Source organism: Centropristis striata, chromosome 13 (genome assembly GCF_030273125.1).
Source record: "Centropristis striata isolate RG_2023a ecotype Rhode Island chromosome 13, C.striata_1.0, whole genome shotgun sequence".
NCBI classification, from domain to species: Eukaryota; Metazoa; Chordata; class Actinopteri; order Perciformes; family Serranidae; genus Centropristis; species Centropristis striata.
This window is the reverse complement of record NC_081529.1, coordinates 16,401,984-16,546,162: the sequence shown is the minus strand read 5'-3', so window position 1 is coordinate 16,546,162 and position 144,179 is coordinate 16,401,984. Positions and strand designations below refer to the sequence as shown.

Here is a 144,179-nt window from a genome sequence, read left to right as displayed (position 1 = left end):
AGTCCCCGATCATATTTAATGGCTCACTTGGACTGTTTCCTTTACTCTTAGTTGTCATGCAAATACTGGAAACAGCTGTCAACGCAAGCAACAGAATACAACACATCTTCTTTTAGTGTTATGTTGTTTCCACATTCCGACTTTAGGCACTTGAACACACCAAATTCATGAGAACCAACCATTCCAGTTTTCATAGAGGTTCTGCCAACATAATCCTTAATGATAATACTGTACTCCAGCAGTCCAAAAGGGCAAGACCCATGACTGTTCAGATATTTATCTTCTAAATTAGTTTGACTAACCTAAATGCTTTTTTAAACTTAGTATAGTAAAAAAATTAATGCTTATCTTCTTTTTGCTATGACTCCATGTTCCCAGCAAGTACTTTGGTTAGTACAGTGTTATTTTAACTGATAAAAAAAATGGTTAAAAATATACAAGTACACCAGTGTAAGAGCCAATTATACAAGTCAAATCAGATTTTTTTATACACAGCAAAAAAGAAAAGTTGGGTGAACTCAAAATTTCAAGGCAACAAACTTTGATAAAATTTTAAGTTGGACAATTAAACTAAATATTTTAAGTTTTGTTTTTGAGTTTGCTCAACTCTGAATTCAGATTTTTGTCAACTCAATTTTAAGTTGTAACTAGAAAATTTCCTCTGGGGAAATTTTGAAAGGGCCACGGGGGCTACTGCCGGTGTGTGTACACTATGATGAGATTCTTCAGAGATTTCAAACTATGCCCTTTAACCTCAAAATGTGTGTGTGTGAGTGTGTGTGTGTGTGTGTGTGTGTGTGTGTGTGTGTGTGTATAGGTGTAATTAAAATCACATGAAGTTACCTGTGTGTGTGTGTGTGTGTGTGTGTGTGTGTGTAATTAAAATCACATAAAGTTACCTGTGTGTGCGTGTATGAAGCATGTATATGCATGTGTGAGGAGTGTGCGCACTTTAGTGCATGTGTGTGTGTGTATCTGTAACTGTAATCACATCAAAGATCAAAGGCAATCAGATCAAAGCAATCAACAGAATTAACTGCAGCTGTTAATGTTCCGAAAGAGTGACAGCAGAGGTGGACAGATTCGAATTTCTGGCCTCGAACAGAAAGCATTTTTGTCAAAACCATAATACCTATCATTGATCCGACTTCACTTTGAGCGCCCCGAGTTTTTCCTGAACGTCTACATATGATTTTTTTTTAAGAAAAATTAAAAATAGCTTTGTTAGATCAGAAAAAACCTGTTGTTAGATCAGAAAAAACCTGTTCCATCTTCCTTTTTTTCGAAATCTTCCTGCGTTTTTAATATGGGACCCAATGAGGCTGTTGGTGGTTTTGGTGGCGCATCTTTGCGTCGTACGCCCAAACTATAACTCTGACAGCTTTACCAGAGGACTGTGAGTGAGAAGACAAATTTTCCTACATTTCTATGTATAAAATATTTCCGTAGAGTGAAATTTGTGGCCTGGAGCGCAGTTTTCAAATTTCTTTTTTGACAGTTTTACCTCTCCCTCTACACTCTGAGCGATGACATCACACACTCTGACACGAACATTCCGTGCAATACACACCCATTATAATCTCAGAATTTCTCCAAAAATGATCATGGTCATTGAACAGGGATTGATAGAAAGCTATATGACCTATTGAAACGTGGATTAATACACCGATACACAAGACTTGTGTCTACTGTTTAAAGTGCAAATGGAGTCTCTAGGTGAAATTATGCCGGAGAAGTAGACGTTTAAAAATCTCCAATGATTGTTCTTTTTCGCTCATTTTTTGTCGGCCGTCCCATTCATTTCAATGCAAAATTTTGAGCAGTTTCGTCTTCGCAATTCGTATTCTGTAGAGAAAAGTAATAGCACACCGATCCCGATCAAACCGCACATTTTGATATATAATTTGTCCTGCAACTCTTTAAGTTGTAGGACTAGTAGCAGGACGAAAAGCGTCCGAAAGACGAATAAGAAGAAATCCACAGTATAACAGTAGTGCTCGGGGCTTTGCACTGGTCCCTACAGCTATTGCTGTATGGGACCAGTGCTCGGTGCGATTGCCCCGAGGCCCTAATAACTCATAATTTTACATTGTAATAATGTTTAATCCTTACTTCTGCAATGTGCTGAATTGGCACGATTGTAACGCTGCTATGAAATGTCAGCTAATGTTGCGACCACAATTTTGAGTTAGCATCGATATACGCTAATGGCTACTCTTGTAGCTGTAACAAGCAGCGCTGCTAGCATCAGTTAGCCGCTAGCATCAGTTAGCCGCTAGCATCAGTTAGCCGCTAGCTTTCGCTAATGACCAAATTTCACAGCTTTCCCGCATTTCACAACAAAGAAATAAGAGTTACTATTGTCCCTTGTTTTGAACCCCAACTTAAAGATATAAGTAACAGCAACTCACAAACTTATTTTTTAGCATACAATTGGCTTTCTTTGTTGTTCTAACTTACACTGTTGCCCTAAATGTCAATAATTTATATTTCCCAGTTATAGTTCCCAACTTAAATCACTGTTTTAGGCCAAAAAATACAAGTTGGATTTCTTGCAGTGTATGGTCCCATATCACAAATCAAAAACCTCTATATGGCTTAGAAGAAAACTTGGCCCAAAAAACTTTGACAGGGAAAGAAAATGGAAAAAAAAAACTCAAAAAGGGCAACTGATCTCTTGTTTACTTATCTCAGGCTCTCCAAGAAAATGTAATATGACTACCAGATGTCATCTTCTGTCTACTTACATCCATAAAATGTTGCACTTTGAGGTTATTTCCTGAAGTCGCTTCACTCCAAATTACTCACTTGTAGCCTACTCACTTGTGTCATTTAAACAGAAGCTGAGGTGCATTTTAAGGCACCTGAGTGCAGAAATTTGAAGCAACTAAGATCGTTTTCATCTGCCCAGACAAACCAAACTGACAGAGTGAAAGTTGCAGGGTGGGTGCAGGGTGGAGAATCACATTAGAGTGTGACAGGGTAATACCCCAGACAGGGGTTGAAGGATGCCCGACTATTCCGCTTGCTGCCGTCAGCCTACAGGCCTGGATCGATTCTCAGAGTGAAGGGAAGAGAAGAGGAGAATGAGATGGGGAAGCCATCCAGGCGGCCCTTATATCCCTCAGTCTATCAATACCATTTGTCACCCGTCATGGCCTTGCCCCCACCAACCCTCCATCTTGTCCTGAACCTGTTATTCATTCTGACGTTTCCATACTGGCAGACAAACCTGGCTGCAGCATCTGCTTCTCAACCTTGAGACAAATCACCTGAGAGAATCTGACTGATGGATGTATTCCTGAAAGCTGTGGGGAGCTTGATCTCCATGAAACTCTACAACGGCTCAGCGTCAATTAATCATAATCATCATTAATATTGAGAGGCAGTGTGTTTAAGAATAAATGTGAAAAATAGGCAACCAGGAAAAGATTATTTCAGTATGTATTCACACTGAAGACAGAGAACATTTCTTCATTACTTTCTGCCCACTCACTCAACACTCCTGCAATCTAGCATTGCCTGACCTGCGTCTGATTAAAAGTGAGAGTGTGAAGAAAAGCTTTTTAGCCCGTGAGAAATAGCTTCAGGTGAATGTGGCATATAGTATAATATCACTCTGTGTTCATCTCATTTAAGCAGAATGCATAGTTAATGTGCAGGCAAACCCGTCATATTCATGTTGTAATGAGAACAGCACAGGCAGTCAGACTGAATCCCGGCATTTCAAAGATTGTATTCATACATTTCATTTGATATATCAAAGCAAGAGGACACACACAGGACCTGAAATGGTGAAATGAACAATGAGAGGTAAGTGTCATGGACGTTATAATGAGAAATTGGAAGAGCAATGAAATGGATAAGAAGGGAGATATTGTTGTAAAAGCAATAAAAGATGAAAAATATATCCAGAGATCTGCCAGGACAAATTATACGAATACTCCATGTATGGCTTCAGTTGCTCCAAGTTGGACTAGTTTTAGTGAGAGATGTTAAGACTGCAGTGCCGTTTTTAAACTAAAGTTAGAGCCTACGCAGTTATGTTCACTTTTAGTGTCGATGAGTAAATGATTCAGTGTCAGGACTCTACACCAAACATCCAGATCCTGGCTTTACTAAAGTTCACACTCGTTGCAAGCTGTTAAAAGCAGGGGCAGTATTCAGGAAGCATTACTCCTTCAATCTGAAGACAGTTCAGGTTAATAAGAAACCATCAGCTGAGAAACAAATCAAAACAATTAGATAACACAAGAGATGAAGATTTAACTCCTCACTTCTGTAACTCTGGAAAAATGCAGGTTGAGTCTCTGACAGAAGTATTGATCAAACCAAAAAAGCACTCTTCAGACCCTACTTTGTTAAACAGTAATAACCAAGTGAGTATGGCCCCAGATGTACATTTATGTAGTTATATTAAAGCAAGTCTGTTTAAGAAAAAAGCTCTGTCTCACTTCCTATGCAAACACTGAATCTTCACACTCCAACCTCAGTGTCAACTAACACAAAGCAATTTACATCTGTTATTTAAGTACAACTGTTTTTTTTTCCTCTACAGCATCTGCTCTATGAATCACTTGTGTTCTCTTCTGAGAAAAGAAAAAAAAAACATAAAATAAAAGGGAAAAAGTATATTTTATATTTTTTTCATGATGGTTCCCCCTAGTTTTGCATTATTTCGATAGAATATCAATAAGCAACCATTTATGTGTTATGACCCTTTTGTTGATACAGCCAATGAAATGTTAAAGCATTAAGCAGCAACCATCACTGATCCTGCTAAAATCTAATACTTCCACTTATAAGTAGGGGTGTGACGATACACTCAGCTCACGAGACCAGACACAATATTGGGTTCAGGAGAACGAGACGAGATATTAAGAAAATTACAATGACACAATATATGACTGGACAAACAGACTTTTATTTAACCGAGTTGCACATGCATTTTGAAATGTTTTATTATAACTCTTTACATTCGACCGTGATCACATAAGCCATGGATTAAACACGGGAGACAACTGTGGCCGCCTTCGCTAACTGTGCACAACATCAGCAGCTGATCACAACATAGCAGCATGGCTAATTATGCACATCGTCTCCGCTGATCATAAACATATTGGTCTTGAATTAACCGGCATCACTAACTGTGAGTGTCCGGTGCTTGTTGTAAACAAACAGAGATCGCTAAGTGAACACCTCCTGCAGCAGCAGCACATACACACTGTACTGCTACAGAGCTAACTGTTAGCCTATTAGCAATTTGCAGACTCCGGCTATGAAGCTGGGAGAGACTGCTGCAGGAAGACTGTGCCACTTTGATTCATTCTTACCAGTGGCGGGCCGTCAGGGCCAGCAAGGCCTTCTCTGCTGGCCTAACAACACCATAAATCATGATCATGATTATGATAAAGGTTAATTAAATTTTTCATTTACTTTCCCTAAATATCTAAAAGTATTCATATTCTCCTCATGTCATATTATGCTCCTTCCAGTGCTGTTGTTTTTAGGTTAGAGTTTTTATCCAATCAGAATTCAGCTATCTTATGTTGCCAGGCTGTATGAAATCTGCCCGGGCCTTCAGAATCAACAATGCGGGCGTCTGTGCACTGTAAGTGAACGGGCAAATACAGTTGATAGATAGTTGCAATAGCCAATCAGATCATGAGTTGTGTCATTAAGGCCCTCTAGCTGGCCTCACGTTGAACGTGACATTTACGCGTCCTGTGATTGGATATGGATACTTACTAGTTTGAGCCACGGCAGTGCTATGCAGATCAACAGAGTCACACCCGGCCGGGACTGTTAACGGTATGTAAATAATCTGGCGCATTGGCGCAGCTGTGTGGTTGTACTCAAAGCAACAGGTCACAGAAAGACGTGATACGTCACGTTTTGACATGAAAAAGTTTTTTCACAAAGAGACTTGTTTATTGTGTCGCTGTCGCCAAAGTATGGCCGTCTTGTTAGTGTCTTTCTGATATTAAACTGCAATTTTGCAATTTATTGTACAATCTTGTTAAAGCTTGCATATTCTTTGTGGACTCATTTAATAAACATTTTTGGAAAGATAATTTTAAAGACCCTTTTATTTTTAAGTTTTGACAGTAGCATATCAGATGTTTTAATTGCTAATGCGGTATTGTTGATTTTTAAAATGCGCCGGATAATAGCTCATTTTGTACACAACTGAGGTGATGCAATGCCTAGTAGTGCTTAAGTGTGTTTCTAACTACTCTCCAGTCCTGGTGTTATGAATGCTGGCATAATGAAAGGTATTTATTGACTAAGTTGGACATCACTGAAGGCCTAAGTGTGAAATGCACCGCCCGCCACTGGTTCTTACTCTTCTTAACAAGCCGCCGGCCCCTGCGACGTCATCCTGTATGCTTGCTGCTTCCCCTCCTTCTCTTTCTCTTCTTCTTTTCCTTTTCCTGTCCCCACAGGTCGGTCCCAAATAGAAGTTTGGATAGCTCACAAATCTCACAAGACAGATTTTTAAAGCAACAAGAAATATCGTCGGGTTTAATCTTGCGAGATCTTGTAGCACGAGATCTCGTCACACCCCTACTTATAAGCATGAACACATATTTTGTTGTTGATGCTGGTATGGTTCTTGAGCTTCAACAATAAAAAGAGCACCCTGTTTGTCCATGACATGTAGTCTTAAGAAGATTATTATGTATGTTTGTATATCGTCTATAGATGATTATCCTTGACATTAATTGACTATAAATATATTGTGCACTGTTATATATAAATGTATTAACCCTGGCATCAATAGAGTATATACAGGTTTTTTTTATTTTTGAGTTGCCCAAGCTGGGGAGAAACTATCTTATTATATCTTATAAAAATGAGACAAGCAGCACTGTAGTCATTAATTGCTAATATAATTTGAAGCCTACTTTCTTTTGACATTTATCTTGTGGTAGTTTACATTTTCAGTGTGCCATCTTTTTTGGAGGTGTTTTAAATGTCACTTCATGTCCTTTTCTGGAGTTTGCTTAATGGCTCAATAATTCTCTTGCAAAGTCTTCCATGAATAAATATTTGGATTATATGAATAACAGTCAGGGTTTAATTGTGTTAATCTTGTGGTAAATTAAATCATTGCTATATTAATGAGAGTCTTTACATCTCCTTTCATAATTTGGGCGTAGTAGGAATCACTGTTGCATTTATATTAGTCAGAAATAAAACTTTTTTGCAAAGAAATGTGTTCAATCGAAACTTGTAGATTATCTAAACTCGTTATTGAGTGAATAAACACTGAATCCTGGTCATTTTCAAGTATGTTGCCCTTATGATTTCAACCAGTGATATCACAGCGGGTGTGGTTTATCAGCTGTCAAATAAAAAACACCTGTTGTAACATCACTGGTCATTTCAGTTGTAAGTGTTTGTCATTATCACCAACTAATGACATTTTGAAAAAAGACTTCCTGCAGATTCTCTAGACTGAGTAGTAGCAATACTAATCGACAATTGTTCTATTTTCTTTTGTTTGAATATATTTTCTGAAATTTCAGCAGTGTTTTCATCATCTATCTTTTTGAGATTATTTTCAAGAGAAGTGACAAGGTCACACAGTAAATAAAGCATCAGTTGTGCTCTGAAATCATGGCATTTCACTGCCCTTTTCAGCTACAGTGGCATCTATGTCGACATTTTCTTGTTGTTTTTTAATCAATAAATGCTTCTATTCTTATCCATGTATATCTTGTAAATCAGCCACTATGGTGATAGGGAGAAGGGAGCTGACAAGAGCTTGTCTGTCTACATTAAAAGAAACAGATATGTAGGCGTATCACAGTTTGTCTTTTCACCACCTGCCAAGTGTAAGCAAAAACTTTTTTGTGATATTTCAATAAAACATTTTACATTTTTATGTTGTTGTTTTTCAAATTATTGGTGATGCTTTTCCCTAACTGAAAAAATATATTAAAAAGTGTAGATGTAAACTTGCTAGTAGCACATTTTCTATTGTTAGGAAAACTGTGAGCTCAGGCTGATGTGGCTTGTTATTTCCACCAATGTCTAATTTTCTTATGTGACAAAAGAAAAGAACAAAAACCTAGAAATGATTTACTCTGTAATGTCCTCTTAAAAGTCATTATTGCCAACAATAGTTTAAACACCATTAACCATGCATGTTGAGCAATTCCTAACTAACCAATCTGTGAATTGGAGTAGCTGATTGCCATTTAAATCAAAAGATTTTGGAGTCAATACAATCAAAAGAAATGCAGAGCAGATTATGTTACAGAGCGGGACTAATCAGGCATTTCATTATTCTAATTTTCAGCAGTTATCTGTGAAACACTACCTTGTTAATGTAGTGGCCCTGACCACACAGACGAACAATAACTCAAACCAAACACATTATTATAGATGCACAGCCCACACACTCTACATCCCTCTCTCAGTTTCCTGTTGTTTTCTCTCGCAGTCTCTCGCTGTTTCAGGCCTCCGGCCCACCAGAGCTGAGAGTGATTGGATCAGACATCAGCATGCCTGCTTCTCACAGCACAGACGCAGGAAAACACAAAGAGGCACAATGCACGGATAATCACGCACGCAGCCACGCGCATACACAAGCTGGGGAAAACGTGCACATACACACACAGCTGCATAATGAAGAAGGCATAAATATCCAGTGGATTTAGAGGCTTTTTTAGCCGCTTGGCATGACCTCTGGGTAAATCAGCATTTCAGCTTTAAAGGGTAGTATCACCCAATTTAAAAACTTCTCCGTTTTATTCTTATATCCAAAGATAGCCTAGTCAGTGATGGTGAGCATCAAAGCACAGAACAGGAACCGTCACAGTATGAAAGCCCCGGAGGTGCTTATTTAACACTGAATTAGAGAAGGACCTGTTTGTGTGTTCAGTAAAAATGCAAGTGATCACAGAAGTACAGTAGAGTCAGTGATTCTGTATCAGTGTATTTCCTTTTTCTGTGACACAGTGGAATCCCCTTGTTTGCTCATTTGCTACATAACAAACTTGCTGGGATCCTCTATAGTGAGTGGACGCTTGGTGAATCATCATCATCATTTGCTTCATCACTGACAAGTACATTTTTGCATAATAGCAATTGATGTATCTGGCAAAAGGAAAAAGGATTCCATTTTGGGATGTATAGCACAAAATAGTGCACATGATATGAAAACTATATTTGTTTCACTGTAAGGTTTTTTCATTTCAATCACTACCATGGATATGACCAATGAAAGAATCCTGACTTATGTTTTAAATTATTATAAGATGAGACTCTTTCAGGGTTTTGGACAAAACAAGTAATCAAAAGACATGTTTGTTTGCAGTTGAAGGTGTCATAATGGAGGTATCATAATGGTGAAAACGTTTTTTGGGCCCCACATAGTATGTAACCCCTAGCCAATAACATTGCTCTCATTACCTGGTTGTCAAACACCACCACTTTGTCACGCCCCTTGATATCTGATACCAACACAGGACACCCTTTAGCAGCTGTGGCTCAGTTGGTAGATTGATCAGCCATCGGAAGGTTGGTGGTTCGATCTCTGACCATGGTAGCCTACATATCAAAGTATCCTTGGGCAAGATACTGAACCCCAAAATTGCTCCCGATGCATTCATCGGTGTGTGGATGAATTCCTGATGGTGGCAGGTGGCACTCATGGTAGCTTCAGCCACCAGTGATTGTGTTTGTATGAATGGGTGAATGACTGCTGTCTGTAGTGTAAAGTGCTTTGAATGGTCACAAAGACTAGAAAAGCGCTATATAAGAGCAGTCCATTTACAAAACGGAGGTATTAGATATTGAAGGGCTGTTACAACACTGCATGTTTAAACTGCTCCTCTTTTGTCTCTGCTGTGTGCTATAGGTGTGTCTGTTGACTGAGGGGTGAACCACATTAAGCAGTGGCACTTCAGCTGCATCAATTAACATTTTAGAACATAACCATCCTTATACAATCAGAAAACAACATTTTATTTCTCTGATTCATGGCTTTCTTCTTACTCACACCGCTCTCTCTCTTTATTCACTTTTCCAGCTCACAAGACCACTGCCTCTCTCTCTCTCTCTCTCTCTCTCTCGCTCTCTCTCTCTCTCTCTCTCTCTCTCTCTCTCTCTCTCTCTCTCTCTCGCTCTCTCTCTGGCTGGCTCGTTTAGCCGGGAGAATGGGCCAATTTTAAACCCTGGGTGTTTATGAGCCCCACTCTGCAAAAGCTACATATTATACTAAGAAGTAATGAGTCAAAGGACCTTTAATGGTAGATGCCCCCTTTTTGTTGCTGGTGAAGTCTGGCTCTGCAGCTGACTTCCCAAGAAGTCTGCAGAAACAAGAACCTTGCTGACTTGATGAACTGTGAATTTGCACAGCGCTTCAGACGTCTGAAAGTAGGAGGTCTGCATATTTACATACAGCCGGGGAGTAATTTATGACACAGCTGATGTGTCATTATTTACTCGTGTGTAGTGAAATTTACATAAGAGATAAATAGATTACAGGAAAGACATTCTAAACATTCTACTTTGTTGCATTCTCCTTTAGGTCCTCTGTTTTAATACACATCCCATCTCCTGACAAACATGTCCAACTTGTCTTCCACCTAAACTTGAGAACAGAGATTAGACAGGAGTATAGAAGGTCATAAAAATGAATGTAATATATAGAGTTGCTAGAGATAGCGTAAAGGTAGAACTGCAGAGGGGAAAAAAGGACTTTTTTCACCAAGACGTAGACGTGAGACAAATAGAGTGGGTGAGAAACTGAGAGATAAGTCAGTCATTTCCTTTCGGATGTTTGCTTGGATGTTTTCATTATTCCTTACACCGAATCTTAACTGACATTCTCGATACGTTTTAACAGAGCTGCTTTCGGTGGCGATAACCACTCTGCCAGCAAAACACGTTAGAAATATGGAAATTTGTGTTACTACACAAGCTTTCAGACAGTATATCGCATCATCTGTCTTCTTTTTTTTGTTTTGTTTTTCCTGAGGTGTGAAAGAGAAATACCTTTCAGGAAATTAACCATCTTCCAACTGTTGAAATGTGCCACTGAAAAAGATATTTCACTTCTGTCGGTTCATGTATCATGCATTATGCAGTTTTTATATAGAAGTGGTGCTGTGTTTTAGCTGCAGCCTCTCCAAAACACACACAGCGTTTGAAAAAAATCAAGACATTAAGGAGCCATCACTTACAATCCTGTCCCGAAAAAGGAACAATTGAAACCCAATAACATGAATAACATGATCTAAATATCCCATTTGCAGCAGCTAATTACTGCTGTATTTCACTTACTGATACTTCAGAGCCAAAATCCATCCCCACAAAATACTTTAAAAGAAATGCATTGACACAAGACTGCCAGACACTCCACTAACTTGTCCTCTTGTTCATAAAGTTCCCTTTTTGCTAAACTCCATTTTACCAACTCCATCGGTGCAAACAATTCAGTCAAGGCATATAAACAGTTTCACAACACACAGCTGCCAAAACATTGTTCTGACACGTCACTTTCCACAAAAGAAGCCTCACTTTCAGACGTTTTATCCTGGAAATGCAGTTTTAATTTGATCTCAATATCAATAATTTATGCTTTGAGGTGTTTTTTTCCCCTCTCAGCCTTGCTGTCACGCTAAAATGAGATTCTGCCATTGTGCTGCATCTTGCACCAAAACAGCCTGCCTTATGCGTGGTGCAGAAGTATAATTACTAGAATGGCATTGCTGATTAAAAGCTATGGGTGGATGCTTGCACACACCTCCCAGTCACCATTTAGTAGTATGATTAATTCACTCCGAAGATAGAAGAGTAAACACAGAGGCAAAGTCAGAGACAGCGAGGTGAATAGAAAATAAAAAATAATAAGCAAAGCAAAGGCAAATGGGAAGTGCATATAGCTTATTTCCCAGTATGGCATCCAGCTGGGGCCTGAGAGAGTGGTCGGTAGTGTATCTCTTCATTCTGCTTATTATTATCATGCCTCTCTGTCTGTTTTATTCATCTGCCTGCCACAGCCCTCTGCCATCTCAGGCCCTGGGTGGGGGCTGTGCCACCGGTGCTAATTGGCAAATGGTCTGATCGTAATCCAGCCTCTGATCCGACTTTTCCGCCGGTGAGTCAGCACTGCTGCCCAAAGCTGATGAGATAACCGTTCAGGCGACTCATGCGACTAGGATCGATCCGCGCTCACATCGCTGTGTCTCTCAACAGGTCAGCTAACATTTATTCATATTTCCACTGATTTTCACGGATGAGGCAGTGTCGGGATGAAATGGCTACAGGGAGGTGAGTGTCCCGCTGTGTGTTGGATGGGTTACATGTGAGAGGCTGCGCCTGTTTAAACACCGCTGCACCAGCCTACTAGACCACAACACCATTGGAAAGATCAGACATGCTGGATCCACTGAAAGGCAGCAGGAAATTGACACTGGAAAGCATAATGCTGGGGCTTTAGGGATGTCAAGATACTGGAAATCTATTAGTTAATAAAAATACTAATAGATTAGTATTATAACAGGAATTTGAATACATCTGGATGTCTGTCTTTGAGGTGCTTCGCTAAAGCCGGGTAACGGATTTAAAAAATGTGGTTGCATCATATAAATGAGGAGAAACTTCACAGATCTCTCAAACATGCACACAATAAAATATTTCAAAATAATGGCACATTCCACACTGCAAGGAGTAGATGTAAACAAATGAAGACTGTACTAATGCATTGCAGTGTGAGAGCAAAAGGCTTAAATGAGTCTGTATGGGATGTTGGGCAGACACAGTCAGACAAGTTGTCTGTAGAATGGGGGGTGAGAGATTAACTGTCGGTTTTAATATCTAATATTAGTATTAGCCTACATTAGCCTCACAGGCTAGAATGTTAACCATTGCTTGAAAACACATTGGCTATTGTGGTACTACTCATTTGATTATCCCAAATATCAACATGCCTGATATTACTGTAAGGATAATAGTTCTAAGTGTTTAAGACTGGATCTGTACAAAGATATTCAGGCTGAATATGTTCAACGTGTTGTTGTTTTCAGCATTTTGGAACCAACTTGGCAACAAAGAAGTATTTGAATTCATGACATCCGTAGCCGGCATTACTCTATATTTTTCTTGTTATCAACAAATCCCATGAAAAGGCCACCTTCTGAATCCCCCACCCTGTCAATGGTACTCAGCCCCAAACACTTAGTTTGCTATTGACGATGTAAATCTTAAAAATAACAGGTGACAAATACATTATTCCTTTTACCTTTTTTATTAGATAATATAGAGTCACAAGGCAGACAGGAAATATGTAGAGAGAGGGGGATTATATGCACGAAAAGGCCCATGGCCACATTCAAAGTAGGAACATTGCCGTTACTTGGAACATTTTAGACCACTAGGCAACCGTGACAACCTGATATATGGTTTCATTTTTTAAAAAAGCCTTCAGGACAACACACATTAGTGGCATATGACGTGTGTCAAGACACCCACAGCCACGGTTTTCTATATAAGCCCACACCAATGTCAGTGTCTTGTCAAAAAGTCAGTCCATTATCATATTCCCTAGCGTTGAATCAACTCTCCAGAAAAGCAGCAATTTTAACAAATTTGCTCCCTGGATTGGCACATCCTGGCTACTGCACCTCCACTACTGCTACAGGCTTCGATTGATGTGGGTCTAATGATGTGACACTCCCAGACAGCCAATCTGTGTTGCAGTTAAGCAATTTCTGAAAGGAAGTATTGCAGTTTTTGAGCAAATATTACTAAAACAGTTTCTAGTGCTCTATTTATTCCTATTTTCAGCCACGGAGAAACTATTTTCTATTAACTGTTACGGCAGTGTCTCCAATATACTGAGGAGAGGCGGTTGGAGCTAACCTGAGGATTAATTAGAGCAACGATCACATTATTTTCGGACAGTACAAGGCGACTCATAAATTTACATCATATTACATCAGATTACGTAAAAGCGCTTCACAGGTGGGCACACCCAGGCTAACAAATAAAAAACACCCAGTAAGGCATAGAGACCACATGTTTTGTTGTTCTCCAGACCCATGACTGTACTGTGAATCTCCGCAGGAGTGATGAAATTATCCTCCGGGAATTCAACTCCATCTACTTGAAAAGTGTCACTTTTTATACAGTTATAAAACAGTTACTAGATACATATAGTACTTCAATTATAAAATCATATATGCCGCATAGAGCTGAACTGTGCTGCTAATTTTTACAGTTAGGATCCCGGCACAGCAGGATGTCCATTGGTAATTTGATAAACTGAAATCATTCATCTGTATGCAATGTATATTGCTGTACATTTTCTTTGGTGAGCTTTGAACAGTCCAGTTTGGCAGTGAATGAATTGGAAACATTGTCAGATTGTGCTGGAATATTCTCTAGATTTAAAACCAGTTGAAATGGAATATGGTCAGAAGTGGCCATTTCATAGCATATTCTTATGTTGCTCACAGACCCATGTGCGTCTGCAGTGCATATACAGTGGTCCAGCCATGATGTGGTATGCCATGCTTCACTGACATAAGTATAGCTGTTCACAGGTAGCAGGCATTTGGTGGATAGCACAAAATTATTGTCGTCACAAAAGGTAGTAAGACATTTGGCAAAGAGAGATCTTTCATCAGAAATATCTGCATTAAAAGCATCCACTACAAGTGCTAGTCTATTGCAGTAGTCTTCTTTATTCTGATAAGATCCATAGGGAGTATAAATATTCAGTATGATGAAGAACCTGTTGTCATACTTGATCTTTATACCAATTGCACAGTCAACATCTAGACGTACAGTACAGGCCTAAAGTTTGGACACACACCTTCTCATTCAATGCGTTTTCTTTATTTTCATGACTATTTACATTGAGATTCTTACTGAAGGCATCGAAACTATGAATGAACACATATGGAATTATGTACTTAACAAAAAAGTGTGAAATAACTGAAAACATGTCTTGTATTTTAGATTCCTCAAAGCAACCACCCTTTGCTTAATAGAATATAAGACCAAAAACATATTGCCAGAATGTTTATTTAAAGTGAACAGGAGAATGTATTGGTTGTTTTCATATTTAGCTGTTCTGCAAGTAGATGTACGACCAACAAGCATCAAAAGTTTCCAACAGCATTTGCCTTATTTCACATTCACTGCAATACTGAAAAGTAGGATATTTATTCAGTACAGTCAACTCCGCCAGTGCTTGCATAAATTGCCACCTACTGGGACTGCAGAGAGCCCATGGTGACACAAGTTAAATGTGAAGTAAGTAGGATGAAAATAAATGCGTTGAATTGAAGATGTGCTCTGATTCTTTATGCGCCATATAAGAGTAAAGACAAAGTGGTGAAAAGGTAACAAGTCCCCTTCCTGCCTCTGGAGACAATCTCTTTATAATATACCCTTTTTTTTTTACAAATACTAATAATAAAAACTCATGAAGGAACCATGACTTTGGACGGATTTTATTTCATCAGTATTAATGTCATGGATAAACTGACCTCAGACTGCAGTTAACTGACATCTTGTTGAAGAGCAGCTGAGTGGAGGCGGCTCAACTCATCTTAATTGCGTGCTGTGATCAGTGGGGATATGAGAGAGCATCAGAGGGAAGACGATGTGATCTTGAGCACTAAAACTTAATTGCCATCAACTTTGTTTTTTGGCACTTTTGACTCAGATTTCCAAAAATAGTCATATGGTCTGCACTCAAAGATCAGGACGAGAGTTATTAATCTTTAAAAGGGAAGACAAGAGGGACAGACTGCTTTTGGTAATAGGCCATCATCACTTGTCATGTAGTTTTCCCTGGAAGATTGCTTTGGGGAAGGCAAGTTATTTTCGACATTACATCAGTGACCTAGATAAACACCTAGGATCCTCCACTGTGTTGAAGCACGGACATCTCTGTATTAACTTGTAATACAATGATGTAGTCTTGTAAGGGACAAGGCTACAATCAACAGACGGACAACTGACTGTTAACTAAACCCTTCACCCAAGCAGCGGTAGTCCATTAGCAACCAGACAGTAACCAGGCATGGCAGGCCAGACAAGCTTTGGATTTATCCCCATTAAATTGGTGTACATGGGGCTGTAGTAGGAGTATCTATTGACAAAGATCTGTAAAATCTATATACATACAATGCATACGTATCTTGATACAGGGGTTATGATTAAATATATTAACAATCAAAATAACAATCATGCACACCACACACACACCATCATGCATATTATGTGAAAAATAATGTTTGTTATGTAATCAGTAGGGATCCCTGTTACATCAAACATCAAAGCACTTTTGTGCAATCTGTCTGCTGTGAATACTTGCATGCAAACTATTAATTTAAAAGAAACGATACTCAAGAGTATTTTCTTACAACCCTAGGCCATGATAAAATATATTACATATTTTTAACAGTTTAACATTTTTAACTTTCTAAAAACACAAAAGAAAAAGTGTAATGAATTGATTAAACACTGTTTTTATCTGCATAATGTATGATGCATGACTCACCAGCACCAACTTCAGTGGTAAACAGGTGTTACTTACATGACCAAGGAGCACAATATTCACTAACAACTCAGGTTTGTGAGGTAAACAGCGCCACATTCATGACAAGCACATGTATGCTTTCTGTAGTATTTCCCCTCTCCATGGGAGCTAGTTCTAGATGCTCTCAAAGTTTAGGCTATAGTTTACCTCTGCCCTGCTCTTTATTGAATTTGGGGAAGTTTAACCTCAGTCAATGTTACTTGAGAAGTTTGCCAAACCCAAAACTTAGTCCTCATAACTCCCTTTTCTCTGCTAAGGTTGAAAGTGAAATGTATTATTTATAAAAAAGAAGAAGAAGACCATGAGCTAAGCAGCTAAACAGCTAAACAGGGTTATGGTAGAACTAGAAATGTGATTTATTTTCACATCAGGAATTAATAGTACTGGAATACAACAAATCTGTTCCTTTATTCCCATGTCTTAACTATGGATGCTGACTTGTAATGTGGGGTGTGTTATCACAATATCAGACATGTAGACAACAAGTGCATATTTAAGATCCTTTTATAGGGAAAGCTTTTAAAACAAGTTGGTTAGAAAAATCAGAAACTGAAACCATTCATGAAGCTAACTTTATCTTAATTTGCTAATTTGCTAGCCAGCAACAGGTTTCACTTAAGCCAGTAAAATCCACAGTCGCTGGCTGGAAATGAGAAGCGGCTTTGGTCTAAAGCTTGGCAGAATATTGCTCAAAGCAGGGGTAAGCTAGTGATCAATAGTAAAGTGAGATCAATAGACACAGTTTGCAACAGTGTACAAATACATACATATTTGTGTGATTGATATAAAATCCAATTATTCTGGCAGATATGTGGTGTAGCCTGGTTGAATCTCATGTGACCTAATGCTTTATTTACATTCAAATATATCAGACGATTTTTCCTCTCATACAATGCTTCAGGCCTTGAGGGATCAGTGTCAGTAAGATGATTCTATTTGACTAAAAGATCGTCTGTAAGACAGCGCTAAAAGAAACAGTCAACACTGCAGCGTTTGTGGTTCTTTTCAACATTCTTATGCTAGCTAGTCTTTATACGTGTGTCCATCAAAGGTGAAAAACATTATCATATTAATATTACATCTTTGTGAAGGACAAGCTATGTCATGGGAACACAAGAATAATTCATTACATATGTTCTCTCTGCTGTCATTGAAGACTAACCAGAGATCCTACATGTGCATTGGTTTGTGAAAAAAAAGCATACAAATACACAAAAACACATATTATAACAAGATGGTAAATGTATGATGAGATTGCTACTGCTATTTTAACTATGCAGACTTTCATTTAGTATATAATGACACTCCACACAACAACTGAACCGTCACAAGAACAAACAGACCCTCAGTACAGGAGATAAAAGAAGAAAAAACAGCATATTGAGTCAGCTAATGACACAACCTGCCTGTTGTTGTTTTCTTTCTTTTCTCTGCTTAATATAGAACCTACAGACAACAAGATGTCTTAGTAGGTTTGTCACCTTGCTTCCCTGTGAAGTAGAAACAAAAACAAGAAGCATACAATTTTTTTTTTTTTTTTTAATCTTTAAGTGGTGTCAGAGAGTGTGGAACTTTTGATGTTGACAACCTGTACAACTGACTTAAAACACTAATAACCTTTTTGCAAGCAAGTGCACACGCATACTTTATGTTGCAATCAAGAGCCTGTGTAGTAGGCATACTATAATCTATAGTTAAGACAGGAGGGGAGGAAAAGGACTTGTTCATCTTTATCATATGTTGAAAATCGTAAGAGTTTCTGAAAGTTACTTGTTGTGAATAAGATCACATCCCCACTGGTTAACAAATTTTGCCATAAATAAGGGACAGAAGAGATGACCTGGCATAAAACACACAATAATGACAACACTTATTAGTTGCAGTAACGATGTACTATTTCCTCTCTGTAAAAATGTGTTGTTATACATTTGTTCAGAATGTGTCTTTCTGAGATCTCAAAGTTGGGGGAAATAACTGTTTATCCTTGCCAGTGATTCAGCAAGATGCTTTAATCCCTCCAGTTCATCACTATAGCCTCTGGACTGATCAATATCATGAAAAAGTGATCAATCTCCAGTCTGTAGATTGCTTTGCAAAATTGCTCAAATTCATAAGATTGAGCATTGCACTCCACAGGAAGGGAATATCACCTCTCTGTTGATGTCTCTGGCATCTTTCCAAATACACTGGACTTTGGACTGCATCCATAAAGGCCAAAGAGGGAAACTGCGATCACACCAACAATTTGCAGGGTTTCCCATAAGTCAATAGTTTGCAACACTTAAATTAGCACCAACAAAATAGCCTTACTAATTGAAATTACATTGAAAGGGGAAACAGTCTAGAGATCTATCCTGCGATTGCATTTTTCATTTTTAGACATCTCAGTAATTTGTTGTAAATTAAGTTCAAATGCCATTATTCTAATCTGCCCAAGAAAACTAAGCTAAAGGCACAAACTTCTCATAGCTCCCACCAATGCTTCAAAACCCAACGTATCATTCAGACCTGACTTTAAATTTGCAGAATTTGTATAGTATTATGGTAAAAGCACAGCACCTAACCTAAAATAAATATCACCTCTGCTTATGTCTAAATAAATGAGCATACTTCATTAAATATATTAAGTTGCCAGGAAAATAAGCAGCGTCAAGACCACAGCAAAGGCCACACATTTAATAAGTCAGGTGCACATACGTACGTTTTTGGCATTGAATATTGGACTACTATGACTTGCGTGAACTTTTAAAAGAACAGTTAGTCCCGAAATAAAAAACATATTTTTCTTTTAGCTGGAGTGCTATTTATCAGTCTAAATAGTTTTTGGGTGAGTTGCCGAGTGTTGGAGATACTGGCCCTAGAGATGTTTGCTTTCTCTGCAATATAATGCAACTATATGGCAATTTGCCTGTGCTGCTGAAAGAGAGCCAGAAAAAAAAAAACTCAACACTATGTTTCTTGCCAGAACATGAAACTGGTCACAATCAACTTAAAACCAAACAATCTAGAGTGGTAAATATCACTACAGGGTAGAAAATAATATATATATTTTTTTATTTTGGGGTGAATTGACCCTTTAAACACTCTTAATCAGAAAAAATATAAACCTCTGTATTTTTTATAACATCATTTGACAGACCAGCAAATTACAACCAGTGCAATGCCAGCAGGGCTAAAAACAAAATTAGCTCAATGGCACGGGACAGGGAGGGACCTTTAATATCAACAAGACACCAGACAATCAGATTCAGCAAGAATCATAAATGATACTATTCTGGAGCAGAAAATGGCGCAGTGCGAGTGGCAGGCAGTTGCAGCAGCTCCTGTAAGAATTTCCATTACGGGATAAATTAAGTATATATATATATATATATATATATATATATATATATATAGAAAAGCCTTATCTGGTCCACACCTATTAGCATCCACACAAACTGTATTTACAGTACAAATGCAAATGCAGTGGTGCAAATGTCAAAACTGCAGCAAGTTCCCATTCCTGCTGGTTGGGCGGCTTGCTGAAACCATTGAGTAATGCTGACTGGGTTTTGGTTTCAAGTGCATTAATGCCACTGTGTGTCCCTATTTAACAAACACAACAACAAATAATTGCACACCACTGTTTACAACTAAAAGGATGTCTGTAGATAGAAGGGGTTACAAGATCTTTATAAGATTAGACATTCGTACATACACAGCAGACACAAAAATTACAGAGCTCTTTCACCACAGACTTTTGAGTCTTGGCTCATCCTATAAACCACTTAATTTGATTTAATACAATTTCAGTTTTTCTCCCAGAGGGACCAGCAGTTAAAAGCATTCCCGTGTACTTGTCCTTGAGACCAACCAATGCCGCCATGGCTTTTAACTCTGGCTGCCCTCTACACATTTATGCTACTATTTTACGCACAGCAATGGCCTGAGCCTTTAGTTATGCTACAGGACAACCCACTACCACTACCACTGTTTTTTACTCCATTCCAAGACTCATTTTGTTACAGCTTGGTGGTGTTGCATTGGATCAGGAGATAAGCTCATTCGAAGCCCCAACACATGGCCTGATGATAGTGCTGAAGGAAAGTTCACTTCATGAAGCATTATCTTCCTTTTTGTTACCAGAAAGTAACTGATTCAATTTGAATGCCCTGGGTCTCTAGTTTATGGTCGTAAAGTTTCATGAGGATATGATTAATATAGAGGTCACAAAAGGTAATGTTAAACAGTGAGGTCAAGTTTTTTTTTTTAATGGCCTCACTGCAATTAAATGGCTTCTATGGGGACGAACATCATCACACATTAATACAATTAGGCACATTGAATTCAATCAGTCTCAGATTTCCAGTGATATACAATTTATGCAATTCTAATACTATGTAAGGACCCCAGTATGCAAAAATATTCAAATACAATAGGTGGAAACGTTGAATAGAATAGATATAGTGGAAACGTACAATAGGTGGAACGTTGAACATCGAACATGATGAAGGTATTCTTGTTTTTATGTGGCCGGCAGGAGCAGCTTCAGTGATGAATGTAATGTATCCAACTGATGTTTCCTGACTGATGTTTAACATATTTGTACTGCACAAGGAAAACTGTATGGTTTGTGCCCAAAACTGCTAGGTTTAATCATAAAGTGAGCATGTCTGTAAAGTGGAGACTCATGGGTACCCAGAAAACTATACATCTTCTTATCTAGATATATCTTGAGGTCAGAGGTAAAGGGACCCTTTTGAAAATGACCATGTCAGTTTCTCCCTCACTAAAATGTTTATATTTTTGGAGCATTATTTCTTGACAAGATATAAGGTGCGTACCAGCAGATTTCAGATTCATATGATTCCAGTATCTGAGCTGTAGCTTAAAGTGAGCCTACTGCAGCCTCTGAGAGTGGGCAGTCAGAATGCTACAGGGTTAAATGAATTTAAAATAATATCACCTGTAGCGGGCTGGCATCCAGTGATGTCGCTGGCATCTTTCCATATACACTGGACATGGACTGCATCCAGAGAGAGTAGCTGCAGTAGCAGCAAGCAACAATTTGCAGGGTTTCCCCCAAGACATTACTTAGCCAGACTTGAACCAGCACCCTCAAAATGTTGTTATTATTACATATTATTGGAAGACGAAAAGAGTCTACAGATATACCATTCATTTGCACTGTAATCAATTTTTTTCTAAATAAAAATCTTTCTTTCATTTGGTGCAGCCAGAATTCAAATGCCATTGATCGTATCTGCCCAAAGAAATTCATCTAAATGCAGAAGCCTCTGAGAGCTCAGACCTGTACTTCCAAATCCAATATTCAAAAGCTTCCTTCACTATTTTACCATCCAGGACTGGCAGAGTTTTACCATGTTATATTATATTAAAAGCAGCACCTCACCTAAAATAAAGAGCTCTACTTCTAATGTACAAATACATTATAACACCTAATTAAAAGTATTAAGCCTGCAGGAAAATAACCAGAGACAATTCCACCACAAAGGCCTCATTATTAATGAGTAAGGCAATTATTTAAACTCCCATGGAGTAACTAAGAAGAAGGAGAGAAGGAGATGAAATACATCAGAATATCTCTGCTTAATCAAATCTTGGGAACAGAGAAAAACAGTTTAATAAAGCATAATCACACTTTTCCTACTTTAAGTCTGTAATATTGGCCAGGCTCCTAAAACACTGGATTCTAAATCTCCCATAATGCAACCCCATCTCCCATCAAACCTTCCATGCCTGGTAAATGCACATATCTTCCTAACTCCACACGCTGGCTTTCTGTTATGAATTTCATGACAGAAAGCCAAGCCCAAGCCGAGAAAATCCTGGTAACATCACCAAAGTTATTTTCTCAGTCTTGACAAAGTACAGGCTGAGTGGTTCTCCATATAATGAGCAAACTGATTTTCATGTGTAGAGTACTCCTTAAAACATAATAAAAACATCAAATGATGGTTCGCTATGCACCAAAACTGCTCATAGGGTAAACAAACTGAAATGTATCAGCATTTTGCTCCGAGCGGATGTTAACTTTTTTCGGATGTATCTGCTCCACATTTTGCCTTAAGAAGGATTCTCTTTTTTTTTACAGCATCTAAACATCTTAAACCAAGGCTGTCCTTTACTTCATATAAAAAGAATCCTCCATCACACCCTACTAAACAAATCCTCTTACCCCCTGAGCTCATACCATCTCTGTTCTTTCAGCTCATAACCACCTATTGTGCTAATCCACACTGCCTGCTAAACTTTTAGATAAAGATAAATGATTGTGCCTGTGAGCTATGCCTGCATATATGCAAACAAAAATGCACACATGCACGCGTATGCATGGATTTACAAGGTATATCTGCATCACAATTCCCACTTATCTCACACTCAAAGACTAGTTTACAAAGAGAAAAAAAAAACTTTAAAAATAAGTTATCTCACTTAAGAAGAGTAGGAGGAGCACATTTGTGCAGACTGATGTGATAATTGTCTGTCATCATTTTGCCTTAAGTGAGGTGTATAGATGCACTAGCAGAGAGGGAGAGGTGGAAAGAGAGGATGAGAGGTTTATCACCACTGCCTGAGTCACTCAGAATAGCCCGCAGAGCCACCGCATGGAGCTCTTACAGACATTTTCATTTTCACCATAGCATCTCACTCACACTGCATTTGGTCACTTGTATATTGTAACTGCCTCTCCGGGGCTCTGCCTTCCTCTCTTCCCCTTCAACTCTCCGCACCTCTTACCATGTTCCACGCCATCTATTTGCCACAACTATTCCCTCCATGTTGATGGCCTCCCCCATTTTTACAGAGATCCCTACTGTAATGATGTCTCTTTACCTCGCTTTACATCTCTCCTTCACATGCCCTCTCTCACAGTATCAGACTCTCACTGTCATCCCTAATGACAGTCTCTCTCATCTCACTTTTTCTGCAAATTTTGTCACCCTAGAGACATAAAGAGCAGGGGTGGACCTACGTGACACTGTGGAAATGCATATTTTTATTATTCCGGGGCTCTCTAGTTGTCTGAATGTACATGCCTTGCATTTTATCTCTCTGATGCCTAAAGCTGACTGATTCTTTGACTGACTATAATCTATTTGGGGTGAGCGAGGAAGGCACTTAGGGAATAATTATTAACGCTATTTGCATGAGAATGCCACAGCCTTCAGCATTCCCTTCACATACTGCAGCCTAAGATGAGATTAATTTTGGGTTTCTGTTCTATTGATTGAGTCTGATAATGACAAACCATCCAAAGAAAGGGTATCAATCAGCCATACTCTCTGCTGTCTGGTGGGTCTGTCTAATTCAAAACAAACAAAAAGAAAACTGAAAAGATCTTTTTCTCCTATACCCTTCAATAGAGATGTTTTTCAGAGGTAAATCAAAATGTAAGTCAAAATGAATCCAAACATAAGGCTTAATATAAACCCAGATTCCAACAAAGTTGGGGTGCTGTGAAAAGCAATAATAACTAGAAAATTTCCTCTGGGGAAATTCTAAAAGGGCCACGGGGGCTACTGCTGGTGTGTGTACACTATGATGAGATTCTTCAGAGATTTAAAACAATTAATACTAGTAATGTTATGATGCTATATTATATACAAAGAGCACACCTACAAAAAGCATTCATTTTCAAGTATTTATTACAGCAACTTATGCCCTTTAACCTCAAGATGTGTGTGTGTGTGTGTGTGTGTGTGTGTGTGTGTGTGTGTGTGTGTGTGTGTGTGAAACATGTGTATCTGGAAGAGTGTGCGCGATTATGCGCATGTGTGTGTGTGCGACTTATGTCGCGAAAAATTTGTATTCCGTAGAGAAAAGTAATAGCACATCGATCCCACAAAATTGTGTCCGGAAGAGGAAGAAGAAAAAATCCACAGTATAACAGTAGTGCTCAGTGCGATTGCCCCGTGGCCCTAAAAATAAATCAAATGCAGCAGTAAGAGTGTAGGCTTATATTTACAAAGGTAAAAGTGTATTAGTTTGAACTTAAAATATACTGTCAGTTTTTTTAAATATACATTTTGTGCTGAAATGAAAATAGACCTTTTCTATGTGGATTGTGCAACGATTTTGTACCACTATGACTCTGCAAAGGTGTTTTTCAAACAATTAACTATTTTACATTATCATACATTATACATACAATGTACATTACAATGTACATTCTCAAACAATTCAAGAAGCGATAGCTCACAAAATTGCTCACAAAATAAATAAATATATAAAACTATTAAATAAAATAACTTTCAGGGCAAACAAGCAGAGAAACTAAATCCCAGATCAAGATATAGGATTACAATTGTTATAGCAGATTTTACCCTTATCGCCTCTCTTTTAAGTTAAAATCTCATTATACGTATGCTTATAAAGGAGCTAATTCAGTTTCGATTAACAATACGAGAAGCCCCAGTGGCAAGATGTGCACATTCACAAACATTTACTGCTCTGTACTAACACAGAACAAAAAATTACATTTTTTTTTCTTAGCTGGCCTGCAGCTCTGTATCTGTAGTGGTATCAAATATTCATTTATATTTATGCACACTGTGCAGCGTTTGGGGCTCTCCGTAAGTGAAGAGATTTGATTATGGTAAGAGTATTAATGGCTCAGAATGACTGTGGTGCAGCCGAGGAGCAAAGAAGAGCTCATGTCTGGTGCGGAGGGGGGGTACAATGGTGTAAATGCAAAGCAGAAGACAGCCAATACCATTCTTTTCTTATAATGCTCTCAACCCAGAGCCTGACCTCGAACCTCTGTGTAAGCAGATACTGCAGCTTTAGGGCCATGAGGGTGAAAAAGAGGAAATGAATTAAGGTACACAGTCGGCTGAGAAGTAGAAGGCCAACTGAGAAAGGTGAGTACAGCAGAGAAAAGTTCTGGTTGGAGCAGATGTGTTTTATATTTGCTGCTGTAAACAAAAAAACACCCAGTGCACACAACCACTGTTTATAAGGACCTTGTAACACCATGCTGTATTATCAGTATCAATCAATAAAACAGTCAATTCTTTGCAGTTTTTTTATATATATAAATATATCTCCTCAAGTTTGATTAATTTCCTGGCAAACATGCTAATATTCTCCTGGTACCAGCAGCTAGTCTGAAGATTTGCTGTTCTTTTATTCGGATATATATGATAGTATTGAATATCTTTGAGTTTTGGACCGTTGGTCAGACAGAGAAATGTTGCGATACTATTTTCTGACATTTGATTGACAAATACTATAATAGTTTTATCAAGTAAATGATCAACACAGTTACTATTGTTAGTTGAAGCCATCTTCCTCAGTGTTTGTGTTTAAATGTAGACGGAGTAATAAAATGACATTTTATATTTACATTCTGCAAAGAACTACAAAAGGAGCTGTGATAGTCATCATTGCTAAATCAGACACAAAACAGCCACATGAAATAAGTCAATAGATCATGCACGGAAAATCACATAACACAACTGCCCACCCGGCATGATTGACATTTAATTTTGGGGCGTTGCAAGTGCTCAACAGTGACAGCTAGGCAGAGTCACCAGATTTATGGGATAAGTGCAGCAAAAAAAAAAGAGAAATGCCATGGTTTTTTATGTCTAGAGCAAAGACCAAAAAAAAGAATCTGAAGGCAGATGATTTGATTGACAACTTGTGTCAGTTAAATTATAATAGATTGCAGCACAAAAAGGAACTGGTTATCAAGATTTTTCATCAATATTTTCACTTTTTCAATTTAAAGTTTTCAATAATGTACATTATTTTAAGTTGAGCATATGCCTGGAATCCATTGTCATTTTCTTACATTTATTCTGTGTGAAAAATGCTCCAGTCAAGAGGATTGTGTCCTGTCTCCTTTCTTCTTCTGCCAAGTTTCAGAGCATTAAAACACAGAGTTGAATCAGAATATGTTAGGATGTGCATCATTTAGACAAAACTCCTACTACACTTTTGGCATGTCATGTTATTTTTATGATCTCAGCAATAGGGCGTTTTTTACTTCAACTAAAACATATTCCAGCAAAATATTTGTAATGACAGTGAAGGATGTTGGCACGCATGTCAGTTTATCAAATCACAGACGAGATATACAGTACACATGCCAAGCACTGCAGAAATGGAATTGAAACAATCATTTTTAATGCTTTAACACCAAGAAGTTTAAAATGGTAAGAGGCAAATTCCTGCAAAATATATTGCTATTATTTAATATTATTTATTTACTTTTAAAAAAATACTGTATTTGTACTGCTATTTGGGATGTAGTTCAATTTGCTGGTAAGTTGCAGGCAATAGTGTGTGTTTATTTACTTACAAGTATGAATCTGATGCCTTAAGTCCCATAATGGGGGGGGGGGGGGGGGGGTTGGTAAGTAAAGAGTGAAATGATGTTGAGGTTGATGAAACGTCACAGTAATTCAGTGAGGAGAAAAGTCCTTCACTAGTAACCTTGTTGAAAGACAGCAAGAGAGCTGAGCCAGCATCTTAAGCATTTATCACCTTCAGTGATGAGGACCCGCTATTCATTCAGGGCACAAAAACACAGTTAACATGAAGGCCATTTGGATGTCAAGCTTTTTATACCAGGTCAATGAAAAGGACTGTAAACTGCAGGTTCTGTCATAGTTTTAATTGAGTGAAAACACTAAGAGGGAGCACAGGAAAATCAATATGTACATATGGTACTGTAGCTGAAGATGAAGCAAAGAAGGAGGAGAGCAACACACACAGCAAAAAACTACGAGAGGGGACATACGGAAGTTTCAATTTTTACATATTAAATTAAAATGAAATGTTGATTGCATTATTTCCCTGTAATTAAGTTGCAATCATCATCCATCACATTCCACACCCATTTGTCATTTTGTTCAAGAGAATGAAAAGCTAATTTTCAACTGATTAATGCACTGGTGTGGATTCGGTTGTTTTTTAATTATACGACAAAACAACAAAACAATAAAAGGAGAGACAAAATAATTACATTCAAAACATGATGTGACACAAAGCAGACAGGGGACAGGAACTAAGGTAATATGATTTGAAGAACATTTAAATGAAGGTTTGGTTTTAATTGAAGGTTTATTTTGCTTGTGTCCTATTCTTTATCACCTTTTCAAGTGCCGATTGGTCGACTATTTCTCCAACCAGTAAAAACAGATGTCGATGAGTACAACACCAAATCTATCAAGTCAGTAACCATGCTTGCCATTTTCTTCCCATCCCGCTGTAAAGTCACATTTCCATTTTATGGTACAGCATGGTTCAACCTGACTCACCCTTTTTAAGGGTGAGTCAGGTTGAACCATGCTGTCAAAAGTTGTTGATAGTAACTTGCACTTTTTCTTAGCAACATCGTGGTTGAGGTTCAGGCAAGCTTATACTAGAGCAGGGGTGGGCAATTAATTTCCCCAAGGGGCCACATGACCAATACCACGAAGGTTGCAGGGGCCGGACCAAAACTCTGAACTAAATTCTGCTCAATATTAATATAATCGCTTTATAAAATACAGTAAATTATCTGGTTTTGGGCTGCTACTGATAAGAATACATGTTATGATAAGACTGTTTATAATGTGGAGTAAATGACCTTTAGCAAGGTTCCTATTGGTGTTTTTGTGTTATATAGCTTGTTTGTATATTTTATAGGTGTTTTACAATGTTGTGATGCCTTTATTTTGAAAAGGTGCCGTCCAGTGTGAAACGGGTGCTTTCGTTTTGAAAGGTAGTGACAGGAAATAACAGGTGGAACGGTTAAATGAAAAACGAACGGTAAATAATAACGAGTGCGTCGTAATTCATATAAAGTTGATATAAAGTATCAACAAGGCTTCTATAGTGGCTGGCTGACAGGGCACAAGGTTTGGTAAAGTTCATTTTCTTCTGTCATATATATATTAGTGGCTATATTTGTTGTCTTAACTATAGTAAAAGTGCTTGTTTGCACAATTGCTAATGCTAATGTTTGTTATTGCTCTTATGGATTCACAAGGTGACCAATGAATGTCTTATTTTTATTTTCATGGAGCTACGATTTAAAATAAATAAATGAATGCTACTAAACATACATTCAAACCACAAAAACAATATAGAGCATGTATGTTATGCAGTAAACCAGTAATTTATTAACTTTATGCAAAAAGCAATACACGTTTTTGACAAGGTACCGAGGTAACTCGGGTAACTCAGATATACGTAAATCTCCTTCAAAATAAAAGCACTGCGGTTGTATTGATTTCTAATTTCTGGGTAACCTCATGCGGGCCGGACCAGGACAGCCAACGGGCCGGATGTGGCCCGCGGGCCGCCCAATGCCCAGGTCTGTACTACAGGATGGAGAAAGAACACCACAGATCACAGATTGGTCAGAGAATGTCACGTGCATGACACAGGCCATCATGCACAATCTTACAACTTTTTATTAGCCAAGCTATGTTTAATAAAGGCCACAACTTTTGTTGGTCCTCTATTTGGTTGCCAATGAAAGGATTCAGCAAGTGTTGCATTGAAGATGTTAACACGGTATTTTCACGCTATGGGAACTATCTGTAGTGGCAAAAGAAAAAAGGAAAAGGACCTGGTACCATAGTGAGTTGAATCAAGATGAGCAGAGTATGAGTGGAAACACAGCAAGAATGTCTATCTCTCTTCCACTTTCCTACATTGTCAAGGTTCATTTAATTCAAAACTCCTTTCATCACCTAATCTGGCCAAACATCTATGCAGTGTAGGGATCCAGTCCTATCTCTAATCTTAATGGGTGCTTAATAAAGATGCTTCACATCAATGGTTTTGGCTTGCCAACATCTGGTTTTCTATTGCTGTACGCTGTACACCAATTCATCTCTCCTTACTGAAAAGAGTTGAGGAGACCAGAAAAAGGGGGAAAAGCAGAGGAGAATGTTGATAAAATGGTCAAGAAGATTGGCTATTAAATCTTTTTCCTTTCAATTGGAATTGAGCTGAGTTTGTTTATGAATGACAATAAGATAAATAAGGGGCAGCGGTCAATATCAGGCTTGCAGGAAGATTTTCAATCATCAAGGATTGTTGTTGCCAGAATGTGTAAATGCTTAGCAGTCCTATTCATGGCTTGATGTGTTTTCTAAGTGACAGGGACACTGGGATAAAGGAAAGACAATCCATGTTTATTTTGTGGTGCCAGGCGGCATAGATGTAGTTGTTGCAGGTGTGCTAATTTCAAATTCTGTTAATCTGTTAATCACATTTTAAACACAGCCAGTGAAAATAAATTACCTTCAACTGTATAAGTTTTAGGGCAGTGATTAAATTAAATTTTATACCCAGATTTTAAACACATATTCTTACAGATTATTGCATGGTCCAGAAGTCAGTACTGGCATAGACAGCTATCAGAAACTGATTTGCCCTCTTTTATTACTATTCTGCATTTCAGATAGAGCTTTTATTGTTGACATTGTTGCTTTACCCATTGGCTTTTATGTCAACTATAGCACCTTCAGGAGATCAAATCTTAAAATGAAACCATTGTGTTTTAAGGTGAAAAAGAATATTTTGTGGAAGGATGTTTGGGAAACTAGAGTGAAGAACCAGTTGCCAAAACCAAAATCACTCTGTGGCATGTCAGTTATGTGCATCAACCATTGCTTATTTCTGTCTAGACGAATCAATGACTGTGCTGAAATAACATTCAATTTCATTTGGACATAAGACACTTGAGAGTTGTCAAAGAATAGAATGTCAGCATTTAGACTGTAAATGTTGCTGGTGAACAAGATCTTTGTCATGATGAAATGTCCTTCAAGATGTTTTAGGGTTTTTTTTCCACTTATAAAAGAACTTAGTGAGTGACAGCAACAATGATAAAGAACTGCTCCTAAACTAGTAGTTTTAACATTCCCAACCATGCTTGCTCAACATCACACAAAGTGAACCTACAAGGTATGCCTGAAACAAACCAGACAGCTTTCTGAAAAGGTTACACATTTTTCAGACAGCTCTGGGCCAGATGAAAATAATAGTCAAACAACTAAACAGTAGTGCACATATCTATGTCATAAGTAGAGCCATACAGTTTGACATACATTTATATTTCTGCTCATCCTGACACCCACTCAACTCATATACTCAGTGCTTAAATTACTGGAGGTTGCCAGAGTCAGTTCATTATGGAGCTTAATTATCGTTTCCTTCTTGTTTTGGATTTATGAGTACCCTATGACACTGCCTTGTGCAGTTTAATGAGGTTTAGATATATGTGCACCAGGAGTCTTGTTTAGACAAGACTTCTGAGACCTTATGTAGCAGTAGCCTTAAGGTGGAATTGATGTGCGAATGGAGCCCTCTGAAATCTGAAGTATTAACACAAGATAGTCCATGTAGCTGCTAAAAATAAAAGGGCGATAACTACATGGAAAACACATTGAGAACTTTGAGTGTATTGCACATTATGAGTGTTGAAGGATCCAGAAGAGCTGGTCGTATTATTCCCCCAGTCCCCCTTGGTCAATCCAAATGATAAACTGCAAAATGTTAAAAGCTGCACTCTCAATAAGAAGGATATGTTTTAATTAGACTTCTTTTGAAAATCATTTCACCATTCTTTTCACATCAAGGCCTCATGAATGTTTTTCATATTAGATAATTTTGTGTTTTGTACACTCAAGAGCTTACTCTTTATCTTTCACTGCAACTGGTTTAGATATCATTTGAAGTACATTTTGCTTGATAAATACTTGGGCTAGGCGCTATTATACTTTCAGACAAGATATAGGGTGAGACAATATATATTAATTTGTGCCTTTTCTGAATAGATTTATGCGGCAATGTCCTGTAATTTTTAGGTACACCTAAAGGCACAACGAAGTCCTTGTCAGCGCACCTCGATTTACTGTACAAAGCGCAGTCGACCAACAATTGTTTTTTAAGTGGATATAACATATAATTCTAACTTATAACTTATATAATGTTACACCAAACAACATGTACATTTTTATACTGCAAACCCCACTCACCAAGCTTTTCGCTTAAGCAAAATATACATTGCAGAAACACTGATGCTGTTTGTATCAATATAGTTTGACATTGCATCACAAAATTAGTTTCTTCCCTAGCGTGTTTGCATATCTCCAGATTCTCCAGACTCTCTGAACATAAGGCTGTGAATATTCAGACACAACACAGTGTGTTTAAGGACATCTGCCAAGGGTGAAAGTATGTTTAAGTACCTTCTTCTGAACTTTATTTGTTATCTTTTTCCATCCAGACACGCTGGGGGATCCGTTATCTACAATCTACAATGATTTATACTGAGACTACTGCTCTCTTTTGCAGGAATGTCCTAATTGCATTCACTCAGTGATACATTAACACCTGAAAGCTGCCCAGTACAACCACAGTCTGATCTGATGGCCACTGAGCAGCTCCCCTGGACCAGTTGGGGTTAAGGATCTTGCGCAAGGGCACCTCAGGAGATTGGAGGTCATGAGGGGCAGGTGCTGCTCTTTCACCACCTAGATTTATCCTGCTGCCGATCTTCCAGTCACAAGCTTGCTTCTCTAACCTTTAGGTTACAACTTCCCACTGCTAATATTACATGAAATCAATTGTAATGTCCTACGGTAAATCATGTGCACACCATAGAAACAGAATAAGAATAAGAATAGACATTAAATAGTTTGCAGCTGTTATTCGGCTCCACTGTAATAAATTATTCTGTAGTCATTTCATTTTACTTAATATATTTGATAAAATGTATTAAATATAAAGGCGTCCTTGATTTTGAGGCAGTTGTTTAAGTAACTTTAATATAAAAATGTTTGAGATAGAATCTACTTATTTTGATCACATTAAATATCATCTTTATGTGTATGTAATTGTAAATCAAGAGAATTTTGAATGAATCCAACACAATAGAATTAGTCCGTTTTTAATTGACACTTAACACTTCCTGTTAGGTTGTTATTAACTCAACTTGTAACGTAGTTAGATTTAATAAATAATATTGCAATCTGCAATCTGTTGCCTCAATTTTATTGAGTAGCTATTATTTATCTTTTTTTACAGTGTAGTACATATGGCAATTGTTGTTAATTGTTATGGTGACAACACACGTCAGCAGCTAATTTTCTGTAACAAGTGTAGTATGAACCATGGTTGAATTAGCAAGATACCTAACTAAACTAGCGGATGACTGGCTAGTTTGCTAATTCTTCCAGGCTGTCAACTCATCTGGGGACAACTTTGTGAAGTTAACCTTCTGCATATAAGATGACATCACTCGATAACTTCACAAGCTATAGCCAAAAGTTGGAAGGTAACGGTGACCTTGATATTTGGCCATATCTGTGCATTCTGTCCAAGTGCCAGTATGAAGAAAATTTCTCAAGGCATTCCTGAGACATTGGGTTCACAAGAATGGGGGGGAGGGATGGACAGACAGACAACCTGCAAACATCTTGCCTTAGGCCACGGCAGTTGCTGACACATAGGAATGAAACAAACCTCTGGTCTCTCTTTTCTCTTTCTCAACACACGCTAGGTTCGCTGCTGTGGGGTCCCGGATGGTTTGACAGAGAATTGATGCAAATTAGTGTCTCATTAAACGTGATGGGCTTTTGTGAGACTTAGCTTATGACCCATGAGAAAGGGGAGGAGGGCAGGACTGACACCCACTGCACTTACAAAGGAAAGCTCACACCTGACACGGGTGCATGCAAATGTTGTGATGGTGTGTTAACAGTTGCGTAATCCTTGTCAAGAAATGCTATAAATTACACCATTACATCATTGTTTCCACAGGTAAAGGGTACAGCTGGATTTATGTCCTGTTCGTGGTACCAACAAAATGTGTGTGTGTGTGTGTGTGTGTGTGTGTGTGTGTGTGTGTGTGTGTGTGTGTGTGTGTTTATAAAGTACGAAATGAAACCAATGTAAGACTTTATTTAACATCTGTAAACCTTAGCTTTCAATAAATCAGTTTTCCTTGAGAAATATGTTTGTATTTCTATAAAAATAGAAAGATTTTGTTGTGTGGGGGTCAAAGCCGTTATGATAGTTGTGTGGAATCAGTTTCTCATCATCATGAAATAATGAAGTGTTTGATTGGAGACCTTGGGCTCTGAGTAATGTGTATTTTTAACTTCCTTTTGACATTAGATGGACTAAAAAACGTTAATAATTAACTGATGAATCCTTTAGTTGCTCAGTTTCTGTCTGTTTTCAAGCTTCTCAAGTGTGACGATTTACTGCTTGTCTTTTATACTAATATCTTTAAACAGATAAAAGCTTTAAAAAGGCATTAAAACTGTCACCTGGACTCTGGTAAATTATAAAAGGTAGCTTTCAATGTTTTCTAACATTTCATGGTCTTATAGTTAAGTGCAGCCCTAAACAAAGTAGTTTAGTTTAGTTTAGTTGCAGTATAACTTAGGTAGCATACTTTGCAGTGCTTGCATTGCCAACTGAACTCAAACACTCACTCAAAACTATATTGCTCTCTATTTTTCTCCGTTTGTCACACAAACAACCACAGAAACTTGACTCTGACTGACTCTCCATCTTCTCCCCTCCTCCTGCCCTTATCATGAAGCCAGCCAGGCATGAGACGGCACCACTTTGGGTGTCAGCTGCCTTCTTTTAGCCTGGTGTAACAATAACGCACACATCCAAACTCAGCCTGCTCTACTTCCTCACCCTGCTCCACTTCTCCATCCCCGCCCCCGCCTGTCTTCCAGTCGTTCTCATGCTGAGCAAATGTCCATGTTGATACCATATCAAACACTGCCTCTGCTGCTCGCCTGCTGTCAGTACATATTCATAACAAGTCAAACTCTACAACCGCCGACCTTCCTGCATCACAGCTGATGCTGACAATGAGCTGGCTTCACAGCGATGCACTCATCTCGTCAGGAACACCAGCCGGTATCACTGCCGCTGGTACGTGGCGTGTTGTTGTAGCAAGACATGATAGAGACAGTTACTAATGGTACCAGTCGCCCAACGGTGCCGCATGTGGTATCTCAGGATGGAGTTTGGATCGAGATCCGTGGACATCCAAGCAACCACTCGTTGAATAATGAATGGAGAGGGAAAGCGTGGCGGCAACTACCAAAGCAGGACTGAGTGTGAATGCTGAGAAGGGAAAGTAAAGAAGGCAGAACTGACACAAACTTAGCAAGATATTACCAGACTGAGAAAGACTGAATGATAAGGTGAGAAAAGAATATGTGAAACAAACAATTTAACACTAACAGTTGTTTGCCCTGCTGCTCATTTATGTGGAATTTGCAGAAAAAGGGGGGCTTTTAGGCAGGTATTTTTATGTTACAGATTTGCTGACAATTTTTTTCTTTAAATATCCCAGCACTCAAGCACAAGATGTGGTTTTATGTTTATATCCATTAAAATGTCTGACCTTGACATACTGACTTATAGAAATTTGTTACTAGAGAGCTGTTTTACACTCCTCGAGTGAAAGAGGAGATGTCTGTGCATTCCCCTACAATTTGATATTTAAATATACAGGGGACAAGCACAGTTGTAGATTACAAAGATAGAGTACATCACAAATTCAAAATCCAGAAAAGAAACCTGAAATATCCATGGCAGAGTAGACTTGTCAATGCAGAGTGCAAAAACACTCTGTGTTAAACACAGAAGATGTTTTTGTGTGTTTCACAGCCACTTTCTTATGGATCCCACAACCTTTCTTGGCAAGACTTTTTATGTTGGAAAACTAAGTTCAACAAAAACAATAATCATAGCAGAGTATTCTCAAATGCTTTAGTATATTTCTAGGTGGAAATTAAAACAAAACTTTTACCTTTGGAAATATTTTTTTAGTTATGATGCAGAGTTGTAAGAAAGGATTAAACTTGATAAAATATTCATCCAAATGAGCTCTCAAAGGACACTCCAAGTGCTGGGGAATCCAATCAAAAGTGCATACTGGCTCATTATATAGAAGGTCAGAAGTTCAAATTTATGCGAGACAGCATATCAAACACCATCTGATATCAGTCTGTTATCAAAGGCTTTTGTGTATTTCACCAGGATGTTCAGGAAACACCAAAGGATTTCATCAGGCAGATGCTTAAAATTCAGTGTCATCACCACCCAAACTATTTTTCCTCTAAATGAGGAAATGGGGACATGTTGCCTGTTCATACTGCTGTGTTGTTTATCTCTGGTGTCCCCATGGTAACAAGGTTTATGTAGCTGCTCTGTCCTTTTTTTTTTTTTTTTTTTTTTTTTTTACGGATTGCTCACCTGGAGTCTAGAGAGACAATAGTAGATGGAAGAGGTCTGAGGAAACAGAGGATGGAATAATACAGGGTCCATTCATGCAGGTGTTTGTATTTACACAAACAAACATTAAGCACACTGTTATCCATACAGGCTTTGCTTTATTTCTTCCACAGTGCTGCTGCCAAACCAAAGAGGAGAAGTGAAGGAAGCTGGAAGTGAGACATCACTCGATCTCAGCAAAATAATTTTAAAAACTTGAAAACAGCTGGAAACATAAAGTTTTTGGGTCAGAGTAAGAGGCAGAGTAAAAAGTAAAACTCTCAATATAGTTCATAACATATTTCTGACGGGCCAGAATGCAACATAGCCGCCAGATGTGCTGCGTTTTTAATCTGAGGCACTCGATTTACGAGCTTGTTACATTCATACACCCATATTCACACTGTTGATGGATAGCAAAAATGTTAAAAGTAAATTACTGGTAGAGTAAAATCAGAGATTTGTATGGAAACATATTTTTATAAGGTACAAAATAAAAGCTGAAAACATGTACAAAGATTGAAAACTATATCTGACTGAACTTTGGAGCTAGGCCCTTAAGCTATTTTTCTCCATTTCTGTGTTCAGAATTTTTGGGGCATGTCTGCAATCATGGCTCGATTAAGCACTGGAGCTTCTTTATCATAAGTCTGCCCCAACAATGGCTAACATTTATACATTTACTCATAACGTTTGCTGAGGCTAGCGTTAACTTGTGTCAGCGGTTAAGTGACAAAAGATTAAAATGTCTGAAGTAATATTCTACATATGTGCTAATTCTGGAGCATTTTATGAACCTAAAAATAAAACTTTATTGTCAGCAGGTAGTCACGAGGAACTTCATGCTGAAGACAACGGGACAAGACCCGACATGAGAGTAGACATACAAGCATACAAGTTCAGATCTCTGCCAAACATTAAACAAGATTTATTCTCCGCAGTTTGTTTGGCATAAACATTTTGAGCAGAGAGCCATTGTGACAGCAGCAGGGAGTCACCCGAGAAGTTGTATATCAATATATTTATTTTAGCGCCTTCAGCAGACACGCCCCAGCATTGCAGAGCAGAGAAGACTGCTCATTTTTTCATTATTTTGAAACCAAAATTTTTTATGATTTAAATTTGGCTGGGTGTTTAAGAACACATTTTTCTGTGGTGCGGAAAACTCAGATCACAAATGTATTTTTGCTCTACCCGGACTTTAATTGCAAAATTATCGACAACATAGTGTTAAGTAGTGGATACGCTCTTTAAATGCTTAAAATAAAATGCACTTATTGGGTTTTTTTGGGCCATTTTGAGGCGGCAGAACAACAATAATACTGACATATTATTACTTTATAACTTTCAGGCGTTAAAGCAAATATTAAATGAAACAGCCTATTTACAAAAGCATCACACACAGAGCAGCATTTGCAATCATGTGGATTCATGTTTACTGCCACATATCAAGTCACCATATTTACCCTACTTCTAGCTGTTTTTATTGTCCACAAACTCTTGAGGGGAATATATTCTTCTTTAGCTGCTGAATGCTCCACTGTGTTCACCTGATAGTCACTAAATGTGTTTTTTGGTCATTTGAGCAACAACATGCTAAAATTCTACAATTCTACAATGTCATTTAGCAGACGATTTTATCCAGAGCGACGTACAAATGAGAGTAATACAACACAAGCAAGGATGAAGTCAAGAAACATAGCAAGAGTAAGTGCTGTGGGTTAAGTTTGAATCCATTAGGACACAAGTGCTTTATAGGTCGCAAGAGCGGTCAGTGCGATACTTATCGTAGTCATCAGTGTAGATTAAGAGTGAAGGTGTTCAGTAAAGAGAGTCTTCAGTCTCTTCTATAAGATTGAGAAGGACTCAGCAGAAGGGATGGAGTTTGTAAGTTCATTCCACCACCGGGGCACTACAGAGGAGAAGAGTCTAGTTTGAGATCCAGAGGCCTTCAGCGGGGGAGGAGCCAGACGTCTTTCACTCGAGGAGCGTAGTGAATGGGAGGGTTTGTGGACCTGAACAAAGGAGTTTAGATAAGAAGGGGCTGTGCCCATTGCTATTTTATAGGCAAGAGACAAGGCTTTGAATTTGATGCGGGCTGTGACCGGGAGCCAGTGCAGAGAGATGAAGAGCGGAGTGACATGTGCTCTCCTGGATGAAGACCAGACATGCAGCCGCGTTCTGGATCATCTGCAGAGTTCTGGTGGCGCATGCATGAAGACCCGCCAGTAGTGAGTTGCAGTAGTCTAAACGGGATAACACAAGGGCCTGAACCAGGAGTTGTGTCGATTGCTCGGTCAGATAGGGTCTGATTTTCCTGATGTTGTACAGGGGGAATCAACAAGATCGGGCAATTGAGGATACATGAACCTTGAAGGTCAGTTGGTCATCAATCATGACACCCAAGTTTCGTGTAGAGCTTGTGGGTACAAGTTGCATAGATCCAAGCCGAAGATTGATAGGCTGATATAAGGTCAGATGGGGTGGGATGACGAGGAGCTCCGTCTTTGAGAGGTTAAGCTGAATGTGGTGTTCTGTCATCCATGTGGAGATGTCCACAAGACAAACAGAGATGCGGGTCGAGACTGTGGGGTCGTTTGGTGGGAAGGAAAAGAACAGCTGGGTATCATCGGCAAAACAATGGTATGAGACGCCATGATTGCGGATGATTGTGCCGAGTGAGGTGGTGTAAATTGAGAAGAGAAAGGGGCCTAGCACTGATCCTTGAGGCACCCCAGTGGAAAGGTTTTGTAGTTTGGACACTTCTCCCTTCCAAGATACTCTAAAAGATCTCCCTGCTAGGTAGGACTCGAACCATCGGGGGGGAGAACCTGAAATACCAAGTTCTGCAAGTGAAGAGAGGAGGATCTGGTGGTTAACCGTGTCGAAAGATGTGGAGAGGTCTAGCAACAAAAGAGCTGATGATTGACCAGCTGCTCGAGCCAGACGCAGTGATTCTGTTACAGACTGGAGTGCAGTCTCAGTAAAGTGACCCTGCTTGAAGCCAGACTGATTTGGATCGTACAGGTTGTTCTCAAAAAAGGAACCTGGAGACTTGGTTCAAGACTGTGCGCTCCAGAATTTTTGAAAGGAATGGTAGGAGTGAGACAGGTCTGTAGTTGCCCACCTGTGTGAGGTCCAGTGATGGTTTTTTGAGCAGTGGAGTCACCTGGGCCTGTTTGAAGGTGGTGGGAAACACGCCAGCTGTAAGTGAGGAGTTGATGATGTGTGTGATTGAGGTATTTACTGCCGAGGAGATGGTTTGAAGGAGATTGGATGGTATCAGAGGGTGTAGAGAGGTGAGAGAAGCCCGGTTAGGTGGTAGCAGCAGCTGTCGCTGGTCAGGCTTAGAGAACTGGTTACTGATCGCAGCAGCGAAGGGCTTCAGCCAATGGAGTATTACACTGCATTAATTACATACTTTTTCTTAGTTGTTCTCACTACATCTAACACCATGGCTGAATTTTTAGCCTGTATGCACATTTCTTCAGCCTAACATTGTTGAAATAGACTAGCTGATGTTTGTAGGGAGCAGCAAGTTGGCGGACTACTGAGTAATTGAATGCTGTCTCTCTGCTCTGCACTGTAACACACAAATTTTATCTTACAACAGGCTCCTAGTGCATCCATATAGATTTGCTCATCTGTTGCTAACATTACTTATCAAGCTAAATGGCTTAAGATGTTTGCACATAATAAGGTTAGCTGACTGCAGGGTTCAGATAACATTAAAAAACATTTATCATGCCTGAAACCTGTTCTTCTTTTACACTGACGGATATGGCCCGGCATGTAAAGACAACAATGAAAAGAAAGACCCTGGTAAAACAGAAATAGTTGAGACAGAGAATCAATCCAACTTTGGCCTCATGGGGCCAATGTCTGTGATTTCAAGTCATGCTGTCCTGCACACAAGCATCATTTTGACAAAAAGAACGCACATTGTCCTGACAACGATGTGAGATCCTTTCCAGCAGGACGGCAGCCATACCTGGAGACAGGGAAGGGGCTGGCACTGGCAGGTGGAGCTGTTATAAGGAATAACTTGACATTTAGAGTTTTAGTCTGGTATTTCAGCAGACTCTAAAGTCACATTGCAAGGTAGAACAAAATGTGCCCATATGGGTAAATTACACCACCTCTCTATATATTCCCTGCACTTTCCAACACAAAGGCATAGTAAAAAAGCAACCACTAAACAGTTTCAACAACGTGAAGCATCCAAACAAAGCTTAAGCTGATTTAATGAATAAAACACAAAATCATGGTTTGTGAGTTTGTACATCTGCTTCCACGTGACAAGAATTTCGAGATGATCACAAAAGAAACTCCAAGTCAAAGTACCCATTTAAGCAGTGGTCAGTTTCTCTTAACCCATTAAGGCCTAAAACGCCTGGAAAAAAAATGCCTGGAAAACCTATGGCCAATTTTGAAAGAACCCCCTAAAACCTTAAGTTTTTCTGGAAATTCAACAGAAGATTTTTCAGCCTCTGTAGCAGATAGAAATTAAATTCAAAAAGTTTTTGAGAGCTTATACCCATGGCTTTCATGAGAAGTTGAGTTATTTGAGTCCAAACCTTCAATAAAGTTTTTTAAAAAATCAACAAACTCAGCAAATGTTACAGTTGACTGAACAAAAATCCTATGCATAAAACTAATACATGCCCATTAGCAAGATGCAAACATGATATGACCATTGGAAAAAATAGACATAGTTCTCATTAGCCTACTGTAATAATATAAAAATAAAATAAAATAAAATAAAATAAAATAAAATAAAATAAAATAAAATAAAACAAAATAAAATAAAATAAAATAAAATAATAATAACACATTTTATATATTGGACTTTTCAGGGTACTCAACGTCGCATAAAGTAATAGAAGACATAAACAGTCATGATTTCTTATATCATCTTCACAGTCAATTATTATTATTATTGTTATTATTACTATTGTTATTAATAATAATAATAATAATAATAATAATAATAATATTATCTCCAGATGGCCACAAATCTGTCTGTTCTTCTGTGAAAATATGTCGTCTAAAAACATATTCCTCATCCATAAATGCCGGTCGATTGGTTCCGAGGGTTCAAAGTCCAGATCAGCAATAAAGTCATTGGTGCTGTTTTCATCAAGATCGCTTCCGTCACTTACTTCTGAGCTCCTCCGCTATAGTCATCCTCCGCCATGATTTCAAAGTTCTGATAAAGTCCAATGTTGCATTGCGACACTCCTGCATGTATTCTGATCATGATTCTGATGCATTTCATTGGCCAAGAGACCGAAAATAGGTGGAAAAAAATACAAATACTACAAAACGACGTATCCGCTGTCCCGACCATAATGGTAGAATAACGCAACAGCGCTCCCGGTTTTAATGGTAGAAATGCAGTAATGCTTTCTCGGCTTAAATGGGTTAAAGCCGCCTAAATCTTTTTACCTCTGCAGACCCATGAGACCCAAAGCACACAGCTCTCAGGTGAGTCTGAACGCTTGAGATCAAAAAAGCTTCTGGGCAGCTTTAAGAGATTAAAGAGAGAAAGACAGTGGGGCAAAAAGGAATCTAAAGCCCCTTTCAGACTGAGTTTCTGGAGAAGTCCCGCTATATTGCCGTTAAGAGCTGTGCTGGCTTCTCGCCTTAGGACATCCATACTCATTCCGCGGCGGCTTAATATTGGCGTTCATTCACATTGCAGGCCAGCATCGCAGAACAAAGTGGTTGAAGACGGTGTTGTGTAACAGAGCATCAGCAATGCAGCACAGTAGCACAGTGCTAATGGGCTGCACAGTTAGCATAGTAGTGCAGTACAGTATGTGCTGCAGCAGTATGTGTACAGCAAGCAACATCCGTTTGTTTACAATAAGCGGCAGACACTTTGTGTACAGTGAGCGCTGTCTGTTTGTTTACAATTAGCAGCCGATACTTTGTGTACAGTGAACAACATCTGTTTGTTTACAATTAGGGCAGACACTTTGTGTACATTAAGCAACGGCAGCAGCAATGAATTCAAAACAGTAATGGCTGAACAACTGCCAGTTGTTCTGTTTCTGGCTGTACAGACTCAGCAAAGTTGTTATGCATTTTGCTGAACATGATTTGATTATATTCGGACTCAAGTGAGAGGCTGTTTCTGATGATACGTCACATATTTTTTGCGTATTTTCTGCCGGTTCACATTGATCCCGCCTCGAACAGTCTCATCAATTTTATGCCTATTACTACCTCTAAAGGAGTTACAGTGCCGGGATAACTTGGTCCCCCCATCACGCCTCTGGCACATTAAGATTGCAGGCGAAAAGTTACAGAGGGGTAAATATTGCGGTTTGAAACCTGCAGTCTAAACGGGGATTCAGGGTCAGTCTGTTTAAGGAGGTCGTGTGATTTTATCTTTTTCAAACACCAACCAGTCAAGTTTGAGCATCTAACACTGTTAGATGTTGAGCAAAGTCAGGCAGCTTATCAAGGAACCTGACAGAGCCAAAAACCTCTAACACTCTACAGCTGCAAGGAGAATACAAATGTAACGCCAATTCACAGGTGCCCACCCACACCAGCATTTTCTGACTGCAACCAAAAACAATTTTGTGAATTTCTCACCAAAACCAATTTGCTATTATTTGCTTTAGCCTATCATTCAGAATTATTTTCACATGTAATTCAGCAGATTCAATTTCAAAATAAGAGCTCAGTTAAAGCCATTAAAGTCTCAACAGAAGAAAAAAAAGAAGTGCAACCTTCTGGTTACATTTTGCTTAAATCGTTTAGTGCAAGTCACTGTATTTTCATTACTCCCCAGGATGCTGACATTACTGTCTGCAGAGGTAGGCAAACAAAAGAGGATCTCTCAAACTGATCAATAGAGCATAAAATTATCATTATCATGCAAGACACAATGCTTCTTAGAAGCTAAGTACTGATTACAGTAGATCATAATTTCCTCTGTAGTATCCAGACAGAACAGACGATTCAAATTAACTAGCTAGTTGATCTTTGATTTTATACCCATTAGTCAATATCTGTTGGAAGCAATTCATGACTAATGCATGTAGCAGCAGCAACAAACAAACACACACACACACACACACACACACACACTAACACACGTAGTACAAACCAAGACTGACTGCATGTGACAGAAACTTACAACACAAACCCACATACACATGAAAATATAAACATACCCTGGAGCACATTAAAACACACACTCATGAACAAACACACACACAGCCAGACACACTCCTCGCATATCCTCCTCCTCTTGTGGCCATGATGCAGTAGGTCTCCAGACAGGCTGCTGAGGTAATGGGCCGTACTCCTCTCCTCTCTTCCAGCTTCCCCTTCTCTCTTTGCAGACGTGAATGCAAGCCAAAATCAAACCATGATTTCATGTCCTGACTTCTCCTCTCCTCAGTCACTGACACAGCTCTCTATCTCTGCCATAAACCACTCATTTTCCAACTCCCTTTAGAGACCACAAGGTGATTAACTAGGCTATGAAATAAAACATATATATCAGGTATGTCCTAAGCCGAACTCGGTCAGGGCAGGAGCTGATCCAGGCATTTTTTGATAGATTCATATGGACTATATAGAGCCCTACTTATTTCCAAATCACTGTCACTGACACTGCACTCCGTTAACTGCACAATGAAGTAGGCCTGGGACGATAACAAATTTTGCTGGACGATATATTGTCCCACAAATTATTGCCGATAAACGATATTATTGTCAACATGATAATATATCATAATAATGCACACCCTACAATACATTTTCATTTCTCAGTGTTTTTTACCATTGTAATTGTAATTTTAAGAACGTTTAAATATCCTAAATAAATAAAACTATTTTTTTTTTTTTTTAAAGGGCAGCATTTATTTTGCGATGTAGCAAACTCCACTTTATGTGAGCGCACAGCGTTTATATTTACTTTGTCGACCAGTGTTGACTGTCGGGAGGAAGGCTCTGCATCTCCAGGTGCAGTTTTTTTCCCCAGCTGGGAAAACTGGGTCGGGTGGTTCTGCTTTAGATGGGCATGCAAGTTTGTTGTGGTGGCTTTTTTTGTTGCCACCACTTTTGAACAAATTCGGCATACAGGCTCGTCCGTGTGTTGATGGGCTCACCTTTTTCATTCGGTTTGAAACCGACACATTCCCACACCGGGGCTGTGGCATTTGGCTTTGCAATCATCTTTTTTCCTCGCGTTGCTCCGCACGAGGCTCACCTGCTGCACTCTGTGTGTAGCCAATGCTAGCGGCCCAGCCTTCCCCACAGAGACAAAGAGACTGGATGACTGACAGGAGGGTTCACTCCGCTCATTCTGCTATGGAACAAAGGCGCCCAGGTGCTGAGATCGAGCACAGAGTGAACCCTCTTGTCATCCAGCCTGCTTGGAGGCAACAGACGAGGAAAACAAACACGCATGCGCATGGCGATACATCGAGGCCGGCAAAATTATTGAGTTCATTTAATTTATCTTGCGATTAATTGATTTATTGATTATCGGCCCAGGCCTACAATGAAGTGCACAAAATAATTACATGCATTCCAGCAAAAGTGGCATTTTATGTCTATTCCTGCAGCACTCTGAAGGTGAACCACACCAAGAGTTTCTCTTGGTTGAACCTGCATTTGAACTTGACATTTTGTTCATGCTGAGCATAAAGAAAGGCTGTCTAAATGTCGTCTGTAGTTTCTCCTGCTGCAACAGAACCATACAAACACTACTCTCTCCATGAAAACTGTGCATACCAAATAACCTTTTTTGGGACCAAACTATACAGAACAGAGTATCGAAATCAGTCAAAAGAAACTTTGATATTCAGTTTCAGGTCAGATTTGTGCCCTACATTATTTTTCAACATGGTCTCACAGAAATCTGTGAAATAGCCACGGATTTCGCTTAACTCAAAATCCGTGGAATAGCCACAGAATCGCTCAAATTTCCGTGAAACTGACACGGATTTCGCTACAATGCAAGTTAATGACATAGTCATATCCCGTGGCTATTCCAACATACAAAGTGATTATGTACATTCACTGAGTGAATATTTAGAAAATAAAACATATATTTCTCGCTAGGAATGTGATCAAAATCCATTTTTATGCAGAAACTAAGTCAAAATATTGATTTTTCACTAAAAATGAGAGAACTGTCCGCCATGTTTTTTGTTCTGACCGCTGGGACCTTGAAAGTCACGTGACTTGGAACAAACCAATAGCCACGGGATATGACTGTCATTAACTTGCATTGTAGCGAAATCCGTGTCAGTTTCACGGAAATTTGAGCGATTCCGTGGCTATTCCACGGATTTTGAGTTAAGCAAAATCCGTGGCTATTTCACGGATTTCTGTGAGACCAGGTTGTTATTTTTACATTATCTTTGATCAGATGATTCCTCATATTATAATAATTTTGCATTTTGTTAAGATCTCATTATATTCAAGCAAAGTTATTATAGTTATTATTATGGCTGCTTATGTTTAGACAACATTCAACAGTCGAGAATTTTGTTCATATTTTTCATAGTAAGGCTTCAAAAAACAGGAAAAAATGAAACTCAGGTATGGCATTGACACTAGTATCAGAAAACGTCAAAATATGCCCAGCCCCTAATAAGGAGCAGGAACAAAATCATGATTTGAATGTGTCTAAATATCTTATCTTATATTAAATACCCAATATTAATTAATTACATGCTGTATGGTTTATATACTCCTTCATAACTACATCATATGATGCATAGCCCCTCTCACTGTGACTGTCTGGCAATGTACATTAACAGCACAGCTAACTGTCGCATTGGATTTAGCTAAATTTGTAAACTATATGACTAATCGCCTACAACTTTGAGAGCAGAAATCGGCGAGGGTGGTGCAGCGCCACGGCTAATGCTGATGCTCCCCATAGGAAAACAATGGCACAGCCAGAGAAGAGCAGTTTTACTGCTGATCAAGTGTAGCTGCCTTAAAGCAAGATTTTAAATATTTCCAACACCAAGTAACAAACTGATTTAGTCAACGCAGGACCCACTGTGACAAAGGCCACCTGTTACATTCACATCATCTCAGTTTTACAAAGAGGGAAGAGTAGAAAATATTCCTACGTTGTATACTTCGCCTGCTAGCAACTGAGTCAAGTGTGCAAGACCATGTGTTTATCCTGTTCATGATTAAAGCTCTGAAAATGGAGGAAGGACTGGATGAACGTATTTTCTATTGGACAGGAAACAAACTGCCAAATTAATCATTTCATTAATCACTAAGCCAATAATCTCCAGCACAGTCCAAAATCAGTATCGGTTGTTAGAGAGTGAGGAAAACACTTCAGGGGAAAATTACTGCTCCTTTAAGCTTCACCACAACACACACTATATATCATCAGCCTACCATAATCCACCACTGCAGACAGCTGCAGTGTCTACCACATAAGCACCATCCACACTGAGCTGTCTGTCTGTGGCTGCACTCCAGCTTTTCTTCCAAGCTGGTTAAATAGTACAGGTTGCTGCTGCCTCTCTGGGGCGTTTTAGAGAGGCGGGCTTGTGGGTGGTAGCGGTGCTTTCCATGCCCTTTAAGAGACTCAGACATCATGCCTGCCGGGAATGTAAAATGCCATGGTAATGCCACATTAGTGATTAATACAGTACATCCACTAAAACCTAATGTGATGCATTGGGTTTTCAGATGTTGAGAAATGAAAGTGATAAAATGCGGTTGTAGCGGCCAGAGGATGAGGAGGTGGTGAGGGAGGGAGGACAGATTAGAAAGCACAAAATCCTCCCTGATGGGTGACTGACAGTAGTCTTGTGTTGCTCTGCTGGCGAGAGCGAGGACAACCAAGCCATGCAATAGTCAGCTAGTGGAGCGCTAAGGCCACAGGTTGTGTGTAACAACTAATTACTGCTGCTGTAAACAGCCAGCACCATTGCATTTGCAGTGTTGTTCCAACAAGGCTCTGGTCAGAGGAATAGACGAGTGGCTAATTAGTGTCTGTGTGATACAGAGCTCAGGGTCTGGCTGCTATCAGGTTTCACATTAAGGCAGAGAGTGTGATAGGGTCCTCCCTGGCCTGCAGTGCTCCAGGGGTATTTATATATACAACTGAAGCATGCAGCGAGTGCAGGTCAGACACACTGAGCTGATTCACTCTGGCAGACACGGATGTGGCTTGTCAGTGTGATCAATCAGCATTTAATCATAGTTGTAATCACACTCGACAAAACCAACGCAGGCAAGGGGAAGTCCACTAAATCACATAATGCATGATCCACTCACCGACATCAGCACACCTTCTTACTGTTGGGTGAAATGGATGATATCAAAATTACAATAGAGTTCACCACAGGAAACATTCAGCTCAATTGATAAGGCACCCAGATCCTCATCTCAGCTTATGATCAATTGAGGAAATAGATGATCAGAGATGACACAATTTTTTTACATCATCACACCAGACAGGGTGGCTGAGGCTAAGTTGGTAGAGTGGTCGCCAACTGATCGATGGTTCGATCCCTGACCATGGCGGCCTATATCAAAGTATCCTTGGGCAAGATACTGAACCCCAAATTGCTCCCCTTGCTGTGTTCATCGATGTGTGAATGAATTCCTGATGGTGGCAGGTAGCACCGTTTAGGGTAGCCTCAGCCACCAGTATGAATGTGTGTGTGAATGGATGAATGAGCGCCTTCTGTAGTGTTAAGCTTTGAGTGGTCTCAACGACTAGAAAATTGCTATAGAAGTGCAGTCCGTTTTCAGTTTGTGATATAAATTTGAGATTTTTCCAATTTTAGGTTATGTTGTTGTGCGGCTACTGTACATTAAGACAACAGCTTTTCACCAAGTTTAATCGAGCCAGTAATTTTTACAGAATCTGCTCATAAACAGACAACAACAAACACAAAAAGTAACAAAATCCTAACCTCCTTTGCAAAGGTAATACAACACCATGAAAGAGGGGGGAAAAAAACTATTCATAGAAAATAAAACATCACACAAGCATGTCTACACAGTATGGCTTTGAGGTATAATACACTTCTGTTATGGGTGTAACAAATATATTGATGTGTATCAACATATCAATTGAGTGATCAGTAATCTTAAATTACCGATATAAAGTGAAAATATTGATACATATTTTCTCTATGATATGCTTTGATTTTATTTTTCCCACTTTTTTATTGTCATTATGAAAAATAATAGATTGTTTCTTATTTTAATGTTTGAAGAGCTCAGAAATAAATGACTAAATCATATTTTTGTTGTCTTTTGTGAGTTGATATAAATATGATTTTTAACCTATTGTGTTAAATGGGTGCATGATATCATCTCATATCGACAACATGTCGATATATTGAATTCAATCAAATTGAAATCGCATCGTGGTAGACTTTGTGATATCAGCAAATATTGTATCACTTTCCAAAGAATCAATATAATGAGATGTACTCTGACCACTCAGCATCCATGCAGAGTATGTTGTATTGAAAGAATTTCTTGTGAGAGTGTGAAAGCAGGCTTTTGTATTGTTTGGCAGAAGGATGCTGCATGTGGCTCGAGTCATTTTCTCCCTTTTGGCATCCTTGAGAAAACAAGTGTACCAAAATGCTTATTTAGGAATAATTTTGTCAGATGGGTTGTGAGGCGTGCTCACATATGAGCACAAAAATGAACAACATAAGCAGTCTGCACATTTGAGAAATGCTAAAAAATGTCCGGGCCCGCACATAATGCATGCATATAGGTGGAAATGTGCACACTGATGCTGTCATTTCCCTTTTGTGCAGCGCTCTGCTCCAGTTCCATCAGTCACATCACACTGTCTCCTGTGTCCCACAATCCTCCCTACGGTCATTCATCACAATGTCAGTCAAACGCTGACTCGGGTCCCTGGAGTATCATGGTAATGTCGTTCCTCCATGTGTGTGTGCGTGTAGTCATTCATGTATGCGTATATTTTGGTGTGTATGCGTTTGTCTGTATGCATGTGTCTGTGCGCATTCATGCATGTGTTTTTCTATTTTTGGTGGCCCTTTTTTGTTTTTTTTCTTTTTTCCCCTCTCAGAAGGCGGCTGAGATATGAAGGTGTGTCGATGCAGTGACAGAGAAGAGACAGAGCGAGTCGACAGAGAGGAGTGGGGAGAAGTCAGGAGGAGCTCAGCAGCAGCAACAGGCAGAGGGCAAAGAGGATGACAGTGCCTTCTAGTAGCCTCTCTGTCAACATGATTATCTTTGAACCCAGCTTGAGGTCAAAGGCGTGTCATACAACATGCAAGACTCAGGGGAGTCAAATAGAGACTCAGTGGGCTGCATGGAAAGGCAGTGACAAGCCAAACTAGCTTTATATTAACTCCCTAAAGATTCAACAGAATGATATTATGAAAATGTTCTCCTGTCAGACTTGCAGCTTTGCTGCAGCTCACTGAAATATGGATCAAAACTCCAGGGGAAGCATTCCTCTGAAGTCACGGGAAATCCAGTATTGTTGTTTTTCCAATTAGCGTCTCTGCATTGAGTATCTCTCAGGATGAAACATGAAGATATCAATCCAACAGTAAAGCTGTAATGTCTTAGATTAAACACAGCTGATGTGCAATAATGCTGTGGATGTGCTCTGTTAATGAAAACAGTATCCACTCTCCACGAAATGAAGACCTCATCAAAGCGGATCGGATCCCAGAGGCAGCTTCATAGTGCTGTGTGTATTGTGCATGCTTCACTGGTCAGTTTTAAGGCCAACAAACAAACAGAACGTCTCGTTAATACAGATCTGTATCAGCTGCAATCTGTGTACAAGCTTGAAATAGAAAGTCAGGCTGCTAGTTAGGCAACTGCCCATTACACGACTCTATGCAATGGTACATACAAAGTGAAGGAATTCAAGGAAAACTGTAGCTGTGTTTCTACTGTACCAGGAATTCATTGTTTTTCACTAATGTCTGTGCAGTGCAGTACATTAAACATTAAGACTGCAACACGTTTATTTGTGATCCAGCTCCTGTTCTGCTACATACCTGGATTTATTAAGATCTGACACTAGAGCTGAAATGTTTAATCATTAAGTCAATCAACAGAAAAATATCAGTCAGTCCTTTTTCAAGCAAAAAATGTTTTTAATGATACACAATGTCCAGCTCGAGCTTCTCAAATGACAGTGGCTGCTTCTAATTGTCATAATAAAACTGAATATATTTTGTTATTGACTTTTTGGTCCAGCAAAAATATGACATTTGAGCATGTCATGTTGGGTTCTTAAAAATTGCAATGGGAATTTATTTTCAATGTTTTTAGCCTTTCATAGAACAAGCAATTAATCAATAAATTGAGAAATTGATCAGCAGAATAGATAGATAGATAGATAGATAGATAGATAGATAGATAGATAGATAGATAGATAGATAGATAGATAGATAGATAGATAGATAGATAGATAGATGGATGGATGGATGGATGGATGGATGGATGGATGGATGGATGGATGGATGGATGGATGGATGGATGGATGGATGGATGGATGGATAGATAGATAGATAGATAGATAGATAGATAGATAGATAGATAGATAGATAGATAGATAGATAGATAGATAGATAATGACTGTAATTCCCTATCTAACATCTCTTATTAAATCTTTTATATTTCCTCACACTGCACAGTGTATTTTAACAACATTCAGGTAACGTTAGCAAGCTTATCTTTCTTTTACCAGTTGAAATTACAAACATCATGGGCGGCGGACTTTATCAGCTGCAGCTAATTAAAGGTAACTCCATAACTTGACAACAGGCCAAAAGAAACTTTTGGCTACTATCTGGTATATGTGCTCTCTTCAAGCTTCATCAAGCATCTATACTGAGTGATTATGAGAGAACAGATGCTTTCTCTCTCAATACCAATTCTGGTACTTCAATTTAATACTGCCAAGTACTGACCCCATACTTGTCTTCTAGGTCCCAAACCATAAATTCTGTGACAATGACTGTAACTGATGGCACAAACACACACGTTTGTACTGCTATAAGCATAGAAACAGGTGCATCTCTAAAAGAAGCATCACGTCACATCAGTGGAAAAATCACCCAATAATAGTTTTAGGCATAGCATACAGGTGTTTTTAGCTCATCACCAAACAGTTCTGAATCAAGAATTCCTGTATTTAAATGAAAGTAGTTCATGAAATATATGGTGCAAAAGGCAGTGAAGGCAGGAAGAACTGTTAATCTAATGTGTTGATGCTGCTCAACATGTGAACTAAATGTAGGCTTTCACTAAAATGCAGAAATGTGTGTCTTCTCAGCCAACAAAAGGTGTTAATTACAGATCTATATTGTTATTTTTATCTATCACTATTGTTACTTGGAAATGTTGGAAGCTAAACTAATATAGATTAAATTGTCATCAAACCCCACCCACAGTCATCGTTACATGAATATTATATAGCAGTCTTTAATATCAATCTGCACCTAAAATGCAAAGGCAGACAATAATAATGCAACAAAAAACAGCCCAAATGCAGTTTGGGTGTTCAGTGTGATGGATTACACAACTCAAGGGTCTGCCAAAAGTCTTTAACAGCAGAGGAAAAGTAAAAAAAAAAAAAAAAAAAACATTTCAAAATGGTCTGCAGAACTGTTAATATGATTTGTGATAGTGAGATAAACCTTGCAAAAGTACCAGCAACAAAATCCTCCACAACACTTTCCCAAGACACCTTAGAAGATTGAAAATGTCTTTTAACATCCTGTTTGTCATTGAAGAAATGAGAGACAGGGTTTTTACTCACAAGGTCAGTTTCTCTCTCAATAGAGGGGCAAGGTTTTCTATTAAAGCTTCATCTTTCATTTTTCTAGCAATCACATACTGAATGCAGTGTGCTCTTCACCTAGTTGCTTATGAACTTAGTTAACAATCAGTCTGAAGGAGTCCAAGTGTGCAACAAGTGGGTGTTCAGAATCTGCTTTTTGTGTCAAAACCAACTTTTGCCAGAAATTGCTCACTTTGATCTGCCAAAAAAATATTTGCTGAAAAATAAATGCCTTAAATCAGTGTATTTCACCAACACAACATAACCTAGCTCTGGTATATGTCATCAGGTTTTCTAAACAAACGATTCACACAGAACAAGCAAAACAACACACTGCTACACTGAATAGCAAGCAAAATTAGAGGTAGAAATTAACTCCAGTATATTTTGGCTGCCTTTTTTCTTCTATATTACCAGACAATCCAGCAGGTACAAAAACATCCTTTCAATTCTCTGATTTGTTGAACAAAGAAATAAACCTCTTTGCCTGGAAAAATAAAGAATGGGATTTAGGGGAATTTGCTATTCACTATGGCCCGAGACAAAACAATTACTTTCCTTCAGTGACCAAAATACTGAAGACCTGTTGCAGAACTGTACATGCCACTAAGCACAGTGGTATTATGTGAAGGCTGAGGAGAACAACCAGGCAACAGCAGAGAATATATTTGCAGAACAAAGCTTGAGAGTCAACCTGTGCAGCCAAACATAAGAGTCCCAAGGAGAAAAACCCAGCAGGAGAAAACCCAGCATAGCAGCGTGGGAGGGAAAGAGCATCTATCAGCATACATCAAGTCATTTTGCTGGCAGAAAAAAATCATCCATCTCTGGAAACTTGCAAGACTCAGAACACGCAACCGGAACACCTCACAAGCAGAGTCCTCTGAGGGCTAGGATGCTGCAGAAAGGTTCTGACCTCAACAGAGCTGACATTTAAAAGAAGACATGAGTGGACTCACGGTTTTGAAGTCGCTGTGGCTGCACTCCTGGCCTTGGTAACGGCAGTAGAGCATCATCTCTTTAAGGTCATGGCCGACCCTCTCAATGAACTCCTTCATGCTGAATGCCTTGGGCCTGTAGGCGGTGAAGTTGGCTTTTTCCTGCAGGAAAGCCAGCACATCAGGCTCCGCCAGGTGAGGCTGGGGGATCGTCAGGTGCACATCCAGCAGGGCCAGCAGCTCTCCAGCGTGATACAAATCATTGCGCGTGAGGCGGCTGAATCGGTAAGCATTGAGGTTACAAATGGTCACAGCAGGGAAGACCAGGCTGCTCGACACCACAGCGTCCACGCTGGTCACATGAGGGTAGGAGAAGAAATAGGCCAGGCGCTCAGCACTCTCCAAAGCTAACAGTCCCAGGCAGGCCAGCAGAGCCACAGCCCAGAGCAAGCGGCGCAGACTGGGCTGACCATAAGGAAAGATGAAGCGCAGGCCATGCAGCGTGCTGGTGTGAGCGAAGGCCTGCCAGGAGGTGGGATGCAGGCTGGAGCTCTCCTGGCTCCCCTGACTGCCACAGCTCTCCTTTAGATCCATCATCAGCCCTCCAGCCCCTCAGCCAGGGAGCGCCCGGTGCACTCACACCTGCACAGACAGAGAGGGAACGTCAATAACAGCCTAGGTCCACAGCCCATAATCATATTGAGTACATTGATGAAGCAAGAGAGTAGTAAGAAAGAAAGAAAGAAAGAAAGAAAGAAAGAAAGTAAGAAAGAAAGAAAGAAAGAAAGGCATCAAAATGCAAAAAACAGAAGGGCACTGTTAAAAAAAAAATAATAGACACTGAAGAAGCAGCAAATTTAAACCAAAGCAATAACTGACAGAGAAAAGGAAGAAAACATAAGGAAGCAAAGCAACCCAAATAACTACTACGGAGTGTAAGAGAAAGATGCTCCCTCAGGGCATCCCTCTCCTCTCCACCTCCACTCTCAATCACTCCCTTGAGCTGAGAGTTACTGTGGCTGCCAGCTTGGCTGTGGCTCCTATTACACCCACAACACCCACACACACTCTACCCAGATCCCAAACTGCCCCAAACCCTCATCTCCATCCTCTGTCACCCTCTGTGACTGCTCGATTTCATTGACAAAATCCCAGAGGTAAGTCCTCTGTGACACCCGGAGCGAGAGGTGAGAGTCACTTAAGCCTCAAGCCAATCAAAGCTGCCTCTGTGTATTTAACGTCCTGACTCATCTCCATTCAAAAACACACACGCACTCAGGCAGTAACTCTCTCATGCATGAGTGTGCACGAAAACTGACACACACACATACACTATTCCAGGCTTCTCAGGATCTCCCGTGCGCCCAACTAATGACAAGCCTAAGCACCTCTCTCGTTCAGCCTAGCGAGAAGACATCCAGTCGGCGCGAGTGTGTGTGAGTCTCAGAGCGCACGTGTGTTTGTGCGTGTGTGAAAGAGAGAGAGACAGAGAGACAGGGAGGGACGCACACACAGAGAAAGAGAGGGAGAGCCGTTGATGATCAGAGCCGCTGGTAAGTCTCGCATGTCGATCCAAACTCCTCCCGTTTTCCTCTGGCCAGATACATCCGCTTTCCCTCCTCTTCCCAGCTCATCTGTGACGGCGGTGAACAACAGCGGAGCCGGGAGAGACGGAAGGCGCACACACCAACACACATGCTCGCACAGTGAGGAGAGAGAGAGAGAGAGAGAGAGAGAGAAGGAGGGGGGAGAAAGAGAGGAGGGAAGAAGGCACTCTCCTCCTTTGCTCTCTCAACAGCAAAGTCTCTTATTGAATGTTTTCTTCCTCCTCAAACCCTGCCACCTTCCCTCTCTCATTTGTCTCTCAGCCTTTCATATTTCCACATCTCGTCCGTCACAAGCAGATTGATGGATGGATGAAAAACGTGAAGCTGTCGGAGAGACAGATAGTACAGGGGAAAACAGTGGTGTTTGCTTGGTCGGGGAAAGGGGAAGGGGAGGGAGTGGGGGTTGGGGGTGTATGTCATGGGAAGTGAAGCAGAAGCAGAGACGGAGGAGTAAAAGGAGGTTGAAGGGAGGGATGAGGACAAAAATAAGATAGGAAAACTAAAAAAAGAGCGAGCAAGCGAGCGAAGAAGTGCGGTCACACAGGCTGCACAGTAATGTCACACAGAAGAAAGTAATTCAGACACATACGCTCACGTTCACAGCAGGGCAACACAGATGTAAAGGGAATAATAAGTACAGAGAGTGTGTTTGTCATGTGCAAGAAACTCTCAAACAGAACAGTCTATCTGTAATTTCAGGCACTTGTGAGCAGCATTGTATCTATCAATCAAGAGTCAGTATGTGAAGAGATTTGAGGAGACAGGTAGTGATAGCCAGTGAGAGGAAAATAAAAAGAAGGGTTAAAAGGTGGTGAAAGAGAAAACTACTTTAGTCTGTATTTGGATTGAATGGAAATAGGCAGGTTGTCAACATGATCTTTGACAATAAATCTGAATTCCACCTCATCAATTTCAGGTAAAAGAAAAGTTAAAAGCTTAATGAACTGGATTATGAGCGATATGGAGAGAAATAAAACTAAACAAAGCAGGATTTTCTTTGGGCTGATAACGACAAAAAAATATCAGGACCCCTTCAATTAGAATATCCCGGCCAAGCAAAAATAAACCTGTCAAAAGCATAACACAACAGAAAACACAGAAGGGGAATTGGATCAATAGCATTTATAAACAACACAATATATGTAGTATGTATATACAGAAGAGTATGTTGCCGTGAGCTAAGAAAAGCAGAACAGTAAGTAGAGTACAAAGAAATGCAGCATTACAGATGTTGGTACAGTGGTTAGCATAGCTGCCAACCAAGCAATTGACCTGTTTGTTTCCAAGCCAACGCACTTGGTTTTATCGACTACACCTTTAAAAAGAACCAGCCAATATAAACTTCCTGGGCCAACTCTGGAGGTTAAACCTGCCTCAGGAGCTGCTGATGCAGTTCTACACTTCAGTCATACTGTCTGGTAAACATCACTTAGTACACAAATTTTAAACCCTGGACACAACCAGTTCCAACTTTTCCCCTGTGGTACCAAAGCAAACAGAGACAAGAAAAGTCTCTTTTCCACACGCTATCATTCTAATGGACAGTTAAATCAGTCATATAGTGTTAGAAACAATTCCTGTGCAATACTCCTGAACATGGACCTGGACAATCCTCTTTGGCTCTCACAACAAAATATCAAACTTCACAGCAGAAATAAACATTTTTACGGCCTGGTAAAAAAAATGGTTTTGTTCATAATAGCCAAATTTCCCCTTCAATAGAACTATGAGGGAGTGAAGTTTTATAACTCACCTGTTGTGCACACACTGCCCTTACAGTTGGCTCGCCGTTGCATTAGCCCCGCCTCAGTTCAGCCCTGCTCCACCGCTCTGCCTCTTTATTTCGATTAGACAGGAGTTAGAAAGGCTTTGCCTCAGTCTCCCTTCTTGACTTCTTTTTCCTTGATCACTTGACCCGGAAATCGATCAAGACCTGCTATCTTGAAAGGACATCCCAATGCGCAAACTCTATATGAAGGAACCTTTTATCCTTATCATTTAATATTTGTTTGAGCATTCTTTGCAGTGCTGCATGCTTGTTTACAATCCACAAAATTTGACTTCCTCTTTATAACAGGAAAATGAATTAATCTCAACAGAATGCATTCCAACAAAACTTGCCTTTTTAAAATTTAGTCTTCCTGGAATTTCTGTACTGTGATTTTTACTTGCCAAGAAAGAGCCAGATACACTATATCTGTAATAAGGTAGGATCAGAGGATCAGACTCTAGGGAGAAAGTGAGTCAAGGGAGCCATTTGAATATACAATCAGTGGAAGCTGACAGGATGAGGGGCTGAATAACAAAGAAAGCCACTCTGCACACACATGTGTTATGCTTTGAATTAAGTTCAAACAAAGATCATGTGGATTATTATTATAATAAGCAACGCTAGCTGACAGTACATGCATCCATTTCACCACACTTGCAGCTTCACTCACTCCCATCTTCTGTAAAAGCTTGGATTACATGTCAGGCCAGCATGCCAATCACAGTTTATATGATATTTGGAAACATAGCAACAAGGAGGCAGTCTCACAATAGAAAGCTCAAATCAGCCAACATTAACACATCACAACTTAAAAACTAAAAGTTAACTTTTTGTAAAATCTCAACATGCTGTCAGCTAAGAACCTACTTATAAAATTATTGGGCAATCACTAACTAATTATTGGACGTTTTAGCAAATTTTATCTTTAAGCTTACAGGGTGTTGTTTATTTATCATCAGTTCTAGCTTTTCCAAAATTTCAAACACAGATATGGTAATAATACTGGTCCAAAATGATTTGAAACTGGATAGTTTCAAGTAAAAAAACATAACTTTTAATGAGGGAGGACCCCCAAACACCCAATAATTTGTCCATACTCTCCATGGTGCTGGGTTGAGATGTTGTGTTTAATTTAATTTTAACAGTAATTTAGTTTTCCCAAGTTGCTGAAGTGGTTACATAACTTTTTTTTTTGGCTTTTGAAAGTCTTTTCTGATTTATGAAATGATAAAAGGAGATATGAAATTTGCTTTAGCCAATGTTCAGATTAATATCCTTGAAATATATGCAAATTAGTACATATTTAATGACTTCACACCATAGACTGTATTGAATAGGTTAACACCTCATTTGCAGATCTAAAACACAACATTTCAGAAAACTTGAAAAAACTTGAAAAAGAACAAACTGGAGAAGTTTCATGGTGATATCTACACTGAAAAAAAAAGTTGTTTTTGGCCCTGTAATTATTATTTCAATCATCTATATATATTCTACAAAGAAATACGAATTCGGTGGTTTTACTTTAAAATAGCAGTTTTTCATGTAGTGCATTACTTAGTGATTGTTTGTTATTATGTGTCCTCAGTTTTGTATGTAAATTAAATCATTTGTTCCAAGTAATATTCACTAAACCAGTTCATCGGCTTAATTAGTTGATATTTACAAGTAAAATGTAATTGAGGGACATCTGTGAATCTGCAATTTACTTGTGTATTTTCTTTTTTTTTTTTTTAAAGCGGTTCTATTAAATAAATATTACTTAGAAACAGCCTGAGTAAAGATTACAAACACTTTCTGTGTGGAAAAACTCGCCTAGCTTTTTTTAAGTAAATGTCACTCCAATTTTTTTGCATAAGTTTAAAAAATTACCCTATTTACCTGTAGTGTCCTTAAACGTTTGTTTCGGATTCATAACAGTCGAAATATGAACGTTAATTATCAGATTGAGTGCTATTTAGCACTTTAATATTTAATTACCTGAATATTGTTATCCGTCCAGAATTTTGTAGTGCTGTTATTTTAATTATTTTAATCGGTTTTGTTGGCTTCAACGTTTGTTTCAGCGTCATAACCATTGAAATATGAACGTTAACTAGAAAATTTCCTCTGGGGAAATTCTGAAAGGGCCACGGGGGCTACTGCTGGTGTGTGTACACTATGATGAGATTCTTCAGAGATTTCAAACAATAAATACTAGTTATGTTATGATACTATATTATATTCAAGGAGCACACCACAAGGAGTGCGTGCGCTTACGTGCGCATTTGTGTATTTGTGTGTGTGTGTGTGTGTGTGTGTAAGTGTGTGTGTTTGTGTGTGTAATCTGTAACTGTAATCACATCAAAGGATCAAAGGCAATCAGAGCAGAGCAATCAACCGAATTAACTGCAGCTGTAGAATGTTACGACACAGTGACAGCAGCCAGAGGTGGACAGATTGGAATTTCTGGCCTTGAACAGAAAGCATTTTTGGCGAAACCATTATACCTATCATTGATCCAACTTCACTTTGAGCGTCCTGAGTTCTTCCTGAACGTCTACATATGTTTTTGGTGAAGAAAAATGAAGAAATAGCTTTGTAAGAGCGATCTGAAAAACTGTTAAAAATGCTTTTCTACAGAAATCTTCCTGCGTTTTTAATATGGGACTCTCAACTCTGACAGCTTTACCAGAGGATTGTGAGTGAGAAGACAAATTTTCCTACGTTTCTATGTATAAATTATTTCTGTAGAGTGGAATTTGCGGTCTGGAGCGCTGTTTTCAAATGTATTTTTTGACAATTTTTTCTCTCCCTCCACACTCTGGCAATGATGTCACACACTGTGACACGATCATTCCATGCAATACACACCCATTATGAAAGGATTTCTCCAAAAATGATCATGGTCATTGAACAGGGATTGATAAAAAACTATATGACCTATTGAAACGTGGATTAATAAACTAATACACAAGACTTGTGTCTACTGTTTAAAGTTTAAATGGAGTCTAGGTGAAATTATGCCGGAGAAGTAGACGGGTTTTTTTTCGGCCTTCCCATTCACTTCCATGCAAAATTTTGTGCAGTTTTTCGCGACTTACGTCACGAAAAAATCGTATTCCGTAGAGAAAAGTAATAGCACATAGATCCCGATCAAACCGCACGCTAGTAGCGGGACAAAAAAAATCCACAGTGTAACAATAGTGCTCGGGGCTGTAGGGGCCAGTGCTCGGTGCGATTGCCCCATGGCCCTAATAATAGCATAACTGTTAGCTTACTTGCTGCCGTTAACTGCCGTTAGGGAGCTGTCAGTTCGGCTGCAGGTTGCTGTCACCGAGCGCAGCGTTTTATTCCTCCTTCTCATCGTCTTCCGAATAAATGTATCCATTAATGGTGCATTGGAAAATATTTCTGAATGGGGGATTGGGATAAACAACATAGAGACGGTAATTTGGGGTTTGTATCCGCCACCGAGCGTCTACCTGCCTGCCGTCTCCGGTAAAGTTCCCAAACTAGTAACGAAAGAAAAAGAAAAAAGATGGCGAATTTTTTTAATTTTTTTTTTAAATACGTAATAAGTTATTCTTATAAGAAAATGGGAAGTCTTATGTAAAATTCTCCCCAGATATTACCCAGCTTATTATCTCATCAAGTTGAAATATGATATCACTTTGAATTGTTCTGTGATGTACTCCCAGGAACACTCCTTCATTTGTTTTGGTACTGTGCCCATACTAATAGGCTATGGAAGGACTTAAGTAGATTTATTACTGATAATATTGCCTCTGGTTCCACTTTATGCCTAAAGTTTTATGTAATTTCAATGAATGTAATGGTAATGAGATGAATGAATATCATATTATTAATCTAATGATTCTTTTAGCATAATATCATATACACAATGAAATAACTCTGTACTAATGAAACCAAGCAATGCATGAAGACTGTTTTCTCCTCCAAAAGCATGAAGACTACTAGGGCAATGAATTTGTGCCTGATTATTAATATTGGTTTCTATCTCTTAAATGTGTTGTATAGTTTTTAAGTCTATCTACCATTATAGTTTAATTGAGCAATAGTCACAATTTGATTCACACATGTAAAAATTATGCCTTTTTAGTTGTGTATTGCTTCAGCTGGCTATAACAGCCTGTAGTAAAATTTGAAAATGTCTTTAAAACTTTATCTTACCATTAAGGGAAAAAAAACTGTGGCTCCAGTGTAACCATCTGTCCAACAGTAACCAATGAAAAAAAAAGAATAAAAATGAGATATATAAGAGGCACCAAGTGCTTCTGTAACAGACCAAATAAATGTCAAACTTTCCCAATAACATTGCACATTTTGTTGCCAAGAATTGCACGACTATGCCAAATCTGTTTAAAAAGTCCTGGACTAACAGTACAGCATTTTTATGTAATTCTTGTTTATGATGAATCTGTATTCATATTAGGTATCGTCAGTATTTATACACAGCATGACAGGCTGTGTTTAATGGGAATCTTGGGGTATCTGCTCATCTGTTCACAGTTTCAGACTAAGTTAAGCAATTTGCAACAACACAGAAACCCTAATTAAAAGTAGAGAATGACTGATGAGTATTTTATTTTCTTTCTTCCATCGAACACACACTCATTTACACACAAAAGCGTACACCCCACACACACACACTGTCAGTCGATCACACGGTCTTTCTCCCAAATGAAATTTGCTGTGGTCTCAGACAGCTGCAGGGTTTGCTGGTTTCTTAACAACTTAATTAAGCAAATCTCCCTTTTTTCCACCGAGGTAATGAGCGTAGTGTTACAGGGATTAAACAGTCTCCAGGGTTGAAAATAAGGCTTTATGCTTTAGCAATCTTATCTGCCTTTATCCATCCAGCCAATTTTCCATCCACGGGATTATTATGGGCGGGAGCCTTGTTAGCCATACCATATTCTTCTTCTTTTTAATTTGCAAGGTATTAATGCTAAAACGCTTAGTGCAACACGCTGAAATATGAGTCTGAGTTTATTCTCTCTGTCCCAGAGTAAAGGCATACATTTGCCTTCTTGACTTGGATTAACACTGACAGCAGATAATGAGTCATGCAGTTAAGAGATGTCAACGTAAATGTATGCATGCAGATGACAAATTAAAGAAAAACCAGAACGAGTGTTTTAGTAAGCCCAACATATACAAGCAGAGCCAAAATCTTGGCATAGATTCTCAGAGTCTGTTGGACGCTTGCATAATATATTCCCTCATTTAATGTTTTGATTATCGTGTCTAACATGCTGCTTGAAGTTCTCTCGTAGGTGTTAAGTTGGGCTGAGATCTGGCGACTGTCAAGGCCAAATCAAATTATTCACATCATTTTCATACTCATCAAACCGTTCAGTGATCACCCTCCTGCCATGTGTGGAAGCATCTGCAGAGTTTCTTTCCTAACTAATTTATTCTGGGGTTTTCTTTAATCTGTATGTAAGCAGTACACTGTAAGGAAATATATGCACTATTTACAGACATAAATGCAGTAAGGAAACTACTGTGCAACGCTCAATTGAAAACATTTTCACTCTTCTCTTTATTCTATAATTTTAGGGTTCAATCTTGACATTGGAAACAGCACTTGATCAAACAATCTCACCTGATAATCCAGAGTTCTCAATCACTTCACATGATCTTCATCAGTGAATGGACTTTTATTACCATTATGGAATTACAGATCCTCCTAAATCCCTCCACACCAGACCTTTAAGTGTTCAGGAAATAAAATAAAATCTGAACAAATAAAAGTCAATGACAACTGAGCAAAATGCATCTGTCCAGAAGGATCATGTGATGTGTAAGAAAACTCCAGAAAAGCTGCTAAACTTAGTTAAGCTTCCACTTTTGGATCAGTTTCTCTGATTTTTTTTTAATTATCCAACAGCTACAGCATGTTTGCCTGAATTTAATAAGGTTATATTACACAGCACTTGTGATTGGCCCAGTTATTAGTGTAAATAACATCCGTAGCTTCTATTGAAACAAACTAAAACCATGTTCAAGCCTTTACTATAAAGTCAGATTGGCATTTTCTTACATTGTGAGTGATCAAGCACAACACAAGAAGCTGAACTTGTTAAAAAAAGATATCTGTTGGATATTTTAGGGCTTTTTATCCAAATCTCAGAGAGTTAACGGTACTTTACATCAGAGATGAGAAAGTTCTTTTCCCTCTTGGGACTCTAAACCCGAATAAACCGAAGATAGCTTTAAAAATTTTTGGGTCAGTAGGCACTTCTTAGACTATGCATGACGAGGCTGAAAGAGTAATTACACTTTCAAACTATCTTAATGGATTATGAAAAATAATAAGCTCTTACAAGGAGATAATTAGGATGTATAAGTACCAGAGTTGGCAAGACTTGCCGCAGTTGATTGTTACCTCTGGCGAGAGGCGAGTGAAGGGCAAATTATTCTACAGTGTGATCAGGAGCTGAACACTTGCTGGAACCGAGCCCCCACCCCTTTTGTGAAGGTCTTAATTGGTTGATGTGTAGATAAAGGAAGGAGCAACCCTGTGCGCACGCACACACACACACACACACACAAAGAGACAGAGAGTTTCAAAGAGCCTTGTTCTGGTCAAATTAAGTTTCCCTCCAATTAAGAGTTTTATCATCAGGTCTCTTAACTGTCTCTTATAAGCTCATGAACTTGACTAATGATGTCCACCAGGACCTGAACTGCCAACGTGGGTGTTAAATGCTACCCCCTGCTGGTATTCAGATTAAAGTATTATTTACTAAAGTACTGTATTGTGGTTCCCAACTTTTTTTGGAATCGTAGTCCATCTACCCCTTACTCTGTATTCAATACCTTACTCTGTTCTTTGATGCTTTTTGCACTTCTGGTTAAATTAAACTGCATTTATTGTCTCAGTATTTGGTCTCTGTGCAATGACAATAAAGTGAATCTAATTTATCTAATCTAATGGTCTGAGTGAGAGCAGTTAAATGACTGATTTATCAGTCCCAAATTGTTTAATTTGATTTTAAGAGGCCTGAAGATGACAGCATCAGTTTTTTCCCCTTAAAAAACAGAAATAGATTAAATCCAAAACAATTTGAGGAAAAAATTTGTATAATAAATATTTTCCTTATAGTACAGTGGTTTCCAAAACTACTATGAAGAGTTGTGAGAATAGGGAAACGAAGAAAAATACTTCTGCTGCAAAACATTTCTTTAGAATATCATAAAAATGTTAGATTTTTGCTTGTGAATTCCTTAATAGTTTAACTGTTGTTATCTAAAGATGCATGCAAAGCTTCATTTGAAGGAGTCACAAATCAAAAAGGTCAAGAACTGTTAATTTAGTAAAACTCTATGCTTGATACAGAGCTGGCAACCACTGCTTTAACCTGTACAGAGGGCAGTCCCTCAGTATTTAGACAGCGACACAATCCTTGTTATTTTGGCTCCATATGTTATTTTTTCTGTGGAGGTCACAGTACTCAGGGTTTTAATGAATGCTGGGTTAAAAATGACTGCTCTGTTCTTCACATAGAGAGGTAAACACCTACAAATCAAGGTTGGTCTAAAAAAACAACCTAGACGCAGATAGTTTTCTCAATATAATGCTGTTTAAAAACAGTAATATATCAGTTATAATAACTGAATACTTCTGCCTCCAACCTCCTGCCTCTGTAGGGAAGAATCTGAAGGAATTTAATAAAAAGGTGTTAAGTGAATCCTTTGTGAAACATGGATGCTTCACACACATCTTCAACCCAGCAGCACAGAAGATCTATACAATCACAATAGTTTAAAATGAGTCACACATTATCCGATCAAACGTCTCCCTTTCTGTTCCTGAGTTATAATAATGGTCATGATGAAATGTTATCACTTCATCATTTTAGACCAAAGTGTGATATTTTGTTGTATTTAGCATCAGCTATTATCAAAAAACATATTCTGAGGTCACAGTGACCTTGATGTTTAGCCACCAAATTCTCATCAGTTCATCTTTGGGTCCAAGTGGATGAGTGTGTCAAATAAAAAAAATATACACTCAAGACATTTCAGGGCAGGCGTAGGGGAAACACAATGCCCAAGCTGTCGACATAAAAATTCAACAGCAATGACTTCTTCTAGAAACAGTGTCCTGGTTCCTCTGTATAATCCACCGAACACACCGTCAACACTTTTTATTTATCTGCAGTGTAAAGTAGCTTGACTGAAAACTCTTCAGTGAGAGGTGTGGATTATCCACAGTTCCCAGGATACTGTTTTTGGAAAGACATGTTGCATTGTTGAATTGTGTAAGGTGTGTTTCCCTGTTCCCAGTTGAGAGACTCAAAACCTGGACAGGTAAAACCAAATCTGTCTGGAAGACGCGAGATACCACTAAGGGAGAGTGAGAAGAGAGGATGAACAGAACCTTTAAGAGTGTTCAAATCTATTGAGGTAACAGCATTGGACAATTTTTTAAGCACTGGAACAATTAGAAGGCTATGTTTCCAACACTGTTTACCCCGTATGGATGTAAACACCATCAAATTTGAAAATTAGCATCTTAACCACAAAATCATTGATTAGTAGAACTCCAGCTCAAATGGGCAGAAGTACAAAGCCATAACAGAAAAACAGAAAATATCCAAATACTTAGAGACTGCACTGCAAATCGTACTTATTTCAGCCAAACAAACGGAGCAAAGACCATTCGGGATGACAGAAAATGAAGCCTGTTTCATCATCCCCATCCTTTTTTTCACCATAAACCAGGCAATTTAAGCAGCGGCATTATACCCCCAATGACAAAGAGGCAGAGGATTAACCTGAATCTTTTACAGTGAGGCTGGGGAGTGGAGGAGTCTGGATCTTGTTGGGAAAGCCTCCATAAGAGCCTGTTAGTCACAGTGCGACTCCACCCTGATGCTCTGGGTAAACACTTTCTTGGTCAAGCAATCCACATGGGACTCTGAGACTACCTCCCTGCAATCCCTGCTCCCGAAAAGAAAAAAAACCCTTTGATACAACTCTTAATGCATAGCAAACGAGCTGGGTCACAGTGTATCTACTCCACTCTGAGCCTCAGAGGAACAGACACGACTGAAAATGGAGGGTGAGGGGAAAAAACAAACAAACAAGCCTCACCTTGCTTTCGTTTTGCATGATTAGCAAATCAATGCCGTGTAGATTTAGTTGTTTATTTCAAGGTCACTGAACTAAAGTGCAACAATGGTTAAGAATGAAAGTAAAGTGAGGGGTTTGCATCCTAAATACAGATTATACATTTTCAGCTTAACAATATAAGACATAAGGCTGAAATCAAACGGAGCGGATTTTTAGAGCTTCTGTAATGAATTTAAGAGCGTGTGTCGGCTTTGAGTGGCCACTTTTTATCACACATCAGTCATTAGTGATGCATAAAAAAAAGGACACAGTAACAGCAAATTATCTCAAGACTATTCTTTGAAGGATTTATGAACTGGATACACAGTTGAGGAAAGAAAAAAAAACTTTTACAACATATATACATTTTCAGAAGTTCTCTAGAGGCCACACAATTGATTTGATGTGGGGAAAACAGAGGATAACATCTTTACTGTTGTTCAGTGGTGAAAATAACTCCAGTCAGTGGAGACAGTCTGTACAGTCTGAGCTTTTGCTGATGTAAAATCAGAGGCTGTAGGTGTCCTCAGGTAACTCTCCCAGGAGTTTGTCCAGGTCGTCATCTGCACAACACAGACAGACACACAGAAGAAGAAATAATTCACATCAGAGCCACTCCAATTCAACTGGTAGAAAACTAGGAAATCATTACTTGCCTGGAGTTAATGTTAAAAAAGTAAAGTTTTCACAACATAAATGTAACAATTGTTTTTTAGAAGACTGTTTTGGGGCATTTTTGTTGTTATTGGACAGAACAAAGGTAGACAAGAAACAAGGGAACAGAGGCCCCGAGGCTGGAAATAAAGTATGTGGTTGTGAGTCTTAACCATTCATCTGTTTGTTGACAGTTTAATGTTGTTTTGGTTAAAAGGATAAAAAGACAGCGTACAGTGTGTTTATCTGAAAAATACTCTGAACTGAAAGAGATTTAAAATACAATCCATCCAGAGAGCAGAGAAGCAGGAGCAATTAACAAAACATTAAGATGATTGCGATCATTAATTACTGTTAGTATGCATTTCTTTGAAGTTGATGTTTAAGAGTGCTGACCATTCAGGAATAGGTTTTGTGCCTCCCCTGAACATCTGAGATGCTGACCACAGGACATTTGGTGACGTCTGTGTTGACAATGTTTACCATGTTTGGACAACTGTTGAACAACTTTACTGTGTCCAGAAATAACTGGCCATGTACCAAAGACGAGTACTTAAGGCGACTACCAGAGAGGCCTGTCACGATAATTACGATATCGACTTATCGTTTGATATATGAAAATGGACAAGCTATAATAGGATTCAATATATTGTCGTTTACATGCGTCATTCTGTTCGCATGTGAGAATTGAATATGGCGCAGTTTGAATTAAAACTCATGCATAGAACTTCATTCTCTTTCTTCAATTTACCACAAACACATCCCTACAATTACAAAGTTAACTGCTTGTTGTCTTGGTCAGTCATCAAGTAGCGGTGGCAGGCACCACCATGGGAAAACCATGAGTATTTTAAAATACTTTAAAACATGTATTGAGGGAGACTTTAACTTCTTTTGGGTTTTATTTGTTATGTTCTTGTTTGCCGCTGTAACAAGACAATTTCCACTCCTCTATATCCATAAAGTCTTATCTGTCTTTTTCTGAAACTTCCGAGTCAACTTCTGATCCGTTGATGGATTTAAGTCATTAGGATTCATCCCTCTGTGGACGTTTATTGTCTACACAAAATTTCATGAAAACCCATTTAGTCAAAAGTGGCTGGAATATTTGATTCTAGGGGAGTCGTTGAGTGATGGTAAGGCATTAAGGTTCTTGGAGCCATTTCCTTGAACTTGGCTCGTCTCCACATTTCATAGAAATATGAGATGAATGCTTCTGAGTTGGCGGCTGATCAGACTAATCACGTCATTATAAAAAAAAATACAAATTCAGGCTCTGCTACCTTGCATTGTGAACCAACATGTGAAAAATAAAAAGGCAGATTAATGAAAATGAGAGCTTCGCTTAGCTGCAGCTTCAGTGCAAAACAATACAATCAGGAGCCTCTTTGTTTTGCCGCAGTTAGATTGGGTTCGGGTCAGCGAGTCAAATGTTAATGACTCAAAACGTTACCAGACGGTGTCACGGTTTTATTCAGCAAAACATAATTTTACTGGAGTTGACATTTGGCCACCCCGGGATGTGACTGGAATTAATCTTGCTCTCTCATCACAAGTGTTATTACATTTCAGAGGCCCCACCTGCATCCCAGCCGGAGTCCTGTGCTGCTGCGTTCCCAGCGGGCTCTCTGGAGCCGGCTCGCGTCTCTCTTGGGGCTTTAGGGTCCTCACCTCCCTCTGAGCGTCCCCCCCCCTGTTGTCCCTCGTCATCCTCCTCGTCAAACACCAGCTGCATCCGAGACACAGGCTCCCGGAGGACGGCGGAGCGAGGTTGAGCGCATGACTGTAGCATCGGCTCCTAGAGAGAAAAAGAGAAAAAAAAAAACATTTTAAGGGGACAGCTGACAGGTTGACAGAGCATTTCTGTATGACAGATTTCATATTTGTTGGACTGTGCTATTCTTGTTTTCAGCTGACAGCTGTGGTGCTCACCAGGACGAGCGGGGGGAGCTGAGTGGAGGACAGGCCGACTCCGTCAGGGGAGTAGATCCTCAGCAGGTTGTTGGGCGTCACGTTCAGGTAATGGTTACGCTGGGAGGGCGAGAACACTCCCACCTGTCCACAGAGCGAGCCAGACATGAGTCGAAAACCTCTGTAATTTCCGGTTGGGCTTAAACACTGAACTGCAGTTAGCATCTTTAAAGTTTAAAGAGAAGGGAGCAGCAAGTCTCACTTGTTTGAGCAGGAGTACAGCTCCGACCTTCAGCTCCTCCGCCCGGTCCTCCAGGAGATGCCGATGAACTGTTCCCTGAATCTCCCCTTCAGTCAAAAACAGTTTGGACAAAACAAAGAGAGAAAGTGACAGTGAAACGAAAGTCCGACATGTCCTGAGGCACTCTGCACTTATCATACGACTCTCATAATAAAAGGTTAACATGAGACAAACATAAAGTATCATAAAAATAAACATCCGTTAGACCTCCCAAAATGGTCCCAAAAAACCTTTATCCTCTTTAATTCTAGACTAGTAGTTGAGTAGTCAATAGATTTAGCATTGCACTTCTGTTCACATTGACTAAGATAAGACTTTATTTATCCTGCAGTGGATAATACAGTTGTCGTTTACATGCACATTAATGTTCTACTATTAACTAGCATTTTCTGATTAGGACATGTGAGATATGCCATTTCATTCATTTTTATAGAGCATTCTTTGGACATGTATACAGCACATTTGGAAGACCGTCTCAAATGGAGCTTTACTTGCAGTTTGCAACACACGGTGTCATACCGGTCAGCTCTGTGCGTTGCTGTGGTTTTTGTACACCAACCAACCAACCAACTAGTCAACAGTTTGTGAAAAAGGTGTGTGATTCATTCTGTCTTAATCGCCTGATATTTACACTACTGAAATGACTTAATTTCAGAAAATACTATATTTTTATACTATAAAAATATATATAATTTATATTATAATACTATAATTTTGTCATCTCTATCAGTCACACAAAAACTCAAAGTCCTCGAGAAAAAAGTAAATACCTGTGAGGTAAGCTGTCACTAGGATTAATATCCAAGACTACTATCATTTAAGAGCAAAAATCAACACCCCCCAAAAATAATATTTTGTCCCAGTTTCCCAGAATGAGAGGTTGTATATGGTGTATACTGACAGATAACTGCCTGCTTGAGACAAAACCTTTCAGCAGGTGGGAAGCACATTACTGACAGAACGCTCCCTCGTGGTGTCACAAGCACTTAAAACCCACCCACTGCTGATGCCAATCTACTGCAATTGAATCACTAATAAGCACTTAAGTCCTGTGTTGAGTACAACATCCACTCCTGAGTGTTAATAATCAGTGCACCTCCTGTGGCGGCTCTCTGGGGGCCATGGCAACCGGTTAGGCTTGAGAGGAGGATCAGATAAAAAAAAAAAAAAATTGGCTTCCTGCTGTCCGGGCAGAATGGATGACTGTGTGTAATGTATATAAATGTATAGCTGTGTAATTGAACACATTACTGCAGCTGAACTATGATCTCATATGATGTGGAGCTCGATTATATTTATTGTGCACATTGTACTGAAACATATCTGCAATGAGCCAGTGCAATTGTTCGTGTGTGTGTGTGTGTGTGTGTGTGTGTGTGTGTGTGTGTGTGTGGGCACACTACCTGTTGGGTCTTTAAACACAGCCTTGGCATCAGCGTGTGTGTGGATGATGCTCTTCAGGAGCACGGCCATGTTGGGCACTTTGTTCTTCGCCAGCTGTTTCAGAGCAGCCTATATCGTCGAGGGGAAACAAACAAACATCAGCTGGACGATCAAATAACACAGTATATTATAATAACTCAATTATTTCAAGATAACTTTCACACCTATTACCTTTGTCAGAAAATTAACTTGTTTCCACCCTGATTCATTTTGAAATCAAAGTAAAGTAAAAATCTCAAAAAAACATCTGCTAGTTAAAGTTTCTAGGAGGATTGTTGAAGTCTGATTTTGTTATCGACAAAACGATCATTTGATTGTACAAGAAAATCAAATCATAAAACATAATGGTTAGTTGAAGGCATAAACATTTTATCTGAGCTTGGATTAGATAAATGTATCAATAATACTGTAAGAAAATAAGTAAAATAGCCACACTCAGGTAACACTGTAAAATGTATGAATAAATTAATTAGTTTGAGTTCTCACCATGAAATTCATAAAAAATTGTTGTTTGACTTCTTGAGGCATGTTTTTTTTTGTCATTGCCGTAAATTATTTAAAATTTGTGGAAAAATAGACAGCAATGCACACCATGCAAACAACTTGTAACTGTAAGTGCAGCGCTTCATTCGTTGGCATTAATGTAATGTTACGACTCAGCAGGTTTGTTATTTCCTCAGCTAAGAATCTGTATAGATCATAAATTGATTACAGAGTGCCGCTTTTTCTAAAACAATTCAATGAGGTAAAGGCGATTTTTTGGGGGGCTGATTTTTGTCAAAAATGGTCAAATTTTAAAATGCCAGAAAGTTTTTTTGAAAATGGCCCAATTATAGTCTGTCGATACATGATAGAGCATGGTTTATCCTGAAATGACAGAAAAACATAATTGTATGGGATTTTATGGGATGTCCAAAATTTAACAAAAGAAAAAAAAGTCATACGATTTTTGTCAAAAATGGTCAAATATGAAAAATGTTTTATAAATATTATAATATACATTAATAATATGGACAGAAAAACACCATATTATGGGGTGTGAAAAATGTGAACGAAAAAAAGTCATACTAGAGTAACATAGCCATTTTCCATGGTTTTCTTGTTAATAACCAAAATCATTATTAATAACAAAATGGAAAATGGCTAGATATTGGCTCTTTGTCCAAACAAATGTACCTTTAGTTGTACCAGGCATTAAAATCAACAAGAAACTGAAGAAAACAAGGGTGGTCTAATATTTTTTTCCATGACTGTATGTCGATTTTTGTTAAAAATGGTCAAATGTCCAAGGTCCAAAGCAGGTTAATAGTTCAGTATACCATGGTTATCTGGCCAGGTTAAAAGAGAGCCACGTTCGTGACAAAGAAAAGCCGCATACCTCCCTAATCTCACATCCTGGTAAGAAGTGATCAGGATTAAACCTGAAGTTACCTCGCTTACCCAAAATCCTGTTTCTTAGCGCAGGCCTCTGGTTTGTTAATAAATGAACAGTGGAGAGCATTATTTACTGGTGGGATCATCCTCTCCTCCTGCTGCACTAGATCTAACATGTTATTGTTCAGTCAACAGCAGTGAGGAGGGCTGCGTGATAATAGATTTACTCATACAAACAGGGATTTTGGGGGGGAAGCTGAGGATCATGTAAACAGCTTAACCAGAGCGAGCTCGACCTGCGACTCTCTGCGTGTAAACAGAGCACGTGTCAACAACCGGCGACAGAAACAAACATGTTAACAAAGAAGACTGGTGAGTTTATTCCACAGAGGTCAACACACGGAGAGCAGCAGAGTCTCCATTAGAGTGATTGATGAGTGATCGTACTGTTTATAATTACAAAACATCTCTGCTGCGGCTCCCCCATTTGTCCTGATTATGCCAATAGACCTCCGGCAGCGACACACGCACTGTTATGATGAAGAGAATAAATAATAAAACGATGGCTTGACCCAGATAAAAACGCACTTATTGCAAGCGTGTGAACTGGACTGAAAAGGGAAATGTTTTTCGGGAGATTCTTCGCTGTCGTTTGGGTTTATAAGTGAGGTGATAATGACCTTTCGGAGCACCATGACCACGCTGTAGGAGTGCAGGAAGCACGAAGGGTTCCTCTCATCCAATCCCATCTCTGCCTTCATCGCCGCCCAGGCACCGCCGCTGAACTCTTCTTCTTCAGTCTGTGAGCTGGAGCCCTGCGAATCAAAGTCAAACAGGTTATACACTCACAAAGCTCAACCGTTACTGTGCACACCTGGCTTTAAAAATATCTTCTTTTTCTGTTTTTTTTCATCCTCTCTGCCGCTTCACAGTTCTCACTCAGTCCCCGTGGCTGCGCTGCAATCAGATTGTGTGAAAGTTGATTTCACGCTGCAGTCTGGTTTTAAAAGTAAGGAGAAGCCATATGAAGAAATAAAAAATGCAAACGGGAAGCTTTGGGAAATCAAAACTTCAAGTCATGTCAGAAATATCAAAGGATGTTTTTAAAGCCCAGAGATTTTTTTTCTCAGAGCTGCTGTTGGCATAAACAAAAAGTCCTGTTGGAAACAATGGAAGTCTTGTCAGCTGCAGACAGGAAAATGATCAGTTATTGCTCCAATTACAAATGTGCCTTCATCACATGTTTGGGCCTTTTTTTGTTCCTGTTATCATAATGTCTTGACAGAAACATAAATTCTGTGAATAGACAGACATCCTGTTTCTAGGCTCGCTTATTCTGTTCTGAGTGCATGGCAAAAGCCTCTAGCATATAAAAACAAATAAAGTGAAGGAAAAATTATGGATATCCTAAGAGACGCCATTATATATTTTATTGCACTGCACTATTGTACTTGGAAGCCCATGCATATACATTTGATTTGTGTGTTTTTGACGTGTGTTTTTTAAAATTTTATATAGTTAATAGTATTAATAATTCAATAGTTAATACAAAAAATATATAATTGCATGTTATATGATTGTTAGAGATGTGAATCCCCAGAGGCCGCAGGATAAGATTTTATCCTGATACTTGAGTCACGATACGATATTATTGCGATTTTTAGCATTTTGCAATATGGTGAGTAATGCAATACAGTATATATCTCACTTCAGTCTTTTTATTTCTCCACAATGAGAGTCAAACCCACAGACTGACCAACAAAGTATTCAGTCAAACTGCCTGAACTGATATCAAACATGTATGGACGACAACAACATTTTATCAAACTTTCAGCTTCCCTGCTCTCAATTTTCTTGAACGAACACGACGCGATATCCTGACGCACATGGTGCCCATCAATTCCTTAGATCTTCTAGTTTCATAAGATATCTCCAGTATATTCCTAAAAGTGAGCCCGCTACGGCCTCTGGTAAAAATAAATGCTAAATATCGATACTTGGCAGCCATGTATCGATATAATATTGCCACGCAAAATATCACTATGCTATGCTGTATCGATTTTTTCCCCACCTCTAATTATTGTATGCAGTATTTTAATAAATATACTTTGTTGCCTTTGAGTTGATGGTTTATCATCTATAATGAGCGTTTTCATGGGTGCTGCCACTGTTGTGTGTTGTCAGATAATTAATTCTTCAAGAAGTCAGCGTAGTTGGATTTGCCAAGTTTTCTGAGTGGCATTTTATTACATTTTTTTCTAGTAGGAGGTCAGAAATGTTGAAGTTGAAGAACGCAGCATTAATCCCTCCCACCAAGGATAAAACAGGAAAGTACGTGAAGGCATCACAGCTGGATCAGCTCTTACAGCCGTTTGTGTGACTGCACACAGTTATCAGTGGCAGAGCAGCAGTGTTTTATCTCTGTAGCCTGTTACCTTTTAACAAACACCTGCTAATGAACAACCTGCATTTATACTGTTTCGTGCTTACGGGCAGATTGTGTTACTTATTCAGTATTTGCACCTGTATTTAATTATATTCTAATTATGAGTTCACTATTTTAAAACCCAGAATGTTAGGATTATGGTGTCTTTTGAACGCTGGTAATTAATTATTAGGGTTAAATGTTTCAGGGAAAACATTAAATTGGCTGACTCTTATCAAACCCGAGGCATAGGAAACATGTGACTTAACAGAAATCATAATAAATGATGTAAAAAAGTGTTTTTCTGCTGACAGACAGACTCTCCTATTCTCTCTGACTTGTTGTAGCCGTAATATAGGTTAATAAGGGACATAAAAGATCATGAAATAAAAAATAAACAAGGAACGTTTTTGTGGTCCTTTTGTTGCTCAGACCAACAATTAATGTTGATTGTTTTGACTAGAAATAACTATAAAATAAAATATAAAACTTGGGAGTGACACACTTGAGTTTAATCTGTTTTAATCTGTTGTCTCTCTGGTATGAAACTGCAACTCCTCCTCAGTTCTTCATAGGCATATATTCTAATTAAGTTTCTTAAGAGTTTAATTAAGAGCTTTGGGAAGTTGTGACAGCATTTTCTAGTATTTTCTGTCATTTTCTGCACCAAATAGTTCACTTAAGGATCGATAAAATGATGATTCCATCTATAATACAAACGTGTAACAAGTTAAACAGGCTTTCGTGAATTTTCCTGCATGTCCGACTGTGATTTTATTACCTGGCTTGGCAGCCGAGCCACAGCACCATGAGCTGGAGTCTGAGGGACAGAAACCACAATGTCATCCAGGCTCTGACCCTGCGGCTGAGAGAGAGAAAAAATTATTATAAAATTAACGATTACACAGCGCTGTGGCGGGAAAACAAACACATAACCGATAGATTTCTGTGACAGTCATTTAATTAGAGCTCAGGTGACAAAACCACACAGCTGCGGCATGATTTCTGAGCATGAGGGTGAGATGTAATTTGGCTGCACTGGTGTTTTGATTTAAAAAATAAGTCAACACACACACACACACACACACACACACACACACACACACACACACACACACATTTTCAATGACAAAAAGAGGGAAAAATAAAATCTAGATTAGGCAGACCTGCTGTGGCAGGAATCCAGCAGGGCCTGGGAAGCGTCTGGTTCTGGTATGATGAGGTTCAGAGCGAGGTCTCTTGTTGGGAAGCTTATTGGAGGCTGATACCAGCTGGACCAGGCGGTTTGTAAGGACTGGAGTATGAAGGGGATGAGGGCTCAGAGTGGAGGTGCTCAGAGATGAGGAGGATGAAGAAGGCGCTGGGGAGACTGTTTCAAAGAGGTTGCGGCCCCTAGGGGAGGGTACAGGAGTTGTCCATGGTCTCTGGGGCCTGTTTAGTGTCCTGGAAATGGGGCTGGGGACAGGAGAGGACGCAGTAAGTCCAGGGAAAACACCAGGACTTTGTGGAGTGGCTGACAAGAAAGAAGGGCGGGGATTTGGAGATCGCGGAAGAGTGGAGGAGATCCGAGGAGGTGGGTTATGATTGGCGGATGCCTGGCGTGCAGTGCTAAAGTCTCTCAGGGTCCGGTTAGGTTGTGTCTGAATCCCTCCACAGGTCGGGGGCCGCAGCCCTATGGCAGTAGATGCAGGCTGGACCGCGGGCGCAGTTGGGGTTGGAGCACGAGAGTGTCCCATCTGGCCATCACACTCATCCAGGTCTGCCAGGTCGACATCCCAATCATCAAAATCATCCTGAGCCACACAGGGCTTCGGCTGCCCCTCAGTGTCTCCATGACTCTGTTGTAATGCCAAATGAGGCTGAGCGGTATTCAGTGTGGGGGGATGAAGATGAGCAGAGGAGGAGGGCTGTCTCAAACCCAGAGCAACAGTTTGTCCAGCAGCAGCAGCAGCAGCAGCAGCGTGTGTGCTGCTCCTTGATGCTGTGCCATTACACAAGGCGGCTGATCTCTCTCCAGTTTGCTGAAGGCGGTTTTTCTCCGGCTCTCTGTGAGCAACAGAGGAGGCACGCAGCGTGCAGGATGACACAGCAGCTGCCACATCGGCTGGTCCAGACGCTGAGGGGACAGCCCAGTCTGTCCCGAGCAGGTCCTGGAAACACACACACACACACACACACACACACACACACACACACATATAGTGTAAGAGAGGGGAACAGAAGGGACTTACTGACAATTAAGTAAAATCAGGTGCGTTTGTTTAATCACCTCATCATCAAAGTCCTCGCCAATGCTGAACAGGCCACTTAATTTGCAGGTCTGTAACAGAGGTAACAACAAATTGATGTGATGTGTAACAATAAAAGTCCAGATGCTACTTAACATATTATATAAACAAGAAAACGTGTCAAAAACTAACGTGTTACCTGTGTGTCTTGTTAGCATGCTAGCTTAGTTAGCTCAGATTGTTTTTAGTTTTACTCACCATCGCTGTCATGAGATATCGCGATGAAAGCCGTATTTGATCAGTTTGAACACCAAACTTACAGAGACACTTACTGCCATTCAATAACTGCGTGTAAATATAAGTTGTCGTTTTGTTCCCACATCTTTAATTTAACTAGAAAAAGCCGCTAACCAGCGAGCTTGTGAAAACTTGAAGCCTGCTGCTTGGTACCGCGCCGTAACGTTCAAATCAACACGACGTGATGACGTAGGGTTCTTTTAAACGGAGAGTGTAGAAACGGTGCAAGATAATTCACTCCAACTTCATGTATTTCAACTAGCTTCGTTTTTGTTAGGTTTTTATAGTCCATATAAAGCAAATTTGGTTTATACAGTTAACATTTGATTTTTTTCTCTTAGCTTTGGTATATGTTCTTAATTTCACAATATACTTAGTTGAGTGAAAGCACTAATTTTGCAGGATGGTCCTTTTTTTCCCCTACAAACAGTGTACAAGCAGAACAAGATGATTCACCCCAACTTCCCTATTTCTACCATTTGTTTTACTGTTTTTGTAAATAAGAAGCAAAATTTGGTTTTAACACTTAACATTTTTATTTCTTTATGAGCTTTAGTTTATGCTCCTAATAACTCATCATTCATTTAAGTAGCAATAGGTTTAATTCAGCATAAATCTGAAAACTGAGTATATATTAGCTACACTAGCTACTATTTTCATAGCTCCAATTTTGTGACATTAACTTGTTTTCTTTAACGTGACTTTGTTTGCATTTGTTTGTTGTTTTTAGATTCAACTTTTAGTTTTGCCTTCTTGTATAACCATTGTATTGTTTGCACCTTTTATTCACTTGATCATGTTTATCTGCATTGTGGCAGATGATTACCCATCTGCCTCATCTGGATATATGCTATGTGCTATATAAACTCATTAGGCTTTTGATTGTTAAAATACATGTTAGTGAGCACATCCAATCACCTGATAGGTGCAGCATATCAAGATGCTGACTGAACAGCATGATTATTACACACGTATATCTTGGACTGGTCACAGTATAATGTGCACTTTTATCACACAACACAATGCCACAGATGTTGTATGTTTTGAGGCAATATGCTGAATGCAGGAATGTGAAAATTGTGCACAAAATCTGACAAAGTATTTTGTGTGGATAGGAACAGCTTTAGATCTCTTCAACTCGTGAAAAATAGGAGTGATAACAAGGCGGATTTTACTGCTTTTTGCCTTTAATCTTATGTTATTTACAAAACTATTGTAACTCATAGCTGCGACTATTAATCAAAAACCCATTTCAAAGCTGGAAAACAAAAGACAAAGGAGAGGACAGACAGCTAAACACTCAGCACTGGGGATATTCTGCCTGTGAAAAAGAAACCAAAAGCCACACTTAAAATAAAAGCAATACACAGTAATATAATACACAGTGGTGGAAGAAGTACTCAGTACTTTTATTTAAGTAAAAGTAGCAATACCTTTGTGTAGAAGTACTTTAATAGCCTTGCATTCATAATTTCACGAAAGTATAGGTATGCGCATCACAATATACTCAAAGTAAAAACAATCATTTTGCAGGATGCTGTATTTCAGAATCATATATATCATTTAACTGGACTATAATTATTGATTAATTATTGCTTATATCACTTTAATGTTGCAGATGGTAAATGTGGAGCTAATTTAAATAACTTTATGCACTGCTGAATAGTTTAATCTACCATTATATATGATAATTAATTCGTTGATTTATATTTTGCATGAATAATGTGAATGTGTAAGGTAACTAGTAATTAAAGTTGGGACATAAATGTAGTGGGATAAACCCTCTGAATTGTTGTGGATTTTAAGTATGAAGTAGCATAAAATGGAAAATACAAGTACATCAAAGGTGTACTTAAGTGCAGTACTTAAATGTACTCGACTGTCACCAAAAACCATACCACCAAAGTGACAAATTTCAGTTCTAGCTGTTGAAAGAAGCAGCACTCGTTAAACTTGACCTTCAAGTTGTTTTTTCTGCAGTCGTTACAACACCAGCTCCAATCTCTGCAGATGCTGATCAACAGAGGGTGAAAATATAATATTTTTTAAAATCAAAATCCAATTAAAATTTTACACCTGATAGGACAGATAAACCTAAAATGATGATGCATTCAAATCATAGATCAAACAAACTAAATGTCTTATATAGATTTATGATTTGATTTTTTTTGTTTGTTGTTGCCAGACTTTGGTACCACTTCGATTAAAGTTAATTGGACGAGCACAGCAAATCCCACTATGACATCATACCTGTGTTATGTTTTTTTTTTCCAAACACTGCAAAATTTGATTAACATCAGCTGACAGGACGTAAAGAAGGACCCGACCTGTTGCCTAGCAATGCAATTACAGTGAAACTAGAAAATATTTTTTTAACATAAAATATAGTTTTTTATATGCAGATTCCCTCACAGCAGGTCCACATATGAATTATAATGTTAAATATATTAAAATGCATTAAATTAAGGATGATTCTCACAATGCTATCTCCTCATTGTGACTTTTAAATCAAATGGAAGCTGTTTAAGTTTTATCAGATATGCTCTCAACACACTTTCATGGTCATAAAAAGTTGCAAACTGCACCAGAACAGTCTACAACACATATTAAAAGTTGCTACTCTAACTGTAAAGTGGTGAACCCACAGTCCACTACAATAATAGCTGGCTTGAGCTGCAGTGTATCTTTACATTTCTTGGTTCCTTGGTTTACAATGCTCCTTTTGGGCTCATAAACACAGGACCAACGCTGCTATCTAGTGGCCAGTTGTGGTATAACAAGTCTCAGCTTGCATTCTGATCTAATAATAACCAGTGCTGAAGTTGTGTTTGAGCAACAAGCGTGTGACTGCGTCCATAAAGGGAAGGCATTTCATTTTTTTGTTGTGATATTTGACATAAAAAGGGAAGGAAGACTGATTTAAATGATGATAGCGTTTACCTGACCTCTGCTGGGACCTCTGAGACTGAACAACAGCTCTGTTAGAGGTGAGTAGAAGCTGCAGGTTGACCTTTTCTCTGAACAGGAACTGCACAGTGCTTCAGAGGCTGTCTCTTTAAAGACTTTAATGTGCAGGAAAATGCCATGAAATCGACTTTCGAACTCACCTTTCTTGCCACATGTCAACTCTCTTGTGGTCTCACTTTAAGTTGCCATGTCGAAGAACTCGTTCCCGTTCACCTCCACCTCCCTGCGCTCCCTGAGGGTGGAGCAGGAGCTGCAGGAGTGGGAGGATGCTCGGAGAGCGTTGGCTCACAGGAGAGCCATGACAAGGGCCCCGCTGCCCCGCGCGCCCAGGCCCCCTCCCAGGCAGCAGCGGCGGCTCCAGGAGGTCCGAGCCCCCCCGGACCAGGTGCGGTGCAGGGATGCGGCCGTGCACAACACCTTCATGTGTGGGGACATGAAGGGAGTGTACGCCGTGCTGAAGGACCCTGCCATGGTCAACGCCCTGATGGAGACGGTGCACGAGGAGATGGTGTGGACGCCAGAGATGGGTAGGCTACCAGTTCAAGACCTCGGATTATCTCATAGTGCTGTTAACTCCACCAGAAAAAGAACAAAATAACAGGAAAGCCAAAAAACTATACTATGAAAAAGGATCCTGCCTTAGTAGTATCTTTTGAGAAAGTTTCTCATTATTTTGAGCTATTAACTCATTCCAAGATAAGTCATTATGTTGAGAGTTTCTCATTTTTTTTTACAAACCAAGTTATTATTTCAAGATGCAATTTAATTATTTTGTCATTTCATTATCAAGTTAATTTCATTATAAAATTTGTAATTTTTTTAAGATAAGCAAGTCATTATTTTGAGTTTTTCATTATCTCCAGATGCTGTTTTTGTAATATTTAGATAAGTTAACCATTAAAGCAAGTGATTACTTTAAGAAAGTTTCTTATTTTATATATATATATATATATATATATATATATATATATATATACCCCAACTATTTTTTGTGATACTTAGTATCACAGATAGATCCTATTTTATTTTATTATTTTAATTACCTATTTTATTTTATTGATTTTCTTCTTATTTTGGGATACGTGAGTCATTATTTTAAGATAGTAGTTCTTTTTTCTTTTTTTAAAGCCATTATTTCGAGAGATTAAGTCATTCTTTAGCAATAATAAGTTATAATTTTGAGATATTAATTAATTATTTTGGGAAAGTTTCTCATTATTTTGGGATAGGTTCGGTAAGCCATTATTTTTGAGAGTTTCTAATTCTTGTAAGGTACGACATTATCATTTTGAGAAACCAAGTCATTATTTCAAGATGCTTTTCATTATTTGGGGAAAGTTTATACTTATTTTAAGATAAGTCAATCTTTTTTTTGAGAGTTTCCCATTATTTCGAGATACTTAGTTATTACTTTTGAGATTCAGATTGATTTTGTGCAAGACAGTCATTATTTTGAGATACTATTTCATCAGTTTGGGAAAGTTTTTCATTATTTTGAGATAAATTAGTCAGTATTTTGAGAATGTTCCGCATTATAATGACTTACAGGATCTTTTTGTTCATCACATGAGCAGAACTGTGCTTCCATCCTTACCAGTCTCTCGGTTCCTCTGCCAGGCCTGTGGACTCTGAGCTCCAAAGTGAAGCAGACTTCAGCACTGCGTCTGGCTGCCAGCAGAGGACACAGCGGCTGCGTGGAGGAGCTGCTGTTTCGTGGGGCCGAGGTGAACGATGACCCCGGAGGAAACACGGCCCTCCATGACGCCTGCAGAGGCGGACACGCCGTCTGTGTGCAGCTGCTGCTCTCTCATGGAGCAGATCCAGACTTGCTGGCTGCAGACGGCAGTGCTCCTCTCCACCTCTGCACCTCCGCCCAGTCATTCCAGTGAGTGACATATGAGCTGAAATACATTAATAAAAATAATCTATTTTAGGCCTGAATATGAGTTTCATTGAAATATTCTCTGACTGTGCAAAAATGTTTTTTCTTTAAAAGTAATTTCCTCTTTCTGTAGTATTAAGTCTAATTTAAAAACCCAATTTTCTTATAAAAAGACAAATGGCTCTCCAAGAATGTTGGAAAATTAGATTTTTCCTTTAGAACCAAAAGATCTTTCATCTGTCTTTCAAGAAAACTAATAACTAATGTAAGGGAGAAAAGACTGGATGTTTCTGCAGATGTCTCCCTTTTGTTCCAGGTGTGCTGAGCTGCTGATAGAGGGAGGTGCAGAGGTCAGCGTTAGGGCGAAGGAGTCGAGGCTGACACCTCTGCACATGGCCGCCCGGCGAGGCCTGGAGGAGCACGTGGAGCTCTTCCTTCGCCACGGAGCAGACGTGTTGGCCACAAATCAAGAGGGGGAGACCCCTCTGAACGCTGCCTGCTCCGGTGCAGAGAGGCCCTCTGAGGCCGGGCGATATCTGCGAGTGATTCAGAAGCTGCTGGATGCAGGAGCCGACCCCAGGACTGCAGGCAGGAAGCAGCACACCCCGCTGCACAACGCCTGCTCCAACTGCAGCCCGCGGATAGTGGAGCTCCTCCTGCAGCACGGAGCCAGGGCTGATGTCGCCAACTGTGCCGGATACACACCAATCGACTGTCTGCTGCAGGTAGCTCCTGGAGGTTATGTGAAACAGAAATCATGTCAAGTTTAGAATCTGACTGATCAAGTACAGATATTATTTTTACTTTCTGTTTGTTCTTTAAGGTGGTTGAGGATTACCCGGGGCAGCAGCCAGAAGCGATAGCACAGTCACTTCTGAACCATGGAGCTCAGCCTCTTTCACCACAGGTTAAAACAAAACACAGTGAAAGAATGCACACTGATGCATAATAGTTGTTTTCTAATGAACACATGATTGACAGGTCACTAAATGGTGAAAATAAATGGTTAAAGTTCTGTTTTTTGAGTCTAAAAACAACATATTTATACTGAAGCCACAGGCTGTAGCAACCCACCAAAAGAGGAGCCAAATTCTCGATTTTAAGGAGGGAGATCAATCAAACCCAGTCCAAGTCTTATAAACCAAATTGAAAATATTTTTACAATTTGAGTACAATAAAAAAATCGAAATACTAAGCGTGAAAAATGGCACATAAACTGTAAATATCAAGCTGGGGCTTTCTGAATCAAAACAATAACAAAAGAGTTGTTGTCTTCACAATTATTGCCATCACTGCAGACAGTCAGGAGGTTTTTACTGGGAGCCAAATTATCTGCAGAAGTCTTCTCATCGCCAAAACAAACAGACCTGCTGATCATAACTGGTAAAAACACTGAAAAAAGAAGTTTAGCATGAAGAATCAGTGTTTTTTTTTTACATGTGTTAATGGGTTACGACATCATTGACAGGGGACCAAATGAAACATCTTACTTCATTCAAATGACAGATTTCCCCGAGTTTGAAAATTCTTGGGCACATTTGGAATAATGGAAATAAGCTAATCAAAATACAGTCATGGAAAAAAAATATTAGACCACCCTTTTCCTTCAATTTCTTGTTCATTTTAATGCCTGGTACAACTAAAGGTACATTTGTTTGGACATATATAACAATAACAACAAAAATAGCTCATAAGAGTTTAATTTAAATGCTGATATCTAGTCATTTTCCATGGTTTTCTTGATAATAACCAAATCATCAATAAAACCATGGAAAACGGCTAGATATCAGCTCCTTAATTAAACCATTATGAGCTACTTTTTTGTTGTTATCATTATAAATGTACCTTTAGTTGTACCAGGCATTAAAATGAACAAGAAATTGAAGAAAACAAGGGTCTAATAATTTTTTGCTCACATGACTTTTGACAAGACATTTTAACAAGGAAAATGTTTATATTTTACATTTGATGTCATTTGACTTGATATTGTTTTCAAATTCTCTCAGGAAATCTTTTAGTATTTTCTCTCCTCTCTGCAGTTGTTGAAGCAGTGTGTTCTCTCTCCTGCCGTTCTGGAGGTGATGTTGAACTCGTACGTGTCCGTCCCTCCCTGTGAGTGGATGGACTCTCTGTCCGCTGAGATATATGAGGTATGAAGTGTCTAAATCACCTCTTCTCGTCTTGTTTACCATCCACTGCTCTAAACGTTTTGTTCCGTTTTGTCCCTCAGGAGCACAGAACTTTCTTGGAGTTGGTGCGTCAGCGGAGCGGGCAGCCCCGCTCTCTGCAGCATCTCTGTCGATGTGCGTTACGCCTGAACTTTGGAGCCCAATGTTTCCCAGCTGTCAGTGAACTGGACATTCCCGGCTCTGTGAGGGACTACCTGCTGCTGCAAAATGACGGGACGCTGCATTGACTTCATACTGTATACATGTTCAACTCTCTGGAAACAAGATTTATTTAAGATTACAGTAACCTGTTTCTCTTTTTTTAAACTAACTTGTTTTTGTCTCCTTGAAATACTTTCAGATGGAGTTTATGTAAGAAAATACAAATAAATACACTTTCTGTTGGATTATTATGTATCTACTTTTTATTTATTTATATTTTTTGGTTGTTTGGTACTATTGTTTCAGATGTGGTTGCATAAAACTTTAAAACATCACTGCTGCATGAAAGTGCAATCATTATAAACTTACAGGTAATTTACACAATATACACATATTGATTATCATATGAGACATGCACTTTTATATGGAAGCGTATTGCTGCCACCCATATAAAAAAATATCCTCCATTTATCTCATTATAACGAGATACTATCACGTTATTTCGAGATAATGATCTTGTTCTTGTTGATCTTCTTAACGAGAAACTGTCATTATCCCGAAATAACGTGATAGTATCTCGTTATAACGAAATAAATAAATGGAGAATAGTTTTTTATATGGGTGGCAGCAATACGCTTCCATAGTTTAGTTTGTAAAAAAAAGTAATTCATGATGTCTGCTATGTTTAACCAACAGACTAAACCTCTATATTATTTAAAAAACAAACAAATGAAAAGTATTCAAATAAAACAAAATTTCTTAATCAAATATATTACTACTATTCCTGTCATTATTAATTGTATTTGTGTACTTTTAATTAATTATTTTCAGACGTTGGGAATACAGACGCTATTATAAAGATGGAAGCTGGGTTATAGAGGCTTAAAGGCACATATGAAAAGGAGCTAAACATCACAATTGATGATGAAGAGTGGAAGGATATCTGGACACATGCTAAATCAATTTCAGTCTGCAATTGCACCAAAGCAATACAGATAAAGATTATACACAGAATGCACATATCCCCCAACCGCAGGCATCACTTCAATTCTTGCTCTCTCATGTGCCTTAAATGCAAGCTAGACATTTGGTACCCTAAAACATTGTTTTGGTCATGTTCAAAACAGCAAATGTATTGGTGTAATGTCTTATCCGAAATAGAAAACATATTGGGCTTAGAACTTGAGATGGACCCTGTGTCTCTCATACTGAGCCTCCCAAGCCATATCTTAACATCCAAACATAATAAGAGGTTGTGTTGTATTCTTACTTACGCAGCGAGGTGTTTGATCTAGTGTCATTAAAGTCCCTTACATGTATATAACATTCAAAAACAGACCAATTCTATAAAGTGTGGGAACCCTATTTGAACTATGTAGAGACTGATGTCTCTATTATCATGCTGCAGGGATTTTCTTTACTGCTCATTATGCACATTAATACTGTTACCCCAAGTATTATTTATATGGATCTAAGCTGGTGTTCTGTTTTTTTGTTTTGTTTTTGATTTGTTTGTATTGTTTTGTTTACTTGTTTGTTTGTTTTGCTTTTTATAACTGTGAACCATATTATCGTCATACTGTTAAAATAATTGCCTAAGTCACTTTTTGCCTAAATCATCTGCTCATGATGCCGGCCACTGATTTATTATGCCTAGGTGAAAATAAAATGTGACTTAGACATTTTTTTTTGAGCATGCCTTTGTGACTTAAGCAAGATATGGTAACACTTTATTTTGAAGGTGTCTACATAAGAGTGACATGGACGTTTCATGATCATTAATGACACTTTGAAGTAACATTAATGCTCATGATACTTGTCATGTCATGTTTCTGACAGGCTTGTGTGACTCTAATGTAGACACCTTCAAAATAAAGTGTTACCATATCTTGCTTACGTCACAAAGGCAAGTTAAAAAAATGGCCTAAATCATTGATTTATCTTATGTTACATAATTTAAACACAGTGTTATTACTATGCCAATAGCCATCCTTTGTTATATGCTTTTTGAGTAAAATGATCAATAAATGTCATATGTTACACTTTTGATGAAGTTTTTTGTGTTTCCTGCAAAACTTGAAAAAATTAGTTAGGCGATTATCTTAACAGGGTGACGTTATGTAACCATCCTTTACTTGTGAAAGTGAAAAATAATAATAATTTAAAAAAAATTTAAAAAAAATAAATAAATAAATAAAGACGGGCGTAATTACAATAGGGGATAACAATTTAACAAATAAATGAAATACTAAAGTACAGAGAGCAGGAGGAGCAACAGGCGCGCGCCGTCTCCAAAACAAGCAGCTCCCAGCTGCCCCGTGGTGACGTCACGCCGCGTCGTCGCTGTGTGTTTATTATGTGGGTTTTAAGGAGTCGCTGCTAACGAGCACAGAGAGCCTCGTCTTCAAACATGCTCTGATTCCAACAGCTGGCAGGTAATATCGAGGAGTAACAGCACCATAAAGATACGCCGACGTCAACACTACTCCTCTGTTTCGTTTAATAACTGTTTAAATCAAAACAAAGCTGCCAGTCGTTACAGTCGAAGGTCGTTTTTTAAAGCTAGCTCGGCAGGCAAGCTCACAAGCTAACTTAGCTCGCTAACTAGCAGCATAAACTACAGCACAACAAGTTAGCAGCACGGAGGATTAGTGTTACATAATGGCACATTTTACGTTTAAATATCGAGTTTACTCACGAACGTGGTAAAATAAATCACAGTGTTTGAACAGCTGGGTATTTAGCTTCACAGCTAACTACAACAAACAGCTGTTGACCATCCCTGAAGCTGCTGTGGAGCTTTACGTTTCACCCCAAATAATAACTCTTACACATAACACTTTGTTGAAGAGTTTTTCATCTGCCAGCAGTTCTGGTTGTAATCAAGCATGTATATGTAGCTAGTGAGCTATAAATACTGCCATTATAATGTGTTTATACGAGTAGAAAACTTAAGAATGTGAAGTAGCTTTGTCTGATTGTGCAGAATACAACTTTGTCATTCCTGCTTGATCAAAGCTCATTTTTAGGATTCTTTTGGTTTTTATTTCGTTTTGATTTTATTGAATTTTCTGCCAAAAACAGAAACCGGGACTAAGGTTTTCTACCGTCATCATATAGGCCATGGGTGGGACCTATTTCCTGGCTTATGTACACCCAAACTTATGTAATTACATATGTATTATTGTGTGAGGCTAAAAAGTCGATTAATGAACCTTTCGATCCCCAGACAACGAATCTTATGTTAAGTCGCTCTTGTATGGCTCATATTTTAAACGTGCATATACCTCTTCTATCTATATATCCCATTTTTATCTTATTTTTACATTCCAATTTATCTGAACTTAGGTCTGTGTTAGTGCTGCTGCAACACCTAAATTTCCCCTCATGGGATCAGGCTCTAATCTTAGTTATTATACGTTATTCAATAATGAAATTAATAATTAGTTGCAGCCCTAATTTAACACCATGAAGAAAAAATCAAATGAGAAACAGTATATAGATACAACTAAATAAAATAACAGGACAAAAAAACAGAAAAAAAAATGTCAACAGTTGACCATAGTTTATCTTATCATCTGTGTTGTTAGGGAAAAGGTGTTTTTGAGTTGCAATTAAAATAACTTGCCAAATACATGTCATTGTGAAAATAACTATACAAACAACACCAGATTACATCAGATAAATTCTGTTATGGTTGTTAGATGTTGCAATGTTGTAAAAAAAAACTGCAGTGTTTAGTGAATTTATCGATTATTTGACTGACAGAACATGACATTTTAAGCAAAAATGTTGCAGGTTCCCAAATGTAAAGATTTGCTTCTTTTCTTGGTTTTACATTACAGTAAATCCTTTATTTGGAGTATAGAAATGTTGGATGGATAAAATGAGACATTTGATGAAATCTCCTAAGACTGTTGTAACAGGCTTTTCTCACTGTTTAATCGTTAATGATCTTTTCAGTCCTGTTGTAAATCTCTTTGGGTTAATATAAAAAAAGGTGTTGTGTCTTCAGGTTTGGAGGACAGAGATGGCAGTGTGTGCACTGACCATGCTGGATGGGATGGAGGAGGAGGTCACGGCTGCCGGTGGTGTGTTGCTCCTGGTCCTCGCCCTCGTCTTCGCTTGGCTCTCAACCCATGTGGCTGACCGGGGCGACCACATCCTAGGCACCATCCTCACCGTGGGCGCTCACGCCTCTCTGATCGGACTGGGAGGTCACGACAGCTACAGCGGAGGGTCGACCAGCTCCGATGCCCCCGAGCAGCAGACTCCTCCGCCTTCTCAGGAGAACAAGCCGGACGATGGCGAGCCGGGGACGGAGAGAGGAGATGGCGAGGGGACGGGGGAGGGAGCTGAGGGGGTCAGGACGGATCCCCTGCTGGACATACGGAGCAAACAACCACAGGCTGGAAGACTGCACACTTCAGATGAGGAGGAGGAAGAAGATGAGGAGGACGATGAGGAGGAGGAGGAGCTGGAGGAGGAAGATAAAAAGATTATAAAGCATATTTCAATGTTGTCCAGCACCATCTCCTCCTCCACCACCACTACTACTGCCACTTCCATCTCTCTCCGTCTCAAGTATTTAAATGACACGGAGGAGGTTGCTGTTGTAGAACCACAGGATACAGTGGGAGAACTGAAAAGGTAAAACCACAAACATCCACCTGCAGACTTCAGATTGTTAAAAGAATAGTTTTGCATTTTAGGAAATATACATCCTTGATTTCTTGCAGAGTTAGATGAAAACTCAAGTTTTCATCTTGCACATCTCATCTCATCTCACACGTCATGTCTGAACACTAAATATGTAGCTACAGCGAGCAGTCGGTTAGCTGAACTCAGCATAAAGGCTGGAAACAGCCAGCCTGGCTCTGCTTATTAATATATTCATAACATGATGTCTAATTGTATTGATATGTTATTACCAAACACATGAATTTTTAAACATTTGTGTTTTTCATATATCTCAAGCTGCTGCCGTGCCACCAAAGCCTTCAGCATCGACATTCTCCTGAACTTTTCAGAAAACAAGCTTGTTAAAAGTTATTTGCTCGTTGTCTTGTAAACAGAAATAACAAAGCATCTATTCAGACTTTTTACAAGTCGGCATCAGAATGTATTCATTTCTGCATACTTTTGGCCTGTTTATTGCAATTAAAACAAAGCCAGAATCTGGTTTTTTGGTACATTCTGATGTAGTAAACTAGATTCATTCTCCCCTGTAACTTGCTAGATACAGTGAATATGTATTGATATCCACACACCATAATGAAATGGCTACTTACCAGAGTGCTGCAGATGAGACGAAACATCTGTAGTTGGTTTCTATCTGAAAAATCCTTGTGGTGATGCTTACTAAAAGGTCATCAAAAAGGGCACTGGTCAGCCTCAAGTAGCGCTGGAAGCAGCAGTCATTCAGACACAGTTCATGGAGAAGGCATTATGCTTCTCTGGATGGTGATATGAACCCAGACATGAAGGCATTTTGTTTTCCTATATGTCTGGGACTTCCACAACAGGCACAAAGCTGCAGTGGTGGACACCAGTGTGTCTCATGTGAATAAACACAAATCATCCTACAGTCAAAGTAGAGCAACGCAAGGTCGAAAATTCAACACAGCATAAAAATGAAACGTTGTTTTACGTGAGGTTACATGTGGAAGTATTTCTTGGCCTTGAGTTTGGAGGATGTCCAAGAAATAGTCAAGCGCACAAACTATACACTTTTTGTCAAATTTAACAAACAAGATTTCACATGTTCATTAGTGAGCTTTAGAGTTGCTGACCTTAGCTACCAAAATTATCTTTACAATTTTTAAAAATGTTGGACAGAGCCTATGCTTCTGTCTGTAACATATTAATTGTCAAAGATATCAGTATTGTGTTGATTATCTTATCTAGCTCTCTGCAAGGAAGCAAATAAGCATAATTCCCCAAATTATGCGCAGTACTAATCATCTTTTAACGACCTTTCTCTCTCCTCCTCCTCCAGTAAATACTTCTCAGGTCGGGAGCATCAAATTAAACTAATCTACCAAGGCCAGTTGCTGCAGGACCCCAAGAAGACTCTGTTGTCCCTAAACATCACACACAACAGCGTGATCCACTGCCACATCTCCCAGGCCCTGCACGAGCCCACTCCAGAGGAAGGGGCGCAGTCCGGGGCTGGGGCAGGAGTCGGGTCTGGGGTCTCTGGAGGAGTCAGGGCCGCCGGTGTAGCCATCAGCACCAGCAGCCTGGTGGTGCCCGTGTTCGTGGTGATACTGGCTGTAGTGTGGTACTTCCGCATCAACTACAGGCAGTTCTTCACCGCCCCTGCGACCATCTCCCTCGTGGGAGTCACTGTGTTCTTCAGCTTTCTGATATTTGGGATGCACAGCCGCTGAAAAGGCAGAGAGAAGTTACACACACTTGAATGTTGTGAGGTGAAATAAAAATAACCACAGCAGTAGGTGGCGCCTGGAGAGAGAGAGACTAATCAAAACAAGGCTTGGTGCGAATGCCGCAGCTGATTGGATCCCTGCGGAGTGTGTGCGTGGGTGGCGAGGTGAGCCTGTTTGTGCATGTACCAAGATAAAACAACAGATGAGTGATTGTACAGTTTGTGGAGTAAACAATAATCCACAGTTGGTGAAACTGAAATGCTTCTCTCCAAACATGACTTAGTGGTTTACACCATGTTTAAACACTCTGGCTTTATCTTGTCTGCTCTTTTATTGCTAAAAGATTCATGATGCTTTCTTGTTTGTTTTTTAGGCCATCGTTCCTGTGTTTAAAAAATAATTATAATAATAATTAACTGATAGATGCAAGAATCTTTCGGAACCACTCACTCTTGTGCTGTGTGTGCCAGTTTAACTTTCATTATTTTGTGTTTTTTGAATGAGTCGAGCTCTGTGTACGCAAATACAGACTTGGGGATATTTTTGTTGCTCAAAAAATTGTTGCTATGTAGAAATAGGCTAATTTAAATAATCACTAGACATGAAAATAGACACTTTTTGAGAACATATTGTAAATAAATTGTGTATTTTCTGTAAATAAAATGATAGAATGAATCAGATGAACCTGCATCTGGCACTTAAAGATTTGGAGGGGGACCTTTGACCCTCCTGATTATGCTGGACTGCTCTGGCTTCAGTGATGTCTAAAATTAAAGCATTTCAAACCAAAACCTGCTTCAGTATTTGTTTTGAGGTCTAAAGAAATGAGCCTCAGATTACCGTTTGTGTTTATTTATATACAAACACCAGTATGCATGGCATGAAGAAAAATATACACATGATCATATACAACAGCTTGTGCATGGAAAAATACTATAAACTCACAATATCACGTTCTATGTTATTGCACTCGTACTGCACACAGATAAACAAAGAGCCACAAGAGAACATCAGCTGTTAGCTTCCTCCACAGAAAGTGGCTGAAGAATCTAAATCACACCTACAAAAGTATCTCAATAACAGTTCATTTACTTTTAGTGCACATCACAAGACTTTACTGGAAAAATATAAAAGGGGCATTGCCAAAGTTAATACAAATCCTAAAGGGATAGATTGGATTCTTTTAAGTGGAGTTATATGAGGCACTTTAACAAAGTCAGAGTTTAACCTACAGTAGATGGCTGTCGACACGTCCCCAGATTTAAAAAGCAGATTGGAGTACCAACACAGAAGCCAAGCAGTGTCTAGCTGTGGCCAGGGGCAGCAAGACAACAAAGAAATATGTGTCCGCTATATTTAGAATATTTTCACATTTTTACCTTGTCCTCAGACAACCCTTTCCAACTGGGCACTGAAGCCGTAAATTGATCTACAATCTAGTCAAAGCCACCAGATTACCCCACAAAACACAGGAGTTTCTGGTCTCCTGCTGACCCGACCGGCTAGTTTATTTGCTTTTTTGTGTGACTTTGGTGATTCCAAACGAACCCTTTAAAACACCAAAGTCACCCAATAACACAAACTAACAGGCGGAGGCAGCTGTAGAACGGCAACTCGTGTTCTGTGAGGTAAAATTACTGTTTTTGTCAACAGGATCTGGTCTGGGCTTTGACAAGAGCAGAGAACGACTAAAATTTTTACGCATGAACTTAAACAGGGATGCCTGACAGCAAGGCAAAGCAGTGAAAATAATATAAATATTGTGTACAGCAGTGTATTGTTTAGCTTCCGTGCCTGTTCTTCTTCAAACTGGCGGTCCTGACTACCCTCTATTGTAGGTAATACACTGACTATGAATAAGTACCTCAAACAAAACCACTTAGAAAAACTGTCTAAACTGTCCCTTTAACTGTACTGGAGATTTTATCAGGCTTTGATGGATTGTCATGTTCACGACATTTAAGACAACTGAATGCGGCTGACTTTAAGGACGGTATGAAAACTATTTTTGGGTGGGTAGCGAGATTGAATCTTGTATTTTGTTCACCACAATATTAAACATTTAAATTTATTTTTTAACCCTCCCCTTGACTTGGAATAAAATGGAACAGCCTTCACCCAATAGCTGGAGATAAAATATCAACAAACATAAAAACATGGCGAATATTCAAGCAATTTCTGACTTAATTTACTGTTATTTCTGCCAAATTAGTGAATTGGCCACTGTTATCTAAAATAAATCTGACATGGGAAGAATAAAATTAAATCTGGGATGAGAAAAAGTCAAAGCCTCTTCCCAAAAATGTTAGAAAAAAAGAAAAAAGACAATATCTAAGGGTTGGATTAAACTTTGGCCCGTTCGAAGGTCGAGAGAAAAGTGATCCTTCTAAATTGGACTTCACATAAAATAGTGGCAGAAATACTCGAAAGAAATAATTAAAAAGAGCATTAGAACTGAAACTGAACCCTTTTTCTTTTTACTCTTTTACCCGCTAATAATTTTCATAAAGTCCCTCAGTTTTACAGCGAACAAACAAAATACATCATCCTTATACTAAACTATGCATTTTGGACTCTACAGTTTCAGGTGTTATTGTAAAGTCTTTGGGTTTGAAAAGAAGAAAAACAAATTTAAAACAAAAAGCTTCTTTAAGACATCAACTGGCAAAAGTTGCAAGTATAAGATTAGAGAAATAGTGCATCTGACCTCTAAAGCACGGAGGACATCTTACAACTTTTACTAGACATTATATAAGCTGACAGACTTATCACTCATGGTGAATAATAAGTAGAACTGCAGCTCTGACCTACTTAAGATTATCCAGAAGCAAAAACTAACTAAAGAAAGTTACATTAAATTCATGATTAATTTTCCATATGACTTATCACACATAAATGTACTGTACATGTGCCCCAAAAGCCTCCCCGCTCATCAAATATCAAAATCTGCATTTTTTTTCTCCACACAAATAATATACACATAGCTTTAAAGGCAGTGACAAGTAGGAACTTAAATATATCATTGATGTAAACAAATAAAGTTAAATATTTAAAATGGCACACATACTTTCACAAAATGTCACATTCTAGGATGCATAGTTTTATGAAAATATAGGTGATCGCACACATACACACCCTCTAATCACACATACACAAAAAAGTGACGTTCACACTGAATGCAAGACACACACGCACACACGCACACGAGGGGCATTTTATGCCAGCGAACTATACTAAAACGCAGCACCTATGCGATGACATCAAACCTCTAACGTGCGCGTGTAAATTCCATTCACTTTCAATGGACAGACGAGCGTCACGCTGCGTGCCTGTACGCACGCCTATTCATCAGTCTTTATGCAGGCGACGCGGTTAAGGCATTTTAGTATAGTTCGCTGGCATAAAATGCCCCCCCCCACACACACACACACACAAACACAGTGCAATACAATGCTAGAATTAAAAAGCCACTGATGAGTAGTCCAGTAAATGCCTGTCAAGTGTCGTTCAAAAAAGTTGAAGTCCACACGTCTCCTCAAGAATGAGTGAAATGAACACAGGGTCTACTCGAAACAGAGTACCTGAAGGTTTCAGAAATTTAAGATGTTTCACGCTTAGAGGAAAACATTCTGGGCTTTTTCTGACAGACTACACATACCAAAAGGTCTTAAACTTGTAGTTTAAGAAAAATAGGTCTTCAAGAATTTAGTTGTAAAAGGACATTTTGTGCAAACTTTCAAAATAAGGGTGGGCAAATAAAAGGTCCATACCAATAGTACAATACTATTTAATATGCTAGAATATTAAAAAATATATATATTTAGTGTGTCCAAATATATACAGGTGCATCTCAATAAATTAGTATGTCATGGAAAAATCAATTTCCAGTAGTTCAAGTCAAATAGCCCCAACCAAGTATTGAGTGCATATCGATGGACATACTTTTCAGAGGCCAACATTTCCATATTAAACATACTTTTAAAAATTGTTTTTTTGTAATACTCAAATTTCTTGAGACACTGAATTTTAGGTCTTCATTAAACAAAAGCCATAATTATTATAATTAGAAGAAATTAAATAAACTTAGACATGAGATGTGTAATGGATCTATATAATGTTTTATTTCCACTTTTTTAATTGAATTACTGACATAAATAAACTTTTCTATGATATTCTAATTTATTGTTGACCTGTGGTCAAACGCAGTATCCTAAAAATACCCAGATGTCAAACTGCATCTGGCTGCATTTTGCTGTATGCAAGCAAACGTGCTTCTCTGGCTATTATGACCCACAATCTTCTGCACAGCATATATAACAAGTGGGTGAAAGTTCAAGGGGCACTGTTATGACGAAGTTGCATCTCCAAACTGTACAAATACAGTGCAGACTTTGTTCAGGCAGCTTCAGTACATACTAGAGGTAAAAAGAAAGATTTTGAACAAAGAAAAAGACTCCTGATAGACCTGTTCCATGCCAGACACTTTGACGTGTCATAGCAGGAAGAGCACAGGTGTAAATGATAATGTTAATGAGTGTATCATGTGTCAACATACCTTTGTCCATACAGTGCAACAGAATACATTTAAATACCTGCTTGGAGACTATAATGCTGGGTAAAGTTTGTTATAAGGTGGATTTTTTTCCATTCAGTTCCTGCAGATACTCTGTGACTCTTAATCACAATATTTAGAACGCTGTGTTCATACCACAGAAGGAGAAATTTTCACTTAAAATGACTTACTTGTCAAGGCGGAGTTAATAAGAACTACTAAGTCAAGTTTCGTCCCGTCCTGTTCAGGCTTGTAAATGAACTCAGGGACTTAATAGACAAGGTTACAGACGGGGCTTATGCTAGTTTAAGTCATCATAGATACTGGAAATAGAAGGTGCTGAGAGTTTGGGCCTCTTTTTTTTGGTGGATAAGCTGATATTACTCTGACAGCTGCTGCTGCTGCCGCCGCCTCCAGTCAGACTTCCTCCGCCTCCAGTCAGGCTTCCTACTACTACTCCTCCACCCCCTCCTCCTCCTCCTCCTCCTCCTCCACCACTCATCAAACCGAGAGACGTCCTCTTCTTTTTCTTGGGCCTCCTAGAATCTGAATGGTTGGTGCCTGTGAGAGAGACAGAAAAAATATCTATTTATTGTCTCTACATTAGATCAAAAAATGTCTTGAACACCACAGCTTAAAAACAATCCCAATCTAAGCTTAAAATAGCAATATTTCATCAAAATCACTTTATTCTAAATCTCGGTTAAAATTTTACCAAAAATAAACTGTTTACACTCGCCAGATCCAGCTATAAAACATTACAGTCAACATGACAAAAATTCTGTGAAACTTGAACTGAACTGTGGGTTGTTTACTAGAGCTATCCTGGACTAAAGAAATCTTAAATTAACGAACACTAATACACTTTTTTACTTTTGTTGACTAATTGATTAGTTGATCAACAGCTCTGTACAACAAGCAATCATGCAAAATACCACTTTAAATAGTGTGTGCACTAGTTATATGCTCATACATTACTTTGAAATATGCTATATAGCATGAAAAAAATAATAAAAAGTGACTAATCATCGGCCGACTAAAACCAAAATTAGTCAACTAATAAGCTAAGAGGGAACAGTCTCACTGTTTACACAGAGCAAGAGAGGTTGTTAAAATGTAAATAGTTTAATATGTATAGCATGTAGATTATTTTTCAATATTTTAACACCTGTGAGGACTTGGAAAAAAGATTTATACTGCACATAGACTTTAAAGAACAACAACCTGAATCTGCTTGGGGTTCAGGGGGTAAAGTGTAACGCATGTTACTTCCTTACTGGTTTTAGATGAGGCAGAGTCGGTGGGTGAAATATCCGGGGAGTCTTCCCACTGCAGCCGGCTCATCAGGGTTTGTGCATCTGGAATGTCGAAGCTGTCGCTCTCCACCACAGCGTCTGCATCTGGCAGCGACGGCCTGTTACATGAAACCCAGACAAAGATACTGTCTGGTTAGACTAGACTAGAGGATAAAGCTCACTGACCACACAGTGATCCAAATGTCTATTGCATATACTAAATGTAGTCGAGAAAGAAGTAAAGAGTCTGTAAGATTATTTTTTCTCTACAGATTCAGATTCAATGATCTGAACCTCTTTCAGTGCTGTACCTTGCCATCAGACTGCCCTGTTTACATTTACATGAAAGTTTCTTCACCAGATGCCTTGGACAAATACAGTAATTTACCCCACAGAACATGAGAGTTGCTGAGTTGCTGAAGCTTGGTGCCTTTGACGAAAGCTTTCAGCTCAGGGCTGTCTGATGTCAAGATAAAGCAGTAAAAATATTCTAAATATAGCATACACTTCAGCTGATATTGATTTTTTAGGAGGCTTAAATGTGTTTCACTGCTGCCCCTGTCCACAGCAGTACATTGCTTAGCTTCCATGTTTCTCTAAACTGGGGAGGTGCCGACCACCATCTACTGTAGGTAATACACTGAATATGAATAAGTACAACATACATGCCCACTTCAATAAGTGCAAACTATCACTAACAATTCTGCTGGAGGATATTCACAACTCTGCCTTTGTCAAAGAGCTGCGACCTGCAGAAAAGTATCAAAGTGTTCACAACACTGAGCAGCAGCAGTCCTTTTTTCCTAGCTCTGTCAACATGATCAGAAAACAGTCAACTGTATCAGCAAAGAGCTGCACCATGAGGGTCACAACACTCGTTCAGACATGACTTTTGTTAAGTACACTTGTGGGTGAGGGAGGGGAAGGGCACTCACGCGGAGGGCCCCAGGAGGAACACCCTGACGGCCCTCCTCTGTTCATCCGTGTGCTGGGGACATCGCTGAGACCTGGTGGGACACAAGGTGGCATTATACATCCCTGAGACAAGTTCACGCATCACCCTGCCTGCAAACATACAGCCACAGGGAGGGAGAGGGGTGGGAGGGACTGCTGCGGACACTATCAGTGACCAATCAGATTAAGCAGAGCAACGGTGAGGTGTTATGAAAGGTTAGAGGTTGGTCGCTGACAGGGTCCTCCAATGTCTACTTAAGAATATCTTTATCTTTGGTGTTTTTATTTGAGGAGAAAAAAAACAGGTCAATCAAGGGTCCAGAAAAAACTTTAAATGCAATGACGTGCCACTTGTGTACCCTTGTCCCAACATACATGATCATTTTCATAAATATGCACATGAAACTGATCATGCTTTAGGATATCACATGCAACAATGACTTGAAGAAATGTGGTTTAGTTTTCACAAAGGGGCACAAACATAAAGACACACAGACAGGATTGGATTAAATAACATGGTGACACCAACATAAGACCAGGTGTTACAATACCTTAACTATAAGGCATCATTCCACAAATCAGCACAACAAATCAGAAAAGTGTTCTTCCCACAGAGAAGATTCTTCACTAGTTTATCTATGTGTCAGTGGATTAATCAATAATTACCTGGTGCACATCTTCTTGGTGTGTTCAGAGATCACTCCACATTGCTGCAAAAAACAAGCACGAAGATAAACATCAGTTTAATTAAAAACAACACAGCATTTGTCCAGAGAAATACGACTCAGTATACTGGGCTACTCACCGTTGTTAAGAGAGATCTGACTTCATCAGGGCCTAGACTTTCATAACTGATGCCAGTATTATAGTTGTACTAAAATGAAAGACAGAGAGAACAACTGTCAAAACGTTGCACTGATTGACAATATAAGATGGAATAACTTTGAGGTCTTGAAGGCATGATAGACAAATAAATGTTTGTCACCTTGTAAGGATCAGAAGAACTGACACCGCCCCCGAGCTCACCTGGGAAAAGAAGCACAACTGTTGGCGTTCTTTATTTAAACCACATGCACCATTAAAACTATTAAAACATCATCAAAATTGGACTTTAAGTCAAAGTCAAAAAAGGTTTCCAACCACTCCAAGTGTATATACTATGGCCAAGTTTGGCTGAAAATTTGACTAATGTCACCCAACCAAATAATTAAAAAATAAATTCACCCAACTGCGTATTTTGCTGACTTTTGGTCCTGGATCAGTTCATCTAAAAAGGTGAACCCTTTTCTGGTAAAACCTGTCAACACTGAGAGCAGGTATATATTCTATTTCTTGTAACAGAGATAACTGCCTGCACTGAACACCTGATCTGTAAAATGAGACTGCTGGACCCAAACTTCCACAATACTCAAGAAGCTGTGCACCTGATAGACTCACCATTTTTATGTTTTAGAGATTTGGATCTTCTTGGGGAATTTTGATTCTGCACACAAAAAACAGTCAGATTAGATCACCTCATTAAACACATTAAAACATTATAACACTATAATACCATCTGCAAAAGGAAAAAATGCAAAAATACCTTATCTGACTTTCTCTTTTTGGCTGCGAGAGGGAAATAAGAAGTGTGTTTATTACGTGGAAGCAAATTTGAGTCTTACTTAATTAAATTTCCACCATAGTAGAAATTAAAGTTGAACCATTTTTGAATGCTTACCTTTTTTTTCTGCCCCGTACGACCAGTCGTTATCATTGAGGTCATCATTGTCTTCCTGATCACTCTCTGATTTGCTCATGTTATTATTGGTCGCCAGCCTGTTAAAAAGGTTAAAAAAAACAAAAAAACAATCAAAAAAATTGATGATAGCCATTTTGGATCAGTCCTGAATTACCTTTTTTTTTTAAACCGACCTTCGGTTGGCAATGCGACTGCTGTTGCGTCCCATGCCTAGGCATTTCTCCAAGTGCGGGGCGAAGCGAGAAGCTGCTATCAATCTTTTGCAGTTTGGACACTCACACTCTTTGTTTTTCCACTGATTGTACACTTGGCCGAATATGTCCACACCTGGCTGATCCACAATTTCTGGAAGATAAATAAAAAAAAAGGCACATACTGTCAGGAGACACCCCTAAAAAATGAGAAGACAAATGGGCCGAAAGTAGCTCGAAGACACTGCACTAACCGAACTCTTTCATGCTCTCTTGGTCCGTTTCATCCAAGAAGAAATAGCCCTGTTTCACAGCGCGATGCACCTCGAAACACAGGCCCAAACAGGCATCTTCCACCAGCTCAGAGTAGATGTCATGGACCAGGGCCTATAATATGGTGAATTAAAACCCAATTCAGAGTGAAGGCTTAATATAAATAGATGAAAGACATAACATCTGTCTGTGGATGACAATTAAAAGCTACATTTATTAAAAATGATATATATTCACTCACCTCCAGCCTGGTGTTGTCTGGGCCTGACAGGGGCATATCCTCCATTTTCATTTGAAAATCTGTGTGGGAAATCTTGATAGCAAGGTAATGAGATGCTGACCTGAGGATTTTGAACCAAAAACGAACAAACTTACAATCATGAGACAGTCAGCATAGTTAACAGGTAACAGATCAAAGAGGGAGACAAATCCAAACGGTCATCAAGGGTCCAGTTTATGAATCAAACTGATACTTAAAATACTTACTTTTAAAAGAGATGTTGACAGTTGTTGCAGATATCTCTTTCTTCTGTTGAAAATAAGAAAATATATAAATTAATAGATATGATAAGCCTTTATTGATAACTCAGAAACGAATACAGATTAAAAGTATGGCTTCAAAATATATATAATTGATGCAAACAGTAAACACGTCGCAAAAGACAGCAAAGTTGCACTTTTTAGAGCTAGTTGAAAGAAAGTAACAGGTGCTATTTATGCTTAGTTCATTGTGTTTACTCAAAGAATGCTGGAAATAATTTCCCTTTTTTTAAACCAAAAGCATCAGAAAAGCAGAACTTGTGTTATTTTGCAGCCCTAGCAAATAGAGAAAGTAAAAATATAAACTATACAAGAGCATTATAGCACTGTATAACATGGAATGGTATATGAAAACAGTATAGATAAAATACTATTCTATTCTATTCTATGATAGCTGTAGATTTATGGTGTTAGGCAGCATTTTTCATAGACTAAAAAATGCAGGACCAATACATGCACCCCACACATTACATGTAGATAGAGTAATAAGAATATTTGTTAATTAATACAGTGAAAGAAGACTGTAATTTACCCCAACGTTACATCCCAAGATAACTGAGGTAAAATGCGTCTTTATTTAGACTAATTATGACAAAACTACTACAAGTGTCAGGTACATGTAACAGGCAACAGAGTCAGCAAGTCAGTAATATATACACAGTGTACCCCAGATTGATATTTAGCCTAATATAAGTGTTGATAGTTGTTGTCTGTATTGATGCAGAATTATAACTGAAAAATTATAATAATTTCGTACACAATATAATAACAGGATCATACATTAACATCATAATGTCTGTCTCTGTGTGTAAGATTTATGGTGGTAAGCTATATTTTCCTAAACTAAGCAATGCAGGATAACATCAGTCCCATACACATGTAGATATAGTAATATGCGTGTTTTTAACCAATGGTGACACCTGTGTAACAAACACTTTAAATCTTCTACAATCTCCCATATTCAGCTCCATGCTTCACCTTAACTCATTAAATCCCTAAGCGACACATGCTCAACACCCTGGTGTGGTGATCATGTGACTTTGACAAGAAGTGACTTGTAGCTGTGACTGGAAACAGAAGTGTGAAAAAAAACAGCTAATTTCAAAAAGCTTATTAGGGCCACGGGGCAATCGCACCGAGCACTATTATACTGTGGATTTTTTCTTCTTCCTCTTAGGGACACAATTTCATCCCGCTACAAATTATATATCAAAACGTGCAGTTTGATCGGGATTGGTGTGCTATTACTTTTCTCTACGGAATACGATTTTTTTTTTTTTTGATTTATTACTATTTTGTTACTTAAAGAAAAATCTGAAAAATAATTTTGATGAATGTTGTGAAGATGCAAAGAAAAAGGCAAATTTATGTTTCTGTAAGCAGAAAAGGTGTCTAGTTTTTGACATTTTAAAATAAGAAATATAAACATAAATACTATAAACGCCCATTGCAACGTATATGTCACATCTCAGATCTTTGACATTTAGGGGTAGTATTTTTGAAAACACATCATAAATGTGTTCTATGTGGTTCACTTGGTCTGTGGTATATGATGATGATGTTTTAATTAAAAAAATTCTACCCCTAAATGTCAAAGCGTTTATGGTATTTATGTTTATGATATTTCTTATTTTAAAATAAATAAACTAGACACCTTTTCTGCTTACAGAAACACAAATTCGCCTTTTTCGTTGCATCTCCACAACATATATCAAAATTGTGATAGGATAGGATTATTATTTTGTTTATCTTTGATCAAATGTACTTAGATTAGAATTATAATTGTTAAATGGGTTTAAACGTAGCCTAGTAACAAAAGATAAGCTTTTTGAAATTAGCTACTTTTTCACATTTCTGTTTCCAGTCACACGCATATTTTGGAGATGTCACTTCTTGTCACAGTCAAATAGTCTTGCTAAGGGACTCAATGAGTAAAGGTGAAGCATAAAGCTGAATATGGGAGATTCTAGAACATTTAAAGTATTTGTTACACGTGTGTCACCATGGATTCTTACGGGTTAAATAATTAATACAGTGAAACTAGACTAACGCTATTAAAACGGCAACAACAGCTAACGGCTAGCTAACGTTCATAGGGAAAAAATAAATAAACGCAGGTAATGACAGTTGTAAGCAAACCAAACTGTTTTAACGTCGATTAACATTACTTTTTTTTAGCATTTGCTAGCAAGCTCTGCCCTAAATTAACTAGTCGGAGATGAAGCAGACGACTCTGCTGCATATTAATGTTAAATTCTCGGATACAATGTAGTGACGTTAACTGTTGTTTCTAATGTCACCAAAAGAAAACCGTTTCCTCTCACCCTGTCATGCCGAAAACTCAGCCTGAAACAGGCGGTTTACCCGAGAGAGGCAGCATCACCGCGTCGGTCCACATTAAAACACGCTAATAAAAAACCTGAAGCTTTGTTACATCCATCTCTTTTAACGCCAGTGAAACAAAATCCCTCCTTTGAGTTGTTTGTTGTCGCAGGTGTCGGTTAATTTAACGTTACACTGAAGAGGCCGCCAGTTAAGAAGCCAACGGAAAAATAAAACAATTAACTTCCGGTTCAGCCTTAAAAATAAAAGCATTGTTTACTTTATAATAACACTGCAGTAGCTGGCACTTTTGTTGTTGTTGTTGTTGTTGTTGTTGTTGTTGTTGTTTCCTTATTTAAATTGTAGACCTATTTCACTGCATCTATTTTGTTTTTTTTGTTTCCCTCTTGTCTCCCTCTGATTTGATTTGATTTGATTTGATTTGATTTGATTTGATATTATTGTGATTGTACAGAAAAATACAACAACATTCAACCGGGGGCATGAGTAACTCATCTTTACTTATTTTACTTTATTACACTCAACTTTAGAACATCTAAATTGTACTTTAGTACATCACTTGAAAAATGTTTGGGAATATAACTACTTGTTCCATCTTTATTTAGCTGTGCCTGTCAGGAGTCATGTGACGCAGCATCGGCCCTTTAGGCTATTTTATTTTTGAAGGAACACAAAGCGTGTTTCCGGGGTTGCTGACTGACTTGACGCGGTTTGGGGACGTTTACGTCCCTTTAAGACATTAATAATTGAACGTGAGATTTTCGCTCGGGATCTGTGTTCACATAGTCATGTCTGAGCGGTTGGATGAGGTCATTTGTAACAACAACATGCACTATTATGGCCAAAAGTATGTGGACAACCCAAAACTTCAGGAACTCCTATTTTGATAATATAATCGTTATAATACATTCTGTTTTGACATTTTATATCCTAAGAAGTCAAATTTAAGCACTTTTTAGCACCTTACATCTGAGGTAAATTACATATTTATATACAGTTCATACAGTATACTGGTTGTTTCACTTTTTCACCACATTAAATTAGATGTAATTGTGCTGGAAACAACCAAAATAACATTTTGTGATCTACAAATTTAAGGAAAACACATCCTCTATAACCTAAAATTCAACCAGTTTTAAGCACTATAATAAAAAAGGAACCATGTTATTCCTACTTTAGTGCATATAGGTTGCATATTAGTTATTTATGTATAACCCAACTTGTGGCCAGATCATGTTAATGTGGCTTTAAAAATTGTTGAAAGCACATTAGGACTGCAGCTCAGGATTATATTTAGTAAGGATTAAGTAGTCAATTATTTTTGTATATATTTAGTATTTTAGTAAATTTAGTTTATAAAATATCAGAAAATGTGAAAAATGGTCATTTTGAGTTCCCTAAGCAAAAGTTTGACTAATTCAAGCTGTTGTTTTGTCTGACTAACGGTCAAAGACCATTCAGTTTTTTAATCATTTAACAGAAAAAAACACAAATCCTAACATTTTAGAATTCAGAAGTGAATTTTGGTAATTTTGCTTGAAAATAATAACTATGTTTAGACAGCACCTACAAAACATGTTGCTTTACAATGACGCACAGCAAAGGAAACGACCAGATAAATAATGAATTAGTGAAACACACTGAGAACAAGTAAACACCCACACATTGCTATGCTGATCTACGCCTCGCCTGCTTGTGTAAGGCTAAAACAAAACACACCTAACTGTTAAAGATCATTTTTTATTTGCCCAAATACTTGAACTACAAGGACATAAGAACACCCTCAGCTATAGAAAACATCAACATTTTGTCAAATGATCAGCAGTACAAACTTGTAAAGCTTTGCCGTCTTAGATATCTCTATAAACCAACAGAAGGGAGAGAAGAAACGACTAAAAGAGGTGAATTAAACCAAAAACTCTCCCCCGTGAGTGAAAAACTCACTGGCTTCAGAAGTCACAGATGAGGGTTTGCCAAATTAAAGCACTAACAAAACAATAAGCACTCAATACAAAAACAGTATTTACAGGAAAAATTGCAATTTTTTTATACCCCAATTCATCTGGCAACTCAGCTCCCCAAATCCCTTTTATAAATCAATCCATATCAGCAATCACTTTTCTTATTCCAGCCCCAAATTATTTAAATAGTCCACGTTTGTTTTGTTTCAGACAGCGATGAAATTCATAAAGATCAAAAATCAGTCTGATTATTAACAGTTGCCATGTATTCTTCTGTCTGTGGACCCAAAAAGACAGTCATGGAAGTCTTGTCATCAGTCTGTCTTCAGGTAACTAATGACACAACATCGCAGAGCAGAAAAATTACTGAAAGAACTTTGGAAAAAAAAAATTAAAAGATTTAACAATATCTACATTCATGGTGTTGGTATGACGTCCCCACACAGGCACAAACATGCACGCTGCCGCAGTCTCATCATGGTATGCAACAAAACAGTAAAAACGGCACACATTAAAGCAAAGAAACACACTCACACCCTCATATATACACAGTTCTGTGCATGCATGCACACAAACTCACACTGAGGGACAGATTTACATTAAGTGCACACTTTTTTGGGATTAAGCATCAGACTAAGACCCATATGGATTACAGTCAATACCTTTGAAAATAAAAATAGATGAAAACCATTCATCCACAAAATGATTCGAGATGGATCAGAACACAACTGCTCACAATTAATATTAACAATTCATATAAACCGCAAACGTAAAAAACAACGGTACAGAGAAGAAACTGTATGACGTATTCTTTAAAAACACAGAGTAAGATCGGGCTCTACATGAGGAAAACAAGTGTTATCCCTTCGATGAAGAGCTGCTCTGCTCACACAATAAACACTGTTTATTACGGTCAGGCCAGAATGGACTGAGCCAAACAGAATTGTTTCAGACTGATGGATTAATGTGTAAAACAATGACAAGGAGTCCTACAGCAACTATATAAGATATTCACCTTCTTGAAACTTTTTTTGTTGTTTTGCATCTCTGAAGTATTATCAGGCTTTTTTGACACTCCTCAGGAAAACCAATCTTCACAAATGGATCAAAATTGAGTTGTGAGATAAAATAATTAATTGCATACGTATTGAGTGGGCAGACAAATTTGTTTTTATATATTCAACTGAGATCATAAAAGTCTGCATCTTGCAGCACCAACGGCTTGTTTTGTATCATTATTAACTACATCATAGATAAGTGAAAATGCATTTTACTGAAAACTACCTTTCAAAAGGGATTCATGGATTTACAAGAATATTTTCAAGGCACAGAATAGCCTGCAGTATAAGGTCAATCGCTAAGAAATAAATGTAAAGAATATGGCACAGCTGTTAATCTGCTTAAAGCAGGCTGTGTTAGTGCAAGAAACGCATTCATCAAATAGTAAATTTGTGGAATCTGCTGCTAACAGCCACTTTAAACCTTCGATTGGACAGAAAGGAACCGTACAGGAGGAAATGCAGATGAAGACAAATCCTCCTGAAGGGTGAAAAAACATGTAATCAATTGTTGTTTTTAACTCACTTACTTTAGATACATCTGCAGAGATTTGTTTTTCCTGTGACATTATGGGAAAAGTGGGTTTTTTTGTTAAAATGTCAGCCACACTTGTTTTTGGTCACTTTCTCTTATTTTAGCAAGTACATATTTACTTAAATAGAAAGAGTACACTTCTCTTGAGTATCAAAGCATCCTCTGTTGGTTCAGAGTTGTAAAACAATAAAAAATGGAAAAAAAGTCAGAATAGGGGGTGAACACTTTATACAGGCTCTGGCATATTTTAAATGAGAACATGGGTAGGTAACAGGTTCTGAAAAATGTTCCAGCAACATAAAGACATTCATAATGGCTTGATTTTTTTCCTGAAAAAATACCACCTCTTTAAGAACCAAATGATAAAATCTACATCATAAATTGAGAATAGAGAACAACACAACAATGTTCTGGAAAAAAAAAAATTAAAGGAAACATTCTGAAGAGTGCAATATTTCGGTACCCTACACCCCCCCTCCCCTCCCTCTCCTCACAATCCACCGCACTACAATGTTCTTTGGCTCTATGAAGCCTGTTCACAACCCATGCCAGCTGTCTTCAGCCAACTACCAGAATAATAAAATAAACCTTCGATATTAAAACTCTAACCTTAAACAATTGAACCTATGAGTCAAGATTGAAACCATAAATGTTCATGACATCACCAGACCAGTGGGATGCTGTTTTTGGCATAATGTCAGCGGCCTGTGCCGTGAGATGACGTCACGCTGGGAGGGAGTGAGAACGTATTTTGGACGCGAGGGCAGGGTCCCTCCATGAGTAGATCACCGAAACGCAGCAACATAAAGTGGGTGAGTGTGAAGTGGATGAGGCGATGCGGGGGCTCCCTCTGGTGGTGGGAGGAGAGCAGGGTTGGCACAGTGGCAGAGCTCCCTTGACTCTTGGCTCAGCTCAGCGCTGCTCAGTTTGTCTCGCGAGAAGACGTCGTCGGTTCGTTTCAGTCCGAATCAGAGTCTGATGACCCCTGTGAATTTGATTCGCTGCTGCTGTCCTCAGACTTGTTTTCCTTGTCTTCTGCCTCATCGTCATCATCCTCGTCGTCGTCATCATCATCCTCGTCGTCTTCCTCATCATCCTCCTTCTGTTAAAACAATGCAAAATAGATTTTAATCAAACCAAATTGTGGGACTAATAAAAGGAAATCTCAATCTTGATTTATTGTGATTGTGTAAACCCTGCATATGCGATGAAGTTGGATTTAAGTGCTAAGAATAAAGTTTTCATCAACTCACATCCTCATCGTCATCATCCTCCTCCTCGTCGTCGCTGGATGAGTCTCCCTCAGAGGAAGCCTTCTCCCGCTCATCCTCGTCGTCCTCCTCCTCCTCCGTGTCCTGTGGGAATTGAGATGTTCAGAGAAATCACTACAGCTGGTAGAGGTGGGGGAAATCGATGCAGCATAGTATCATGATATTTTGCGTGGCAATATTATAAAGATTCATGGCCTCCAAGTATCGATATTTAGCGTTCCGTCTTCTGTCAGTATTTTCAACGTTTTTGTTTTTTTCCGGAGGCTGTAGCTTGCTCACTTTTAGGAGTATATTGGAGATACTGGTATCTAAGGAATATATAGGCACAATGCATCAGGATATCGTACAGGGAAGTACAAGTTGTCGAAATAACGCTGCAAATTTAGGCTATTTTTTAATGTTTCATGCTGATTTTCAAAGTGCTCATGTGACCTCTGACGTCATGCTATCTCAATAAGAATAGGCTCTCTGGGTTCCCACAAGTCTCCTCTTTACATACATGGCTGCCTCCCAATTCAGAATGTGCCAAGAAAATAACAAAACCCATTACTTTCTTCATTTGAAAAGACTTGAGGCCATACAACATGGTGGAAAAAGACTGAAGTGAGATTAATAGACCGAGAATTTTCACTTACTTGACCAAACAATTTTTGATTGAATTTAACTTTGTGGAAACAAAACGCAGTTAAACCACAATATATTGTAATGCAATAATATTGTGTCGTTACTCAAGTATCGGGATAAAATGGTATCATGGGGCTTCTGCTCAGAGGTGGAAAAAGTATTCAGATCTCTTACTTAAGTAAAAGTACTAATACTACACTGTGAAATTACTCCACTACAAGTAAAAGTCCTGCATTCAAAATGTACTTAAGTGAAAGTACAAAAGTATCAGCATCAAAATGTACTTAAAGTATCAAAGTAAAAGTACTCGTTATGCAGAATGGAGCCGCTCAGATTATTTTATATATTCCAAATATTATATTAGATTATTATTAATGATGCATTTATGTATACAGCGTTTTAATTTTCTCAAGGTAGGGCTCATATTGACTACTTAATATTCTGTTATGAGGTTTATTTTAAAAATTGTCTAATCACCTAAATTTAGTGTTTTTTTTATGTTAAACCTCAACCTGTAAAGTAACTAAAGCTGTCGGCTAAATGTAGTGGAGTAAAAAGTACAATATTTGCCTCAAAATGTAGTGAAGTAGAAGTATAAAGTGACATAAAATGGAAATACTCAAGTAAAGTACAAGTACCTCAAAATTGTACTTCAGTACAGTACTTGAGTAAAAGTACTTAGTTACTTTCCACCACTGCTTCTGCTGATTCCCACCTCTAACAGCTGGTTCATGAGTCAAGGAGAGTCTGCACTTACAGATTTTTTGGCCTTTGCCTTTGGGCCCCCTGGCTTGGCTGTGGTTCTCCTTTTCTGAAACATCAAAAAGATAAACACAGGGTTCATACAACTTTTAAGGGTGACATTTAAGCATGAAATTCTTACTTTAAATGCAATAGAGAAAAATAAAGTTTAAAAAAACTTATTTATACCCAAACCTTTTCATTTTACCAGCTTTTTACATTAACCTCCATCTTAAAATCAAACATTGTCCTAATCTTGGAAACATAATAGTTAAATGTAAGCATTTTCCAAACTTTCTAGACTTTGTATGAACCTTATTAAGAGTTTTGTACATGCCGTTGAAAGATATTAGGACACTTTAAACATGGAGCACACTTTGTGATCCAGTTTGTGGCAAAACTTACTTGTGAGTTGTACTCTTTGTACGTGTTCCTCTCTTGTGAAGACAAGCTCTGTAAAATAATAAACAGTGCATGTTAGATAAGTCAAGTGCCCAACGTGTCTTGAAAAACCCTCCCCGTCCTCACAAACAACCACTTCTTACAGCGAGCCACTGTTCCAGCTGGACTTTGTACTGCCTCTGCTTCTCCTCTGCAATCTTCTTGTAGCGGTCCTTGTCCTTCAGTGGTAACCTCTGCCAGCGGCTGCCGATCTCAGTCATTCGCTCTTTCATCGGGAGGTGATTCAGCTCTCCGTTGGACAGCATCTCCTGAGAGAACTTCTGATATCCATTTCTAGACGGACAAAAGCAAGAGAAAAACAAAAAAAGTAAGTTTTTTTTTTTTTTAAATAGGAGAAACACAACAGGCAGCAGAAGGGTCGGATGTGTCGGACGTACGATGGCGGTTTCTTCGGTTCACCCTCAAACTTCATCTTCTTCCCTGAGGCGATGGCAGCAGCAGGTGAGCGCATCTCACACAGGTCTCTCTGTGAAGGAGAGGAAAGTGACCTGTGAGATCTCACTGCTCCTTTAAACAAATACTGTGGAGCTCGGCTGTGAACCGACACTAACCTCGTATCTTTTCTGGTCCTCTGCTGCCTTTTTGATCCACATGATTTTCTCCTTTTTCTCCATGGTGCTCCAGGTTGCTTCCATTGCTTTCTGAGCCTTTGGCCGGTCACTCTATGAAACACAGGTTTACATCAAATACATGTGTGGAGAGTTGTTTGTATATTTTACAGCAATTTGAAAGTTAGAGAATCATACAGCTCTCTTTCATTAACAATAGCAGTATAACTGTGTCCTTTTCTATATATATAATATAAATATATATAATAGTAATTACATTTTTAATTTAAAAAATATAGATGGATGGATGGATACACACACACGTATATTGACTGAATATGTTTATATTTATTTATTCATATATTTATTGAGTCACTTATTCATTTCAGGATTTATTTCAGTCATATTTATTCATCTCACATATTTATTTCCTTAGTTGAGTATTAATTAAAAATCTGTTTAAATGGCCTTCCATATCATATAGATGAGTAAATAGATATAGGTGCATTTAAAGCTCTAATGCCTTCTTTTATTTCTTATATTTACTTCACTTTCATTGTAGCTAAGGTTTGATGTCGGAGGCTAAGAAACGACAGAAAGTAAAAAACATGTACACAACTACCTCTGTCTTTTTTGGACATACCTGTAAAGAATCAGCTATTAAACCAGTGTTTATAGTGTAATGGGCTAAAACAAAACCACCAGTTTGTAGTCTTGTTGAAGTCAGTGATGCATACCTTAAATCTGGCCAGGTAGTCTCCGATGACACTCTGCTGCCAGATGTCCTGTGCAGTCTTGGGCGGGTCGGGCAGACTGCGATCCTCCTTCTCCTTCTTCACGGACTCTGCCTTCAGGACTGTTTCTAGGCGTTTATACTTTTCCTAAATGACACCAAGATCATTAGAAATACAAAAAGTGTTAGAACTCAACTCAAACTTTATTTATGAAGCACATTTAAAACAACCAGGGTTGACCAAAGTGCTGTACAGATATCGTAATTGCAGTAAATAAGGTAAAAACTAAAATACATAAACACAATACAATAAAATAGAATGAAAATAAAGTAGAATAAAATTAATTAAAATGTAATTTTTTTTTTGCCAGATGTCCACTTAAACTTGATGCCAGGGAGAAAAAGTGTGTTTTTAGGGAGCATTTAAAAACCTAAAGATCCTGCAGATGGGATGTGACAGGGCAGGTTATTCCAGAGCCACAAAGGCACGGTCACCTTTGGTTTTGAGACTAGTTTCAGGGGTGGCCAGTAGCAGCTGATTGGAGGATCTCAGTATTATGGCAGGTATGTGGATTTGAAGGAGCTCAGTCAAATACTGGGGGGCTAGGCCATTAAGAGCTTTAAAAACAAACAATACAATTTTAAAATCTATTCTAAAAGCAACCGTGAGTCAGTGCAGCGAAGCTAGGACGGTGATATGTGGTCACGTTTGCGTGTGCCAGTAAGGAGACAGGCAGCTGCATTTTGTACCAGTTGCAGGCAGGGCAAAAGGGCCAACGTAAAATTAATTACAGTAATCCAAATTGAAAAACAAAATGTACATATTTGGATGTTTTGCCTCCACTCGACTCCATTCTCCATACATTTGTTTTACAGTTTAATGTAACGTTACCTTCTTCTTGTCCGGCAGCTCGTTCCACATGCGAGCCAGGAGTCTCGTGAGCTCACTGTCAGAAAGGTCCGGCCGCTCCTGCTGCAGCTTTGGGCGCTTCTCCTCAGAGAAGATGAACATGGCTGAAATCGGCCTTTTGGGTTTTTCTGGATTGGCCTTTAGATTATGGAGAAAGGGAATATGAGAGAAGGATATTTCAATATCTATATAGCTATTTAAATTTATTTGGATAAAAGCAAAAATACTGGAAGTTTCAGTATTCATGAAGCTTTTTAAGAGTAAATACAAGCACTTTCAAGGTACACCAATTTCAAATATTAAAAGATTTTTGGTTTATATTATAAATTGTGCAAATGAGACCTGTGTATGTTGAAAATTAAGCATTTTTCAGGGAGTATCTTAAAATTCGGTCATATTCCTAAACTTCAAAAACTTAATGGTTAACATTTAGCATTTTTCCAAACATTTCAAAACACTGTGCAAACTCTACAAATGTTAAGACAGGACTTACCTTTGCTTTAGAGGCCTTCTTTTTGGCAGCAGGACTGTTGGCTCCACCCTTCTTAAAACCCATTTTATCCTCAGACAAAACCCGCTGCTGCTCCTCCTCTGATAAAGACTACAGATCCCAAAAAATAATAATAAAAAAAACAGGTTAAAAAAATTAAAACATGACAAATTTGTGCAGTAAAAAGTTGAATAGCACACAAATGAGAACAGAAATAACAACACCACAAACTGGGAGTAGAAAGCAAAATTAAGACTTACACTGAGAAATCTGTTCATCTCGATTTCGAACTCTTTCTTCCTCTGAAAAAAATAAGTGACATTTTTAGACAAAACTGAAGTACTCTTCTTGTTTTTTTTTTTTTTAAATTTAATTATCTGACTTAGTTCCAGACTCACCTGTTCACAGCGTCTCTGGTAAGCGTCCTTCTCACCCTGTTTCAGCAGCTTCCACCGCTGGCTGCACATCACCATACGCTCTGTGCTGGGAACATCTTTCATGCTGGACATCAGCTCCGCGCAGAACATCGAGTAGCCATTTCTGAAACCGTATGACACGTCATATTCACATAACTCGCTAACAGGCCGGCATCTTACAGATATGTCAACAACAGTGTGTGTGCAGCGGTGACTCACGGAGGGGGTTTGTCAGGTCGGCCGTCAGATTTGTCCTTCAGGTGTCTCTCAGCCTTAGTCAGGGTGGACTTGACGATGTCTCCCTGTGTCATGTTTAACTCTGGGTGCTGCTGGATGTACTCACGCATCGTCTCCTGGAATATCGTAAAAACACATCAGCATCACACTTCATAATTCTACCACAACTGCCTCTATGAATGAACAACATATCACACACCGACGGACCCTTACCTCGTATAGCTTCTGCTGCTCCAGGGACTTGGCGATCCATTTGAGTCTCTTCTTGTCAGACAGCTGTGTCCACTGCTTGCCAAGACTGTCCTTAATGTCTTTGGTGGTCGCCTGATGTCACATATGGAAAGTTAACATCTGTCACATGGTATACTTCATTTTACTGCATATACTGCATTTTCTGGGCAGAAATTTGCAACCTTCTATGTGGATGACCAACCATTGTTGATGGTAAATGTCAACGACAGAAGCAGTAAACTGTGTTGTGTGCTATACTGACTGAAAAAGTTTGGAAGAGGCTGAATTTGTTCTTTCTGCATCTAGTGTTCTTTTTGTCATAGAAAGCTATTGTTAGCCATTTTGCTGAGTTACTTTTTAGCGGAATATGGATGATAATATGGACGATTATGAGTTGTTGCAGTCTTGTTTCATGCTGGTATGAACTACGAAGCCTCTACATTTTAATTTTATCATCTCCATAAATATAGACACAAATCTAGCCCATAGCTTGTGTGCATTGCATCCTGGGACATGTAGTCACTGCTGACAGGCTCCATGCAGAACCACCTTTCTCTATCACACTTTATTACTTTAGTAGACTACATTTACCTTCATCACTGATTGGAGATCCATATAAAACATGGTGAATTTTTCCTTGAACTTACATCTGGGCGTGTCTTGAGGACTGCCTTCTTTTCATGGTTGTACCACAGCTGTTGGGGGGTCTTGGGCTTCTCTGGCACATTTGAACCCTTCTTGGTCATGCTCTCCATAAGGTCTGGGTGCAGTTCTCTTCATTAACAAAACAGTTAAGCACAATCATTATCTTTGCAGGTGCAGACCCCAATATTGATAGCGGATGAGACCTGTTTAAATGATGAATAATAATAATACGTAAGCTTACCTAAACTTCATCATGCTGTGCACAAATGTTTCTTTGTCTCTTAAGAAGTCCTCAACGTACTTTTTCTGTAGCCGTGCAAAGAAAACAACATTTCTGTTAGAGGTTAATGAGTTCAGAAACAGTTGTCTTTCTTTCAGCTGCAGCTCAGATGCTTCTTTTCTGACCTTCTTTTTGTCAGGCAGCTCTCTGTACTTCTTGGAGAGGATCTTAGTTAGGTCTAGGTTGCTCATCTCAGGGTGCAACTTTGCGTATTTGGCCCTCTTTTCCATGAAGAAGCGGAAGTATGGAGTCAAGGGCTTCTTGGGAAAATCTGGGTGTTTCTGTAGATCAAGAGGGGAGGAATTTTAAGTGAACAGTTTGACGATTTTATCTATGAATGCTACTTGTTCGTAGTTGAGTTGAAATGTATGTTTAACCCACCTTTATCTTTTTGCCCTTGTAAGGGTTCTTGATGTATTCTTGGGCATCAAATATCAGCTCTGTTAGAGTCCGGAATTTACGAATCTGTGGTAAAGACAGACAAAAAAGTATTAAAAAATACACTTGAGACCCAACATATAAGTACAAGGAATTCAAATTGAAACTTCTACTGACTCACCTCTTTAGAGACCTCCTGCCACTTCTGCTTACACATCTCTGCTGTGTAGGAGTTGAAGGCCACCTTCTGCCAGTCGAGGTGGGACTCTGATGTTTTGTATTTAGTCAGGTCCTTCTGGGGCAGAGCCATTTTCATGGCCTCCAGCAGTTTTAAAAGGTCATCCTGAGCCCACACTGTGTTGACACAAAAACAATTAAAAAAAAAGGAAATGGGAAAGGTGGGACACTTCGTTAATATGGAACAAAAACAGAATGCATCAAATTCAGCATTCAGAGTTTATAGTAAAAAAAAAAAAATGTTTATCAGTTTGAACATTTATTTAAATTTAGATTGAGAAGGATTAGCAAATCAATGCATTTTTTTTAAATTTACATTTTTCACTGCATCCCAAATCCATTGGAATCAGGGTTAAAACTATGACAAATTATGATTACCCTGAAAAAATGATATTCATATGATGACTTTAACATATGTAATACACCCTGATATTGTGGTTTCAGTGAATCAATCATATATTCTGGTATGTTTTTAAAAAATCAAGTTCTCACTGTGTTGTAATATAAATAGTCATAATTGGAGTTATACAGTGATAATGGGAGTGTTAGGAGTAATTAATAAATGATCATACATGTCAAAACCCCACCTTGGTCTTGGGTGGTTGCCTCCATTTCCCCATTCATTTGTGAGTGTACTGTCTTGTATCTACAAAAGCAAAAAAAGTAAATAAAAAAATCAAGTTATCAAACACTTTAATAAAGAAAAACATCAAAATCCGCAATACGTAGCGTCATACGAATAACCGTATTCAAAAATAGCAAATTTTATTATATTGTTATTTTAATGTGTTTATTATTCATAAAAAGGTTATTTCTCTGTGGTATAAAAGTAAAAACTCCGATGATCTCAAGTGGTGGAATTTAAATTTGCTTCGACATAATGGTTTATGTTCATTACACCGCCCCTTAAACGTTTACGCTACATGGTGAGACATAGGCTATTGCTTGTGACGGCTTCAAATCTCAAATAACACTGCGGAGGGCTTCAACTAGCTACGACAACAGGAGTCTCCGTCGAGCAAATATCTCCAGCCAGAATTGAAAACGTATTAGTGCTGTCCTTTTCACTTCACAACCAAAGTATCGTGAACACACAAGGAGCGACCATTTTCTCGCCCCGTCGGCTCGGTAATGGAGGATTTTCTGTGGGAACGAAGGTTGGGGAGGATCCACGGAAGGAGGAAGCGAATGGACGTGGACGGACAGGCAGCTGTAGGCGACCAGCTGACCACGGACGGGGGATCTGCTTTCGGTCTCCGACATGGGGGAATGGTTGCTTGGAAGCACTGCAGCCAAATGCGCCACTCGGTAGAGGCGCCTCATCACCGATGGACGCGGATCTAGCTCCGCCATGCAACCCTATAATCTTCTCTTCAAATGTTAACCAATACTGGAGCGAGGAAACCAATATAATATACGTTTACAGTTATTAAAAGTGTCTAAAGAGTATTTACAGATCGAATTATTCGGGTTTGGGGCGTTTTACGTTGAGATTTTAGAGCAAAACTCAGTGCATTCTTCAGCGAGGCGTAGCCGAGCTGTGCTCCAATGATGGCGGATGCTTGTTGTTCATCGTGTCCTTGATGGCCCCAGTTCACTGTCGTGTTCACGGCGTGACCCAGCCTCATTAAAACCATCGATATCCCCATTTATGTAACGAAACAACAGCTATAACCTACATCTGGAGCCGTTTTAACGTCAAATATTTTTTTAATTTTCACAAAAATAACGGATGATTTTTAAAAATACGGAGATGAAGCATTGCGGCCAAGGACAACCTGGTACGCAAAATGAAGCTGAAATTAGACTTTTAACCTATACATTTACAGTCAACCCTTTAAAATGTAATTTTTAATACAAAACATTAAGCTTGTCTGCAGTTAACACGAATCAACCGTTTCCTAAGGGTAAACATTTTAAACGTTACTATTTACAACAAATCAATTTAAACAGTTACTTAACGGTTATAATTTGTAGCTCATTTAAATGTTTTATACACTTAACCGTGATTTGTGAAAGATTGTAACAAATTATGATACTGTGAGATTCATCTCACGCTGGTGGCTTGGAAGGACTCGCGGAGGCGCAGGAAGAAAGAAGAAAATGGAAAATATTTTTTAACGGTCAAACGTTACAGCCTCGAGCTTACTTTTCAAAAGAGTTCGTATTAGAGGTCGCTCCTAACGGCTTCGGCTACATTATTATGCGGTTACACTTGAGCTACATTAGACGTTAAAAGCTCGAAGGAAACACGTTAACATCCGAGGCTTCACTGGCTCCAGGTCCGCCATGCTTCAGCTCTGCTCTACAAGGAAACCTACCGTGACAAGGTCCAATGGCGCACTGCAAACACTCAAATACGGAGCTTAAAACTAAACCCAGGGCGTTGCAGACTCGCTTCCCTCGATCCAAAAAGCGCATAAGCGAGAACAAGAAGGCGGGTTCTCCCGAGCTCGGTCGTCGGTGGTTCTGGGCTAGTCACTGAGAGAGAGAGGGGGTGAGAGAGGGCGAGTCTCTGCACGGTGAGATATTAAACCGAGATCCCTGATGGCTAACCGAGAGAGGCGGCTGGCTGTTCCGCCAACAGCCGCATGGAGGTCTCGGCGCGGAAACCACCGTTAATTCCCCCACGCAAATATCCCGCTGAAACCACAAATAGTCGAGTTTCGATGACGGGTGTTAGCACAAAACAGTCGCTGGGTTTAATTTTGAGTAAATAACACATTTACCTCCGGGTCTTACATGCAGTTTCTTCCCCGCCGTAGAGGACAAGAAATCCGGCTATGGCCGACCTCGTCTGTACCGCCACAGCGGTCCGTTTATTTCGCTACTACAAAGAGGCTACCGACCGAGTCGCTTTTTACGTACACAAAGTAAACCAATAACGGTATATATTCTTCGTTTCCGACGCTTATTCTGGTTTGTTTATCGCGCAGTTACACCTTATTATGAAACCGAGCGGCGGTTTTGTTGGCTTACCTGTCTCTCGGCGTCGTTGTGGAGGAAGAAGGGGAGGGTTGAACGACAGCCAGCACTGCGCCGTCGGTCCTGGGCTCCAGTCCCCGCAGAGATGGTCCTTCCCCCCCGCCTCCATCTCACTCTCCGTCCCCCTCCACTCAACACGCAGCAGCTCCTCTCTCTCCATCCAACCATTTCGCTACGCGGAGACATCCATTTTTCCCCCAACCTCGCACCGTTGTTTCTGAACCCAACCGAGCGATTATTTTTCACTCCCGTAGGCCGACCATGTTTGATTGTCGGCCGAAGTTTGCACCCGCAATATTTTATCAGGGGAAGTTTCATGAAAGTTGTGCCACTGGTTATCTTATTTAAATGCAACCAGTTCATCTCTCACACACCCCTAATTTAATATAATTAACATTAAAATAAATTTTCTTTTTTTTTTAAAAGTTTATAATTTTCACTTAAACTTCAAATTTCCACTTTAAAGAAAACTATCTAACAGGTCTACAAGGCAGCCTCAATCCATTTTCATATTGCCCGATTCCTCTCTTTTGGCTAATAGTAAGAGGCTGTTTGACAGCTTCATTTTGGCCCAGCATGCTGTTTCTTTTCAACTCCACCTTGTGTGTTTGTGGGCGGAACCCCCGGCCGTCCAATCCAGTCAGTCTGATTCAGAGAAAACAAATGACTTTCAGGCACTCGGCCTTGTTAAACCGTGCTGCGTTCCCTTGCTGTCGGAAATATTACCACATGAGCAGACCCAAACAGGAAAGGCCAAAGTTTAAATACACGTAGAAGACATGATTTTAGTATATTCATATACCATATACTGTTTGTTCTAATTATTTCCCCCTATGTATTTACATTAATTCTACCTCTGATAACATGCTCCTGCATTTTAGGGTCTCAGTACTTGTATACAGTGACAATAGCACTGAAAATAATCGTTTCACATTTGAAATGAACAATGACCGAAAATCAGAATATCATTTATAACAAAAAAAAATCTAAATTCAGTTTATAATCTTGAAAATGTTATTTATTTTTGTTTATTTCGACATAATAGTTTATAAACCAACAGATGTAATGTTTTAAAAACATCTTTCACTGGTTTTTAATTTCAAAACAACTTTTTCCTATATGTATTTATTTTGTACACTTCGCATATATGATATGATGCATTTTTATTATTATCTGTTGAATATTTTTATGATTTAACCTCAGTTTTTTTATGAGTAAACCTTAGTCAATCAAATCTGTTTTTAAAAAATGAATAAAAAAATAAAAATGCGCAAATTCGAGCATAATTTGACAGCCACGGCACAAGAAAATCATTCAGACTACATAGAAGTTAGAGTTTACTTAATGACACTGAAGGCAGCATGCAGCTGAGTGGCAGGCCTCTTGCTTCAAGTCAACACCCCTCTCCTGTGATTTGGAGGATAAAATAATAAAAGTGAGCTGAGTGATGTGAACCAGTACATACATTTTCTAATGCATCAATGAAAAAACAACACGTTAATGGATGTTTTTTATTTTTGATAAAGTGAAAATCCATCCAATCCAATCAAGCATGTACAGTGTTTCAAGCACACAAACAAGCATTGTAAGATAACATTTACAAACAAGGTTTCCCCTGATTATATCATCAGTACAACAACCAAACAAATATGTATTATCATCCACTATCTACCCATTACTGCTTATCACATTTTATGATCATGAAAGCAATTACACACTTAAAATTATAATATAAGTGCATTATAAATCTATTACGCATCAAATATATCAAATGATGCAAATTCAAGTAACAATTGAAAACACATGTTTAGGTATACTGTATGGGACAAATGCTGGCCTGAAAATCCCACGAAAATGCATCATTTGTGCGTATGTAGAGCTCAATACATATAGATTATGCAATAAAAGAACAAACAATATTGTAAAGAGAAAATAGTTCTCATTTAAAGAAATCAGATAGTATTATTCCTGGATCAAAAAGATAACTCTATATTTAGGTAAATAAACAGCCTGAAGTATAAAGATTTTAAATATAATCATATATGGATTACATTATTGGTTGAAACGAACATTAACTACTGAAAGATAAATAACAGAACAGAACGTTTGAAACTGTATATGTTTACAAATATATAGTATATATGTATAAACATAAATATATTAAATGTTCACATAATTACTGGCAGTTGAGAATTGAGTTCATTTGAATGTTTGTGAATGAAACATTAATGATACGGCGTTGTTTATGGCAGTGGGGACTCATCATACACGTCTACGCCAGGTTCCTCCTCAAACGTCACTTTGGCATCATCTGCGTCCAGCTGCAACACAAACACATTCAGTTACAACAGAGAAATCTACATCCACATCAAATAAGATGAGACAGAGAGGCACCTACGCATTTCATCTCCTTGGCAGTGAAGAGCGTGCCGGTCATCACCATGCGCAGAGGGATGGTGAGGATGAGAACAAAAGGCAGCGCCAGAGAGAAGGGGCTCATCTTCACCGCCCACAGGACAGCCAGGCACACGAGCTGGATCAGAGTGAACAAATGCATCCGGGGTGTGCTCACCTGCAGGTATGACAACAGAGAAGAGAGTTTGCAGGGCGAAAGATAGAGCGAAAGACTAAAATTAGAATATACAAAATGTTAGGATAATTTGCAGGGAGGTGGTCATCAGCTAGAGAACAATGAAACATACATATATTTAGGAACCCCTGTGCAATCTAATGTGGCCCCAGAGATACAAAATGACCACAAAGAGAGACAAAAGGACCTCAAAAGGAGAAAATAATGATCACAAGGAGACTACAAAGAGATGTAAGATGGCCAAAAAGCAATGCAAAATTACCAGAAAAAGCCACAATGAGAATCGAAATGACCGCAAAGAAGCCCTAAAGCACCACAAAGAAATTCAAAACAATCACTAAGATGTGGGATGACTACAAAGACGTGCAACGTGGCAAGAAAAACATAGAAAGCGACCAGAAAAAGATAACATGGCTACAAACAAATGTAAAATGACCACAAAGAGACACAAAAGGAACTAAAAAAGGATCACAAGGAGTCTCAGAACGGCCACATAGATGTGGGACAACAAAAAGAAAAACAAAATGATCAGAAAGAGACATGAAATGGCCACAATGAGAATCAAAATGACCGCAAAGATTTGAAATGATGACAAAAATATGTAAAATGACTGCAAGAAACTCGAGCACAAAGCTGTGAGACAACTGTAAAGTCATGCAAAATGGCATATGAAAGACATATGAACGACCAGAAAAACACAAAAATCTGTCCACAAACAAATGCAAAATGACCACAAAGAGACACAAAATGACCACAAACGGACTAAACAGGATTACAAGTAGACTCGAAATAACTGCAAAAGGACTCAAAACGGTCAGAATGACCATAAACACTGAAAACAAACACAAAAGTGTGAGCCAAGACATGCACAAAGGCCATACAGAGTCACAAAACAACCATAAAGAGACACAAAACAACTACAGAGGTGCAAAGACAGGCCAAAAAGAAACACGAAATGGCCACATGGAGACTCAGAACAACCATAAAGATTTAAGACGAAATCAAAACAGACACGACTAGAATCAAAATCACCACAAATAGTTGTGAATTGACTGCAAAGATACCAAAAAGCAACACAAAGAGACTGAGAGAACGAAATAGTGAGATGAATAAAAAGACAAATGCACGGAGCACTACGTGTAAACATAACAAATATGTTTTAGCGTGAAATGCAATAGAATAAGCTTAATATTAACCTATTTTTATGACATTTTAGTCTACATAGAAGTCCAGTATGCAAATATTTTCAGGTCAGACATAAAGGTCTTCCTCATTAAATAATATATATATGAACAGAGGGAAGTTGTGGGCTATGTTTGAGGAGGCTGTGTACCATGGTGGCGTAGGCGTCAGACGGATGGTATTTCTTCGGTGTGATTAACAGAAGCATCCTGTCCCACATCTGGATTCCACTCAGAGAGGTGATACCCATGTAGAGGAAGATACCGAACAAGGCTGTCATAGGAATCATCTTCAGAATGGGCTCCATGAAAATAGAAACACCTGGGAACCACAGAAAGTGAATGATTATTGAAGGGAGTTTATTCTGAGCCTGCTGTGTCTGCATCAGCCCTGTAGGTGGCAGAACTTACCAACCATGATGGCCACAAGGATGCCACTGATCCTCTGCTCAACCACCTTCTCAATCTCTGGTTTCGGACCCTTGGACATGACAGTGAGAGCGTTGGCGTGGGTCACAGACCGCACGGTGGCGGCACTCAGCCAGGGCACCCCAAAGATGGAGGAGATGCCCCCCATGGTGACCAGGATGAGCAGATCCAGATGGAAACCGGATCCTTTCATCATCTTCCTCTCAGGTTTGCTCACAATCAGCCTGATGATTCACAGAGAAACAGAAATCTCTCAAAAACCTCCTCTAGTTTTATTATTTTTGTCTTATCTTATCTTGTATAGGGACACTCACGTGGTGATCTGGGACTCCAGGAAGATGAGGATGAAGACGAGGACTGCCGGGACACAGCAGGCGCCCATCATCCAAATGGGGAAGGCCTTCTTCTCTCCCATGGGGTTGATAAACCAGCCTCTGACTTTGGGGTTGGTCACCTGAACACCTTTTGGCACGACCAGTTTCTACAACGGGACAGGATCATTTTAAATCATTTACCACCATAAAAAAAACAAAAAACAAATAAGACACCCATCATTGAGAATCTAGGCATTTTTCATTATATATATATATAGCAATAGTACATACAGTCATGGAAAAAAATATTAGACCACCCTTGTTTTCTTCAATTTTATTTTCATGCCTGCCTGCCTAAAGGTATATTTGTACCAAAATAATTATCAAGAAAACCATGGGAAATGGCTAGATATCAGTTCTTAAATTAAACTCTTATGGCAAATTTTGTTGTTATCATTATATTTGTCCAAACAAATGTACCTTTAGTTGTACCAGGCATTAAAATGAACAAGAAATTGAAGAAAACAGGGGTGGTCTAATAATTTTTTCCATGACTGTATATGGCTCAAAATCATTGTCCTCACATAAAGCCGTCTTAAATGTAATATTTCTATATTTTGTAAGTTTTCTACACTGTATCATTAAGATTTTTTTTAAATGTAAGTACATGTAAATGTACATGTGAGGCTAATGGCTTGTTTTGAGAGAAAAATTAGCATTATTAAATCCTATTTGAGATGACTTAACTCACCTGAGTGTAAGCGTCCTCAATGCTGATATCCACAGCAATCATGAAGAAAATAGCGATGGGGACTCCGAAATCTCCAATCAAACGACGGACCTGGTGAGACAGAGAGCAGAGGATACACCCCGGTCAGAATCACAGGACATCTTCAAAATGACACCTTCTCCAGACGAAGAAAGCTGATCTTACCGGGCCAGGCAGATAATGACCATTCTTGAAGTAGCGGAGGAAGTAGGCAATGAAGAAGCAGCCGAACATCAGGCACATGGACAACAGGGCCGTGTTGGGGAAGGGCCGTTCTATCTCCAACTCTTTAACGGTTACGTTGCCGTCTGGATGGATCTCGATGTGCTCTGTGATGACGGGGTGGAAGGGGTTGTCCTTCGAGCTGTTGAGATGGTCGTAGTTCAGGATCAGAGGGTGGGCTTTAAAGATCTGAGCAAGAGCAGAGAGATGAGAAGTCAGGGGGAGCCAAAGAAGAGAAAACATGTTAGCCAGTTACAGGAAAATGGTTTATGAATGGATGAAGGCGATGAGGAGGGGAAACCTTCATGAGCTTATTGAAGGTCTCGTAGATGAAGATGAGAGAGATGAGGATGGAGAAGATTTCCTGAGTGAAGCGGGAGATGAATCGGACCAGGAAGCTGCCCTCCACGGCCACGATGATGAACACGATCACTATCAGCCACATCCCCACCCAGATACGGCCCACGATGTACTCAATACCCTGGGACTTGCAGAACTAGTATGAAATCAGAGGTGGAAGAAGTATTCAGATCCCTTACTTCAATTAAAGTACTGAAACCACACTGTGAAATTACTCGACTACAAGTAAAAGTCCTCCTTTCAAACTCTTACTCAAGTCAAAGTACAAAAGTATCAGCACCAAAATGTACTTAAAGTATCAAAGGTAAAAGTATTAAGATAACTCAGATTGTTAAATATATTCCAAATATTTAATAATAATAAGCAGTATTTTATTTTACTCAAGGTAAGGCTCATTTTAGCTACTTAATATACTGTTATGAGGTTTAATGACTTTAAATTGATCATGTTTTTTAATCTAAATCTCGACCTGAAAAGAAACTAAAGCTATTGGCGAAATGTAGTGGAGTAAAAAGTACAATATTAGCCTCAAAACGTAGTGAAATAGAAGCATTAAGCCATATAAAATGTTTGCAAATGAGTGCAAACAGGGCTTCCTGATCATGTATAAGAATAATTATTTATCTTATAAAAATAGAAGAAGACCCCTTTTTCTCTCAACTAAACAATAATACAAAGACTTTATAAAACTGCCTTTAAGAAAATTTGATTTAAAGTAATTGTGTAATATGGTAAAACCATGCAGTAGAGGGCCATTAGTAAATAATAATAACCAAATCATTATCAAGAAAACCATGGAAAATGGCTAGATATCAGCTCTTAAATTAAACTCTTATTAGCTTTTTGTGTTGTTATCATTATATTTGTCAAAACAAATGTACCTTTAGTTGTACCAGGCATTAAAATGAACAAGAAATTGAAGAAAACAAGGGTGGTCTAATCATTATTTTTTCATGACTGTACTGTTATGAGGTCTAATCACTTTAAATTGATCATGTTTTTCATGATAAACCTCGACCTAAAAAAAGTAACTAAAGCTGGCAGTTAAATGTAGTGGAGTAAAAAGTGCAATATTTGCCTCAAAATATAGTGGAGTAGAAGTATAAAGTTGAATAAAATGGAAATACTCAAGTCAAAATTGTACTTAAGAACAGTACTTGAGTTAAAGTACTAAGTTACATTCAACCACTGTATGGAATGAAGAAGACAGATGATAATGTAGGAAAAAAAGGTAATACAAAATGTATATCAGGAGTTGTGGAGTCATACGTACGGCGTAAAAAGCTTCCTCAAACACTAGCAGCGGTCCGGAGAATCCGATGACGAGGACTGGCTGGGCAGCGATGAGACAGAAGATGACGCCCTGGATGCTGGTGGAGATCATCAGCTCGGACACGCCCATCATTTTCTCTGTTTTGTCAGCTGGAGTCAGACAACAGAGAGAGATATTAACAGAGGTGGAAAGTAACTAGGTAGATTTACTCAAGTATTGTACTTAAGTACAATTTTGAGGTACTTGTCCTTTACTTGAGTATTTCCATATTACGTAAGTTTATACTTCTACTTCACTACATTTTGGGGCAAATATTGTACTTTTTACTCCACTACTTTTAGCTGACAGCTTTAATTTAACATAAAAAAACATGATCAATTTAAAGGGATTGGGCTTTTTAAAAATGTAATATTATAACAGTATATTAAGTAGTTAAATAAGCCCTATCTCTACAAAATTAAAACTCTGCTAACATGAATTCATTAATACAAAAAGTCATATAATATATTTGGAATATATAAGACATCTGAGTGGGTTCATTCTGCATAACGAGTACTTTTACTTTTAATACTTTAAGTACATTTTGATGCTGATACTTTTGTACTTTTACTTCAGTAAATTTTGAATGCAGGACTTTTACTTGTAGTGGAGTGACTTCACAGTGCTTTTACTGAAGTAAGGGATCTGAATACTTCTTCCACCACTGGTTATTGATAATATTAAAAGGTCAAATACATTAATTGAGGCTCAGAAATCAGACACACAAAGTATTTTTTTTTTTTACCCAGAAGCCCTCCAAAAGTGATGGCAGGGGACAGGGCAGCGAAGTAGATGAAGATGACGGCAGCGAGGACCTGAGGGTTCAGAGCGTCTGTGTAGTCGCTGATATAGTGGCGATAACGGCGCTTCAAGTCCTTCACCATCCCGCCGAAAGGATATCCTGTACGGGCCAGAGGGTCCTCCCGAGGCTCTGCTGGAGCTTTCTCAACTAGAGGAAAAAAAACAAACGGATTATTAAGCTGCCATTTTTCTGCTGCCTTAAAGAAATGCTTTGTTTATACAGGTGCATCTCAATAAATTAGAATATCATGGAAAAGTCCATTTCAGTCGTTCAAGTCAAATAGCCCCAACCAAGTATAAGTGCATATAGATGGACATACTTTTCAGAGGCCAACATTTCCATATTAAACATAATTTTTAAAATTGTTTTTTTGTCTTTTTTTTTTTGAGACACTTAATTTTAGGTCTTCATTAAATGTAAGACATAATCATTATAAATAGAAGAAATTAAATAAATTGAGACGTGAAATGTTTCACTTTGTGTGTAATAGATCTATATAATGTATTATTTCTACTTTTTTAATTTAATTACTGACATAAATCAACTTTTCTATGATATTCTAATTTATTGAGATGCACCTGTAAGTGTGCCATCCCATAACATCTTGCTCAAACTCATTGAAATCCATTAAAAGTGGTTTTAATGGGGACATTTTGTGCTCAAGGGTCTGAGCGTGTTCATCTTGACTACACAGTGTATTATAAACATATGATCAGAGCTGACGTTGAGCTTCAAGACTTAATTAATTAATTACCAACACAATGCATACTGACAACATAGGTGTAAAAATGTACCATTATAATCATTTTTTATTAAAAAAAAAAAAAATTCTGAAAATGTTGACCTATTAATCTTGCGTCCCAAATTTTCAGCAGAATTTCTCCTTAAATGTTATTTATTTTGCTGTGGTTGAATTTCAAGAATGAATGAAAAAATAGATAAATAAAAATCACACCCTTGCTAAAAAATTAAGCTGTTTGCACTATCACAGCATCACATATAGAAAGATTTTAAAAAGCCAAAAATGTCCTGAACGGTTAAGGAACAAAGGGTTGAGACTAATATAAAACCAAAAAATGTATTTAAGTTAAAGGGGTGAATTTGAGGAGCAGTTGTAGGGACGAACTGAAGATGAGAAGACTCTTTAAGTGTAAAAGAGTTGCTGACCTTTGACCCTGTCGCCGTAGGCCAGGCGGGTATCGTTGGGGCGGAGTCTTTCCTGCAGCATTTTCTTCTGGAAGTTGATGATTGGCTCCAGCATGGCCGCGTCCTGGATCTCGGTGGGCGGGATCACGATGCTGCAGTCCATGAAGTCAGCGATGGCGTTGGTCAGATCTTTGTCGGTCTGAGCCAAGAAGGCCTCCAGACAAAACACCTATGGGACCAGGTAGCTTTTAATCACCTGCATCAGACATTGAGGCTTTGTTTTTATTTTCCTCTTTCACTACTCTCTCTCCTCTCTCACCCAGTCGGCCATCAGGGCTCCCATGGCACGGCCGCTCTCGCTGTAGTTCATCCCGCTCTGGCTGGGGCCCACCAGCACAAACACGAAGCGGACGGGGACAGGAGACTCCAGGGAGGACTCCATCACCACAGAGTCCCTCAGCCTCACAAAAGCCACCACTGGCTTCTCCAGAGTGTCCAGGGCACCTGTTGAAAACACACTATTTTAGCCACATCTGCTCCAGAGCCACATAAGGAGACACGTGACTCGACCTGAAGGTACCTGAGAGGATGATCGAGGCCTCCATGTTGTCAGAAGTGTCTCTCTGCAGGAATAACGTATGTTAATGCCATAATATGATATGCATGATCACCCAAATGATAAAGAGGGATAAAACAATATTATAAACAAAATGTTTACCTTGTTGCTGACAGAAAAAGTCTGCATCTCAATGTCTCCAGAGGCAGTTACTGCAGGTCCCCCAGTCTGACTGGAAGAACCGATAAAAGGAGCATAAGATGAATGCAGCAAAGATTATTATGGCTGACATCTTTTGGAAATAAATAGAGACAGGAATGGGCAGCATACTTAGTTAATTAACCCTCTAATCTATGGTTTTACCATATGGCAATAATTACTTTATATCATACTCCTGAAATACATTTTGTATTACTTATTTTTTCTACATTATCTTCTGTTTTCTTCAGTCCATACAGTGGTTGAATGTAAGTACCTTCATTCAAGTACTGCACTTAAGTACAATTTTGACTTGAGTATTCCCATTTTATGTAACTTTATACTTCTATTCCACTACATTTTGAGGCAAATATTGCACTTTTTACTCCACTACATTTAGCTGACAGCTTTAGTTACTTTTCAGGTCGAGATTTACCATGAAAGACATGATCAATTTAAAGTGATCAGACCTCATGACTGTATATTAAGCATACATATTTAATTAGCCCTCTGCTGCATGGTTTTACCATATGGCAACAATTACTTTAAATTAATTTTTCTTAATGGGCGTTTTATAAAGTCTGTTTTATTGTTTAGTTGATAAAAAAGGGGTTTTCTACTATTACATGACAAACAATTATTATTATTATACATAATCAGGAGGTCCTGTTTGCACTCATTTTATGTAGCTTTATACTCCTAGTTCACTACATATTAAGGCAAATATTGTACTTTTTCTTTTGTTCTGTGCTTTAGTGACTTTTCACATCGAGATTTAACATGAAAAAAATGCCTAAAATAAACCATAAACCTCAGTAAACAGTATATTTAGTTAAAATTAGCCCAAATTAAAATGTGGCTTATATAAATGCTTGAAAAATAATTATCTGATAATATACACTGTTGCTCATAAAGTTGGGATACATTTTTTTAAATCTCTTTCTATGAAATGATTGTGACAATTTGATTTAATATTGATTATTATTATTTATTCTTCCAGCTCTGGTATAAATCAATCTCATGATTGTGATACTGATGCATTTAAATAGGAATAAACAGACGATTGTGTCTGAAAACATAATTATTCCAACTTAATGCACAACACTGTATATATAATATATAGTCACGGAAAAGAGACCATTGTTTTCTTCAATTTCTTGTTCATTTTAATGCCCGGTACAACTAAAGGTACATTTTTTGTTGAAATATAAAAAAAATATCTTTTCCATGGTTTTCTTGATAATGATTTTGGTTATTATCAAGAAAACCATAGAAAATGGCCAGATATCAGCTCTTAAATTAAACTCTTATGAGCTATTTTTGATGTTAGCATTATATTTAAAAAATGCACCTTTAATTGTACCAGGCATTTAAAATGAACAAGACATTGAAGAAAACAAGGGTGGTTTAATATCTTTTTCCATGACTGTATAAAACAATCTGTGGGTCCATTATGCATAATGAGTACTTTTACTTTTGATACTTTGATGCTGATACTTTTATACTTTAACTTCATTAAGTTTTGAATGCAGTACTTTTAGTTGTAGTGGATTTATTTCACAGTGTGGTATTAGTGCTTTTACTGAAGTAATGTATCTGTAGACTCTTTCCACCTCTGGTACAGACACAGTGGGTCTGGTGGGTTACCTGCGTCTCAGGAGCAGAGCCCTCAGCAGGTTGTCCCGGTCACTGGCTCTGATCTCCCCCTTGTCCAGCAGCTCGTCGGCCACCTTCTCAGCCACAGCAGACAGACTACTGGCGTTCAGGTCCAGGATGACGGCACCTGGGTACATTTGACCAGTCATATTCATCGAACTAAAACAATTTGGATTTACTCACTTGTACAGATTTCATTTGGGCTTCTAGAATCACCTGTGCTTATGGTCTTGCGGAGCTGGATCAGGCTCTTGAAGGTGAGATGGGAGATGTGAGAAGAACCCCATGTTCCTGTTCTGGGGTTAAAGTTCTCCTCGTAGCCCAGCCAGCGGCTCGTCTCCTGCCAGACGCTGCCCTGGAGCTCATTCAGCTCCACATAGGCCTGTGGGGACGCAGTGTTTTCAGGTAAAAACCACACCAGATCATGTTGCTTCAGATTAATCAACTTTTACATCTGATGAGTGTGAAGAATGTGGACTTACCTGAGCGTCTCCTCTCGTGGTGGCGTTGGTGTTCCGGTTCAGAAACGCTGAAAAAGGAGACAGAAAACAGTTTGTTTCAGCATTCAAAACCTGATTTAAGTCAAACTAAAAATCTGCAAAATTTATTGGTAACACTTTATAAAAAACATGATTAATAAAAGGTAAATTGACGGTTAATTAAACCTCATTAATAGCTATTAAATGTTAAAAATGACATCATAATCAGAAATGTCTATTAATAATTAGTACAGCTATAATTTGAATTATTTAACATTTTACTGTTGCAAACATTAAAGCATAATGAATGGCTCTTATAAAGTTGCAACTGAGGATTATAGAAAAACCTTGTTAAATGCTTGATTAATACTCATTTAGATAGATATTACCAGTGCAAAAAATAAATGTTTATGGATGCTATTGATGTAACCACTTTACCATTTATTATTAGCCATTTAACAAGGTATTATAATCACCAGTTGCAATTTTCTAAAAGCATTCAAACGATGTTCAGAGATGATTACCAGACGATTTCTTAAAAGTTTACAAATCAATTTGTGATAATTTACAAATAAAGTACATAAAATGTTATATAATGTGTGCAAAAATAAACTGTTAAAATGACAAATTACAGCATTACTGTACTGAATTGTATTCCACTGCTGCAGAAAAGTGATTTTATGTCCAGATATTAAAAGTGAAGTGGAACTTACCCTCTGAGCCACTGGGGATGGTGATGGCCTGATGGTCCCTCTGCTCCTCCTCCTCCTCCTCCTCCTGGCTCTTCCCCATCAGGTCATAGATGGCACTCTGGTCCGGTGGAGTCCTGGTGGTGGTGTGGAGAAACAAAAACATCAATAAAAATGTTTCTTTTAAGCACAGGTGGCTCTCAAAAACACCTCCTAACATCTACAGTGTGAAGTGATTCAACTCAGCTCTGATAGAGAAAAGGGGAAATTTTTTGATTTATTTAGTTGGATTTATAAGTTAATGCATTCCCATGATTTTGTGTGAAAGTTAAATTCACTTTGAAGTCTGTAATTGTAGACTTAAAAGCCATTGCAGTTAGGGTCTCAGTTAAGGCTTATCAATTGTCACATTAGTGCTATTCTGTTCTCTGCCACTAGAGGGCAACACTGCTCAACATATTCCTTATCACTGACTCGTGACCCGAACACGGATAATCGGTTAATGGTAATGAATGAATGAATGAATGAATGAATGACTGTTTGGACTAAATGGTTTCAGTTTGAGTTTGGACTCTCAGGCATGTTTAACACAAACTGCATTAAAAAATATCACCTCCCTATCAAGTATTTTCACATTACTGGGAAGTTATTAACCTCTTTCTGCCTTTTAATCAGTAAAATCATGATAATTATTCATGTTAAGATCCTAGTTTTGTCTATGAAAAGAAAATCAGCCATTCTATGTCCTTAAGTCAAGTTAGCTTTAACCTTATTTTATTGTATATTTGATAAATGTTTATTTAATGGATTGAATACTTGCAAGTCACAAGCATGTGAATGTGACTCGTGACATGAGATCATGCAGTTTTTAGGGGAGGACCGTCCTCACCTAAAAACTGCATGAACTGTTGTTGTTTTTTTGGCCACTAGGGAGCAGTGCAAACAAGTTGATGACATAACATTGGCCCAGTCCCAGTGGCCCCCCCGAGGTGACGTCAAACTTCACGACATTGGACGTCAATCTTGCCAAAACATGTTGCATATAATGGTGGGTTTGGGATTTTTTATTTTCTGTTTTCTAGCTGATTTAAACATCTCCAAGGCTCTCAAAACAGCATCAATATGCAAAATGAAAAGAAATGGTTAATGGAATGATGATAAATAAATCCTATGCTTGCATTCCTCTGATTAAATTCTGTTATTTTTTAACATGAATCATTTTAAATGTTTATGTAATGGGGCTGAACACCCTCTTTCGGGCTTCGCCTGATAACTTTGTGAACGTCACAATTCGATTAATTGTAGGTAATTCTGTCACGTAAAATTCAGCAGAAATGTGAGAAAAAAGCCCTCATGCACTTGACGTTTTAAAAGTGGGTAAGCCCTGAACTCTCTCTGGATACACGCTTCATCGTCTGTGAGTCTGTGATTGTGGACTTTGGAATTGGGCTTTTCAAACAAACAAATTGCTGTTCACACACAGTGGACACATTAGCTGTCATTTGACATTGTATTTCAGGAAACCGGATGAATGTAAGTCAATATTTCTTGCGTTTATAGCTCTGTTTTTGGTCTCCACCAACCATGTGTGGAAGTAAATATCTGACTCTTTACCTGCTACATTGATTTACCATCATGTTTATGAGCTAGTTTGGAGTGTAAAGTAGGTTTATCAGAGTTTAAAACTAAAACAATGAGCTGAAAGAGGCTAAAATGCATCATAAAGATCATGGTCAGTGCAGGGAAAGAAAGACCCGTTGTCAAACCTGTGTCATATCAGAAACAGGATGCAGAACTAAAAACACACATTTACAGAACTTATACAATAGTATTATTGTTATTATTATTATTATTATAGGACTCACAGTCTCAGTGGAGAGGGGAAGGCTGACTCATTGTCTTCAGAGGACACGTCACTGCCCTACACAAGAAGAAAGTTAAAGTATTGAGAGAAGAAAGTTTGATGTAGGGGAAATATGTATCGTTGCAAGATTAACTGAAAACATCAAACTCCACAGTCAAATTATGATCGATTCTGATTCAGACGTAAAAAGGAAACACGACAAACCTCAAAACTAAAGTTGGTTTCCATTGATGTCTTTCAGATGTTCAACTCTCAGGTACTTTTATGCATTCCCTGAGACAGAAAAATAAACCATTAAAAAACAATTATATAATAGTCATATTAGATACAACACAATTAGAAATAACCTCTGCCTTAATGGGGATGATAAATATGACATATCCATCTTTTTACTGGTGAATTTTGAGTCATGGATTTTAACATACTTTTTACTACAAACAAGTGCATCTACAGCATCCAAAGCACAGACTTTTTTTTTTAATAATTATATTTCATATTTTTGTTGCAATCATTGCAAAAGCACCATTATTCTGTATTCAACTTGACAGGGTGTTAACACTATTGAGGAACAGGTTTCTGAGCCCCTGCAGAGGCTAATAAGGCCTGCTTTAAACCCTTTTAAAGGTAGTTTTGATGAGGATACTGCCATCTACCAGCTCACAGCTGCTCTGCCTGCAGGGTCACGGCTCAGAACAGATAGTCAAACAGCCGTTGAGAATGTGGACGTCGTTATTTTTTTAAATAGAGAGACGTACAGCGCCTTATCTTTGTGTCACACCCTTCTACAACCAGATACCTCTGTTTTCTTCAGTTATAGTGCAGTGTCAAAACTTTAAATGCAGCTACTTTAACAACAATTCATTTAAAATAGTTACATTTTGACAGAAATAAACAAAATGCACAAACATAATGTAATATCCATGTTGCTTTTAATGGACTGCCTTTTTAATTTAACGAACAATGGAATAAGTCTGACCTCTAACTTTACAAACTCAGATTAATATATTTCTTAGAGGTTGAGCACCTGCACACAATTGTTGAGGAATGATTGATACTCGTACTTTACAGATCTGTGCTGCACAATAACAAAACATGACAATTCTTTACTCCAACACTGAGAATATGAAGATATTTTAGCACAAAGGCTGTAATATATATGGCTGTATATTACAGCCATATATATTACATGGTCTGTGCAACAAATTATGACAACTCAAAGATGATAATCCTACTTCACCTTGACCTCAAATTAGTTAAAAATGCTTTGTTTGTCATGACAGAAAATGAGCACAAGAAACATGTTTTTTTGAAAATATTAATAATATTTTTCCAGAAAAATGATTCAAGCTCAAGTAAAGAGTTTCCCGCCTTTATCTTACGATCACAGCAAAGACATTAAAGGTCAGAATAAGCTCCTATCCTGTTGTTCAGATATCCCTCCTGTTGACCTCTACTCTCTGGACCAGGAGCACCCTGTCCTGAGGAGGACACACCCCTACCTGCATGCAGGTACTCCCACCTGGTCTCCGGCACTGGAAACAGGACGATCTCCGTTCTGTCAGTCCACACGAGCCCCGTGACAAAGTGACCTGTGACAGATGAAAAAGATGGGTACAGAGCGGAGCGGGAACACCCATCAGAAACTACGACACGCTGTACCGCTCAACCCCTGATGATAAGGCCTGTGAGACAGACAAACAGCCCTATCGGCCACAGACACCTTGACACGGGGATATCCCAGCCCTGTTTGCTCGCTCCGCCCTCCCTACGTGACCCAGGGTCCAAGCCCGGTCAGACAGGAGCCTGCCAGGACCAGCAGGCCCGACCTCATCCTGTTTGGGGGCACACAGGGGTAAAGAGGGTAAAAAAGGGGGCAAAATACACTATCAGGAGGACAGCATCTTGGTACGTCATCTTGTTTACGTGCTGGGGATTCCCTCACGATGAGGGAGGTAGTTCCTCTGAACGTGATCATCATGAGATAAGCATATTAAACTCACTTGGTTTGACTCATGTAGGGTTCATGAGACATGGCAGCTTATTTATACAGTCTACCGGTGAGACATCTTCTGCAGCTGAGTGGAGGTCGGACCCAGGCTGATGACAGATACTGACATAAGGATGCAGCACACACTGGTGAAAGAGAAAACAGCAGACATTTAGTACAACAAAAACACCCCAAAACTAAAACACACACACCATAATACTGCAAAAACACTGTTGTTTCTGCAAGGGTCCTGCAAGAATAGTTAAGTCATACATTGGACTGATGAACCTTCAATTCAAAGAACTTTAATTTGTCCTTTAACCCTCATGTTATGTTCATTTTTCAGTAACAGCAATAATGATTGTGGGTCAATTTATTATCCAAATGTTCATGTTCGTTCAATGTTCAATGTTTATATTTCATTAATAACTCCATTACTAACCATTAGTCACCTCTCACAGATCATGGTTCAATTAGGATAATTCTCTCGTTTTTCAAAAAAATGTATGTTAAAACTTTTTTTTAATGTATATTGGAATGACCTACATATAAAATACAATGGTTTTACATGATGTTGATTTTTTAAAAATTTTTATTTAACAATTCTAAATTTTGGCAAATATGTGAAATAAATCATTTTAATCTTATATGTTGATTACACTTATTAAGCCAAGCAGTAGAAGTTTCATCCCGAAAAAAATAATATTTCTTTAGATTTTTAAACTTTGAAATGGGTCAAAATGGGCAAAAATAACAGGAGGGTTAAAGAGACAATTCACACACAAAACACACAAATAATTCAATCACAGACATCTATCTCTTCTATCTCTTATCTTATTCTGCAACTGTTCACAGTATTAATTCTGGACTAAAGCTAAACTTTATATCTAAAGCTTAAAACAATATCTTAAAGTAGTCATAGCTATTGGTCAGTGTGGTTGAACCTTTTTTTCTTTTCTGGGCTGGAAAAGAAATTCTAAATCCAAGTTATAGCAATATTTTCTCTCTCTCTCTCTCTCTTATATATCTCTATATATTTATATTGCACATATAAATTAAATCATAGAAATATTGTACTGTGTTTATAGAGCAGTGGTTGTCAATGTCTAGTTTGTGACACATGGTTTATGTCTTGGGTTTTTTGGTCTCTTGTAGTCAGTATGTGTATCTTCGAGTGTGATGGCCATGAGGGTCCCTGACACTTAATAACCTATCCATACTCCTGTTATGCAACACTATGGTAACTTTGATTACAAGGAAATGTGAATCATGTAAGTAAATAAGTTAATTATATGTTCAAATAAGTCAATTTGAATAGGTCACCAAAGTTTTCACCATCAAATGGGAAACATGCTTCTCTTCCTGAGTGGTGGTGTTGAATAATGGCAATGAAAAAGTTATTTTGCAGAACATAATGATGTCACAGTGAAGTTGACCTTTTGGCCTTCTGGATACAAAATGTAATCACTTCAACCTGAAATGAGTGAAATGTTGCCATAATTGGAGTAGAAATTCTTGAGTTACGGCCAAAAACCCATATCCCGCTAATGGGCCGCCAGATAGACAACCTGAAAACATAACGCATAATAATAGATTTGGTTTGAGTTTTTGTGTTTATCTCTGTAAATAAAAATATCAATATATGTCATTCCAGTGTACACATAAGTTTGAGCACCGCTGACAATTTCCATTATTTACATTTATAAATCATTGGTAGTTTGGATCAGCAACTTCAATTTGATCCATCATAAAACAGGAGTGAAATTAGGTTTTTTGGATTAACAGAAGATGTGCAATATGCATCAAAACAAAGTGAGACAGGTGCAAAAAATTGGGCACCCCAACAGAAAAATCACATCAATATTTACTAGAGCCTCCTTTTACAAAAACAGCAGCTTCTAGATGCTTCCTATAGCCTCTAATAAGCATCTGGTTAAATGTAAGCCGTAATAATTCTAATTAGAAAAAAAAAAGAATAAATTAAGACAAGAAACATTTCACTCTGTGTGTAATGGATCTGTATAATGTGTTATTTCCACTTTTTGAATTGAATTAATGACATAAAAACACTTTCTATGATATTCTAATTTATTGAGATGCACCTCTAAAAATTGATGTGTCTGTTGGGGTGCCCAAATTTTTGCACCTGTCTAATTTTGTTTTGATGCATATTGCACTTCTTCTGTCAATCCAATAAACCTAATTTCACTACTGAAATATCACTGTGTCCATCAGTAATTTGATGGATCAAAATGAAGTTGATGATCCAAACAACCAATGATTTATAAAAGAAAATAATCAAAATTGTCAGGGGTGCCCACACTTTTGCATACCACCCGTAACTGAAAAGGAGGTATGAGAGACTTTTGATTGGGGTAATAATACATTTTCTTTAAAAAAAAAAAAGGTGAATAATCAAACTATGAGGTATTGGATGACCTTAAAAAGACTCCAGTCACAACCAGTCCACGTGTATCTGTTTGTTAAATGCATGTAGTCACACCGGCTTCACGGCTGTACAGGGTGAACTGATCCCCTGTGCTGAGATCAAGTGAGGGTCACAGAAAGAAGAGATTTTCTGTCACAATAGCAGAACTCTTTGCTAGGCTACTCTATTCTATTTCATCATCAAATCTCCAATAAATGTGATTTGGTCTTTGTGGCCGGAGAATGATGAGCCACAAGTCACAAGTTTTATATCAAGGAATTAATGCCAGATAACCGTTGCTATCACAACTCCTGAAACTAATAGGGAATGCAGGAAGGAAGTGATGTGTTAATGTGGTTTGTTAGGGATATTTACTCACGTTACTCAGACGTTATAAAATTCAAGTGTGGTACCTAAGTCACCTGAGACAGAAATTGACCTGAAATGAACAGTTCTCACTGATACGGTGTTAATGTGAAATTTGTGCCAATTTTAGCAGCTTAAAAGTTTCACTCTGTATCTTTTATAAAGAGCTTTTTGTTATAATTCCAGAAACTGTCTGTGTATTCCAACAGAAATACACGAGACAGAAATACCAGGTTCCTCTCGCTCATCCCTTATCCATTTGCAAGAGTCACAGTGTCACACTGCTCGTCACACAGATGGAGTAAGGCAGAGTGATTGTCATTTCCCATAACAAGCCTACAGGGAAAGCGCTGGGCTCTGGAGCTCATTGGAAAAAGCGGCAAAACAGTGGAATTACAATTTCAGGCTCTGTCACGCGAGGCTATTGAACCATCTGTCAATCAGCAGATCTTTTCTTTTTTAACTCTGCTAAATGTCTTGTTTTACTCTCAGAATTTGATCGATTCGGTCCGATAATATTTGGGAAGTCTAGAAGACCTGTGAGATTAATTCATTTAATTCATATTAAAGTGAGTCGAGCGCTAAACCGGAAGCAGACAGAAGTTTTTTGACTCCATTCACCACTGAGTGTCAGAGGGAATAAGCAGAGAACTGCCTCCAACACTGCATCCAAGCATAGTGGAATTAACAAACGAGCTAGCTAACTAGCTGGCTGTGCAACTGCAAGCAATGCAGGAGTGTCCCGGTGGAACACAGGTAGAGCACACGCCACAGAGGCCAAGTCCTTGTAAGCAGGGGGCCTGGGTTTGAATCCAGCACAGAGCCATTTCTCTGCCTCCCCCTTTCACTCTGTATCTCTGCACTATCAATATAAGCCGTAAAATGCCTGGAGAAAATAACAAAAATAACAAATAGATTTATGGAAGTACATCACCAAGTGTCACAGCCCACTTGGTCATCTTCTGCAGCTGACTGGAGGTGCAGCACAGTCTGATGGCAGATACTGACACCAGGATGCAGCACACACTGGTAAAAGAGGAAACATCAGATGTAGGTTAGTACAAAAAATACAAATCTTTAACGCTTCATACACAACTTGTCGCAGTGCAGGAAAGCACATCAGTATTGTCAGATAAAAGACAACTTTTTCCATCTCTATTTATTTCAAATGTATGCCTTTATTTACATATTTCTATTTGTGTGTGTGTGTACATATATATATATATATATATATCCATATATATAGACTTTTTGCATTTGTATTGTATATTTAGTATAACGCACTTCTAAAAAAATCTGAGACTTACTTATTTCTATTTATTTTACGGCAGCACCTGTAACAAACGCAATTCCCCCCCAGGGATCAATAAAGTATTTCTGATTCTGAAATAAATGAAGGAAACTGTAAGTTTATCTCAAGGCAGATAGATCTTTAAGGGTCAACATGCATGATTATTTTGTGTAAGAGGGGAGAGAAAAAAGACCAAAAGGGTTCCTAAGTTCTGACAAACTGTCCTGCATCCTTCCCTCATATATCTAATTTTCATGTGTAAAAAGTGTAAAAAGCTCATAAAGTCTCTCATCCAGTGTATAAAGGCAGGAGACACTGTTGTTTCCAATTCAGGAGGATGACACGAGAATACACATTACAGTGTGACCTAAAGGGAAAGTGAGGACTTTTTGAAGTGAGTTTGCATGAGGTTCTTATCTATAATTCTTCTGAAACATTGAGTTGCTAGTTCTCTGAAAAAAGGACAAACTGTGAAAACCAGTGGAGCATGAAAGTATGGTGGAGTTAGCCAGCTGCAGTGGTGGAATGTAATTAAGTACATTTACTCAAGTACTGTATTTACGTACAATTTCAATCTACTTTATTTTACTCCATATTTTAAAGGCAAATATTGTGCTTTTTACTCCACTATATTTAGCTGACAGCTTTAGTTACTTTCAGTTTGAGATTTAACATAAAAAAACATGATAAACTTAAAGTGATTACACATTTTATAAATTAAACCAGATAACAGTATATTAAGTTATTAGTTGTTAAAGTTAGTCCTACTTTAATGACAGTATAACACTACTTACATAATGCATCATCAATAATAATAATAACAATAATCTATTAATATATGAAGAACATATAAACCAATCTGAGCGGGTCAATTCTGCATAACGAGGACTTAAATTTTTTTTTTTTTTTCCAACTTTATTTATAAAGTTTTGAACATTTTAGACAGACAGTGTGATGCCACAAGGTTACAAAACAGGTATCCAATATTACAGCTGAATGTCCATTCCCTCCCCATACCCCAACCCCCCACCCACTAGCAGGCCAACCCCAAGTCTAACCAAAAGGGAAGAAACAGAAAGGAAGAGAAGCCAAACAAAACAAACAGATAACTAGACGAATAACAACAATCGAATAAAAAAAAAAAAGAAAAAAAAACCCAACAATAATAAACAATAAATAGATGAATAAATAAAATACAGTAGCAGATATTAGTCTTCCAGCTCAGAGGAGAAGTCTTAAGAGTCTATATAGTTCATAAAGGGATCCCATGTGACATGAAACAATTTCAGGGAGCTTCTTAGTGTAAACCTAAGTTTCTCAAGTTTCAGGTTGTGGAGCACCTCATCAACCCAGCGAGAATGTGAAGGAGGAATGGGGAGTTTCCAATTAAGGAGAATCAACCGACGAGCCAACAGAGTAGTAAAAGCCAAGGCCTGTTTTAGATTTTTAGGAGTACCAGTAAGGGGAGCAACACCAAAGATTGCAGACAAACTGTTAGGAGCAATAACGTAGCCATATGCTTTAGATAGAGTGTCAGAGAGTTCTGGACCAGAACATATGAGCATGATTTGCAGGGGAATAGTCACATCTACCACAAGCATCACTGACAGAGGGATATATTTTAGCAAGTCTTACGTTTGTATAGTGGGTCCTAAAGAACACTTTGCATTGAATCAGCCTGTGTCGAGAGCAGATTGATGATAAGTGAATAAGAGAGAGTGCAGATTCCCATTGTTGCTCAGTTAGTTTAACGTTAAGGCTCTCCTCCCAAGCGTTCTGAACCGCATTAAGGGAGGTTGGAGATGCAGACCAGATAGATCTATATAGGAAGGAGATACAGCCCTTAGCGACCGGATCTCTGTTTAACAGGGTGTCAACTAAGGTTTCTGGTGGGCGATTCGGGAAGTGGGGGAATAATTTTTTTACATAGTCGCGAACCTGAAAGAAGCGAAAAAGATGATGTCGTGGGAGGTTATATTTTGCTAGGAGGTTTGCAAAAGAGGCAAAGACCTTGTCTGTATATAAATACTTAACTGATTTTATGCCTTTGTCATGCCAAGTCAAAAATGCTGCATCCGACATAGATGGCTCAAAGGCGCAATTTCTGTGTATGGGAGTCAGAGTAGATGGAGCCGGAAGGCCAAAAGCCTTTCTAAATTGACACCAGATCTTTAAAGAGACATCTACAATAGGACAGTTAGCCATACCCGACACAGGCAGTGGAAGTTGTGCACATAGAACTGAACGTAATGAAAACGGGGAAGTTTTGTTTTCCAAATGTACCCACACAGGCATGGGTTCTTGATCCTCACGCATCCAAAAGAGAAGCTTTTGCATATTTGCTGCCCAATAGTGGTATCTAAATACAGGGAGGGCAAAGCCGCCTTTGTCCTTAGGGGACTGTAGAATCGATCTGCGAATTCTTGCTGGTTTGCCATTCCATAGAAATGTCGAGATTTTCTTGTCCAAATTGTCAAAGAAGGATTTAGTCAATAAAACTGGGAGGTGCTGAAAGAGGTATAGAAACTTGGGGAGAACAACCATTTTAATCAAATTTATTCGACCCACTAATGACAGGGGTAGAGCCAACCAACGGCCAAAATCTTCTTCAGTCTTTTTAATCAGGGGGGTAAAATTGTTGTGATAAAGATCACTTTTTGATCACTTTTTTGGTAATTGAGTTTATATCCGGAAACGCTGCTGTACTAATCAAGAATTTGAAAAATAGTAGGGAATGAGTTAATTGGGTCTGAGACATATAGAAGAAGGTCATCCGCATATAAGGAAACTTTGTGTACTAAGTCTAAACGGGTGACCCCCTGGAAGCCAGCGTCCGAACGCAGCCAGAGAGCCAGTGGTTCTATGACGAGAGTAAACAAAAGTGGGGAAAGAGGGCAGCCCTGTCTCGTGCCGCGACCTAGATGGATTGGGGAAGAGGAAATATCGTTGGTTAGTACTGAGGCTTTTGGAGACGCGTAGAGAAGCTTAACCCATTTAACAAAAGCACCACCCAGCCCGAACCTGGCCAACACTTCATATAGAAAACTCCACTCCACCCGGTCGAAGGCCTTCTCCGCATCGTGGTAAACCACAACTTCTGGGGAGAGGGAGCAGGGTGAAGCTATAATGTTTAACAAGCGCCTGGTGTTATGAAAGGATTGTCGGCATGGCATAAACCCGGTTTGGTCCAGATCTATGATAGGGGATAAAACAGTCTGAAGTCGTAGGGCAAGAATTTTTGAAAGGATTTTAAAATCAACATTCAAAAGCGAAATTGGCCTGTAGCTGCCACAAAGGAGGGGGTCCTTATCCTTTTTAAGGAGGAGAGAGATGGAGGCCTCTGACAGAGAGTCCGGGAGGTGACCTAGAGCGAATGCTTCGTTGTACATATCGGCCAGATAAGGGCTAAGCAAGTTTGAAAAGGACTTATAATATTCAGCGGTAAAACCATCTGGTCCATCCATTAATTTCTTTTGGGTCATTAAATATTTCTCCCGTAGTTGACTTAATTTCTTGAATTAGCCTAGAGGTCGCTTCAGCCCTTGCCTGGTGGGCGAGTAACTTGCCTGCTTTGTCTCCCGATTCGTAAAACCGTTGTCTAGATTTTAGTAGCAGGGTGTTAACTTTGTTGGTAGAAATGAGGTCAAACTCAGACTTTAGTTTAAGGCGTTCCCCATAGAGGCTCGGGTCCGGATTGGCAGCATAACATTCATCAATAGCCTTTATATCATTAAGAAGTCTAATAGTTATTGAGGTCTCAACTTTCTTGGAATTTGATATAAATGAGATAAGGTGGCCCCTAATGCAGGCTTTGGATGCTTCCCAAAGTATACCTCTGCCTGTGCCAGGCAAGTCGTTCAGTTCAAAAAACATGGTAATCTGCGAATGCAAAAATTGTTTGTAACGTTCTTCCGCTAGAAGGACAGAGTTAAACCTCCAGGGTCTCAGTGGCTGCGGTGGTGTAAACAGGGACAGAACGAGAGTAGTTGGGGCATGGTCAGAAATGGCAATACTATGGTATTCTGTTGTAATTATTTTTGAAAGTAGCCTAACATCTAAAAGGAAGAAATCAATCCGAGAGTAGGAATGGTGGACGTGGGAGAAAAATGAGTACGTTTTAGAATCTGGAAATCTATGTCTCCACGGGTCAGTAAGGCCAAATTGTTAGGATATGGTAGATAAAGTTTTGGCTGACTTGGATAGCGGAGCAACTTTGTTGGATGATCTATCCAACGCCGAGTCCTGAACCAAATTGAAATCACCTCCCATAATTATATAATGGCCTTCAAGGTCTGGGATGGATGTAAATAATCTAGATATGAAGAGGTTATCGTCCCAATTGGGGCCATAGACACATACAAATAGAACAGGAATTCCTTGAAGCCTCCCGGAGACCATCATAAACCTCCCATGTGGGTCTGATATGGATCTATCTGCAGTAAACGGAACCCCTCTGCGAATTAGTATGGCAGCACCCCTAGCTTTGCTGTTAAATGTTGAGTGGAAAACCTCTCCAACCCATCCTTTTTTAAGCCGACTTGTCTGTCTGTTAAGCATGTGTGTCTCCTGGAGAAAGCATACATCACCTTTCAGCTGATTCAGATGGGTCATTACTCGGCCAAGTTTTGTAGCATTACCCGTCCCCTTCACATTCCAGGAAATAAACCTAAGTGCGGTATTTGAAGTCATACCTCAATATCAAAGTCAGCAGAATGCAAGAAGATCTGTAATATACAATACAGGTTAGAGGCGCACGAGGCAAACCGGGTGAACATCTGCGAAAAGACTGGGAAGACAAGTGAATAATGGAGAGAAAAAACACAACAAAACAAAACAAAACAAACAAAAAACAACAGAAAAAACACCCACAAAACAAAGCAAAACAAAACAAAAAACAAAAAAAAAGTGCCTGCAAAATCCCGCATGAAAGGAAAAACAAACAAACTCTTGTGTCTATTACACCTTGGTGCTAACTGCACTGTAAGACTTCCTTCTAACCGGAGTTCCCATCTCCCTTTTCAGAAACACATACTTAGGTTTTGGTCACTTAACCTCAGGCAGAAACATCATGCCTACATTGATAGTCATGTAAACGAGAAAAATAGGAACAAACATATTAAGATATTACGACCTCAAAGAAGCAAAAAGCACCCGCTCAGTGATGTACAAAGAGAAAAAAGAAAAGATGCGTTCATAACGCCGCCTTACATCGCTTCATAACAGTCAGCGTGTGTCCATTAAACAGTACTATAATGAGGACCGTAAACGCGGCGAGTAAATTAAGTGTCAATAAACCAATAAACAGTACAGTAGTGACGGCTATGTTTAAGACTGAAACAGGTGAAGCATCAGTTACCAGCAGGCTGTGCATCTTGGAGACGCGAAGCAACAAAGTCTGCAGCCTCTTTCACCCCGGGAAGACATTTCCTTGATCCGTCTTCGGCCACGATAAACAGTTTAGCGGGGTAGCGGAGGGCAGGTTTAAGACCCAGGTCGTACAGCTTCTTCATGACATCTCTGTACTGTGCGCGTTGTTCCGCGACCTCAGGAGCGTAGTCCTCCAGGATGTGGATGGGGTGGTCGCCGTACTTCAGCTTTCCCCGCAGTTTTCTTGCCGCCCGTACCACCTGCTCCCGGGTTTGAAATCGGTGAAAACAGATTAGCACAGCCCGTGGTCTGCCAGACGGTCCCGGTTTGGCGGTTAGAGTGCGGTGAGCCCTGTCTAATTCAGGTGGAGACGTCAGGACATCAGTACAAAGCACATCGAAAAGCAATTTAGAGAAGAAAACAGTCGGCTGGGAGTCCTCTATGTTCTCAGGGAGCCCGATGATGCGTACATTGTTGCGGCGACTTCTGCCTTCGAGATCTATTACTTTAGCTTTTAGCTTAGCATTCTCAGAAGCCATGCCAGGCTGCACTCAGCCTAGGATCCACATCTCCGATGTAGTCCGCGAACTGCTCCAACTTCTCAATGCGTTGTTGGTGATCATTCACGGTCGCTTGCACCGAGTCCAGTTTAGCTTCGTATTTAGCGTAGGTGTCTTATCTCCGCCAAAAGTGACTGCATGTGTTCAGCTAGCTGCTCCGTTAGCAATGCTGAGATCGAGCTAGTGATGTTAGCTTCCTCTCGGACCTGATCTTCTTTCTTCGCTTTTTTCGCCATGATTTCTCTCAAGGTTTGTGTGCGGAAAAAAGTGTAGGCAGATGAGGGGTAAATGTGGTCAAATGACCATGTAGAAGTGAAAGTAGTCGGGAGCACGGGCGCGCACGTCTACTCCATTAGGCTGCCAACCGGAAGTCTCCTCACGCGCAATTTTTCGGACTTTAAATTTTTGATTCTACATTTTGATGCTGATACTTTTGTACTTTTACTGCAGTAAAAAAATTAATTCAGGACTTTTACTGGAGTCATTCTGCAGAGTGGTATTAATACTTCTACTCAAAAGCAGTGACCAAACAATGGACACTTTTAGATCAATATTTATATATTGTATATTTAATATTTATATATTTAAAACAGCATATTGTACACAGAAGAAGAAGAAGAAACTCACTATAATGTATATAAACAATAAATAAAATAAGATTAAGAATCTACAGCTATGCTAGCGTCTCTCTTTTGACCTTATTGCTAATGCCAGCATGCTAGCATGAAAATGTTCAGCACAAAAAATACTATGTTCACCACCTGGTTTGAGTGTGTAGGCATGCTAACATTTGCTAATTAGCACTAAACACAAAGCACAGCCGAAGCTGAAGAGAAGGTTTTTAGTGTTGCAGGTATTTTGTCATAAACCAAAGTACTGACAAGTCAGATGTCTACATGATAGAGGCGCTTAATGAGAGTTAAAGGATTAAAGTGATTCTACTCAGCACACAGTGAGAATACATACATACAGAGCTCAGTGAGGGACAGAGGGCCCCAGCTGAAGACACTAAGGCTGTTATCTGCTGCGTCCATGTGTCTTAACATACAGCAGAGACACTCCCAGTCTTCATATAGACAGTTCCTTCAGACAGAGATCTTCGGTCTGAATGCAGCTTATCTGTGGAGTTATGTTTAACATAAAGAAGACAATAGAAAATTCCACTGTTGAACAAAGAAAACTCAGATTTCATTAGGAGGCCTGTAACAGAAATTAGAGTACAGACTTATCGTATAATAAATGGACATGAAAACGATAAACAAAATGACACGTTTTATTGTATTTTCTTCTTGGTTTTAATATTTTTTTCACATCCATGTTTGACTATTCTTCAGAATTAAAAGTTCACTGTTCTTTGAAAGGCTGTACTTGCATCATAATCCTATTATATTATCATTATATCAATAAATTGGTCTTAAAATTACAACAATATCATTTATCTGGGACATATATTGTCTAACAAAAATAGTTAAAGGCTTGCAGGCCTATACATATGGTTAAAGTGACTAAATAATAAGCATTCACTGCTGTTTTATTGTCCTACTTCATTAAAATAAAGTAGATTAAATGTGCCTTTTCCAACATTAGGATACAGGAAGTGATATCAATTAATTTCATGTGTATAAATACACCTGTGTCCGTAACTTTGAATACTTTTATAGGCCTTGTACGCTGACAAACCTCTAACTGGCGGACTCACTG

At 38.7% G+C, this 144,179-nt stretch overlaps 7 protein-coding genes across 19 annotated transcripts; 2 read left to right on the top strand and 5 right to left on the bottom strand.

Moving 5' to 3' along the window:
• Positions 1-52,508: 52,508 nt before the first annotated feature.
• Positions 52,509-55,979, bottom strand: LOC131982667 (acid-sensing ion channel 2-like). Of its 2 annotated transcripts, none has more exons than XM_059347211.1 (2): positions 55,940-55,979; positions 52,509-53,221 (listed from the first exon to the last, which is right to left on the bottom strand). In XM_059347211.1, the coding sequence occupies exon 2, from the start codon at positions 53,174-53,176 to the stop codon at positions 52,559-52,561; it is 618 nt and encodes a 205-aa protein (XP_059203194.1). In that variant the 5' UTR covers positions 53,177-53,221; positions 55,940-55,979; the 3' UTR covers positions 52,509-52,558. The 2 variants fall into 2 exon arrangements, with proteins under 2 accessions (XP_059203194.1, XP_059203193.1); XM_059347210.1 differs by lacking the exon at positions 55,940-55,979 and adding an exon at positions 53,968-54,259.
• Positions 55,980-65,365: 9,386 nt separating this feature from the next.
• hrob (homologous recombination factor with OB-fold) lies at positions 65,366-75,939 on the bottom strand. Its single transcript, XM_059348964.1, has 10 exons — positions 75,678-75,939; positions 75,461-75,511; positions 74,358-75,341; positions 73,973-74,056; positions 71,447-71,581; positions 69,353-69,461; positions 67,911-67,996; positions 67,670-67,792; positions 67,319-67,535; positions 65,366-65,646 (listed from the first exon to the last, which is right to left on the bottom strand). Exons 1-10 carry the CDS (start codon positions 75,687-75,689, stop codon positions 65,591-65,593), a joined length of 1,857 nt encoding a protein of 618 aa, XP_059204947.1. The 5' UTR covers positions 75,690-75,939; the 3' UTR covers positions 65,366-65,590.
• A 2,599-nt stretch (positions 75,940-78,538) lies between these two features.
• asb16 (ankyrin repeat and SOCS box containing 16) lies at positions 78,539-83,140 on the top strand. Its single transcript, XM_059348965.1, has 7 exons — positions 78,539-78,703; positions 78,866-79,210; positions 80,301-80,568; positions 80,882-81,290; positions 81,389-81,472; positions 82,605-82,715; positions 82,796-83,140. The coding sequence occupies exons 2-7, from the start codon at positions 78,871-78,873 to the stop codon at positions 82,979-82,981; spliced, it is 1,398 nt and encodes a 465-aa protein (XP_059204948.1). The 5' UTR covers positions 78,539-78,703; positions 78,866-78,870; the 3' UTR covers positions 82,982-83,140.
• A 2,099-nt stretch (positions 83,141-85,239) lies between these two features.
• On the top strand, positions 85,240-89,797 carry tmub2 (transmembrane and ubiquitin-like domain containing 2). Its single transcript, XM_059347912.1, has 3 exons — positions 85,240-85,330; positions 86,911-87,545; positions 88,894-89,797. Exons 2-3 carry the CDS (start codon positions 86,926-86,928, stop codon positions 89,285-89,287), a joined length of 1,014 nt encoding a protein of 337 aa, XP_059203895.1. The 5' UTR covers positions 85,240-85,330; positions 86,911-86,925; the 3' UTR covers positions 89,288-89,797.
• A 323-nt stretch (positions 89,798-90,120) lies between these two features.
• On the bottom strand, positions 90,121-101,371 carry atxn7l3a (ataxin 7 like 3a). The gene is made up of 14 exons (XM_059347911.1): positions 101,152-101,371; positions 98,774-98,816; positions 98,529-98,628; positions 98,269-98,401; positions 97,997-98,168; positions 97,803-97,900; positions 97,668-97,690; positions 97,523-97,568; positions 97,071-97,111; positions 96,891-96,959; positions 96,752-96,795; positions 96,067-96,138; positions 95,114-95,250; positions 90,121-94,397 (listed from the first exon to the last, which is right to left on the bottom strand). Exons 3-14 carry the CDS (start codon positions 98,577-98,579, stop codon positions 94,138-94,140), a joined length of 1,146 nt encoding a protein of 381 aa, XP_059203894.1. The 5' UTR covers positions 98,580-98,628; positions 98,774-98,816; positions 101,152-101,371; the 3' UTR covers positions 90,121-94,137.
• A 1,525-nt stretch (positions 101,372-102,896) lies between these two features.
• Positions 102,897-115,993, bottom strand: ubtf (upstream binding transcription factor). 10 transcript variants are annotated; one of them, XM_059347201.1, is made up of 21 exons: positions 115,907-115,993; positions 113,515-113,573; positions 112,872-113,044; positions 112,694-112,777; positions 112,438-112,593; positions 112,274-112,338; positions 112,035-112,161; positions 111,370-111,480; positions 111,139-111,272; positions 110,902-111,043; positions 110,764-110,805; positions 110,507-110,614; positions 109,996-110,151; positions 109,108-109,251; positions 108,374-108,484; positions 108,200-108,288; positions 107,906-108,095; positions 107,766-107,813; positions 107,377-107,430; positions 105,978-106,079; positions 102,897-105,826 (listed from the first exon to the last, which is right to left on the bottom strand). In XM_059347201.1, exons 2-21 carry the CDS (start codon positions 113,549-113,551, stop codon positions 105,683-105,685), a joined length of 2,217 nt encoding a protein of 738 aa, XP_059203184.1. In that variant the 5' UTR covers positions 113,552-113,573; positions 115,907-115,993; the 3' UTR covers positions 102,897-105,682. The 10 variants fall into 10 exon arrangements, with proteins under 10 accessions (XP_059203184.1, XP_059203179.1, XP_059203180.1 ...); XM_059347196.1 differs by having other exon boundaries at positions 113,500-113,573; positions 115,907-115,963; XM_059347197.1 differs by lacking the exon at positions 115,907-115,993 and adding an exon at positions 115,657-115,873 and having other exon boundaries at positions 113,500-113,573.
• A 1,416-nt stretch (positions 115,994-117,409) lies between these two features.
• slc4a1a (solute carrier family 4 member 1a (Diego blood group)) lies at positions 117,410-142,652 on the bottom strand. 3 transcript variants are annotated; one of them, XM_059347192.1, is made up of 25 exons: positions 141,908-142,652; positions 136,212-136,286; positions 132,480-132,612; positions 132,200-132,311; positions 131,979-132,068; positions 130,684-130,752; positions 130,481-130,536; positions 128,640-128,752; positions 127,930-127,976; positions 127,664-127,829; positions 127,439-127,574; positions 125,756-125,825; positions 125,618-125,660; positions 125,357-125,541; positions 125,059-125,266; positions 123,835-124,038; positions 123,051-123,199; positions 121,719-121,913; positions 121,361-121,606; positions 121,178-121,267; positions 120,427-120,593; positions 120,095-120,336; positions 119,836-120,005; positions 118,311-118,484; positions 117,410-118,233 (listed from the first exon to the last, which is right to left on the bottom strand). In XM_059347192.1, exons 6-25 carry the CDS (start codon positions 130,705-130,707, stop codon positions 118,156-118,158), a joined length of 2,763 nt encoding a protein of 920 aa, XP_059203175.1. In that variant the 5' UTR covers positions 130,708-130,752; positions 131,979-132,068; positions 132,200-132,311; positions 132,480-132,612; positions 136,212-136,286; positions 141,908-142,652; the 3' UTR covers positions 117,410-118,155. The 3 variants fall into 3 exon arrangements, with proteins under 3 accessions (XP_059203175.1, XP_059203176.1, XP_059203174.1); XM_059347193.1 differs by having other exon boundaries at positions 131,999-132,068; XM_059347191.1 differs by having other exon boundaries at positions 131,979-132,311.
• Between the last annotated feature and the right edge of the window lie 1,527 nt (positions 142,653-144,179).

Coding starts and splice junctions, on each gene's coding strand:
- LOC131982667 (XM_059347211.1), bottom strand. CDS start 53,176: ATGATGGATCTAAAGGAGAGCTGTGGCAGTCAGGGGAGCCAGGAGAGC.
- hrob (XM_059348964.1), bottom strand. Junction 75,342..75,460: donor GCGAGGACTTTGATGATGAG/GTGATTAAACAA, acceptor GTGTGTTTCCAG/GACCTGCTCGGGACAGACTG. Junction 67,997..69,352: donor TGTGTTTAAAGACCCAACAG/GTAGTGTGCCCA, acceptor TTTTGACTGAAG/GGGAGATTCAGGGAACAGTT.
- asb16 (XM_059348965.1), top strand. CDS start 78,871: ATGTCGAAGAACTCGTTCCCGTTCACCTCCACCTCCCTGCGCTCCCTG. Junction 79,211..80,300: donor GGTGTGGACGCCAGAGATGG/GTAGGCTACCAG, acceptor TTCCTCTGCCAG/GCCTGTGGACTCTGAGCTCC. Junction 81,291..81,388: donor CAATCGACTGTCTGCTGCAG/GTAGCTCCTGGA, acceptor TTGTTCTTTAAG/GTGGTTGAGGATTACCCGGG.
- tmub2 (XM_059347912.1), top strand. CDS start 86,926: ATGGCAGTGTGTGCACTGACCATGCTGGATGGGATGGAGGAGGAGGTC. Junction 87,546..88,893: donor ACAGTGGGAGAACTGAAAAG/GTAAAACCACAA, acceptor CTCCTCCTCCAG/TAAATACTTCTCAGGTCGGG.
- atxn7l3a (XM_059347911.1), bottom strand. CDS start 98,579: ATGAAAATGGAGGATATGCCCCTGTCAGGCCCAGACAACACCAGGCTG. Junction 98,169..98,268: donor AGAGAGCATGAAAGAGTTCG/GTTAGTGCAGTG, acceptor TTTATCTTCCAG/AAATTGTGGATCAGCCAGGT. Junction 95,251..96,066: donor TTCCTCCTGGGGCCCTCCGC/GTGAGTGCCCTT, acceptor TTCATGTAACAG/GCCGTCGCTGCCAGATGCAG.
- ubtf (XM_059347196.1), bottom strand. CDS start 113,551: ATGAATGGGGAAATGGAGGCAACCACCCAAGACCAAGGTGGGGTTTTG. Junction 113,045..113,499: donor CCAAGGTGGGGTTTTGACAT/GTATGATCATTT, acceptor GTGTCAACACAG/TGTGGGCTCAGGATGACCTT. Junction 112,594..112,693: donor ACAAGGGCAAAAAGATAAAG/GTGGGTTAAACA, acceptor CTTGATCTACAG/AAACACCCAGATTTTCCCAA.
- slc4a1a (XM_059347191.1), bottom strand. CDS start 130,707: ATGGAAACCAACTTTAGTTTTGAG. Junction 125,661..125,755: donor CTTTTTCTGTCAGCAACAAG/GTAAACATTTTG, acceptor TTATTCCTGCAG/AGAGACACTTCTGACAACAT. Junction 124,039..125,058: donor CTACGGCGACAGGGTCAAAG/GTCAGCAACTCT, acceptor TTTTTCCTCTAG/TTGAGAAAGCTCCAGCAGAG.